At 41.5% G+C, this 144179-nt stretch overlaps 10 protein-coding genes across 14 annotated transcripts; 6 read left to right on the forward strand and 4 right to left on the reverse strand.

Moving 5' to 3' along the window:
• Window positions 1-1266: 1266 nt before the first annotated feature.
• phldb1a (pleckstrin homology-like domain, family B, member 1a) lies at window positions 1267-35327 on the reverse strand (the record flags this gene model as incomplete). Its single annotated transcript, XM_079507996.1, has 26 exons — window positions 35232-35327; window positions 32288-32389; window positions 31195-31318; window positions 29728-29898; window positions 27673-27798; window positions 25516-26627; window positions 23518-23571; window positions 20185-20436; window positions 18374-18532; window positions 17690-17827; window positions 16575-16703; window positions 14787-14942; window positions 14321-14431; window positions 13916-14008; window positions 13307-13456; window positions 12519-12650; window positions 11943-12104; window positions 11419-11562; window positions 10204-10317; window positions 10014-10083; window positions 8154-8301; window positions 6439-6529; window positions 5960-6106; window positions 5309-5528; window positions 2542-2627; window positions 1267-1407 (listed from the first exon to the last, which is right to left on the reverse strand). The coding sequence occupies exons 1-26, from the start codon at window positions 35232-35234 to the stop codon at window positions 1267-1269; spliced, it is 4335 nt and encodes a 1444-aa protein (XP_079364122.1). The 5' UTR covers window positions 35235-35327.
• A 7362-nt stretch (window positions 35328-42689) lies between these two features.
• Window positions 42690-43673, reverse strand: h2ax (H2A.X variant histone). The gene is made up of 2 exons (XM_079508083.1): window positions 43387-43673; window positions 42690-43099 (listed from the first exon to the last, which is right to left on the reverse strand). The coding sequence occupies exons 1-2, from the start codon at window positions 43554-43556 to the stop codon at window positions 42841-42843; spliced, it is 429 nt and encodes a 142-aa protein (XP_079364209.1). The 5' UTR covers window positions 43557-43673; the 3' UTR covers window positions 42690-42840.
• A 490-nt stretch (window positions 43674-44163) lies between these two features.
• On the reverse strand, window positions 44164-66209 carry c2cd2l (c2cd2 like). Its single transcript, XM_079507282.1, has 15 exons — window positions 65867-66209; window positions 65014-65475; window positions 56118-56213; window positions 55397-55516; window positions 54607-54717; window positions 53223-53336; window positions 52410-52512; window positions 51405-51537; window positions 50600-50664; window positions 50161-50282; window positions 48429-48600; window positions 48228-48326; window positions 47648-47790; window positions 46968-47184; window positions 44164-46587 (listed from the first exon to the last, which is right to left on the reverse strand). Exons 2-15 carry the CDS (start codon window positions 65386-65388, stop codon window positions 46337-46339), a joined length of 2121 nt encoding a protein of 706 aa, XP_079363408.1. The 5' UTR covers window positions 65389-65475; window positions 65867-66209; the 3' UTR covers window positions 44164-46336.
• A 143-nt stretch (window positions 66210-66352) lies between these two features.
• Window positions 66353-72754, forward strand: dpagt1 (dolichyl-phosphate (UDP-N-acetylglucosamine) N-acetylglucosaminephosphotransferase 1 (GlcNAc-1-P transferase)). The gene is made up of 9 exons (XM_079508273.1): window positions 66353-66853; window positions 67232-67355; window positions 67680-67893; window positions 68776-68922; window positions 69029-69113; window positions 69874-70062; window positions 70189-70276; window positions 70801-70956; window positions 71064-72754. Exons 1-9 carry the CDS (start codon window positions 66699-66701, stop codon window positions 71127-71129), a joined length of 1224 nt encoding a protein of 407 aa, XP_079364399.1. The 5' UTR covers window positions 66353-66698; the 3' UTR covers window positions 71130-72754.
• Window positions 72755-72858: 104 nt separating this feature from the next.
• Window positions 72859-81219, forward strand: hinfp (histone H4 transcription factor). The gene is made up of 9 exons (XM_079508270.1): window positions 72859-73379; window positions 73986-74218; window positions 74747-74858; window positions 76387-76539; window positions 76667-76744; window positions 77471-77591; window positions 78196-78334; window positions 78420-78544; window positions 78634-81219. Exons 1-9 carry the CDS (start codon window positions 73229-73231, stop codon window positions 78992-78994), a joined length of 1473 nt encoding a protein of 490 aa, XP_079364396.1. The 5' UTR covers window positions 72859-73228; the 3' UTR covers window positions 78995-81219.
• Window positions 81220-83471: 2252 nt separating this feature from the next.
• LOC306927914 (sushi, von Willebrand factor type A, EGF and pentraxin domain-containing protein 1) lies at window positions 83472-84569 on the forward strand. Its single transcript, XM_079507799.1, has 3 exons — window positions 83472-83628; window positions 83742-83942; window positions 84146-84569. The coding sequence occupies exons 1-3, from the start codon at window positions 83496-83498 to the stop codon at window positions 84154-84156; spliced, it is 345 nt and encodes a 114-aa protein (XP_079363925.1). The 5' UTR covers window positions 83472-83495; the 3' UTR covers window positions 84157-84569.
• An 11503-nt stretch (window positions 84570-96072) lies between these two features.
• On the forward strand, window positions 96073-111889 carry abcg4a (ATP-binding cassette, sub-family G (WHITE), member 4a; the record flags this gene model as incomplete). 4 transcript variants are annotated; one of them, XM_079508100.1, is made up of 14 exons in its annotated part: window positions 96073-96310; window positions 98602-98740; window positions 98994-99126; window positions 99358-99408; window positions 99854-99999; window positions 100532-100655; window positions 101317-101431; window positions 101695-101828; window positions 104004-104102; window positions 104228-104396; window positions 105517-105617; window positions 106712-106870; window positions 108842-108960; window positions 111664-111889. In XM_079508100.1, 14 exons carry the CDS (start codon window positions 96073-96075, stop codon window positions 111887-111889), a joined length of 1953 nt encoding a protein of 650 aa, XP_079364226.1. The 4 variants fall into 4 exon arrangements, with proteins under 4 accessions (XP_079364226.1, XP_079364228.1, XP_079364225.1 ...); XM_079508102.1 differs by having other exon boundaries at window positions 98623-98740; window positions 101695-101832; window positions 104011-104102; XM_079508099.1 differs by having other exon boundaries at window positions 98623-98740; window positions 103971-104102.
• Window positions 111890-119578: 7689 nt separating this feature from the next.
• nherf4b (NHERF family PDZ scaffold protein 4b) lies at window positions 119579-126057 on the forward strand. 2 transcript variants are annotated; one of them, XM_079507321.1, is made up of 11 exons: window positions 119579-119602; window positions 122256-122283; window positions 122701-122765; window positions 122840-123045; window positions 123154-123358; window positions 123508-123644; window positions 123762-123966; window positions 124441-124640; window positions 125110-125322; window positions 125514-125763; window positions 125859-126057. In XM_079507321.1, exons 1-10 carry the CDS (start codon window positions 119587-119589, stop codon window positions 125745-125747), a joined length of 1509 nt encoding a protein of 502 aa, XP_079363447.1. In that variant the 5' UTR covers window positions 119579-119586; the 3' UTR covers window positions 125748-125763; window positions 125859-126057. The 2 variants fall into 2 exon arrangements, with proteins under 2 accessions (XP_079363447.1, XP_079363446.1); XM_079507320.1 differs by having other exon boundaries at window positions 125514-125735.
• Window positions 126058-127977: 1920 nt separating this feature from the next.
• atp5l (ATP synthase, H+ transporting, mitochondrial F0 complex, subunit g) lies at window positions 127978-130444 on the forward strand. Its single transcript, XM_079508329.1, has 3 exons — window positions 127978-128162; window positions 128608-128768; window positions 130247-130444. Exons 1-3 carry the CDS (start codon window positions 128111-128113, stop codon window positions 130343-130345), a joined length of 312 nt encoding a protein of 103 aa, XP_079364455.1. The 5' UTR covers window positions 127978-128110; the 3' UTR covers window positions 130346-130444.
• Window positions 130445-131857: 1413 nt separating this feature from the next.
• Window positions 131858-137426, reverse strand: ftr82 (finTRIM family, member 82). The gene is made up of 7 exons (XM_079507656.1): window positions 136659-137426; window positions 134785-134880; window positions 134200-134433; window positions 133490-133649; window positions 133318-133374; window positions 133081-133146; window positions 131858-132991 (listed from the first exon to the last, which is right to left on the reverse strand). The coding sequence occupies exons 1-7, from the start codon at window positions 137253-137255 to the stop codon at window positions 132471-132473; spliced, it is 1731 nt and encodes a 576-aa protein (XP_079363782.1). The 5' UTR covers window positions 137256-137426; the 3' UTR covers window positions 131858-132470.
• Between the last annotated feature and the right edge of the window lie 6753 nt (window positions 137427-144179).

Raw genomic sequence — 144179 nt, forward strand, 5'->3', positions numbered from 1 at the left:
TTATACCATTTAAGTTGTATAAAAGTCAATCAGATATATAGTATAATATCGTTTTGCATGTTTGTGACAGGCCTAAACATTCTCCCCTTCCTCCCCACACACACTGGAACAGTTTGGACGTGGTTTTTGACATAAAAATTGTGGAAATATTCAAATTTTCCCCTTACACACAAAATCAGTATCGGCGGTCGAAAAACTATCGGTGATCCAAAAAACCTGATCGGAGCACCTCCAGTTCATACGTTTAAAAACTATATACGGCAGTTACGCACACGCACGCACGCACGCACGCACGCACACACACACACACACACACACACACTTATCAGACAAAACAGATGTGTAGACATTTTTATTTAGTATGTATGTGATAATGTTACAGTATTCTTTTTTTTCTTCTCTTCATTTTATGGTTCCTGTGGTTAGAATGCTGCCAAAATGTTTCCTTTGACATAAACGTGTTTACAAAATACAAGTATGTTCATTGTGTGTTAGTGTATGAAAGCCCATTGAACAGTATAAAAACAAATATTCTTACAATAGTCTGATCGAACTTTACATCAAGAATATATCTGACACTTATATTGTTTCTGCAAAGAAATTAAAACATAGCTATTAATTTATTGTTAAAATATTTACCAAATTAAGTTCCTTGTTAATCATAACAATGGTCAATGAACAGATTGCAAAATAAAGAAATAAAATGCAATCACAAGCAGAATCAATTCTGTGTAATGCTGTGCGTATCCAATGTTTATGTTAGGAGTGTAAACAATGTGAGCTGTTTTTTTTCTTTCTTTTTTTTTTAATATATAAAACCAATATAACAGTAAGATCTGTGTTGAAACGAGCACTGTAGTAATTGTAATATTATCTTTGGTAATAATACAAACAGAATGTGATTTATGTAATATATTGTTTATACACAGTTCCTTTGATAGACCCATTTCCAGGCAGCATATACCCCCCCCCCCCCCCCCTCATTCTGGATTTAAGACAATATAAATACAATTATCACTTACAAATACAGGCCTTTTATGGTAAAACCTTCATTTGCTTCAAGGCATCAGGCTTTTTGTGGGAGCTCCAGATTATTCATCTCTCCTTCAGATGTCCATCTGTCACATGATCATCACATCCCCTCAAGGTGAATCTCCCCCATCTCAACGGGCAGTGACTGGGAGGGGTACAGCAGCACACAGCTCAGGTGTCTGGCTGCTCAGACATGTCTCTCTTACGACCCAGGTGTGTCTCTTGAGCGTCCCCTCAGCTCATGAACTGCGTGTAGCCTTCGGCACCAGTCACTATGACATCCATCCAGATCCTCATGGCCTCAGGAGATGGGGCCACCATGTAGTAAAGGCGGTCGTGGGTTTTCACACAGAACGTCAGAGATGGGTTAGGGCTCTGGAGGATTAACAGGACACACGGGTAGGAGGGGAGACGTGGTACATCAAGAACAACAAACTGCACCTGTTACACATCACCTTTCCTCACAGTTCTGTGTTGCAACAATACAGTGTAACCGCGGTTCCAAAACAGTGTGCCGAGGACTGTCCACGTGTGCCTTGGGAATTTGTGGCAGTTAATTATTACTCCAATCTATACAGCTATAAAATAAGCTATGATTTGCTTTTAAGTTACTTTGTGGGCACTCATTTCCCAATTAAGAGACATTTGAGACAAATTATATAGGCCTACTACCTTTTTTACCACTTTAAACCTTGTGTTCCTATTTTGGGCATGCCATCATAGTTTAACATTTAAATGTATGATTATGATTATGATTATTATTATTATTATTATTATTATTATTATTATTATTATTATTATTATTATTATTATTATTATTATTATTATTATTATTATTATTATGATTATTATTATTAGTGTGGTTGCTATATAACACTATTGTTCTCTGTCCGAGAATTCTTTGCCACCTGCTTTTTGTTAACTTTTCATAGAAAAGTTAAGCTTTTGGTCATGCTTCACACACTGTTGTTACTGTTGTCATGCTTCACATGATATCACAATATATAATATAAATGGTAAGACGGAATTCACTTCCCAGTGGATTCCTCGCGACTCGCATCAGTGCAACCACACTTGCAATTTCCCAGAATTGCACCTTTCTAGTTATTATTTATTATAATAAATACCAGGTGTGCCTTGAGATTCTGACTTTTGTTGATTTGCTGATTCTGACGTGGCATTAACAGCAATTTGCAATAATACAATAATAATTGGACTCCATTACTCAATAGTGCATAACCTCTATTAAACTATTGTTTAGTTCATTACATGCTGCTCTTGTTGAGGACTATTACATCCTAATCTTTTGATTGAGATAAAAATAACATTTCTGAATTATATAATATAATAATAGCTTATGTGAAGTAGAAATGTAATTTATCAGTACATCTAAACTTTTCTTTAATTGATGTACTACTCTGCCATAGAAAATAGTTTGTAGGATACAAAACAATATTTATTCTGCTTATTCATGTATTAAAAAATATGAAGGTAAAATTTGTTCTCTACCTTAGTGGCGCTCCGTAGGTGATCGTAATAAACTTCCTCAATAGCCTGAAAGTAAATGAGTCCTTTCAGCTTGGTCTCATGCTTATCTGCAAGAAGAGAACAAAAAACAGGAAGATAAGACATTGTCGCTGTCAGGTGGAAACTTCATACACATCTTAAAGTGTGAAGTGTGTTCCAATGGGTTCCAGTGTGCCGTATCAACATTATGACACCACATCAAAGTAAAACATATACTGAACAGATTTAGATTTCAATATACATAAACAATCCTTTGAAATATCTTATTTCACATATAGACTCTTATCTCCCAGACTCCCTCCCCAGTCAGAGTTCAGAGTTTGAATGACTACCGTTTTGCATACAGAAGTGCGGGGACTTAAATTGACTAATTGTGTGTGTGTGTGTGTGTGTGTGTGTGTGTGTGTGTGTGTGTGTGTGTGTGTGTGTGTGTGTGTGTGTGTGTGTGTGTGTGTGTGTGTGTGTGTGTGTGTGTGTGTGTGTGTGTGTGTGTGTGTGTGTGTGTGTGTATATGTGCCAGTGACCTTCCATTTTGCCAATGTTGGCACCCGTGCCTAAGGTTGACTATGCCTGCGTCTAATTAATACTTTCTTTGGTTCAATATTCACTTTCACTTATTATTATTTGTTTTATAGCTAAAATTATTATTATTAAAACGAATATACAAGCTCACAATGTATATTGGCTATTTTTGTGTGACACTGTATGACGTAGTGCATTCATTTACCAAAATATATATATATATATTTGGAGATATGAGTTGTCTGCCCGATATTATGTCTTGGACACAAAGACTTACAATTTACAATTGACAGTATAACAAGTCAGCACTTGAGTCAAAGTGACTATAAATACTCAAACATTATTCAAATTCTACTTTGTTTTTTGTAAAGATTTTTTTGAAGATAGCGTACAGTATGGTGACAGGAAATGGGGAGAGAGATGGCCGGGTTGACACACGGCAAAGGTCGTCGGGATCGGGAGTAGAACCCGTGACACGCCGTCAGATAGTGGCTTAGCAGACTAGCTGCCCGGGCCCCCAATCATTTTTTTGTTTGTTTGTTTTTTTCTTCATTCTTTGAGATCTTAATTCCAAGTAATAGGCTTTTTCAAGTAAAAGCTTTTTCATGGATGTTAAAGTTTATCCCTTGGTTCAAGACCGTACTGTAGAGCAGATCCTAAGACCACTTCTATGGGAGCCAACTCCCAATCTGTTGCACCAGATTGAGGCATTTAAGTGATTGTGTTCCAGAGAACTGGATGCTTTAAGGATGAACCCAATGTCAGATAATTAGGATACATCATTCTTTGGGTGATATTAAATGGGGGTTGTGCCAGAGGCCTCCCTGAGATATAGAGCATCGTCCCCTCCTGTCCAACATCTCTTGCACTGGAAAACACGTCTAAAAAAAGATGTTTTTGAATTTTGCTCTTGTTCAAATAAACAGTGTTTCTTGTTTTCATCTTTTCCAGAACGGCAATAAAACAAACATCCAGCAACAATTAAAGGCATTCTTTTGAAATCCGTCCCACATTTTGTCGTCTGCTTCCCGTTTCCGCACGCCCAAATCTGCTTAGTAATGAGATAAATGTTTTTTGAAATTTGCGTTTGTTTCGTTAGTCCCGAAGAAGCCAGGAGCTAGCCCTCCTCCCCAAGAAAAACACATCTTGAGAGGGTATTGCATCTTATTTCATCATCATCATCATCACCATGATCTTCATCAGGAGTGAGGGGGTGAAAAGGCTAGGCAATTGAGTAGAAAGAGAAGCAGAGAGAACGAGGGACTCGGTGATAAGGATATCGCCGCTGTCGGGCAGAAACCTTGTATCTTCATACTTGATCTTTTTTTAATGTTTTTTCAATTTAATGGCATTTTCTATACTTCAGTATATGTGTTGAAGTGTTGTGCAAAAGTAGCAAAAATAGAGGATCTACAAGCTCTCAACTTGTTGCATTGCGATGCGTGCTTGTACTGTAGAATGTCAATAGCTAGTATAGTATAGTATTTTTTTCCCTCCTTTAAACAAAAAGTATTACATAGCTGTCTGTCACTACATAATAACTTTAAGTTAAGTTAATTTCTCGAAAGTCCGTTGCTCCTATCAGTCTGATGTACTATCAGTGTGATGAATTTCAAATCAATAGGATACGATACACATGATCTTACTACATATGAGAGAGAAGTCTTGACCAAATAATCATCAGGTAACTCTTGCATGTAAGAAATAACCTAGAACAACAGGTCTGACTTGAGGGAATGCTGGCAATCTTTTCACATGGAAGGTCAACATGTATAAACAAGTACTTTGGAATGTCTATGTTCTGTACACAACAGTGATCAATTTTAATCATAGAAAAATAATGACACTAGTGTGTAATGTAAACCAAGCCAAGCTGAATGTTTGTGATTCAAGGAGAATCCTAATAAAGCTTTGATTTGAAGCTTTTGATCACTAAACCCACATACATGCTGCCTAGTGTTTAGAGCACTGAGGGTCTGAGTGTTAATTAACTCATTCTATGGCATGTAGGAGGAGCAAACAGAAAGAAAGGCCAGGTTTTGTTTTATATCTTTGATAAGGCTTTGATAGCCAAGACTGCATGCACTGGGGGACGGGGGTGCACCTATAGTTAATAGGTTTTCTCTATTGACACAAAAATAAGTAAGAATAAGAATCCTACCAAAGCTTTTTTGCTTTTAAATATCAAGCTGTTGATTTTAATCCGCTTAAATGCAGGGGGCCTCACCCACGTAGTAGTTGAAGTTCCTCTTGAAGCGGTCAAAGACAAACCAGCGTTTCTTCCACGATTTGATCTTGCCCCCCATCTTGACCAAATGGCCCTTGCACATCTTCTCGGTGAGGATGACATAGGGACAGGTGTCTATGTTGTGACCCGATGACTCCACGTGAGCACGCAGGTCAAACTCCTCCTTCCTGTTAGGCAGGTAGCGTGTCATTGGACGGGCCTGCAGACGGGGGAGAAAAAAGACAAAAGCTTAATATACAAGTGATTGTGGTAAATTGGATCTGCTGCGCGTAACTGGATCATTATTTACTTCGATTAGTCACACCACAGAAGAAAAGTCGTGATCAGGCAAGATGATTTGTATTATTATTTTACATTGAGCCCACAATTTTCTGCTGCTCTACTTCTACTCCCCCTTTCCATTCTTTCTTCATTTTCCCTTCCCCTCCTTCCATCTCCACCTGCTTTTACCCCATACCTCCTCTGTGTGTCTCTTCTCTCCTCTCTAACACACTCGTCTGATCTTCTCGTACTCATTCCCCCCTTTGGTGTCGCTTTCAGTCTCTCATCCTTGCCTCCAACGCCCCCCCCTCCCCCCGGGCCCTTACCCTCTTCCTTCGTTTAATCCCTCTGTCCTGCTGCTCCACTGACCTGGGAGAAGTGCTTCTCTCTCATCTTCACCTCCTCCTCCACGAGCCTGTGTCTGTGTGTCGTCTCGTCCTCAAGTCTCCTCTCGGCCTCCTCGCGCCTCCTCCGCTCCTCCTCCAACATCTGCCGCCGAGCCTGCACCTCCCTCTCCTGGGAGCAGCGGGAGAGGAGAGGAGAGGGGAGAACAGATGGGGATATGAGGAGAAGAAATGGGAGAGTAAAGAGGGATAAAAGGGGTGTTAATGGCAGACAAATATTGCAAAACAAAGTGCCTCAGCGTCAGCAGTCGACACATCCCGATCAGGGGGGTTTGTAAAATATGTCCCTGATGTGTATATACAAACAGCTTCTTAAAGAGTAGTCTTTTGTTGTTATAATAATCCTCTGTGATTTTCAGACCCTTAAACACAGGTCTTTACTTAGTTTAATACAAATAGAAACCATTTATGGGCTTTTGGGGTGAAATGCTGTTGAGAACTCACCCGATTTTCGATCAGCCGGGCTTTCTCGTGCTGAGCCTCCTTTAACAGCTTCTCCATGTCTTCTATCCTCTGGGCTTCCAGCCCACAGCCACTACAACACGTGCGCGCACACACACACACACACACACACACACACACACACACACACACACACACACACACACACACACACACACACACACACACACACACACACACACACACACACACACACACACACACACACACAGTGTGAGGCATGTGTAACCATGTGTAACATGGGTCTCCTGTTTTGGAAACCCAACTGCTCATCTAATAAGGGGAATCCCCCCCTGACCATGAGAGATATTGAGATATTGATAGAGATATTGAGTTGTGCTTGAAATGTACTGTAATTCTCCAGTCTGTTAATAAATACTTCAATCAATCAATCAATCAATCAATTAGACTTCTGGGCTACAGGCAAGGCTACTCTGCTACATTCACCCGCCTTCTGACCTCCTCTCATGGTAAATGGTGCATTTATATAGCGCCTTTATCCAAGGCACTTTACATAGATTGTGCATTACATTTACATTCACCCATCCACACACACATTCATACACCGATGGCGGCGGAAACCATGCAAGGCACCAACCAGCACATCAGGAGCAATTAGGGGTTCAGTGTCTTGCTCAAGGACACTTCGACACTAACACTCATGGAGACATTAAAATCTGAGTCTCCCACATGGGAAACTAAATATTTGTTCGCAAAGGGGACTCCCCCCCTGGTCAAGGCAGCTAGACTTCTGGCCTTCAGGCAGGGCCTGAGGGCCACCTGCATTATTACCAACCCTAACCATAACCTCAGTCTCGCTAACCTCAGTCTTAACCGGCCACGTAAGTCAGTTTCACGATGTTTTTGCTTCTGTAGAAGTAATTTCACTTCCACGATTCCTAATCGAAGCCAGTAGGCTCCAGTACTCCAGTAGAGCCTACTTGCTCCATTACATGGCCTACTGGTGATTATGGGTTGATGATAGCATTCAAAGTGGGTGCTCTGCAACACCTGCACTACAAGGCTAGACAAGGAAATAAACACTATGCAGCTGTCACGGGAAAACGGTTACTTTTCAGGAGATGGAAAAATGAATGTAGTCACAAGCTCTTGTTAAATACTTTTCATTGGTTCAATATTCAATATTGAGCTAAGTCAAAGTGAAATGGTTAATTGTATCTGTGGGTTTTCATACATTTTATGAAAACCCACAGATACAATTAACCATTTCACTTTGACTTAGTTTTGTGTATTCACTACTTTTGAGTGACACTGTAGTTTCAAAGTACAGCATTGACTGATGAAAAAAACATAAAAAGTCGAATTATAGAGATATAACGTTTCCTCCCCACAGGGACGATATAGATGTACCTGAAAATTCAAACTGTAAAAATAAATAAATAAAAATAAAAATAGTGAGTGGTAACTCTTCTACCGCTTAGAGCTCCGCAGTGAACACCAGCAAACTGGCTTACATTTTGACTAAATGTTAGCAAACTATTTTCTTGTGAAACATTGAAAAACTTGAAAACGTTGGCATGGCAACAGGCAGCGTTAACAACTAGTCAAGACAGCAGACATGTTGTCGGGGGAACAAAGCATTGGTGACCCTTCTTCGGGGAGACAAGGCAGACTTGAGTGTTCCCATGGAAACAGAGCCAGAAGCCTCGTCTTCCTTCCCCTCCACAGACGCTCACCTTTCTGGCGAACAGGCGTTGGAGTTGCCAGTGGAGACGCTGGTCTCCATGCTGTCTGAGCTCTCCAGGCTGAGGGTGTCGTACGCCTGGCTGCCACTAGGCGGCGTCTGGTGGTGTAGAATGGAGTGATGGACCGTAGGAGAAGCACCTGTGTGTGTGTGAGAGACCAAAAGGCAGTGGTGTAAACTAAGTAACTAAAGTACAATTACTCAAGTACTGTACTTGAGTACAATTTTGAGGTATTTTTACTTTACCGAAGTATTTCCAATTTTCAGTACTTTTACTTCTACTCCAGTACATCTCATACTTATTTTTATTTATTATAATTATTTACAATTTTACAATTTACAATTTAGGCATTTAGCAGACGCTCTTAATCCAGAGCGATTTACATTAAGCAAGAACAAAAAAAGCATGGGAATACATCACATATATAAAAAGCACAAATTATTTGACAGCTTTAGTTACTAATTATTTTGATTATTATTACAAAACATGCATTACCCACTTTAGCCCTATATACATTTCAGCCATTTGAAAATAGCCTATCATCAAGCTCACAATGCATCGCGGTGCGACGAATTGTGAGCTTGTAGATCTGCTATTTTCAAATCATTTTTATACATTTAAGAACTTGTGAAACTGGACATTCTGCATAATGAGTACTTTCTACTTTTGGTACTTTTAAGTACATTTTGATAGCAAGTAGGCTACTTTTGTACAAATGTTGAATTCTGGACTTTTACTTGTAACAGAGTATTACTACATTGTAGTATTGATACTTTTAATTTAAGTACATTTCCCACCACTGCCAAAATGATTTCTTGAGATCTCTGAGGAACATGGTGGACATTAAGTACTGTGTCCCGGTACTTGAGTACTACAAACTACGGTTCTGGACAAAATATTACTCAACTGCGAGTGAAAGTTGCTCCGTCTGAAGTATTCAAAATTACAAAGTATCTTCTTTTTTATATCAATACAGTGAGATTTAGACATTTTCCAGAAGAAAAATAAATCAATGATAGTGAAAACAGCAGCAACAAGACGTGATCAGGCACGTAGGTATTATAGATCTGTTAATTTCACTATATTTGAAATAAAGCTTAGGTGCTTAATTCATAATGTACTTTTTTCCTTGCTAGAAATGCAGTGAACTGGGGGAAAAAAGTATCCTAAATGAAAATTCTTAAGTAAAGTACAGATACTGGTACTCATTTTTAGTTTTTCTTGTGTCCACCACTGGAAGGATTGCAGTGCCCTCTAGTGCTTGTGAGGGTCTCTGCCACCCTTTGCTTTACATGTCATTCTACTTTGGTCTTCTGACAGAGTTGTCACGCCTGGACAACATACATAGCCGGCAGAAGACACACCATTTCCCCATTCCCATTAAAAGGCCAGGAGCAAGAGGCTTTAACCTTTAACGATTTGACTATTAAAAATGATCAAAAACGTTTTGAAGATGTTAGATAGAAATAGGGACACTAGGGTTAACGTGGTTAAAGAACTATGCATCAATACATGTCATTATCTATTCGCAACTTTCTTTTAAAATATGTTTTATTTTAAAAATGTCTCCATATAGTCATTAAATTGTTAATGCTTACCAATACCTTTTGGGTTAACAAGGCTGAATTATCTATGACTAGCAAATTTCAAGTCTCACAGTGCGTTGCTCACTGCGTGACCAAAAACTGGTCTACATTTACAATTATGTGTCGAGAAGTTGTGAATAAACAATGACATGCAAGTGAAAGTCCTTTAAACCTGTCAACAATCTGCCAAAAATAAAAGTAATAAAGCATTTGATATAGGCCATTAAATGTGATATGCATGATCATCCCTGAGGGACAGCATTACCTTTAATCTGCAGAGCCAACTGTTTCCTGGAGTCCATGTCTGGAAGACTTGACAGTTCTCTTAACGCCAGCTGCATGCCCAGCATAGCACACAAGGAAGACATCAGACGCAATGACAGGAAGTAATTCAAGCTGAATACAAAAGAGGAGGAGATCCCATTCTGTCAGATGTGCGTGATTAAGACACTGACCTTTTTGGACGCATTTCTCTCCACTCCATTGGAGTGTGGCGGTGCCGCGACACTATTGGCAAGAGAGTACGATGCCGTCTGTCCAATGTCTCCATCTGATTTGCACTGAAATACCTGAAAATAATACTGCATTAAATATTCTTCTCACTTGGATTGAGAGACACCTACAAACAGAGGTGTAGAGACAAATTCTACATGGGTCTAATTTATCTCCTGTTGCAGTGTTGTAATTAGTAGCTGCAGGAAATAAATAATTAGAATGCCGTTTAGACAACACACATATTTGGGCGTAGCTGCACATGGGAACTCCTTATGTGGTTATGCTGAGTCATAGTAACATGAGCGTGACGACGTGGTCCGCCGGCCAGCCGGGCCGGGCTGGCCCGGACCAGCCTGGGACGGCCCGGACCCGGGACGGCCCGGACCGGTCCTCCCTTAAGCCAGTTTTGATGTAAGATGGGTTGGAGGTTCTTCCTTAGCCTACTGGGGATGGGTATGCAGTTTCATGCCGGTCAGTCCAGCAGTGTCTGTGATTAGCTGTGCAGAGACGGACACACATGGACGTGGCAAAAACATAATCTCTGCCTCCTGGCCCATCGGCCTGGCTGAGATGGCACCAGGGTAGGAGATCAAATTCTCCATTGTACATCCCACATTGCTGCTGCTAAGTGCTAAAGACATTTGCTGCGAACGCTGATGATGTACATATACGAATACATACCGCCAATTCATACCCGATTGTGGGCATTTTCTATTGCACATCCCCCACTGCTGCCTTCTTAGCAGCAGTGAGTGACAAATATATGGAATGGAATAGGCTGCATTTCACTCATTTGCCCACTAGAGGCCATCTACTATTAACATATTGGTTGGTTTGAGGTGGCAGGACCACTGATAAATACAGAACATGCACGTTGGCATTGAGAACTTGCAGCTAAAAATGTAGCAAAACAATGTCTAATGTTTATACATATAAATTATATGTTCATAATTTGTTCATTCATTCAATTCATGTTATTTTTCTATATGAAAAAATCACAAGTTTAAAGATAGAAGTATACGGCCCAGTGAAAACAAAAAGTTAACGTCTCATTGAGTCAACACCAATCAAACCAAATAATTGACGGTTCCATACACATATCTGTCGTCTTCCCATCCACACAGAGTTAGATGAGAGAGGAAAAAGTGACGTGCGAGAGACAACAGAGAATTTACCTGCCCTTGTCTGCGTGTGGAAAGAGACTTGGCAGGCAATGGAGGAGGACATGACTGGTGGATCTCTCCCAGAGCCATGATGTCCTGGTACCACCTCTCTAGGTTCAGTGCAGGCATGGCCTGCCTGCTCACATCAGATTGGCTCTGAGATGATAGAAAGTGTTCAGCCAAAGGAGAAAAGAGCAGCATTCCAAGCAGGCAGTAAAAGGGAAAGGGAAAGTAGCAGTATTCTTGAGAGTACGATATTAAGCCTGTGTTGTTCTATGGTGAAGAAGAGCATGTAAAGTTCACCTTGAATGTCTAGTTGGTAAATTACTTTTTTATTATTATTATTATTATTTGTCATAATAACAATAATAAAGCGGGAATCCCTTTTTTATAGAATATATTTTCCTCTTTGAGCAATTAAATGTTAGTAAAGAAAAATAAAGAAAAAGCAAGAATCATTTTCCAATTAATTGAAAGCGAGGTCAGTTGAAAAATGGGGTTATTATAGGTGAACGTGATAGGCAAGAATCACACACCTGCATAGAGAACAAGGGGGGAGGGCCACATGCAGTTGAGTGGCACAGTAAGGAGGGGTCAGGGGGAGGAAACTGGAATGACTGGATGGAGGAGGAAGCGGAGGCGGAGTCAACTATCTGCATCCTGTAGATCTGGCTTAACTGACTGACTGTGATGTACTCCTTCATCATCAGCAACAAAACAACCAACCCATCCAATGAACACACACACACACACACACACACACACACACACACACACACACACACACACACACACACACACACACACACACATTTGATATAGGGAAAGAGAGCAGAAACAGAAAATAAGACGTCTCTACAAGCAAACCATGTATAGCCTACAACATCAGTGGTACTATGTTGGGCACAGTACAGCCTGATTTATACTTCATCGTACGCTGAAAATAGCCGATCTATAAACTCACAACGTGTCTCATCCGCAACACGCTGTGAGCTTACAGATTGGCTATTTCCGGCCTGCGGCGCCATGGTACGACAGAGCATAAATTAGGCATAAGTTAGAGATATGTTACTGAAAAACGGAGAATGCCAAAGAGCAGGCAGTGGTTCTACCTCAGAGGGCAGAGCCGGGGCTAACGTTACGGCCAAGGAAAGGCAGTGGAGAGTAGCAGGAGCAGGAGGAGGGTGTGGTAGGACAGAAGCGTTTCCATACATCTTATAGACATCAGACAGCCTGAGGTACTCCTGAACCAACAGCCAGAACACAGGGAATATAGAACATGACTGACCGGAAAAATACTCCAAACACGATTCACTCGAGAAATACTCCGAACTCGATTCACTCGCATTAGCTTAATCACTTCCCACTGCAAACCGCACTCACATGCACTCTGCCTTTGAGCTCAATATTCATTGTAGTAACTAATGTCACACATTCTCACATCATCCAGCTACTATGAAGTGACTGACAAATCAATATCATGTATATTTCACATTTCAAAATGTTCATATGACATATGTGTCCATATGAGGTGAGCAGAATGAACCCAAGCCATTTGGGCAATTGTAAAAACACAGCAGCACAATCTTTCAAAAACAAGTTATAATACCTATTTTCTTCTTCACTTCATCACACTGTCGTGCTCATTCATTTTAGTCAGCAAACACTTTTTGCTTAGGATTTTACTGTGTACAAACAGGCACACATTTGTTAGATTGTTTCTAAAGTAGAGCCCGAACGATGACAGAATTCTGAATCCGACTCCACCGACTACCACTTTTGACCAACTTAGATTTGATTAATTCTGTTTGAGAAAATAAGTCAAATAATGACCGATATATCAGCCAGACGTACATATCGGCCGGGCTCTAGTCTGAAGGAGGGTTTTGTTGTGTGTTACCTCTTGTGGCCTAACAGGACAGGGTTCGGGACAGAGTTCGGGGGAGGGGATGTGTGAGGAGGAGGAGGAGGAGGAGGTGGGAGAAGAGCGAGCACTAGGAAGCAGACCTTCCTCATTAGCGAGGTCAGGCTCGCTGATGTGAAGAGATTCCTGTAGAGGTGTAACAGTTAAATCCAACTCATCGGTTCAATAATCAAAACACATATTAATGGGGGGGGGGGGGGGGTGAATTAGAACAGAATTGTTTTTGTGTCGATTCATTTATTTATATATATTTAAAAACACTGTTCAACATTATTATTCTGGGGGGACATTAGCCAAAAATAGATTTTTAGCAAAGAGATTTGGTGTAAATAGAAAAAAGCGGTCCAAGTACAGAGCTAAACTGGAACTGAGTCCAGTTTATTAAGTCTACTCTAGAGGGTTAACCCATTAAAACCGGGTAAGCATCTGTGTCACTTTAGATTTTTGCGTTGGCTATTCAGATATACAATATATCCAATATCCAATACACACTGCGATCTTGTACAACAAAATCTTGAAAGTGTGAGAACTAGAATGGGCCTCAGGTGTTGTAACTGTGCTGTGATATTGTGGGCTCCTGCTCACCTCTCTGGGGCTGCTGCTGTGGGGCTTGGGGAAGCCTCTCCCTCCTGTCAGAACATGGTACCTCTTCTCCAGGGAACACAACCGGTCCTTCTCCTAGAATGCACACGCAGCATGGTCACAGACGTAACAGATATAGATACAATGGATAGACCTTTATTACTACCCGAGGGACATTCAGTTGTCAAGGCAGCACCACAGTAAGGATGAAACAAAGACACAGGTAAGGGTAGACTCTGTACCCTTACCTACCCGGTAGAGACTAAGTGGTAGGGTAACTAATAATAATATTTAAAAGATAACAATAGGCTATAAAAGAAGATGCAAGTTTTATTGGTGGATAGCCATGGTGACCATCGACATCAATCCAGAGTTCATGCAAGTAAAATAGAGGAACATTCATGTCACCTTTTGCAGCAGCTGCAGGGCCAGGGTTCTGTCTTTAGCCATTCTCTCACATTCCTGAGCTGCCTGCAATCCCATCTGTTTGGCCTGAGCATCCAGAGCTGCCATCCTCTCCTGGAGGGAATCAATCAACAGCAACATCTTATTGTCAATCACCAATGTCACGGCCACATAATTATGTATGACAGTATGCTGCATTGTTCTTTTTTTCTTTGTTGTGTAACACACACACACACACACACACACACACACACACACACACACACACACACACACACACACACACACACACACACAAATATAAATATATATATATATATATATATATATACATATATACATACACACACACACACATCTCCCCCCCAAAAAAAATATCCAAACTGGAAGAGTAAAATATAGCTTTTTGTCAATGTATTGAATATATTTAGAAACATAATCGTATTGTCAGTGTGGATGTAGCCTGTACCTTCCTGTGGGTCACACTGCGGTGGTATTCAGCTCGCTCATGGAGGAGCTGGGAGGTCTGCAACTCCTTCCTCTCCTCCAGACTGCTCTCCTCCTCTAGCTGACGAAACTCCAGATCCTCAAACTGTTTGGTCCTACTCTCAAGAGATTCAGACTCCTGATCACACACACACGCGCGCGCACACACATGCACAGTCACACACACACGCACAGTCACACACACACGCACACACACACACACACACACACACACACACACACACACACACACACACGCACACACGTCACACACACACACACACCCACACACAGGATAATCACACTGTTGGAACACGCTGAAGAGAGCAAGTATTTTTAGAGAAATACTCCTTACTTAAAGGAGAATTCCATGCTAGAAGGCTTTCTTACCTTTATTTGTAGTTGTTACATCCCCACCAAAGAGGTCCAGGTGTTATTTTGTGCAAAAGTGCATTATTGGCTATTTCCTCTAATATAAGCCCTCAATGGGGGTTTGGTTTTTGTGCTAATTCGCTTATTATATACTTATGAGAGGATATATACAAAATAAAATTTGAGCGATGGAAATAAGCGAATTAGCGCAACACCCCAATGCCCCATTCAATTCAATGCAATTCAATTAAATTCATTGAGGGCTTATATTTGGGGAAATAGCCAATAATGCGCTTTTGCACAAGATAACACCTGGACCTCTTTGGTGGGGACGTAACAACTACAAATAAAGGTAAGAAAGCCTTCTAACATGGAATTCTCCTTTAACCATTGTCCTTATTGCCAAATGTGTCTGTGAGTGTAATGTTCACAAAAGAAGGCCATCATTCATGATGAATATTAATATGCAAGTGACTAGCAAGCTCTTAGAGGCGGGGTGCTGAGTGGTAATAGCAATGCATTAGTATACTTGCAAATAGGAGTTCCCAGTAGGTAAGCGAGACGACGTAACCACAAGAAGTGGCACATACACAGTGTCTATTCATATCTCACAAACATGCAAAGAGCTAATATGAACCTTACAAATGTGACACCAGCTTTGAAGTAAAAAGAGAACCACAGCAGGGGAAGTAGAAGTGCACAATAAGCAAACTATCAATAGCTCTGTTTGGAGTGCATCAAACAGCGCTAATGTTAAGCCTGATTTATACTTCAAATAGTTGCACGCAGGTGTAGTGTACCGGAAGTTTACTAGAGCTTGTATACACCTGCAATTCCTGGTGCGTGACAGATACAGGACTCAGGAGGAGTTGAACTTGGCACCTGAGAAGTCTGGGCAATGTGAAATCGGCAATTTGTTCCTAAATATGAAAAAGTTAAGTATAAAAGTATGCTTTGTAAAATGGTCAGAAATAATGTATACAGCCGGGTACATGATTTGAACATGCACGGTACATCATTATCAGACCTAAATTTACCCGTCAACTGTTTTTGCCATAAATGATTGTATATCCACAGATTTTGTAGGAATAGCTAGGCCTTAAATGACAAAATGTTCAAGGATGTTCAAATCATACATACAGTATACTTGACCTTATTCAGACCATTTTCCAAGTCATACATTTATTTCATTCTTTATTTTTGTTTTGGAGAAAATAGTCAATTTAACATGGAGGTGCCCAGACTTCTTCCGGTTACCTGTGGCTGTGACCCCATGCGCAACTACAGTATAAGTCAGTGCTTTAGGCGTGCGCCGTGCGGTGCCTGCGTTTCTGTCTGTCACTAGGCGTAGTATAACTCACTGTTGCCAGCCAGTGGGCTGCTGTGTGAGAACACTGACCCTGCAGAGTCGCTCCTGCAACTGTTCCCTTAGAGACAAGTCACACTTATCAAACTGCCTCTTCAGCTCATTGTACTCTTCCCTCTGTCTGTCCAGGAGCTGCCGCTCAGCCGACACATTAGCCCTCCCCTAAAACACACGTAAACACATATAAACACACCCACACACACACACGCACGTGCATGCATGTGTAAATGCATACACAAACACACACATAGCACGCACACACGCACGCACACACACACACACACACGACACACACACACACGTGGAGCAGCACACGTGCCAACCCAGGAAGAAAAACAAAACACAAATGCCATCTCAAATCCATGCAGCCAAGCGTTCCATGTTAAGTATAATATATGAATGAAGCAGAGGTTAGAGGTCATCAGGACAGCCAGGCTTCAATCAATTCAGTAGCATTAAATTATTATGAGACGGCAAAACTGTTTTAGAATAGATCAATGCAATGAATGAAATCACAGGGTCAGACCAGTTTGCAAAGGCCACGAGTTAGCGCATGGCTCAGTTACAAGGTCAACGGTATGTTTTTGTAATTTAAATCAACTTGTCATAGCGTCGTCCATTTACTTTTTGTGGGGGTATGACATCAAGCTCATGTGGAGATTTCATGGTGGTCATTTGTACTTGGTTGTTTGCAAATTTCCCAGGAGGTTGGATTTGTGTGTCTTCCCCCCTACACCTCCCCCCCCCGTCATGCAGACCATCAGTATTCATGCACACAGAAGTACACGTAACTATTTTAGTGTGTTTAGTCTTCACTCTTCAGCTCTTCACACTGAGGAACACAAAGTTAGCTGATCATTTTAACACTGGAGTACCTATTTCATGTCATTATAGCCTATAGGCGAAAAAAGTAAAGAACCATGTAATTGCGTGTGTGTGTGTGTGTGTGTGTGTGTGTGTGTGTGTGTGTGTGTGTGTGTGTGTGTGTGTGTGTGTGTGTGTGTGTGTGTGTGTGTGTGTGTGTGTGTGTGTGTGTGTGTGTGTGTGTGTGTGTGTGTGTGTGTGTGTGTGTGTGTGTGTGAGACGGACAGTGCAGACTGGGTTGACAGGGCTATGTTTACTGTTTGCAGCCTGCCCTGCGTGCCCACCTTGCTCTTGTCTCTCTGGGTGGTCTTGTCCAGCTGGCTGAGTTGGAGCTGCAGCTGAGCAATCATTTCATTCTCCACCTCCACCTGTTCCCGCTCCGCCTGGCTCTCGCCCTGCAGCAGAGCTCGCTCCATCTCCACCTGGGGGGTTGGAATCGTTTTATATCACTTCATAGACAATAAACGTATCTTATCTTGTCATCATTATAGGTGAATATTTTCAATAAAAATAAAATAAATAAAATATTTTCCCAAAACAATTGTAAAACATTCAAAAGTATAAAATGGTACTTGAGTGGTTAAATAACTATGTTGATTGTTTGTGAGATAAGCTCTTCAGTTAATTCAGTATGGAGAAATCAAGGATTTGCACCAATTATGTTAGAATGCTATTGTGCTTTCGAGGCGAAGCTAATCTAATCTGATTTACATGTCATGTGGTGTAATAGCATTGTGTTGCACAGCAGTAAACTGAATAAATATCAAACAACAAATAGAGGGGAACCTGCAAACAATCCCTTCACCAGATACACATAACAGTAATTTGATTCAAGAGATGTTTTGTTAGCTATACAGTATGATTGCTATTGTTTGTGTGTGTGTGTGTGTGTGTGTGAGTGCGTGCGTGCGTGCGTGCGTGCGTGCGTGCGTGCGTGCGTGCGTGCGTGCGTGCGTGCGTGCTCTAACCTCCTGTCTGGTCTCCTGTATGTGCTGCTCCAGCTCAGTGACTGTGTGTTTCAGTTGGTCCACTCTGGACAGCACCATGTTCCTCTCATCCTCCAGGTGAAACTGGTCCTGGCTGCTGGCTCCTCCAGGCATTACATTATATCGCAACAGCTCTTCACACTGAAGAACACAAAGTTAGCTGATCACTTTAACACTGATCATAAGACCCAATTACTGAATGTCAAGTCTCCTGGTTTTCCTCCGGATATGTATGTATGTATACACTGATTTACTATGACACAATGTATGGCACATAGGAGGACCACCACAACTCTGAGAGTGTAAGGGTCCATTTGGTTCTATTTACACACTCTCAGAGTTACAGACCTGTAATGGTCATTAAGGGCTCCTTATGGTCCTTATGGTATTCTGGTAATAGTATTGTCCGGGAAACTTTGACAGAAAAAGACTGTCAAAGTGCTCATAAAGTGCTCTGTGCTCAAAGTGCAATTAGAAAGCAAACGTTTCGGTCCTAGGACCTTCGTCAGTGCTATATGTGTTTCCCTTATGTTTTTGAGACCACCACTACCGTAGTCAAGTCTGGAAAGAAAAAAAGGACGAAGAAAGGCGCAACAGTTTTCTCAGTGCAATAGTATCATTTTGTATGTCTGTGGCAAAATGTGTATGTTTGGCAAAAATGTTTGACAAAGATGAGCAATGAGTAGTATCAGAATATAGAACTATTTTATAGAATATAGAACTTATTTTAACAGAAGAAAGTAACAGGAAGTGAGGTACCAGGAAAGGCTATGAAAGTACCAAGGAAGCTTAGAGAAGGAATGGAAATGGTCACGTGACTGGGCTGCGCCATGACACTTTCATGGACACTTTCATGGGAGCCAAAACTCACACCGGAAGTTCAATGAATACATGGCAGTGAATGGTGCCGGCTGGACCAGCTCATAACAAACATTATTTCTGAACAATGTAGACCTTTGTCATATAATCGGTTCAGGAATATAAAAGAAGACATATCACAGGTTGTTTTCGAATCACTTGCTTTTCGATGTGCACAGAGTGCACAGTATATAATTTTATTTGAGGATCTAAACAGCAGCAGGTATCATTTCTGGCTCAGAGGTATCGCAAGATTTGAATGACAGACATTAAACGGTGGGAAGTCTCGCAATACTTGGTACGTTCATTAAGGTGCTTTGTGCTCTTTAAGGGCGTGTTCGGAAATACCGCACCAAAGCGCACTCGCCTATTAGTTTGCATTGCACAGTGCACTCAGTGTGCTATTTCCGAACCCGCCCTAGATACCATACCTCTATAAAATGACACATTGTACACATCGAAAAGCAACACAGCAGACAATAATGTGTTACATGTCTTCTGTTATTTTCCAGAAGCGATTACTTTACAAAAGGTCTCAGTCATTCAGAAATAGTGTTTGTTCATGAGCTGGTCAATGAGCTCTCATGACTCCAGTACATTCTGCCGAACTTCCTGGTGTAGTTTGGCTCCCATGAAAGCATCCATGAAAGTGTCATGGCGCAGCCCAGTCACGTGACCATGTCCTTTCCTTCTCAAATCTTCCTTGGAAAGCCAGCATGGCGATGACCCCTGATTTTAACCATAATTGTTACAAAACCCCTACATAGCCCAAAGCTTTACAATGCATTACATGTGCGGACGAACGTGCACCAAAGTGCACGTTTATGTGCATAAACTTACCTCCGGGGTTAGGTTGGGGTCGCGAGTCAATGGAAGCATTATTTTGGGGTCGGGAGCTGGAAAGTTTGGTAAACCCATGCTGTACTGTATCTCACCTCTTGATGGGTGCTCTCCGTGCTGCTGGACTCTTCTCTCTGGTACTCCTCGTCACTCTCTCTCCGCCTCGGAGCCTTCTCTCCGCCCTGGGCAGACGGCCCACCTCCAGACTCGGGGCAGGTGCCTCTGGCATGCCCCTCCCTCGTCCCAGGGAACAGCCCTGCCTTTCCTGTGTGGCCCAGCTCCTCTGGCCCGTCCTCCTGGTTGTATCCGGCACACAGGTTCAGGATGGACTCCAGCCTCTTTCGCTCCTATACGTGAGGTGGGAGGGAGGAATGGAGATGAGGGGTTAACACGGCCAGATACAATGCAGATCCTATTCCTGAGCGGCCTGAAATGTCCTTGCATGACATTGTCCCTTTGAAGCAGCTGCCGGTCAGCCGTTGGCAGCGGCCAGCTGTAACCTGATAGCTGAGCATGGCGACGTTGACGTGATCTGTGCCTCAACATGGAGCGTGTAATACCCTCTGCCAGGGCGAGTACTGTACACAGCATATGAAAACAGAATCCTACTAGAGCATGCCAGACACTAGTATTTGGCAGGTTCAGAGATGGGCAATGAGTTGGATCACTTCTGTCACAGACATCATAGAAAGAAGTGAGCCACATGGAGTTGAACTGATTACTGACCACATTCACACGGCAGCCATTTTATACTTACATCATACCGGGAGGGGTGGGGGTGTTGGCTCCTGAGAGAGTTGCAGTGTGTAATATATACAATATATGTATAGGACTGGCAAACTCCAACATAACACACGGGACACCAGGGGGGTCAGTTGGAATAGGAAAAGAGAGGACAATATATATGCATGCGTGCGTGCGTGCGTGCGTGCGTGCGTGCGTGCGTGTGTCTGTCTGTCCTGGGCATAACTCGGGCGCCATCCGACCAAAATGTGGAACGCCCTACCAACTGTCATTAAGACATGCGAATCCCTTGACTCCTTCAAAACCGCTCTCAAAGGGCACCTACGGATGGCTGCAATTCGAAACTGGCCCCCGTAAAATCTGAATCCCCCCCCCCCCGCCCCCCCCTTTTTTCCCCCCACTGTATATATTTCTTTTCCCTTTTTACCTCCTTTATGATGAATTCCTGTTCTGTCTATAGAAGTGTCTATTTGTACGTCTCTAAATGTTTTGATGATTTGAACATGGTGGACCCTATTGGAAACAAGTGTAATGCTTAATTGGGTCGTCCACTCACAGTTAACAGCCTTTGTATTGAGTTTGTGCTTGAAATGTACTGTAATTCTGCAAACTGTTAATAAATTCTTCAATCAATCAATCAATCAAACCATTTTACCTAAACTTTGGCATGAAAAAACTCCAGGTGACCTGGAGGTGTGCGATGACGAGACCAACCGTTTCTGAGAACCTGTATCTATCTAACCTGTATCTCCTCTGTGGAGGACGCACCGAAACTCTGTGTTTGGGGTTGGAAGTATCGGCTCCCCTGATAGGCCAACTGGACCCATCGGCTTTGTGGATTGGTAGAGCTTTGTGTGCCGTTTGTGCCACCGTGCCTACAGTATATTCCTGATTTGCATCGTTCCAGACTTGGAGTAGATACAAATTAAGTAATTCCTATAAAATAAGTATATATAAATTATACTTATTATTGTCAAAAATGTTGAAGATAGCAGATCTATAAGCTCACGTCGCAAACATTTTAAAACATAGTTTTTTACGTTTTTCACCTATAATGAGTGACATGCCCAAAATATGGCCACGGTTTGTGTTCCATCAATCAGTGTGAAGAGCTGTTGAAGCCAAGGACCAGTTTCACCAGGAGGACCCCCTCCCACCCTCCGCAGCCAAGGGCTATGGCTATTTGGGGGTCCTTGGCATGAAAAGGTTTGGGAATTCCTGACAATATTGTAATTAATTACCACCTATTTATTACACTTGTACACACAGTAAATAAACTCCAGGGTAACTAAACTGCCCTTCTTTGTCCTTTGTTAGGGTTGACTAGCTCTCTACATAAACATTTAAGGAAGACTCCTTAGACAGAGACTAAGAAAATAGTTATTCTTTTATTTTAACATGCTCATGAAGTGAAAAGTGCAAAAAAGCAGAAAATGTTTCAGTCTAAAGGTGGCCTTACACTAGCCGATAATCGGGCATTTTTTGACGCTCGGGGGGTGCCCGACTCAATCGATCTGCTCGGGGCGCGATCGGGATCGACCCGATCAACATCAAGCATGTTTGATATTTGCTCTGCCCCGCTCCGATTATCCTGTAGTGTGTGGTGCTATCAGATTTCAGATTGAAAAGAATCGGCTAGTGTAAGGCCACCTTTAGGACCTTCGTCAGTGCTGTATGAGTGGATCACAGTCTTTTTCTGACAGTTTTCACTTACAGTAAATAGAAATGGATAGCTACAGACTGCACCACATGATACCACAAACCCCTCATCAACACTCATTTTGCTCTTAACTCTGGGATGAGAGCTGCTTTAGTTGCTGCCCTTGGTGCTTGCATGTGATCATTTTAAAGCCTGACTGCTTCTTCTTTCCAGTGGCTTTGTTTATTTCATTTGCCAATGATAGGTTCTGTCTCTGCTCAGTCTATATATTCTCTTGTCACTACTGTATATTTCATACATTGATTTATACTTTTTATCCAGTAAAATAACAGTGCAGGCAGGTAACAATAACACAGACTGTGCTAAATGGCTATTATACCTAAAATATATCTGTCAAGAGAAACTAAATTAAAAGCCCTCTCCAACATTAGTGTTAGTGATGAACAACTAAACTTTGTATCTGAAGTTCATGTGATCAGTGATCTCTAACCTATCTATCTATCGATCTAAGATCTATATCTATATCTCTCTATACTGTATATATTTTTTGCCTGTTCTATCATTCTGTCTACTGGATCGTTTATTGATAGGACAGTAGACTGACAGGAAATGGCTGGATCGGGCCTGGATCTAAGCTTTTAAAGAATATGGTTTGGCAGATAATATGGAAATAAATACCCTTGGTCCAAATGGGCCTGATTTAAGAGGCCCTCAGAAGCCGGGCTCCTCTGCTTTCCTATACTAACTACTCAAATCTAGGCCCAACAAGCCTGTGGTTCTTTCTTAGGATCTAATATGGTATGCTTTGCTGAGTTTGCTCTGAAGCCAATAGAGATGGCTAAAGTTTGTGAGTAAACAAAGCTATTCATCATCCTCAGTAATGCTTGCTTTCGCTCGAGGTAGATATGAATTATAACTTGATCCAGTGGGAGTTGAACAGACAATGTGGAGGAGGGGTCTGTGCAAACAACGCTATTCTAAATGTAATGTTGTTTAGAATGCATGATAGAAAATCCACACAAACCTGCAGTAATTGTCTAAGCAAACTGCTAGCTGGCATTGGCAGGGTGGGACCTTCCTGTCCACAGAATGAGCAAGAAGAGGAAACTACTGTCACAAAGAGATCATTAATTTTAACTCATTATTTTATTAGTGGTTAAACTACTGTATAGAAATCAAAGAAAAGTCATATTAAAGTCTTGCTGTTTAACATTCGTTTTAGTAGTCTGTTTTAGCCACACCCCTTTGGGCCCCTGAGAATATTTTGGAAAGCAACAACATACATAAATACATTTCTAGTACATTTCCGGTACCTAAGTAATTTTGGGGGGGGGCCGACACTTGTGAATAATAATAAGAAAACAAATTTGCTGTATGTGGAATGGTTATTGTGTAAAATATACTGTGAAGAAAATAATTAACTTTTGTTTAATTTAAAACGTTACAAAGGATGACTTTAAGCAATGTTTTGAATCTGAAACTGTACTGAAATAAAACAAGCAGGCAGCCAGTCTGTAAAACGACTCACCGGTCATTGCAATTGATGCTAAGACTAACCTTTCTACTCTGGCTGTGACCTTTACAATTAATGACAGATAAACAGCAGTGCACAAAGAAAGCGTTTCAAGAGAACAAGTATCTCAGTATCTCTCTCCTTGATCAGCATCAATTATACAATGCCTCTTTAAAACAGTCAGAAAAGAATAGCAACTTAAGTAAGTAAGTAAGTAAGTAAGTAAGTAAGTAAGTAAGTATGTAAGTAAGTAAGTAAGTAAGTAAGTAAGTAAGTAAGTAAGTACATTTTATTTCGGTACATTTAAAAGAGAACATATACATACATACATATTTGTATATATTATTAATATAAGATGATAATATAGATTCTTACTATTGCATTCTTAAACAACACAATGTCTAAAATAAAAGCTGTTGGGTGCAATATGAATTTAAACTGCTACAACTCCTAGTTATTTTAAATCACAGCTAAAAGCTGTTTGTTTCTGCCTTTTACTGAGATTTCTTTAGTAATTCTTCTGCACTATAATTTTACTCACTTTATTTTTCTATAAAAGTTTAAACTTTTATAGTGTCCTTAGTTGTATCCTATTAACAAGATAGGTGTACATTTTACCAAATTCAAATGTTATAACGTGTTTCTTTTGCTGAAATTTACTATACTAAGGACCTGATAAGGTCTTATAAGATCGAAACATTGACCAGCAATTTCAAAAGTGGAGTTGAGAATATAGGTGTGAGAAACAAACTCATTGGGGAGTGTATCTGTACCTTTACCCACATACTGTATACAGAAACCATAGTGATCAGACGCCTCCCACTCCACCACAGTTGCATGTTGTCAATAACTGTCTTATTTGTTACCAGAAACCTCTTGGTTCCTGAAATAGCCTGTGCTCACGGACAGGCGGGAATTGCCCCCTCTGTGGTCCCTTCAGCTGTTAGGCTCCGGCTGGGGTGGGCTGAGGAATGATGGAGGGTGGGCGGGTGCGGACTGAGGATGGGTAAGAACTATGCGTGTTCTTTTAGGGCTTCTATGAATATAAGTGGGAACTTCCAGTCAAGAGGAGGCATCTTTATATCTGAAGGTCACTCTTTTATCGGTTAAACATAGTGATGAGAGGTATCCAGCTATGCCCTCTGCACATGTACCCTCAGACTTGCTGAGGAATGTACACTGGCATTTCAGACTCGGGCCAAATTGGTAAACCATGCCACCAGCACCATGGGGAGCTGAGCTTGTGGCTGTGTGCCAGGACACTCAGACCTGCTGTCTACTATGCTAGTAGGCTAAAATTCTTGTCAACCTTTAATGCAAAGAAACATACAGAAGAAAAAGACCACCCACTCATAGGAAGCAGGGACTCCAGAGATGTGTCTTTAGAAATACTAATGTACAAATCCAAGGTCTGAAATGTGAACTGATCCATTCTGACAGAAATGGATCAGGTTTTATATAATTACAGTATACAATATACATGGTTCAGTTCAGTCCTAAATCACTTACCAGCTTCTCCATCTCTTGCTCGCGGAGCCTCTCCTCTATCTGCCAGCGATGGTATTCCAGCAGCTCATCCTCGTCACTGATTTCAGAGATGCTGTTTTTGCGTCCCCTGGTGTGAGGCTTCATCAGAAAAGGGTCTCTACTGGCGGTGCAAGAAGCCTTCCTCTGGCTATGAGGGCTGGTCAGAGGAGATGAGCTAGACAAAGAGCCCTGCTCCTCTGAGCTAATCACAGGTCTGCGTGGTGCCCGAGGACTCTCTGAGACTGGCTTAACAGTGGACGTATGGGAGGAGAGGGAGGAAGACGAGCCATGGAATCCTGGGGTACCTCTGCGAGACATGGAGGGGCTGGGAGGAGGCAGCTCTCTTAGAGCGGTGCATCCATTTGGATCTGGAGCCCTGTACCTTTGCAGAATGTCAGTGTGTGAGAGCAACGGACTGGGCTCTCTCAGGGGACTAGGCGGTCTCTTCTGTAGGGAAGAGCCTCTTAACCTAGGGCTTGATGGAGCTACAGGGGGCATTTTGGGAGTCAGTCTGGTATTAGAGATTGGGGATGGACTGTGATTTGATTTCATGTTTTCTGTCTCCTGATCTGGCCATGTGCAGTTTGGTGTAGGACTCGATGATGCCTCTGTTTGGGTGCTCCTTAAACGTTTAGGGCTTCCTGGCACTCTCTGTCCACCCGCAGGTGCAGCGGAGATGGTCCGAGGAAGTGGAACAGGAGGTTGGTTGGTGTGGGCGGAGCTTATAGAACGGGCAGGCACCGGAGGAGCTGATGCTCCGTGCATCTCACCAGGAAGGTGCAGGGATGGGGAGCTTCTGTCATAGCTGGAGTCCTTTGATGCTCTGTGCAACTCACCAGGAAGGTGCAGGGATGGGGAGCTTCTGTCATAGCTGGAGTAAAAGGAGGCAACCCCTTGCAGTCCGCTATCTCTTCCGTTGAGCATGGCTGGATGAGGAGACTGGGGAATCAGGTGATGGGCAGGTTTCCTAGGCCTTGAGGACGGTGAGCTCTGAGATTCCTTCAGCACCAGAGAGTCCTGGAGGTCCTTCTCTATGTTGCTGGCCAGGGAGCCAGGGAGTCCTAGGTGGCTCCCGTTCAGAGCACCATGGGCATCTGTAAGAAAGGACATGGAAGCATTATGAACTAGAATGGAGCATAAATGGAAAGTATAGCCAATGGAAAGTATAAACACACTATATAGCCAAACAATCAAGTACGCATGAACACAAATGTGCACGCACGCACGCACGCACGCACGTGCGTGCGTGCACACACACACACACACACACACACACACACACACACACACACACACACACACACACACACACACACACACACACACACACACAGGCCTTGTTCTACTGTATGGACTCTGACCAAACCCAGGATATTTGGTTTCTCCAATGTGTTGTAATCCTATAGGGATTGGTGCTGCTAAATATAAAAACTACAGCCCCATACTTCAATCAGGGCAGATGCAATCTGGGCCTGGTCAGGAAGGAGTGGGTTGCAAACACACCAGACTGGGTGTGGTGGCTCATAGGTCAGGCACCACTTGTCAAAACCACTAAGGTCATAGGAGAATAGAATCTACAGCAGTGGTTGTTTGATTTAAAGACCCCCATAACTCTGAGAGTTTACAAATGAACCAAACAATTGGAACCAATGAACCAATCAAATGGATTTGGTTCCATTTGTACACTCTCAAGAGCTACAGACCTGTGAGGGTCCATGTGGAATCCCCTCAAAGAACCATGTTGGCTCCCTGGACCCCACTTTGAGAATCACTGATCTATCAGTAAAAGCAACTCTCAGAGTTACAAATGCATAAATTGTGTCATGACTGAAATAGGTTAATATGTAGGCCACAGATAATTAGACTTGTGCAAGATGTCGCTACGTACTGTACTGTATGTCACCACTTGAAATTGTCTATCAAGACTTACCAATTCTCCTTTGACTTGTGACATCTACTATTTTCATTCTTTCTTAAAGTCCCTGTTTGACTATTTATCTTTTTTCCCCCTTCAACCCTTTGAAAAAACAATTTAAAAGATTGTAGGAAATGTACTCGAGAAGACCCATACAAATTGGTCCGGACCCATTGTTCGGGAAACACTGTAGTGTAAAAGTTGTTTTGTTTTTTACTAGTTACCAGTGTGGTGAGATCTTGGGGTTCCAAAGCCATAGCTTCCTCCAGGCAGCATGCTCTTCATCCTCTGAGCCTCTTCTGGGTGGTTGAACCGGAAGAAGGTAGACTGACCAAAGCACAGCATGCACCCTGTCAGGCCAAATAAACATTATGTGTAAGGAGGAGCAGGTGTGTTTACGTAGCAGAGTAGCACTGCATGCCTAATGCCTCCCTTTGCAGTGTTACCACTGTCGCAAAATAGCTTGCTCTGGGTGGAATCTCTGTCGGTCCTTTGCTCTACATGTAAAGTGTCTTGAGACAACTTGTTGTGATTTGACACTTTGAATTGAATTGAATTGAATTGAATTGAATTGAATTGAATTGAATTGAATTGAATTGAATTGAATTGAATTGAATTGAATTGAATTGAATTGAATTGAACCACCCACGTGGTTACATGCTGCCAATAAATTTCACTTAATTTGGGTGGAAGGCAGCCAAGACATACACTCATTCAAATTATAAATGTATGTTTACATTTCTGCTCATACTAAAACAAACAAATAGGCATACAGTGTTGCTGATGCAGAAAATAGCTTTGACTATCAGCACTCAAACTCAGCTGCTCAATATTTATGTGTAAAGGGGTTTTACAGGTAATCCAAAACTCCTGATGATCCTGCACATAATCTTGCTGGGTAACATGAATCAATGATACATAAGTGACTTGTCGTCGTCGCCCCCCCCCCCCCCCCCCCCCCCCCCCCCCCACACACACACACACACACACACACACACAGTTCTATACGTGGTGCTTGTGGTATCTACTTTTAAGCTGTATCATTACAGAACAATAGGTGATGGATGTGTTCAAGTCCACTTTTACATTGCGACTGTAGAATGCATTGAATGTAAACTACAAAACAAGCTAGCATGTGGCCACAGAACAGGTGAGAGAGAGAGGGCATGTGATAAAGCATGAGTCTTAAGAGACTGGACGCCTCTTAGACAGGGGCAGAACATAATGCTGGAATGAATGGAAGAGAGGTTCAGCTTAAAACAGTGGTCAGAAACATGACTATCATGGAGTCTGTTCAATTAATTATAACAAACACACGTTAGCAGTCTAAAACACTGTAAAACAAATGGATACAAGTAATAATAATGGCCATATCCTATGGATGGATTATATCTGTCAAACCAGCAGGAATATAATAGGCAATTTAGTTGACGATCAATAATGAAGTCATTTGACTCGCGTCCATCTAATAATCATGTGACAATGTCACAATGACATCAATCATTTCTCTTTTTCCCACCTATGTATCCATGCTTTTTTCCCCAATTGGCCTACCTTGTAATTGTATAGTTCCTGAAAATCGTGAATAATCAGCAGAGATGTTGATTCATATTTCTCAGCATAGTCCTCCCTTAATCCAAGGCTTGAAATAGTGTTGCTGAGCAGTTGCTGCCTCCACACACGCTAACTCAGAACTCTGCCTCAAATGCTGTTTGCAAGGCTTGTGGAGGTGGGGGCTGAACCGGGGGAGGGGGTGGGGGGACATGGCTGGCCTTTTATGAGGGCACGCCACTGGTAGTAGAACAAGGGGCTGTTTTACAATTGTGTATCGTAGTTACACAATGGTCTCTCTCCTCTTTCTCTCAACGTTGAGCTATAAAACATCATCATGCCATCAAAGGAGACTTCACAGTAGTGCAAAACAGCCGTGATAAATTCCAAAAAAACACCCTTGATTATTTGCTTATAAAAAACGATGGTCTAATTAGTTGGCAACGAATTTAGCCATACATTTATCATTCGATTAGTTGTTACAGGCTTATTATAGGTTCCTAAAATGAGTGAAATAAACAGGATGTTTGTTTTCCCTAATTCAACAACCACAGAATATTGATCCATCCATGTCATCCTATTGATGGCATAGTAGGAAAAAAATAATACATCTTAATAAGGTAAAATAATAATAATAATAATCATCATCTTTAGAATAATTTCAATATTGCAAATACAGGTAGCCTAGTTGTCTATGTTTTTTTGTGTAGTGTGTGTGATGGTGCTACCTTGTGTCAGGCGAACAGGCTTGGTGACTGGAAGGCCATCTACAGAGCACTGGTTTCCACATGGGTGCAGGGTGATGCAGCCTGCCTGCTTTTCAATGTAGCAGTGCTGAGCAGAGATGCCTGCACCTTGAAGAGGGATGTCTGTACCCTCACTTCCCAATGTATTCCGCCCTGCAACAGTAGGCAACACATGATCATTCACTGTAGAGATTTACTGGCCTTGAGATGTCTTTTTTAGAAGCCACAGACCAAGTACCGATCTCATATGAGGTCATGGCCGCAAGACCAAGTTACAAATGGAATCAGACTGAACAAGTGCGAGGGAGCTTGAATGGGAAACAACAGGTGTTCACCCCAAAGACAATCTTAGGCTGGCAGATGACAGCATTATAGGTTCACGTTGACCCTGTTTTTGTCCTTTTGACCTCTAAAGTAAACTCTTTAACTAGGCATTTCACCTATAGTATGTGCTGCATAGATGGCAACAGAGAAATCACAGAAATGGATAGAATTGACAGGTATGTTGTAAATGCAAATGACTGCTGTGAATATGATGCATGTTGTATCTGTTATAATCTCAGAATGATTTCAGTAATAAGACGTGTGTGTGTGTGTGTGTGTGTGTGTGTGTGTGTGTGTGTGTGTGTGTGTGTGTGTGTGTGTGTGTGTGTGTGTGTGTGTGTGTGTGTGTGTGTGTGTGTGTGTGCGTGCGTGCGTGCGTGCGTGCGTGCGCGCGCGTGCGTGCGTGCGTGCGTGCGTGCGTGCGTGCGTGGGGTTGGGGGTGGCAGGGCTGGCATTGCAATGTCTGCATGCAGTTCACAGAGAAGATTGTGTGCCCGTATTTAGGCCAGGTGCTGGACACCAAGGCATCAATGCAAGGACCAAGGAGAGGATAAAAACATCTGCAGTTTCTGCACACTTTTTGCCATTAATAAAAAGTACGTTCTTTGGAGCTATAAAACAGTGTGCGGATGTTTTTATCCACTCCAATGTCTACATGCAGTCACATACATGAACCGCATGAACTTGAACTGAATGCTATGATTCTTTCTCGTCAATGTATGACTTAGGAATTTGTGTTGTTTGCTTGTGAAAGGTCCAACCTGTGTTAGATCTGACTGTATATGAATAGCATTCCTTGTGAATACTACTACATCATATGGCTGACAAGATTACAGATTACATCACATCACAGAGGCCAGAGAATGTACACCGTATGGATGAACAGAATCTATAGAGCTTTTTATATCATGTCATCATACTAGCTTTGTTCAGATACACGGCACACACACGTGTACGCGTGCACACACACACACACACACACACACACACACACACACACACACACACACACACACACACACACACACACACACACACACACACACACACACACACACACACACACACACACACACACACACACACACACACAGAGAGAGACCAACCTACAGTATCAGGGCTCACCTTCCTGCAGTGGTAACAAGGTGATGGCTGTGCTCAGACGACCACTTCCCAAACTAACCAGGTGAGGGCGCTCTGCCTGGACCTTCAAAGACTTGCCAGTCTCAATCAGGTCCAAAGGGGTGCTCTGTCATCACAAACAGGTGGAAAACCGATTTTGCTCAGACACATATGACGTAAATTCTCCATTCATTGTCAATGGGAATTTTGTGTAATTCCCATTGACAATTCGTCTTACTTTGTGTAAGACGAAAATCTACACTAATAGCTGAATATAGGAGCCCCTCAAAAATGTATAATACGGCACCGCTACTACACTACCCGATCCTCACTGTACTACACTACACTGCATTAAGTGCATCTATGTTAATATTAATGTCTGTTAAGTAAGCACATATCTTTGGATATGAATATGATCAGTAACAATTGTATACATTTTTTCAAATCAGGCCCAAATGTTGACAAATGCCAATGTTCTAGTTTGAGGACAGAACATGCATGTTATCTTGTGTTGGAGAAACTGGTTCAGAAAATCTCCCAACTACACTCAAAGTATATAGCCTGTATCATGACTATATCTAGAGTACAGTGTATACTATATCATGACTGGTACAGTACGTAGAGTAAAAGTACATTGATTCTGACTGCGGCTCCTGGCGATCCACCCTGGATATTCCAGCTCTGTTTCCGTGGTTACTGACCTAAAAGCTTAAGCATATGTATGTACGGTATACTGCACTTGAAGTTGCAGGAGTGGGTAGGCCTACATAGTAACTCCTTAGTGACCTGTAAGGGTCCATTTGGTTCCATTAGTAGTACACAGTTCTGAGTTTAACACAGGCTGTTTATTGTATAGTATCAAGTAAGTTTAATCAACCTGTGCAAAGTAACAAGAGTCCAAAGTAATGTGTGTACGAGAGATACAGTATACTGTAGTATAGCCTAGACTAGAGAAAGCAGTAGCTGGTCATGTACTTTTATCATAAAAAAAAAAAAACGTAATCTGCTTAAGTTTGGGTTGACTTGAAGCTCTGTTGAACTAAAAAGGAATCACCAACTACAGACTGACAACAATTAAAGGTCACTGATCACTCACCTGTAAGATTTGGTGTGTCTGTCGGCCATGCTCCACTGTATTCCAGTTCACACGGTCCATGTCTGCTGAGTTATCAGTGAAACCATCTGACACGTGAAGATCCTAGAGCATGCACCAGCAATACACATAACAGACCAGTGGGAATTCTGCCTCTACAGCAGCAGTACAATAGGAACAGTGCTCTCCTTAGAAACCCCTCTGTCCCAATTATAAGCCATGTGACAAGGCACACAGTCAGAACTGTCATAATGGGTCATTGTTTCCCAATAACAAGCAACACAACAGGATACATCAAGAAGTTCTGAAGTTGACATTATTTTACAGTTGTAAACTTAAGAAGGTTGCCCATTTGTAGAAGCCATCAGAAAGGTATTACAGTAACTCTATCTCTACTGCCACCTTCTGACAATAATGTTGGCAACTATTTCACTATTTGCTGCTCCCGAACAGGGCCCCAACAGCTGTTACTGTATGTGATATTGTCATACTGTGCCATTAAAGGGATTATAAATGGTATTATGCAAAATGCAAAAGAAGTGTGTAAGGTAGAGTATACCAAAGGTGGTGTGCTGTAGTGGTGCTTTAGTGTAGTGGTGTAGTGGTTCTCAAAGTGTGTGTGTGTGTGTGTGTGGGGTGGGTGGGGGGGGGGGGGGGGAGGTTCTAGGGGGTCCCCCAGCTAAATATGTTTATATGACCAAAATATGATATATTTTGATATATATAAAAATTGGTTTAACCAATTAAGTTAACCCTTTTTGTAGGCTATTTGAAAATAGCCGACCTACAAGCTAACAACGGCTCAGGAGGTAGATTGGCCTGGCCGTCTTGGAATACAAAGGTTCCAGGTTGGATTCCCGGCTCCTCCTGGCAAAGTGTCGAAGTGTCCTTGAGCAAGACACTGAACCCATAATTGCTCCTGATGTGCAGGTTGGTGCCTTGCATGGTTTCCTCCACCATCGATGTGTGAATGGGTGAATGTGAAGTACAAAAGCGCTATATAAATGCAGTCCATTTATTACCATTCAATTCCATTTAACAACGCATCCTGATGTGACATTTCTTTGAAACATTTTGGAATACGTTTGAAAAATTGTTAACATCAAAAATCTTCTCTTGTTTTCAGAGGGTGCATGTGTTTGGTCCGACTAGTCATTGGTCCGAAACACGACAACCCACCTCAAACCCTAACCTAACCATAACCACAAGCACGGGAGCAGGCGCTAGTCCGAGGTGCGGACGCATGTCGAACCGATGCTCCATCGGACCATAGTATGCCTCCCGTTTTCAGATAGTAGACTGTGTGGTCAAGTACATAGGGGTCCATTCCTTGACATAAAAAAAGTTTGAGAACCACTTCTGTGGAGTAGAGGTATACATCACTACTTCCTCTGATCACAAGTCACCATGACTCATGGCTCTCACAAGCACAATGGTAGACAAACCCCACACTCTCAGACAGATGCTACAGATTAGTTCCAGCTGTGAATACATGATCATCAGCCAAGGAGGAAAACAACCACAAAGGACTAGACATGCCTACAAACACACACACACACACCCACATACACACCCACATACACACCCGCACGCACACACACAGACACACGTGCGCGGGTACACGCACACGCACAGATGACTCATCATGCCTGTCAGCTACAAGACGATGGCCCGTCTTTTCTCACCCACAGACAGGGGTGCTGAACTGGGAGAAAGCCCTCAATGGTTCAGGAGGCCCAGAGCTGCTCTGGAACTCAGCATAGATAACAGGCTAAAATTCTCATAATTGGCATCAGTGAAGGCTAAGTACACCGATGGTAAGGACACTCGTCCATGCACCTTTAAATTATTTTCTTGAATGCGTCATTTTGGCCAGTTATTTTTGTCAAAAATGTCAGCGAACAGCGATTACTTTAAAGAGGCACTGAGTAGCATTCTGCTGACTGTCACCTATACAAAATAACTTGGAGAGCCATATTTAAGTGACATATCGTTCCCTAACCCCAAGGGGCGGCCTAATGTAGGGAAAGTCTCTATAAGCAGACTTATTGTCCAGACTTATTGTCCATCAATGGACAATAAGTAATGATAGAGTAGGATTTTTTTTCTATTACGGTAAATAACAAATATTAAACAACCCATAATGCCAAGGTTTGTAACTTTCTAGCTTAAGGTTTTGTTCAACGTTTCAATTCAAACTAAAAAATCTCTACATTTGCCTGTGGACTTTCGTGGCGGCATCGGCGTTCATTCAGCCTGTGATGTCACTTCAGATGAGGCAGCTGGGTGAAACCACAAGACTTTATCTGACAATGTGAGTCTCAGTGGGTCCAGTGACCCAGAGAACAGAACATCCCACTGTTCAACTGTGACACCGGCCCCTACTCCACTACTATCAGCCCACAGCCTGTCAACACTGGGCCGGTTCTGGGCCAAATACACACAAGCAGACTCCAGGACAGAGAGAGGGACAGGCACGATGGTGTGTCACACACACATGCACGCAAAAACACGCACGGACGCGCCCACGCGCACATAAAACTCCCACAAGCCTCACTGATTTTGTGCACACACCCAGCTGAAGACATAGTTCCATGCGGCTTTCCTCTGTAACCTGTGATTATGGGGGCAGTTCAGCCCTTCAGGGTTGGTATTGGCTTCTGAAAATAGACACAACCCGCCACATAGTCTGGTCTGCTACTTTTAAAGAGAAATTACTTAAATTTAATATAGACTGGGATTGGGCATGGAAGGATGGACAACAGCTTAAAAAGCTTTAAATATAAAAACAATTGTTGAATACTTTAACATCCAGAAATGAAACCCCTTGAAAAATGTCTGTGAAAAAGGTTAAAATGCTGTAGTCGTGTATACAGTACTAGTGCTGTTGACAGATCTTGTCAACAATTTACTGTATTCATTGTACTGTATGATATTATGCACTTACCATTTCTGTACTCGTAGAGAGTCCAAATAGAAGCTAGGTCCACAAAAAATTAATCCAAAGAGCAGTGTCCACATTATTGTTTATGTCTCCTTGCTTACTTCATTCACACTGAGGAGCTCCTCTGCTATTTCCCTCCTCCCCACCCCCATGCCAGTGCAGAGTTACACCCCTGACACGCGGCAGAGGGGGGACACAACCTCAGAGGTGTCCTGCCAAAATTATGGTCTCACTGCAGAGTAAAGGTCACAGTGTCCGCCTCTGTCCTCAGACTTTCTTTACAAACAATCCCCATGACCCCCGATGGGTTAAAGAATTTGACAAATGCACTTAACTCCAGTTTCAAAAACATTTCAGAATAGCCAGCCCAAAGGTCAAGTTCAGACCGTCTTCAGAGAACGGAAGGGATGAACTTATTCTCATGGGGTGGATGCCGTTGTTCAAAGATCAGATGGGGACCACACACCAGAAGATCAGAGTTTGGGAACCAATCACTGCATTGCACTGAGCATAAGGACACATCTAGAATGATCAGAGGGTATTAGTAAAACAGACACTGACTGAGTCTATGAGGTTTGGGGTCCAGAGTGGAAATGTATGGACATGTGGCGTAGAAGTATAGAAGTATATGTGTCGTTTCTTTCAGCTTCCTGTTCTGTGCGTGCTGTTGACAAAACAAAGGAGGGGACTTTCCAATCTGGAAAACTGTTGAATAATGATTTACAAGATGACTTAGTGTTGCGGCATCACTGGAGCTGGGATACACAAATACTATGTTCCACAGGAAGTGAGTGAACATGTGAGCCATCTTTTCAGAAGTCCCACAGGAACAATCTGGCTGGAAGAGAACAAGTGGGGGAGAGAAAGTAGAAAGAGTCACTATTGATCTCACCAAGTATTTTCCCATGTTCAAGGCCCAAGATGAGAGGCAGGAAGTGGAGCAGATGAATATTCATTCAGGGACATGAAAACAAACAAATAAATAGAGACTGCTAAGTTACCAGATGGGCTTCGTCAAACGAGGCCTACGGGGCAGCACTGCAGCAGGTAGCTAGGTTTCTATGAGTCAACTTCCATGATGACTCTCAAAGCGATGGAAGTTATGGAAGTGGGGGTGGGGAGACAGCTGGAATAGAAGCCCTCATGTTTGCTCAGAAAGTTTACAGCTAAATACCAAAATAAAGGAAACATTTTCCAAGGGTGGTCTTCACTGACCTTCATCATTCACATTGACAGTGGGTGGCTGGTGAAGGTGTTGAAAAAGCAGAGGGAAATGCTTAAGTTGAATGTCCATAGCCTCTGGCTATGGACCACCCACTGTGAAATGGCTTAAAAATGAACAAACCAAAAACTAAAATAGCTCAAAAGTGAGACTGTAGAATGTTATTTCCACTATTCAAACATTTGAAAATGAATATTTTGGAAATGTTTTACAATAATAACATGCCATTGGATCCTCTCTATTTGGTTGTGTGTGTCTCTGTTTGTTTGTTAACAACTTGAGAATGGGTTTTAAATTCAATAACACAATCATGATCACGGTCGATTCGAGAAGGGATATATGAATTTTCATGAGACCTGGCAGGAATAATCGGTAAGCTTCCTAAAGACCTTCTTGAGTTTTGGGTTAAAATGTAGGAAGTTCAAGGTCACAATGAAGAGACGTATAATAAGCGATGCGGGCAGAGTTTGCACTTAGTGCCAGGTGCATCTGCACACCATAAAGAACCCTATGGATGAGTGAGAAGTCTGGTTGGCAACAGTGAGCACATTCATTAATCTCAGCTTTGCTGTCTCCTGATGGTGTTCTCTGATCAGCCTCTAATGGAATCACTTTAACCCTGGCATCCCAATCTATAAACTCACAATGCTTGTAGATTGGCTATTTTCTAAAGTTTTTGCACAGTTACAAAGCTTCCTATAAGTGCTACAGGCAAACTGATCTCCCACACATGAAAGTGGCCATTCATGAGCCTACTGGGTTTGGACCATGATCCAACTTTTAACTTTTGCTCTCTCTCTCACACACATTGCACACCGCAAGAGTCCTCTCATGAGTCAGAAGAACCATGGTGTGACACCTGTGTTATTTGGTTTATGCCGTAAAACTGGGGGCACATACAAATCTCTAACATTTGCACGCACGCACGCACGCACGCACGCACGCACGCACGCACGCACGCACGCACGCACGCACGCACACACACACACACACACACACACACACACACACACATATATATATATATATATATATATATATATATATATATATATACACACACACACACACAATGTGAGGAATAACTGGGCCATGTGAGACTAGAACCCCCTAACACACACTGGTACAATAGCCCCATTCTTGCTTTCCATCTTTCAGCCACCCTCCACTCCCACCTCCCTCTCTCTCACACACGCACACATGCACGTATTGCACTCTTGCACGCACGCACGCACGCACGCACGCACGCACGCACGCACGCACGCACACACACACACACACACACACACACACACACACACAGACACACCCCAGCTTATTGCAATACACAAGCACACATACATTTGCATAAAACTTACCGGAGCTGGTTAAGTAATTTCTTCCAGTGAAATGGTAAAGTCCAAAATTCCTTCTAAGAGACAACGCATTCTCCCAAGTCATAATATGAAAGATCTCCAAGCTCCATCCTGTAATCATGTCCTTAATGTCTTGACGTTGCTTGCTGTTAGGTTGTTGAAATGCTCAGAAACTCATTAAAGATCTCCACATCATCACTCCCTCCATCTGTCCCCCCTCCTCTCTCTATCTCCGCCTATCCCTGCTTTTTCTTATTCATTTGCATCATCCCACTCTGTCTTTCCCTCATTACACTCTCTCTCTCTCTCTCTCTCTCTCTCACACACACACGCACGCACGCACGCACGCACGCACGCACGCACACACACACACACACACACACTGAGTTAATACAAGGCAGATTTGTTCTCTTGCTAATCATGCTCAAACCACTTCAAGCCCTAGCTCAGACCAGATTTAATAACTATTTTACAGGGGGGTTTGTTGAGTTGGATCAAAGTCTGAGGTCAACAAAAACAAGTTCCCTTAAATGGTCATTTTTGCATACATGTGTTCTATTTTGTCGCAGCTTTATGCTAAGCTATTTAAATTCTTAAATAGCACATTTCACTGTGCTGCTCATTTGATATATTTTCCCTTAAATTTCAACAAGACAATTTGAGTGGATATCCCATACCGGTAATTTCACTGAGCTGTAATTATTACAATCTGATATGATGTCCTGTGTGTGATAATGTTGTATTAATGCATTGCTGACTTTCAGTCTCTCAACAAAAGTGAAAGGGTCATTTCAATACCAATGCTGTGCAAAAGTGCAGGTGCATAAATCTAAGTTCTTCAGGGTATTTTGATAGCGTGGCTCCTCAGAGGCTAGCCTCGGAAACCCAGACGTTTTATTTCCTGGAAGAAAGAAACTCAGAGGCAAGCATCTAGAAGAGTGTCAGTCTGTCTTGTCTTTCTGTCTGTGTGACTGTCCGTAGTTGGTCCATAGCTAATCTCGCAAACTGCTGGACTGATCAGTGCCAATCTTGTGCACACTGCCAGTAGGCGATAGAATTAGGCTAGGGACTATTATTATTGCTATTATTTGAATGTTTTTTCTAATAATATATGCTACTTTTTGAAATATTTATGACTATAATGTTATATTGGAACTTTGGAAGTCAATGGGGCTTGGTTCGGGCTGAAACCTTGTCTACATTTGGAGTCAAACATACAACATGGATATGTCACAGACGACTGGTGTCATAGATTAGTGACTTCATGAAGTCAGACACACTGTCCCTATGTGGATCCTGAGATTCAATTTAATTTAAATATGAATCGCGCCTCTGCTGTATTCATGACAGATTCCAAAGAAGTTGGAATATCATATTCTTAATTCTTATGAACTACTTGCCACAAGTCATATTCTTAAAACTACTTGCCACAAGTCAATGTAAATGTACTTGAGCCTTTGACTGAGCAGAGCACCAGTGTGGAAATGATAGTCAGCACAGCCAATGGATATTGAAATATTTCCTTCCAGAGGGAAATTTTAGCCATGTCTGTTGATCCTGGACACTTTCCTGGACCAGAGTAATTGGTTTCGTCTGTACTGGTCTGGGTTCAAGATTCTGGTGCGTCATGCTGCTGCTTCGGCCCCAACTGAAACAACCAAAACCAACACACATCAGTACCATGTCCTATGGGTGTCCATAGGGACCCATGTCTGTGATATGTGAGTGAAACAAATGTTCAAAACGAGGAGCAAATGTTTTGAAAACACAAAAAAGCTAAAATGAAAACCTCTGGAATTGCTGCCATTGCTAACAATCACCAGATGCCATCTCTTTCACATCCCAGACAGAAGAATTTTGGGGCTGACCAAATATGACCTGAGAGCGTAGCATTATGTGGATAAACATTTGACAAGATATAGATTCTCAGGATAATTTCTCTCACATATTCCATTATTTGACATTAAGTTGTCACCACTCTGGAGGAATTTTCCATTGATGTTTGTTTGGGACGTTAGGCCCCGGCCTTTCTGGTAAATGGGTCCACGTGAGGAGTCAAGGCTCAATATAAGTATTCTCTGCTCATAGTTATGAGAAATAATTATCTCCGCCGCAGACCAGAATGGCCGGGAGGTGGAGATCATGGTTTTGTCTGGCTATCTGTCCAGATGTGTATGTGTGTGTGTGCGTGGGCACGTGCGTCTATGAACAGCTCATCTCAGGCACCACTGGACCGAACGACATGACATTTAATCTACACACACACCCTGCACACATCCAGTAGGCCAAGGAAGAACCTACACCCGGAATTTTTCAAATTGGCCTCATGTTCTGGCTATAACAAGCCGCTTCGCATTTTGGCCTATTACCTTATTTGGGCCTTTTATAAAAGCTTTTATTTGGCCTTTGAGTTGAGAAGTTTCTTAACCCTTCCTACGAGACATCACATAGGGGGTGCCACAAATGTCACAACTGTTTGTTTCAGAAATGTGATCCCTCCCACCACCACCACCAAATTAAGCACACATAGGCTTCTTTTCCACAGAGGTTGAACCGGTTCAGTTATTTTTTCACCCCAAACCAGTTCAGGGTGTTTCCACTGAAAGTGAATTGGTTCAGAACCCTAAAAGTTGGTTCGGAACTGGATCAGAAAGCACCATGGTTCCAAGAATCTACAAAATAACCAGTTCTAGAACAAATTATTTTGGTGGAAACGGGGCCATAGTCATTTGACAATGACCGTTCAAGCAAGGTTTTCATACTAAATGCCTGTAAATGCATGTGTGAGCACTGAGCAGGATTAACCCGCACCCTAACCCTTTTTCTTAAAAACCCCAGCCAAATATCACAAACACAACATCCAATCATACCCATATTGCATTTTGGAATAACACAGGCATCTTTACTGTCCATCCACCCATCTTCAGCGGCTTATCCGCGCCAATACTGTCTGTCAGTCAAATTCCTGCCGTAGCTTCCTTGTGTCCTGATGGCTGCACCCGATGAGTCACAAAGCCCTGGGTAGGCAACCAGACCTGGTGAAGTTCTGTTCTCCGAAGAGCATACTTTTTTAGGCTGGACTCAAGAATGATTCGCTCCGTTCGGTGGACTTTTTATCAACTTAAGTAGCAAACAGTGGACATGAGTTGTCTAGTCATGAAGATGCAGGCTTTCTAGGATATAGGCAAGTAGTATTAAGACAGTACATTTACTTAAGTAGTGTCCTTGTTACTTTACTTGAATATTTCTTACTATTTTTTATACTTTAAATAAATTCTACTCCACTACCTCCCAGTGCAAATATTGTACTTTTTTTTACTCCACTACAATTATTTGACAGCTTCAGTTACAAGTTACTTTGGAGATTAACATTATTGTTACAAAACATATACATACATTAACAACTTAAGTGCTATTTTATGCAGCTTAAGCTAGTTTGACAAATTTATGAAAAATAAGTGTACTTTTACTATAGTTTAAGTATATAAGTATAGTTTTTCTCTAGTCAAATCTTGAAAACAGTAACAGAGTATTTCTACATTGATTGAGGCATTGCTACTTTTACTTAAATCAGAGTACTACTTCCACCCCTGCTGTGTTTGTTACAGCATTTTCACTTGACATTGTACCCAAAAGCTTGTTATGGGTGGCAATGACAATGAGAACCTCAATTCCATGTCTTTGCTACCACCTGGTGGAATGCTGATCTCAAACCATGTACAGAAGACTCCAGAACAATATAAAGTATTGCCTGTATAGTCAGTGTATATGAAATAGAATGACAGTGTTGTGGAGTTATAATGGATTTTTCTCTATCTTGAAGGGAATAAAATTACATGAGACATAATGTCACTTAAGGAATTGCACTCAGTCAGTGGTGGTCTAATAATTTAATTGGTAATGACCGCAGACAGAAGCAGGAGTTGTGTTATTAAATATTCATGTTAATGCCATTATTGCTAGGTTAGGATAATTCCAAAATATTTGGGAGTGCACTATTCCTTCTTTAGTAATGGTGAAAGCAGGGGAATTTAATTTGATTCACCTTACATCACACAACCTGAATATGTGCATTTATAGTTTAAGATATATTCTAGATTGTGGACAGATTGAGTGATGCACCTGTGTCATAACTTAAAAATGATTTAAATATCTGATATGATCTTGTGCTATTTTGCTGAATGAGTTTGTTTGCTAAAAGGAAACACCGGTCTGCTACTAACCGTTACTGAAGTAAGGCAGCACAAGCGCAGAAAGCCCATGAGTGAAACTATATTAGGCTACACTGAGCAACATGTATCAAACTTTGCTGCTGCCACAAACAGCTGTAGTCTAAATTGTAAACACTTCCTATATCAATACCTTTGTAGGCTAACAAGAAAACATGTTCCGAGTTTAGATGATCTATTCTGCAGAGCAAAAATGCTTTTCATTGTTAGACTTCACGGTGCACCAATCAACTCGGTACATAAGCTATGCATATCATTTACGCGCTGGGGGTTGGCAAATAAATGAAAGTTGTCACGTCGTCAGAGAAACTACCTCTACCAGTCGTAAACGTCGCAGTCAACGCTGTTGCACCCAGAGTAGCATCACGTCCAAGACGGTGGCGCCAGGGTACAAAGTAAATAGCAGTATGGTCTCTCCCTTGCAACACTCATTTAGGTTAGCACATAAATCCAAAGCAGCAATGTTCACCCAGGACTGTAGGGAATTCGTGCAGGACATTGTCCACGCAGTCAGTTAACGTCAGTGCACAGAACAGTTAAACATCACCCAAAAATTACCATATTTTAAAGCCTCCCGTAAACTCTTAGTTTAGAACCAATTAGTTAGCTTAGCTACATAGCTTAAGTTGAGGAACAACGCTTTACTAGTGTAACGTACGTTAAAATACAAAAGTTTATTCAAAAACCAGGCACATGACCAACATAATGAACATAAAACAACGGCACAGTTTTGCTCTTTCAATGAATAGCTGGGTGGCCCTTAAAAGGGCCGTTGGGGTATAAAGTTTTGTCCGTTAGCCTGCAGGCTAATACTCCTGCGACTGAGACGAGGCCTTCTTTCCCGCCTTGCCGGCGCTCGGTGCGGCCTGTCCGGTCTTCTTGGGCAGCAGGACGGCCTGGATGTTAGGAAGGACGCCGCCCTGGGCGATGGTGACTCCACCGAGCAGTTTGTTCAGCTCCTCGTCGTTGCGCACGGCTAGCTGGAGGTGGCGGGGGATGATGCGGGTCTTCTTGTTGTCGCGGGCCGCGTTGCCAGCCAGCTCCAGGATCTCAGCGGTCAGGTACCTGCGATAGAGTAAATTGATTCAGATTTATCATACTATATTGTTGTCATCACAGTTTCTATGCTGCTACATGGCCCGAGCAGCCCAGCCAAACAAAACTATCGTTTTATTATGCACCTTGTATATTTGAACGTTTTTTTAAATGTTGTGATGAATTGAAAACGGAGGACCCTGGTGTAAACAAGTCTTAGTGTTTTTCTGTTTTTTATCCTCGTAGCAGTTGTTGTATTGACTTGTGCTTTCGTTTGAAATATAATCTACATGCTGTGAATACAAATGTCAACTTACTCGAGCACCGCGGCGAGGTAGACTGGAGCTCCGGCGCCCACACGCTCCGCATAATTCCCCTTCCGCAGGAGACGGTGAACACGGCCGACTGGAAACTGCAGTCCGGCACGGGAGCTGCGGGTCTTGGCCTTAGCACGTGCCTTTCCTCCGGTTTTACCTCTTCCAGACATGGTAGGTTACTAGGTTCGGTTGATGCTTGATATAGTTATTTATCTTATCTGCACAGATCCTTGCAAAAAGGCAACAATGAATGCGACGCGTGATGCGGAAAAATAAGACAGACACCCGTTGTATATAAACGCAAGCTGTTGTACCGCCCTAGATTTTGATTGGCTGTTTAAGTCGAACGCGCTACGCCATTAGCTTTGGAAGAACACGTGGGATAGAGATTTATTGGACAAAATACTCTCCCTTAATCCAAACACGTTGCAGTCTGTGGAACGACTGAATTTGATTCGTCGGTACTTTTCGTCCTTGTTGTGAATGGCTCGTGTGCATGTCCATCAAGTAAGGTAGAAGTAATGCGCCAGTAGTGAAATTTCCCTCTAGTTTCAAAGTTTTGGCGGCTTCATGTTGTAGCTCTGGTCCATAGCTCGAATGCCTTTGCATTATTAGAGCTGTTTAACACTAGAGGACTCAGAGCCTTAGATATAGACTAAATTGTTCTAACTAAACAATTGCCATTAAGACATGTACAACATTTGACTGTATGGTTTGTGATTTCATTTGCTTCAGATTATTGTAAATAAGAATAAAAAGTCAGTTTCAAACTGAACAAGCCTTCAAAAATAATTTATTTGCAATAAATTAAACAAATTAAATATCAATAGTATAGGAACCACACACACACACACACACACACACACACACACACACACACACACACACACACACACACACTAGGGGCAACCATTGCTGTTTCACATTTAGTCCTATGCCAGCCACATGGATCAACAGTGTTCATTTCTTTACATCACAAATTGGTTGTAGTTTGTGTGGGAGATTAAACCATTTTCATTCGTGACCTTAGGAAATGCTTTACCTATATCAGTGATGGTTCTCCCAGGGACATTATGCCAACAACCTTTTATTTTCTAATTCATTTGTGAACATACAAAATAAATAATTTGGTTCTGTTCATTGAAATAATATGGTATACACACTGCCAGACGTCTTAATCGTACACCAAGGAGACACCAAGGTCAGCAAAAGTTCCATTAAGTACAGTACAGTTCTTACTGGTGAATCATTTGCCTTGAAAGACAGCATAATTATATCTTGCATTGAATTTTACTTTCAGTGTTTTAGTAAAGAATCAGACTGATATTATTTTTTCTTTTCTTACCCTATAGTTGCAAGGTAGCATTGTACATGTTATGTGGAAAAATTAAGCTCAACTAATAACATGAACATTTTCAAATTGAAACGGTTACTGCAGCTTCCCAGCACCTCCCAAGAGCATCGGATTCTTTCGTTACATGTTACACGTTACATGTTCCTGGATTTAAGACTACCGAAGAATGACAATGTCACTAAATGTTGTACAATGTAGGACATTTCTTCTGCAACTACATTATAAGGAAACATGCTGTAATGACAACAAAAGTTTTAGTAATGATGAAAGAATCAATGCATGCACAAACTAGAGTGTTCCAGAGGCACGTCTAAATGGTAAAATTATACAATAGGAGCCACAAGGCAAGCATTTCCTGATAACAAAACAATACTTTGTAACATCAGTAAGTGGTTTACTAACCTTCGGAGTACAATTTCAAACTCGACATTGAAGAATGGTTTCTAAAGGATGAGCTAAGGTGAGTTTTATGAAATAAAAAATATAAGAAAAACAGGCATCCACTGCCATGTCTTATTACATGAATGGACAACATTTTAAGAATGTTTAAGAAACTATGAGTCAACATTACAACTAATTTAAGACTGAGGTTGATTTTGCTCATTTAGGCCTACTTCAAACATTTCCAGAATTGCAGTTTGAGAATGAAAACATATAGCAATGTTTGTACAATAGAACCGAACGCTACTACCATGACTCCTTTTTTGGGGGAGGGGGAGTGAGTAAAATCACACATTCTTTAAAATATAAATCAGAAAACGAAAATGCAACTAAAAAGATCAGCCATTTCATCCCTCAGATGGCCTGCATCAAGTACCATCATCTCTACAGTATAATGCTTGATATCAGTCTCTAAACATGTGAAAAGGAATGACAACATTACAAAGCAGTAAATGCTTTGCTTTTTTAAATGTATTGCAAGAATCACAATTGAAATGTTTACTGGTGTTGTACTATTTCCAAAGTAATACAAATATTACTTTCTTTTTTACAAATAACATTTTATGTTATTAAAAATGAACACACCGCCCAGTTTTTCTGATTTTAGGTTTGTAGGTCAGCAATACATATTATAAATTACTCATATAAGTTTACATGTGCTGTCAAATAAATACATAAATAAAATAAAAGTCCAAAGTGCAACCAATAATATCAGACTGGCATTTTATATAATTAAATAATTTAAGAGCAATTCACTGAGATGTCACTCACACTCACTCTCTCTATGTACTGAGCTCTTGTGTTCACCAGGGCATACAGCATTTCATTTCAATCAATTCATCCTCCTCTTACCATTTCATTCAACAAACAGCAGGAGACTCCTTCAGACCAATGAGTTTGATAATTCAGCATGAGTCCTCTCTTCTCCTGTAAGGTGCAGTGATTTCTATGCAAAGGAAAACCCTACCAGAGGTATCCTTTAAAGAAACACAGTTAATCACCCACCTGGGGTGCGCTATCTGTCATTAAAAACAGATTCTTGTCAAGACTCCTCAGTTCTTCATGTGGCAATAATGGAGGTTGTGAGTGGGACATGACTTACAATGGCCCTCTCAACCAGATAAGTTGCCTCTTTTCCTACCCTGGTCATGGCAATCAGTTGTCCGGTGTGCTTTCTCCCCCATTGGTGGTAGTGGCTTTGCTCTTTGACTTGCCTGATGAACGGAAGGAGAATCGCTTGATGAGACTTCGGGAGAAGCTGCCAGATTTTTTACGGCTGCTGGTTGCAGTAGGAACACAGTTATTACTCAGATTGGAGATGTCCTCGTGGGATACACTGGTGCAGGGTTCTTTCTCTCGATGTCTTCGGCGAAACAACAGCTTTGTCCCACTCTGCAGGAAGCCCACTGGAGGGAGAAGAGCAGTTAAGTCTATTAACCACTTAAACCCTATATATATATGTACTTCCCTGTATGAAAATGTATGTAAATAGATCATCTATTTTACAAGCTCACGATGCAACATGCTGTGAGCTTGTAGATCAGTTATTTTTGTGGGAATGTCCTTGGATTGTTCATCCATTTTTGCCAAATATTCATACATTTTTACAGAATGTTCACATTATGATATGCCAAGATTAGGGATGCTAGAGTCATGTGGTTAAAGCCACAACCCATAAATGTACTGTCATGTCACTGTAATGTCACTACTAACTGAAGCACTGTCCACCCAATACTGGCTTTGCTGACTTTGAGTTGATTCAGTAGATTCATTCGGACTATGATACCTTTATGGTCCTTGAGACTGCGGGTTTCCAGGGCACCAGTGGAACCAGTATCCGATTCCACGTCATCCACAGAGGGACGCTCCGACGCATCTGAAGGCGTGGTCTCATCTGGGTCCCGTTGATGATGCCCCGCCCCGTAGTGGTTACCATGCAGTTCTGCATCCATGGCTGCAGCGTAGCCCACCGATAAAGCACAGTCATCTTCTGCCAGAGGAACCTGAAAACACCACAAGTGTGACATTTGATAAATGTCAATAAGCAGGTAAATCAAATAATACAACAAATTAATTCACACACAAATTGTAGACAGCAGAGAGCTGCTGGATTTGGCAGCCTCCAAAGTTACAACAATGACAACTTTGGTAAATATGAAATTCAAGTTTACTTAATTATTGGAGGAAATAATCAAAACATTGGAAAATACACTTTGATCAAATACTTTATAGTCAATAATGTAAACCGCACAATGTACAGTCAGACAAAAAGTCCTGGGGACAATAACTGAACATTTCTTAGCAAATAATAGACCTGTAAAATTATTGTTAGTTTAACTCTGAGAGAGTACAAACGGAACCAAATGGACCAATACCATTTTTACAACCTCAGAGTTAAATGAACACTCAGGATTTTTGTGTTCTTGTGTTATTTATCCAATGATGGTGGAGTGCACCGTATGTGACCTTTGACACCCCAGAGATGATGACTGTGCTCCTCCTAATAGGTGTTTTCCTGCAGCTTCCTGTAGATACTTTGCTGGCAGATTCCGTCAACTGTCGGATGGCCGTTTCTGCCACAGGATCCAGACCATTAGAGAGGAGGCTGTCTGTTGAACAACACAGATCCACCCGCGTTATTCTCCCAAACTATATACAGCTGTTCTCCAAGTTGGTGAGCCCGCTGCCCCTTTACTGTTTTACAATGTTTTGAAAATAGCCAATATATACGTTTCACATGGTTAAACTGATTTCAATAACCGGGAAAGCATCTGTGTCATTTTAGATTTTAGCATTGGCTATTCAAAAGTAGCAGACGTACAAGCTCACAGCGCTGCGAGCTTGTACATCTTCTATTTTTTAACATGTTTGAAAAATCTTTAAAGTGTTTGAAAAAGCTTGAATAATTTTGAATCAAGAAAAAGTTTGAGAGCTACTGATTTAGACCCCACCTTGAGCCATTGATGATTGATCCAAAATACTGTGACACTAGTTGCTATCTATTCTCCATCACTGTAAAGATCACACATGGTCAGTGACAACTCACTGCTTGAAAGAGAGCTGGTGCTGCTTCTGCCATCAGACGGCATCATGTGGGTATTCTCAGTCACCTCCACTTTGGACGGAGAGCACTTGGGAGAATCACCTAAAAGTCACCATCACTGTCAGCCTCATTGTGTTGTCATTATGTTACTGCAACCCTCTTGTATGCATGTCCCATTCTAGGCCAACATTGTAACACGCTCACCTGCACTGCGGTCCAGTTTGGGTCGTGAATGGATGGTCGTGACTGTGGTGACGATTGTTCCGTCTGGCATAATGGTTCGGTCGACGTCTACCTTCTTCATGGGGGTGAGTGAGGAACGGAGTGGTACATCGTTGTGGCAGCGATCAGGCTCCCCCGAGTCCACACACAGTATCTGTAGCAAGTGTAAAAAAAAAAAGAGACCAGAGTGAGAATCCATGCCATGGCTGAGATCAGAATTTGATTACTGTTATGGTCAAATCCAATCTCCCTGTTGGATAGTGTATAATATGATATATGATGACCCACTCCAATCATCAATATTGGCTCTTATACAGTATATGGCTGTAATGACTACTAGAGGGTGGGCCTTATCTTACCATAGAGACATAATTGCCAGTGATTAAAGGACATTGACCCAGGTGTGCACATACAAAAGGTTGAAGCTTGTGTGACTGAGATGCAGTAGGGTGAATGAGAGTAACCCAGGAGAGTAATGCAATAGACTATAGTGCAACAGAGAGTGTAGATTGCAGAAAGTGATACAATAGGATAGTTTGAGGGTTGTGAACATTCGTCCGTGGAATAGTAGAAGTACAGAGGAACTGTGTTTTGAGAGTGAGGCCACTCTCAAGCAAGATTATGGACCTTTTCCCATCAAGTTGTGTCTTCGTATCGTATACAATCCTGGTGGGTCATAATGTTTGCATTGGTGGCATATTTGGGCTGCTAACATATTATTATGTAGAATAAGAAATGTGTTTAGTTTTTTAGGTTAACAGCCTTTTTTGTACCATTTGGCATATTTGTGCCATAACACCAATGCTACTTATACAATTAATTATGCAAGTCATTGCTAGCTAGGGTGAACATTGCCAGTGGAGACGATGTTTTGAGAATGGATGATGCTGTCATACAACATTATCGACTGCTCTGGCTTAATCCATTGAGACCTGGAACGCATCCATGTCACGTTAGCGTTTAACCACATTAACCATTAAAGCTAGCCCACAGGCTTACTGTCACACTACTGTATTAGAGATAGCAATGCACTGCACATGTGTTATCGTCATGACCATGTATTCTAATAGTGCCATAAGAATGATTTATACTTAGTTGCATGCCGGTGTCTCACATCGAAAGTACAGTAGCTGTAGCAGATGTGTTGTGAGCGTGTGCGTGAGCTTGTAGATCTGCTATTTTTGTTGTAAGACATGACACGCAATCAAGTATGAATCAGACTATTTTGTATTTTGTATCCGCTATCACAATGGCATGTATTCTATACCTGCAGTCAGTGCAGTGTACAGGTATGAATGTGTTTTTAATTGTGTAGGATCGCATTACACACAAACGGAAGTAATTGCAAAAAGAGTGATGGAGAAACATTACAACAAAAGGATTGTGGTTGCTGTGTGCAGAAGAAGTAGGGCTTGAGCTGCAGGTATTACACTCCCTACAGGTTATCTATTTTTAGAGTATATATGGCATTGTAGAGTGAATATGAAGCATTTGCATGCAGGGATACTAGAGGTCGTCATATTCTCTTTGGGAATAGTAACAACAGTGAGGGCAGTTAAAGGAAACTATAAATAAACCGGAAAGCCATTCTATTATATTAGAAATTTAGGATGCATAATTCAAGCTAACATTTTCTATCTTATACAAAAATGTCACTCTTGCAACAGATGCGCCTCTATTTCATAGAAATGGACTGGTTTAAATGATCACTGACCTCTAAGGTGACAGTAGCGCTTGGTGCCAAACCATGGCCTGGGCTGACAGACAGTACATGTTGTCTGGAAGGAATTGTACAAGAGAGGTCCAAAGTGATGGAGGCGTAACCCGGCAAGTATCCTACCAGAAAGACATATTATTTTTAAGAGCAATTCACTGAGAAGTTATCATGTCTGTACATGCAACATTGCAAACCAAAAACTGGTACGTAAACATCTGACATACATTCATTGCATAAGTGATTGTCTGTGATATTAGAATCCTTAGATTCCTTACCAAATATTCACAAATGAGATTAAACTGAAAACACTAAGAGCGTTATGTGTTATGTCTGTGTGTTTGATTTAGCTTCCCAAGTTTGAACAGTACTGCTGAGGAGGCTTCTGATCAGCAGCCAAAATTTAAAAAGCTATTGAGTGCTTTTTATATTGCCTTACGTTCCCTGGTGGTGTTGCGCTCCAAAAGCCTTACTCTCATCTCTTTGGTTTCTGGGCCGACATCCCTGCAACACAAAATGGCAACAGTTAGAAGTTAAAAGCCATCAGCATAAATGAGGTTACCGCCGGTATGTTAAAATTCTAGTTTGGTAAAGGCTAACAATTCACAAATAGTGAAAGACTTTGTGGAGACAGCAGGTGGTCTGTCTTCAGAGGATATGGGTAAAAATAAATAAATAACCTCAAAGTAAGAGAGCAATCAAACATTTGATGTCCACCATACCAGACCAAAAAACATATTGTCTCTCTTTTCATTTACTATAATATGTGTGAATTCTTCGGAGGGAGAGGCGACATACTGGAGACCGTATGGATCTCGGGAGAGATATAGGCATATTTTCTGGGAGTGTCCAGTGTTTAGGACATTCTGGGCATAGATCAATAAATAAAATATGTGGTGCGCATTTGCCTTTAGAATTTACTACATTATTTTTGAGACATTTCATTTCCAGATGAAAAGATCAGATGAATACCATTACCTATTTGTTCTGATATCTGACCTGTAGAAAAGTATTTACAAGGCACTGGTTGCTTTACAAGGCCCCCACCATAAAATAATGGATAGATATAGTAAATTATATCTGTATTAGAACCGATCACTTTCTCTCTCCGGCTGCAGGAGAAGTTCATTAAGTTTTGGTCTAATTGAGGTAATATGTAATATCTAAAGAATATAAAAGATATGTGTGAATTCTACTTCATTTCATGGTATATTTTCTCCTCAGTCATGCAGATGTTTTCTCACAGAGTTATGTCTTCACTCCACTCCAGTGAATAGGGAGGGTCACTTGGCAGAGACAAGAAGTGTGTTCTGCTTTCTGTGGAGGGCTGGTTCAGGCTCAGCACACAACACAGCTCCGCTGGTTTAGACCAATGACCTGCAGCAAGACGCACACAGATTATGTACCTATTATGTCAGGGCTTGATATTAACTTTTTGAGGCAGTTGTCCTTCGGACAAGTACATTTACCATTCACAAATACATTCAACTAACTGTAAGTTGGTTTTGGTGAATACATGTTTGAATATTAGTTGAATATTCTCAGTTTACAAGTTAATAGCCCTATAATGTCAGATATAAGGTCACATTACATCCAAATACACAGCCATAGATCAAATACACAGCCAATGCCATAGATCAAAAATAATGTCAGAAAACATGAAACCAAGAGTCACTTGTCCAACGGACAAGTAACATTTTAATGCACTTGTCCGGAAAGATTTATTAGTTGTCCCGGACAACAGGACAAGCCTTAATGTCAAGGCCTGTGTAAATTAAGTTGAATATACCCATAATACAGAAAGGCAATACTCCTATGTCAGGTGGAAACCTTGTAAATTCAAAGACGTTCTTTTTTTTTATTGTTTTGATTTTCTTTTTTTAAATCTAGAATCTAGAAGCTCACAAGGTGTTGTGAGCTTGCCGATCATTTTCAGAGTGTGTGACACTCTAGTATGATGAATGGGCTTTCATTTTCCAAAAAGCACAAAAAAGTTAAAACTTTGAGATACAAGGTTTCCGCCCAAAAGCAAGGATATAAACAAGATATAGTCACTGTCGGGCAGAAACTGTTGCATGAAGACATGTCTTCATACAACAGTGTCGGTCGGGCAGAAGTAGCCAGTAGATCGTCTATTTTCACTATTTTTTAAACATTTTGAAAGTGATCATTCCCCAGTAATATGTGTGTGCATGTCAACACCAGCAGTGACCAGATAGTATGTGAGGCTGAGAAGAAGAACAACTGACCTCCTTTGTGGAAGGTTGCCTTGATCTGCCGAAGTAGCAGCCGTTGTACCGAGGCACCCTGAGATGGAGGATACAGACCCACTGGCAGATGCTCTGTGGGAACCTGAGAGCAAAAGAAAAAAGTGCGGTGTGGTGGAGTGACGGATTGCTTTACCTGAGTTACATCTCCTGATAGTTTACTTGAATGTTGACAAGAAATAATAATTCTGTTTAGTGTTTTATTAGCGCGAGGCAAAAATACAGCTCGTAGTTATAAACTCACATGGAAAATCTATGATAGGGATATCAAGGATTCTACAGTGATATCACTGATATGAAACACGGAAGTAGCACGGACGTAGAACATCATTATGCCATATCATTATGCTCGAATTATGCTCGACATGACTGACAAATTCAGTCCGGTACCGGTGTTACATGTCCTGTGGACTGGCACCAGTCTGCATACAGTGGTTGGGAACCCATGGACTAGTCCAGTGCAACGTTTTGCATAGCTTTAGCAGAGCTTTAGCTCCACATGCTGTCACCCACTCACCCAAGACATTGTACCCTTTTGGGATTATAGAAACCCATCACATTTGGTTGTTTGTCGCGCTTACACGATCAACCTTCACCGCTCTCTGGAAAATAGACCACATTGGTGCGCCAAGTCCTGACTTAGAGCCATTCCACTTTAAGATAGGGTCTTTCATCCATCATCCACACATAGCTCTGAGTCCTTTTTTGAAAATGTGATCTTTATCTCAATATAAAGTAAGTAGGAAACTCCTCTTGAGCAAATGTTTTATACAATATGTAAGAGAAGGTTCTCACTGCAGGACTGGACACACAAGTTGTGAGGTTAAGGACCATGGCTGGCTGAGTGCTGAACAAGGTATCCTCTACCAGCTCCCTAATCATGTCCAGGTCCACCTCACCGTCACTGCCCTGGGGAAAAAAATAAGAAATACTGTAGAGCTGACTTTCAACTAAACATGATGTTAAGTTACATCATTTACAATGTGAGGTCTTGCATAAAGGCCCTGGCACACCAAGCTAAGTTGCAAGAACTAATGCCGACTCAACGGCGACTACGGTGACTGATCAGATGGATTTAGTGTTGCTTCACATATAATATGTATGGCTGACTTTTGCGCCTGTGCGAGAGGATATAACTCTCCAGGAGATGGCAGTAGTCCGTAACTTTGGGAGAGCTGACTATAGAAGCCTTAAGAGATGACGTCACACTGATAAGAAACAGCATGCGTGCGCATAAGGGCTGCAGAAGAACACCACCTCTCATAAGATGCAATGGAAAAGTTCTAACTGCACTCACGTGTAAAAAATGCCCCATCAAACTTTCAGATGCTGTTTTTCTCCCAGTGTGGAGGAAGAATGATTAGGATTTTTATTGTGATCTCTCGCCATTGAAATATGTAGTCCTTGGTTTCTGTTGTGTTTGAACAATAATAGCAATTCAAAACAGTTCTCAAAACCACACCTCCAGTCGCTGTCATAAGAACGGGAGGTGCACTCATGATAACGGCAGCAGTGCCTGTTTGTCCACGGCTGCACGCGCACCTGCAGCCCATCAAGTATAATTTATGCTTCGTCCCGCGATGGTGTCGCGCACGCAGACCTCTACGCTCACAACAGTCGCATCTGTGATGCGAGCTTGTATATCAGCTGTTCTCTGTGCGCAACACTGTTGCGCTTTGAAGTATAAATGTCTCCTAGGGTGCATCTCACTAGCCAACTCACAAGAGGAGGTTGAATGGACTGAAACCAGCGCTCCCCAAAACAACAGGTTTGGAGATCTGTTGGGAATTGATTACATGAAACCCGTGCGCCCAGTCCCAATGTTTGTAAACAAAAAATTGGTCTATTGATATGATTGGCTCATATTATGATAAATGTCATTATGATGAATGCACTATGGCTTTTCACTCAACACCGTTTTGGCATATCAGGGCCTTTAACCCGTTTAGACCTGAATGCTTTCTAAATCCTGACCTGTTTTCTGAAAAACGTACTTCTAATATTTAGTCAAAATTTAAAATAAATAAATATATGTTGCTGTACATAGCAACAACTAACCCAAAAGGGTTCCCGGATTGAAAGGTAAAAACCCCAAAAGGGGTTCCTGTCCTAGAGAAATGCACAAATTCTGATGCGTTCTGCACAAAGCCATCACATGAGATTAGGAGTGGTGTCCAACCTTTCTCTGGATCCTGCGTGGACAGACAGTGAGGTTGAAAGATGGCTCCTTGGATAGAGTCCAGGACACCAGCATGCCCTCCTCCTCCACCTCCTCAAGACACACCACCACCTGATGGCGTAGCCAGGGGGGGATACATACCACACACAGAGATCACAGGAGGAATGTGGTTGAAAGCTTTACGGTATAATAATGATTGAATATTAAAGAGATAAATAGGCCTGTCCCGCCCCCTTTCCAGACCTAGTGGTGATGACGTGACGTCACTCCATAGACATTACATGTTAAAAGACCTACATTCAGAAGCCATAAACAACGCTTTTTCTGAAGGTAAACTTTATTCTATTTGTCTTAGTGGTCTTAACATCTTGTTTTCTATATAATAACATTGGTCTTTTACATTTTAACATTTTGGAAACGGCCTTAAATGGTGCAGAGAAAGCAGGTAGGGATGTAGCTCTGGTCCATGAGTAAGGCTATGGAATAGAATAGAATAAAGTTTACCTTCATAAAAAGCGTTGTTTATGGCTTCTGAATGTAGGTCTTTTAACATGTAATGTCTATGGAGTGACGTCACGTCATCACCACTAGGTCTGGAAAGCGGGTGTGGAAAGGGGGCGGGGAATGGCTGTGAGACAGGCCTATTGAGATATAACACTGACTGTCATATATGATAGAATGCCAAACAATCACTATGCTCCATTGGTCATGTAAATTATACTTTTGCGTTCAATGCAAATAAATCTTTAGTGATCCCTAAATGCAAAATCTCAACCCTATATTAGCATACCGTTGCCATCATAGGCTCTAGGGTGATCTGGTAGGTGTCCATGGAAACGGCAGCAGGTGACTGCTGAGTGACTGTCACTGGAAACGTCATTGTGTCCACTGTACATTTGCAATGTAAAACCTGGAGAAAGCAAAATGAGGAAAGTTGCCACAAGTTGATATTAAAATAGGAAATACTCAATTGTCCTGAGGCAATTGTTAACTTCTAAAATATCAATACATTTCTACAACTAGAATCAAAGCAAATGCCACCAAACTCAACCAGTACATTTATTATAGCTGGTATTTAAAAAATCACACCCGTGTGAACTGAGTGGTGTAAGGTTTTATATAGCATGATCAGCTGTGGTCTGACGTAATGTCTGACGTAATGAAATCACACCCGGATGTGATTTCACAACTGGCTTTTTTTGTGCAGAAAAAATGAGCATGGTTGCTACGGTCATCCAGTTCACCCGGGTGTGATTTAATTACGTCAGAAATTATTTTGAACATAGCAACCATGCTCATTTTTTCTGCACACAAAAGCCAGTTGTAGGAGTGGTTTACACCACTCAAAAATAGATACAGGTACTATGCACAAATCTGTCCCACATAAATATGAAAATGTGCATTGCAAAATTGATTCTGTATATTTTAGGTTACAAGAATACGAAATGCATTTTTGTGATAGAGATCAAGATTACTATGAAAGGATGATGCATCAATGTGACTTTACTTACCATACTTTGGACTGATTGGTTAGTACAGGTGACTCTGTCTATTTCAGCGGATGAGTTTAGCTGGAGACTGCTGTCAAACGTTATCTGAATGGAGCTCTGGTGGAGAGAAGGGAATAAAATGCCATTTTAATAGGATTGGTCTGACTGTTTACTGTTTACTCTGATTGCTTAATGATTATCTCTGGTGCATTTGCTTGTCAGATGCTTGCTGCCGTTCCACTGTAACATGCTAATTGACAACAGCATTCCTTGCCTTTAAGTCAATTCATTAAACAGAATGAATCCATCCATATTTGCTCTGAGGCTAATTTCCACGCTATGTATTGAAAGAGTGAACAAGATTAAATATAGCCTCAATACTTCCTTGTTCAGGCAATTTCACCATCTCTGCTTATATACATTGGATCACAACCTCAGTTAGACTTTGAAGCTTAGTGGCTCGCTCCACTCTGCTGATAAGTGCTGGGAGATATTGGCACAGACATGCAACATATGCTTGAACCACGAGGGTAGTACAGACTGCAGAGTATGCAAATGCAAATGAGCCATTGTAACGGACACAGAAGTTGTGGATTCACAGGGCAATTCTTCAGGGTGGGTGGTCAACCTTGTCATTCAGAAAGCACACCGCTAAAAATAGCTCCTAAATCTTTAAAATAGCAGAACAGTCCCCATGTAATACCTAAGTGACAACGACAGAAAGGTCGCAGTATTCTTTCGCAGTGTTCTCTCCTCCGTGCCATCAGTGCCCATACCCGAGGCGGTTGGTGAAAGGGCCTTTCTGTGTGGAGTTTGCATGTTCTCCCCGTGTCCCCTAGGCCCTAGGGGACCCTACTACTTAGGGTAGTTACCCTCACAAAAAACATGCAGTAATCCCACGTCTCTAAACTACCTCCCCCTGGCCAGCCGAGGCGCCTGATGCAGGGGAAAGGAACTGGTCGGAAAAACGTGTTCCTTCCACACGTTACGTCCAATCGGGGAAACTCCCCCCCTGTCAGGTGAAAAGAAGCAGCTTGGACTCGTCATGCATAGAAGGAAGCATGAGGTCAGTCCGCTGCCACCCCCCCAGGTCATTCACTGTTAGTTTGTACTTGGCTGCACCAGAGGATTAGGAGGTCTGATTCACTGGCTAGCTTCAAATGGTACAGGAGATGGAAACAAATACCCTATAGTCGAGCATAAGGTCTAAGTCAAACACCTGTGCCGTGTGAGTGTGAGTGTGAGTGTGTGTGTGTGCGTGCGTGCGTGCGTGCGTGCGTGCGTGCGTGCGTGCGTGCTTGCGTGCGTGCATGCATGTGTGTGACTGTGTATGAAGTAGTATTGGTGCTCTAACCAGAAGGGCAGGAAGCCAAGAACAATGCTGCAAGCATACGCAGGATTTGTGGATCAACACTGCAGTCACATGATTACACTACACAACATGCTGTGTGTGTTTACTTCGGTTTGCCTGGGCCCTGGAAAATGCTCTGTCACCCCCAGGCATGTCCACCACACAGGACAGTATGATGGCTCGTATTTCAGATGGTGGCGTGTTCATAGAGATATAACCGATTTATTATGACTCATAGATTATTTTTCTATATTGAAAAAACTTGTCATGACGTCATAAAGGCCAGCTGATTGATACACAATGAAGTCGCAAGCCTAAAATAGCAGATCTACAAGCTTGTGGATCTATTTTCATCCCACGACTCTGTAATATAACTAACTCAATCATGATGCTCTAACCAGATTTCCATCTATAAGTCACTGTTAGTGTCCAACAGAGTGTGTCTACTACTCTGCAGTGGGCATTCTTCCTGAGGACATCCATGGTGCCACTTCATATTTGTCAGCAACTAACCTCTGGGTCTCGCTAACAGCCTCTGAAGGTCATGTGGAGTGGACCACCCAGGAAAAGTCTGCCCCCTGGCTTTTGTTGACCCTCTTTCTTATTTCACACCCTTTTTTTAGCATCACACTATCGTGCAGTGTTGAACCAACATTTCACTACACATACTGTATGAGCATGTGATAAATAATAAAATATTAGAATGTTGTTTCTAAGTCGGTGTCACATTCCAAAAGTGAGTCGAGGGTCTTTTTAGACTGGGTCATGGTATGGCGATAAATACGTTACTTATTTTCTGTGATTTGGAGTCCATTTGCATTGATTGGTAAGAATAAACCAAATCATGGGAATCTCAGGGACCACATGGGAACAGCATGGACCCAATGTGGATCTCAGCTTGTGATGTCAGTCTTCTGACATTTATGACATAAGGGTAGGTATTCAGCCAGATCCAATCCCCAATGACTTCCATAGTTCCATTAAAGAATTGTATTATTATTTTGGAGGTACTTCTGTAGCAGACTGGCAGTGTGGACAATTTGGCACTGATCGGTCACAATCAGAATCACAGTTACAAAGCTGCTGCTGTTTGGTTGTCCAATCGGAATGAGCACTTTTCAGTTTGCCTTGCAATTATAAAAGCATCAAGGGCTCCATCTTGCGCCACCCTTATCCCTTATCCCTAAACGTATTTGCCATTTTTTACTATTTTGAAAAACATTTTAAAATAGTTCAACTAGCCGATCTACATCGAGACATTGTGAGCTTGTAGATCAGCTATTTGAACTATTTTAAAAGGTTTTTTAAAATAGTGAAAAATGGCAAATTCGTTTAGGGATAAGGGTTAAGGGGTGGCACAAGATATAGCCCCAAATCAGCATTTAAGTCATCCAATCTGAAATGTTCAAATGTCAGTACAATGCGACTCGTCATGGATGCCATTGCAGTTACTTAGCCCATTCAATCAGAATGTTCCATGGCTCAAAAGTAATTCAAAACTTTCAATATAATAATAATAATAATAGTATGTTCCAAGTTACACACAATATAATTACTTTTATCTTCACTATAACAAAAATGACATCGCATGAATGCACCTGGGACGTATCCTCAGTGATGTATCCCAAGGTCATCTGGGTTTCGGGTCTCTCGAACATCATACCCCTCACTCAGGCAACCCAGCCGGGGTGATCAAGTCCCGATTTACGTCCCAGTAGCTACCCTCGATCAGTCCCATTAGATTAGGGAAAGACCAAGGCCGCACAATCCGTTGGAACTACTCCAGAACTACTCTACCAGGGCTGGGAGGTACGCTTCTGGCGCATGGAAGGACTAGGCTTTGTGGGTTGACTCCTGTCCGGGCCCCTCCTACGTCTCACCAGGTCCACTCCTGCTCTCACCAGGCCCGGGACCTGTGCGATGCACCAGAGTCGCAGCACCAGACACTTCATTCAGGAATGGTGGATTCCTAAGCCACAATAGTTCCGCAGACTCCACCTGAGCAGCAAGGTAGCGCTGCAGGCTCCGCTTGCGGCTTGAGTGGCCCTCCTAAAGGCCTCACTAACCCATACTGCTCACCCGGGTGCCGTCTACATTCCGGCTGTCACCTGTCTCTCCGGTGGTCACCAGACTATACTTGGTTGTCACAACTAATATTAGGATCTTTATGAAACAGGCCTCCTGGTTTTACAGTAATCAGGTAGTGATTTAAACAAAATGCTCATTATGTATCCAAGTTTTTAAGGTAATGTTAAACCTTAAACCACTAAATCCTAATATCTGAGCACTGAGCAGTCTTTTGTAAGATTGTGATTATATTCAGGTCAGTGGTGAGCTGGCGGTAGGGCTGTCCAGGGCGCCGCCCCGGTAGTTCAGACCCCCCCCCCCCCCCCCCCCCCACATGCAATTCAAATGAGCTTTATGCACACGCGCGACGTCACAGCCCTACTAGTTACAAAATCCACAGCACACCACTGATTCAGGTGCTCCCACAGAGTAAACGTTGGTCAAATTAGACATTTCTTCTGAATCTAGATGCTCTGCAAATGGCTGTGTAGTATGTAGTTAAGCTGCTGCACACATCAGTCAGAGATAAAGCATTGTACTGAAATAGTTGTAAAGTGTGCCGCGTTCCCATTTTCAAGGAGGATCGAGTACACTATGTCTTGTGCTTATTCATGTTATACTATACCACACTATGTGTTTGCTTGGAGACAGGTACAGTTGAAATCAGATCAGGGAAGTTGTTAGATTGTGTGAAGTAGGCTAAGCTCAGTACAGTCATTATCCTGCTTACTTTGATAGCACCTTGTTTATGTGCATTAGCCAGAATGGCACATCTAACAATAACAATAAATCAGTGGAGCAGATAATTATTGACTGAATGTGTCAAATATATAGGCCTACATGTAAGAGCATGGAAACTAAGAGGATGGCCTTCTGTTGACATTATTACCCATAACCAGCTGTGCTGAAGCCAAATCCCTGGATTAGTGATGACCCTATGAACCATTATCATCAAACCAGAGGTAAACTAGACAAGACACCCATGGTGAAGATCATGGCAGTTGCACGCCACAATGCATCGCTTCGTGAGCTTAGATCGGTTGTTTTTTGTGAGCGACACAGTGCACAACAAAAAATCTGCCATTACATGTCTATTGCTACACCAATGAGCTCTCCACACGCGCTTTGTTCCTTTTCAGAACAGAGATGATGTGAAGCTCCAAGTTGCCTCAGTTGTCTGTTGTGCCTGTCAATGATCACAGGCACATTATAATGACTAGAGTGGCGCCTGTTGGGCACTGGCATACTTGGAACGATGCAAGTTGGAAATGGATGCCCCACCCAGTTATTATGTCTGTGTCCCTTTTATGCCCATATATGGAGTTATTGATCAGGCATGCCCAACTATGGAGTATATGCAGATGTCAGAACACATTGTGATCATCCGACAGACTTGACACCGAGCACTGCACTCACTGTGGTGGTGTGGAGCGCGTGTGTCGAATTTGAAGTCGGTGGTCAAGGTTAGTGTTGGAGGTCAGTTATGTGGATTATAGACATATGTACACACGTAGACGTGGTGCATTTATTAGCATAAATAATGTAAAAATTAACTTCATTTTACATCAAGTGTCCTGGCCAGCCATGCACAGAGATTGGGAAAGAGTAGAACAAACCTCCAACCTCTAACTTCTTCTTCTACTCTAAACCCAGAACAATTGCACTGTTTCCTATTCAAATACCTATGCTATAAACATGCTATAACAAGTCCAGTCACAGGGCAGTTATTACTAGCAGGCAGAAAGCTTGTAACTCTGTTGACCAGTTTATATGGACCCAGTTAAGTTAAGGAGAGCTTATATGTGCAACTCTATGCTACTGTGATTATAGTCAGATAAGGTTGAAGAATAGAAACCAAGGCAGTCATAGCCAACCTGTGGTTTTGGACCACAGGAGAAGCCCCTGTCTGTCACCATCACAAATAACATAATAATCATGTCATAATGTACTAACATGTGTACCTATCTAAAGTTTATTTTATAAATGTTTTATTCAGTAATTGGTGAAGTACAACATTAAAATACAAAATAAAAAAATTAGGATGAAGTTACTACCTGTGAAAATAGGCCTAATGCAAATTATTTTTTAAATTAAAACTGTAATAGTGTAAAACTGACTAATAGGACTGGACATTGGAATGTTCAATGCTTACGCCATTTGTATGACTAAACAACACCCCTTTGATGGTGTTCTATGAGCGGTGAGCACTGGGCTGGCATGCATTTAATAATAGTGATCCATAACAGGAATATTAAGTTGCACAGTGACCTTGTCAACCAACACCAAGAGCCATTAGGCTGATATCATATAACACCCACATTCAACAACTCCTAACTTCATATATTGACAAATATGTCTTACCCATTTAATACCACATTTCATGATTCATGCTTCATGATTTGCCAGATTCAGAAATAATCAAGCATGTATTGCCCGTCCTAAATGTATGAACATACTGTATATACAATATGGACTACACTTCGATTATGAGCCCCTGTCATTTTCAAAATGGTCCTAGAATATTGGAGGCAATTATTACACAAATGATCTTATTATCTATTATCAAATAGTTAAATGTTCTCTTGGGTCTCATTGGTAATTGGAAGAGAAAATAATACTATACCAAAACAAACATTCCACTTCCAGCAGTATAACAGCAGAAACAAAAGCGCTTCCTTCAACCTAATAATTATTTCCTAAACCTACAAACTGGAACATAGGCTTATTCATCTCAAGTTCATCTAGAAGATTAACAACCATACTTACAGTAGGTTTAATACTATAAAGGGTGTCACTAGTTAATCCCTACATGATGACACGGATGCCTTTTCTTCAGTCCTCCAGTGGCACTCATGATGAAACCTAATCCTGAGACGCAAGACAGGACACAATGCCAGTCTCCAGGACCGTACTTTACAGTAGGCTGTTGTTCAAGTGTCAATTTTCTAATCGGCAATAGCAACATTCCTGGCTAGTGGCCACTGGCCAGGTGGCGAGTGTTTCTAAGCTATGTGAGAAGCTAACGATGAGATATGACTCGCCTTTCTTTGGCCACCTAATACCTGCCATGCCTTCACAACCCCTCAGGCAGGTTTTTAAAGTCAGGATGTAAGGAAGGAAGGACAGAAGTCAGAAGACAAACAAGTCCAAGCTAAACCAAATAATACTATACTAGTATAAAAGGTGTGCGTGGCAAATTGAGTGGCAAAGTGAGTGGCAAAAGTTTGATGTCGTTTAACATCGTTTAATGCAATCAGATATGACTTTTTATGTTTGGATGTATGTGCTGTCAAGGCCAGAAAGTCGTTTCGGCACTTCCAGGTATGTTGATGATGTCACGACACATGCATACGCTCTATAAAACGGTGTGTGGGAGCAATGCTAATAATATAATAATATTAGCATTGCTCCCACACACCGTTGTCTGTATATTATACAGACAACCGATCTTAGCCATACGTGAACAACTTAAATAAACAGTCAGAGATTCCACCCAGAAACATAGGGCTGGCAAGTGGCAACCTTTTCTCTCCTACTTTGATGTTGAGTTTCTTTCCAGTAATCATGCATTGTACCCAATCACTATAGCCTACATTTTACATTTTAGTCTTTTGGCCAATTAAATGCAGAAGGGAGACACTTTGGCTACTTGGGGAAATAACTTCTCTCAGTTACACTACAAGTCAGTCTCAAACCACATGGTATCTTGCAGCCCATTATTACAAAAGGCTTTACATTATGATATAGGGATATACCGGTAGATATAGGGATTCAATTCAAGTTACGTTTATTTGCATTGCCCTTAATCACTGTTGCAGTCTTAAAGCATTTTCAACATTGAACTATGTCATTAATATACCTTTAGAGTTGTTGTGTGGAAATAATAAAAAAAGAACACCCCCCCCCCCCCCCCCCCTTCTGTTTTGAGCTCATGTGATCAGTGACATCACGTCGGTGTACTCTGCAGGCCCATGAAAAACTCTTGACCCATGAAGAGCTCCTGTTACAATTCACATCACTGTGAACTGTAATGTCCATAACCACATATAATTCACCATATCAATTGCCACATGCTACAGTACATTTCACCACAGTTTAACATATTTTCCAATTGCATTTTCTCCTCTCTTTGGATTGTTTTTGAAGTGATACTGTTTATTTTATCAATCACACTTAACTTCTTCAATTCTTGAGAATCTCTCAACACAAATATTTCACTAAATCCATTTGGTCTTGATTAAACCTATTTTCAATGGAATGCCTGCTAAGGTTTTGAATGTTGAGGAGAAAAACAATCATTTTTGTATGGAAAGACCATGCTGGATTGCTGTCCCTTTCTAATCATTCTAATTAATTACCAGTCGTAGAATAGCATGGATTAAGTACTGGTTACAGTAGCGATCGGAAACCCAGACGTTGGTTACAGTGACATGGCGTGAATGACAATTTTGGGTTTGCGGATGAACAAGAAAGAAGGTTGCACTGTATCTATCGCCTAACATTTTCCCCTAACACGTCAATTTCAGTGCTCATACAGCCTACTAGAGGTATCTGGTCTATTCCTGTTATACAGTAAGTCCATCTGCCATTTAAGACATTCAAGAGAAGACCAGATGAGACCTGTGCCACTGAGGCCCTTAGTAGAGGGATCTGACCATTTCACTCCATCCAGAGAATCCATCCATAGACTTTCAGTGCTAAAAGGACAAACTGACTGGGTGGCTCACTTTGATACACAAGATCAAAAGACCTGTAGGATCTGTTGTCTGCATCCAACACACAGAAAAACAGGCAACAATCTGCCTAGGATATTGGCGGCATGAAATAGAGGAGGTTACACAACTAATTCATGGATGCTTTTATTTGTTAGGCTGTGTTGTCTGGGCAATACTTAACTTAAGTACCTCCGTCTTTCACAACTTGACAAGCTGTGTTGTAATACGGTAACTGACACATTTCAGAAATGTGAGAAAGAGGACGGTTAAAGCTATGTCCGATTAAGCCCCATTTAAAAAAAAAATACAAATAAGTCTTACTATTTTTGAATATTTTTCAAAAGGCATTGGTTAAGGCCAGGGTGGTTAAACAATGACATTTCTCTTTCCTTGAAGAGTCTGAACTACACATAATTGAATAATGTATTCCCCACATAGACTAGAATATGTCTACAGTATTTCTATGAGTTGTGGGTGTTCGTACAATGCCAAGTTTTCTTGGCCTTGAATCTCGACTCACATGCATCAGTCTGGTGATGTTATACAAGGCCCTGCCCCATCCTCATCTAAATGATTGTGACAGTCCAACTCCTACGCAAGTAGGAGTAGCAGTGACTACACACACTCTGTATCTGCACACATCAAACATGAGATACACAGATCTGGATGACATTTATATGTTGACTCATCTCTCTCTTTAAACATGATTTCTGCCATTTCTCTCTGTCTTTGCATTCTATAATAACTACCAATATAAACTCATATATATCCAATTGAAACATACCCCATGTCTGCAAGCTTGTTCGTTCAGAGCTCGGACCCAGGCTCTCTGCCAGTGCTCCCTGAATGACTTGAAGGAGAAGAGAGAGGCAAGCAGACCTTTCACCCCTGCCTCAGAGACGGACCCTTCTCCATCACTGCCAGAGCGCAACTTGAGCAGAAAGCCCCACACGCCTCCTCCACCCTTGGTCTGGCGGTGGGACGGAATGAGGGGGTGCTGATGGGCAGTGTCGGCCTGCATGCGCTGCTTGTCTTGCTTCGCTCTCCTGAGACGTAGTGCGGTCAGCAGGTACTGGACCAGCCATGTCAGCACAATGAGCAAGGAGGTCAGAAAGAGCCCCACCAGACACAGCCAGCTCATGTCCTGGACCTCCATCATTCACAGCCCCTTTGCGCCTCTCATAACATCATGGTCTACTCTGGAGGAATGATCAAGGCAGTGTGAGCGTGTCAGCCCAATGCCTGCCTGTGAGTTAAAAGCACAACAGCCAGTCAGTAGCTTATAATGGAATGTCACAGAAAAGCACAGGATACACACCAAGATGGTGGATGTGATCAACGTACTTTAAAGTCGTTGGCCTGTTTCTAGGTCACGTTAAAAAGAAAACAGTTCAGTGCATTGAATATTGCATTGCGTAGATGTATTAGCTTATAACGAGGACGAGACACGCGTGAACGAGGTAAAGCTGCGTGCTACGGTTTGTATAGATTCTAAAACAAAACTCACACACATATGACACACACACACGTATGTGTGTGTGTATATATATATATATATATATATATATATATATATATATATATATATCTCTCGACGTTGACAATGCATTTTTTTTAACAGAGACCAGCAGCCTTACCGCTTGTTTGAATGGTCCAAGCTGCTGCTGCCAATGCACGCATCGAATGCAAGAACTCGGTAACATGAAACCTCCATGGCGATGCGCAGGCAGCGTTGTGTCAACAATAACAACAACCATTTAAAAATGTTTCACTCCAAATCATCAGATCATTCGGCGGTGTTCACTTAGGTCGATGCGCCGCCGCCGGCACTGCGAAGTTTGAACATACGCTGTCCTGTCACGTATCGATCCGACAAACTGCAACTCTAGATGCAGCAGCAGCACTACTAGCTTCCCCGGCAGACCTTCAGTCCTTCACTTCACTTGTCGTTGCAGCCTCAGCCTGCCCTGCTGTGTTGTAACACTGTTGTTCACCAAGCACTGCCCACGATTTGACACAGCTCTACAGTGCTCTGTACAGTCTGTAGGTGGCGCTAGTGTAAACTGGTCGTAATGCCTTGGTGCAATGCAAAGAAGAAGTAAGTAAGGAACACGTCACTTCCGTGGTAACACTATTATTGGTCCGTCTCTTTGGTTCTGTCCGAGTGTCCGGAAGAGGCTCAGTCTCTCCCTATGAGCTAGTTAATAGTTAAATATTTTCCTAAAACAGAGTAGTAGTTTAGACCACTTTAACGTTATATATCGTACAAACAATGGGAACGTTTACATTTTGCTCGCTAAAATGGATTAGAGTTACAATTTAGGGGGGCATGTTTCTCTTATATGTATTTAGTTTAAATGATCAGTTAATTCCCATCCATGGTCTCAGGTATCGATCGTAAGAGTATAATAGGTTAAACAAACTGTGCGACAGTGTGCTTTGATCTATCAGAAGGACTTCAGTACCAACATGTCTGCGATTCCTGTCCTACCGCTTGTGATTAACTGTTTTATGTCTGCACTTGGATGCATGGCCACATTGAAACTCATTCCAACTTTCAAAGACCATTTCATCTCAGCCAGATTGTCCGGCGTGGACCTGAACAAAATCATCAAAAAGGAAATGTGAGTGCTGACATGATCTGTCATGTCTTTGTATTTTTGGAATGATAGAAATCATGTCGTGGTTGACTTTATGGCTTATCCATAGCCGCAAGCAACTCAGATGCTATAATGCTATCTGGCATCTAGACTTACAATACCAACCATTGACAGCCCATTTATCCAAATCCAAACAGAAAAGTCCTATATGATTGTATTAAACAACGTTAAACTCACAAAGATTGCAGCTGTACGGAAAGCTTGGATTATCCTCTTTGTTTCTGTCAAGTTTTTGTTTAACATGTAACATACATACAGTGTGTTTTTATTAAAAACAAAAGGACATTCTAACCTGCATCGTATTTCCAAATGTCTCTTTGTCTTTCTGCCTGTCGTCTGTAGTCCAGAATCCCAGGGTGTCATCAGTGGGACCGTGTTCCTCATCATCCTCTTCTGCTTCATACCAGTGCCTTTTCTTAGCTGTTTCGTAGGAGACAAGTGGCCTGTGCACTTCCCTCACAATGAGGTGGGTTGATGCAGTGTTTTTCAAACCTTTTAATTCCGGGAACCAGACCCCCTGGTGATACTTTTTTCATTATAATATATATATATATATTGCTCACACTGCAGTAGTTACATACAGACCCATGTCCATTTGGTTCTTAACTTCCAATCATTTTGCTGTGGACCCCCTGTAAATTGGAATCCCTTCAAGAACCCATGGGGGTCCCCAGACCCCACTTTGAGAACTATTGGGTTGATGAATAGGTGGTAACGCCGCCCGTTGGCTATTAAAGGTTTTTTTTGTTCCACACTAATCTAGTTGTGTTCAATGTGTTGTTTATGTCAGTTTGTCCAGGTAATTGGCGCTCTGTTGGCCATCTGCTGTATGATCTTCCTGGGCTTTGCGGATGATGTGCTGAACTTGCGTTGGAGACACAAACTTCTGCTTCCTACCATGGCGTCCCTGCCACTGCTCATGGTTTATTTCACCAACTTTGGCAACACCGTCATTGTGGTACCCAAGCCGGTCCGAGCGCTGCTGGGTCTGCACTTGGACCTGGGTGAGTTGTTTTATTTTTACCACATGGATAGATAGTGAAGTGACAGAAGTAAATCAGTGAAGAGGTGACAATGGTCCATCATTGGATGAGAGGGGCAGTGATTTGGCCAATCACTTCTCGACCCGCCAACTGGAGAATTTAGTGGGTTTTTTTTATTTTTATTTAAGATTATTATTATTTGGCTTTTCTGCCTTTATTGATAGTATCAAGTTAAGATAGACAGAAAAAGGGAGAGAGAGAAGGGGAGAGACACGCAGCAAAGGTCGTCATGAACGGGACTCGAACACGCGACACGCTGTCAGGCCAAAGCCTATATGTGGCATGCGCCTGGACCCCTTGGCCAGCGGGCGCCTGAGAGTTTAGTGGTTGAGGGTTGATTGAAGCACTCTCAGAAGGTTGGAACTTGGAGACCACCTGGTGACCTCTCTTCCAGGCCAAGGCTATATCCATTAGAAATTGATTATAATCGCATCTTTGATGCATTTACAAACTGAACTCCAGTGACTTCCAGCCAGGAAAGTCTGGATGGCAACCGAGGAAGGTCAGTGATGCTGGAGAGACAGCTGACCTCAAAGGAAAGACTGGCGGGGTAACAGGGGCCAGCAACCCCTGTTGCAGCAATCGCAAGAGGGCACCAAGCAAGCTACAGAACGTATAAATGAGCAATACCCCCAGTCTCCCAGAGGAAGGGAGGAAGAAGGTTGGAGACCACCTGATCTCTCTTCCAGGCTAATAAGGCTATATCCATGTGGCATCTCTATGTTCTTTCAGTTGATCTATGCCAGTCATTCTAAACCCTTTTAATTTCAAGCACCCACAGTTTGATATGCTTTACATTTTAACCAGTTACATTTTTATTGATCATTTGTCATTGATCTCCAGGTATCCTCTACTATGTGTACATGGGCATGCTGGCGGTATTCTGCACCAATGCCATCAACATATTAGCAGGCATCAATGGTATTGAGTCAGGACAAGCTTTGTTTATCTCTGCCTCCATCATCATCTTCAACCTGATGGAGCTTGGTGGTGAGTGGTGCTTTCCTTTCACAATCCATACATTTGCAATATAACACACATTCTTTGTTTGACGCTTGGGTTGTTGTCTTTTCCTGTTGGTCGTCTAATTTTGCAGGTGACTACAGGGATGACCATGTCTTCTCCCTATATTTTATGATACCATTCTTCTTTACCACATTAGCACTTTTTTACCACAATTGGTAAGTGTGACACATTACTTATAACATTTTGAGTATGGACCCATTGCACTGTATTCCTGCTGAACTTAACCCATTTAGACCTGAGGCCGATTTAAAAATAAATAAATTGTGTGAAGTGAGGTGCGATCTTATCATTTTGACGTAACTGAACTATTTTATGTTTTTCAAGATAGTAAAATATGGCTAAGAAGTTTAGGGATAAAGGGTAAGATGGGGCCAATAATGCCTATTTGCTCAGACACTGACGTAAATTCGCCATTCATTGTCAATCTTTGTGTCGGACAAAATACTGATTTGCTCAGACACACATGACGTAAATTCTCCATTCATTGTCAATGGTAAATTAATCTTTGTGTAGGACAGACATCTACACTAATAGCTGAATATAAGAGGCGTAGCCCCCCACAAAAAAAACACTTGTGTGAAGTGAGGGGCGCTCTTCATCATATGTATCAACATACATCACATTACGTGCTCAACCAAACAAATCATCACAATCCGTGCTACAAACACAAACACGGCTCATACATACAAACACACAAAGCTGTATGCCTTCTGCTTCTAAATCCTGACCGTTTTCTGAAAAACTTAAAAAACATAGCAACAACTGCCCCAAAAGGGGTTCCTGTGTCTTGAAAGGTACCACCCCACCCCCCCCCCCCCCCCAAAAAAAGCGGTTCCTGCCCTAAATGGGTTAAGCAGCAATATGTTTTGTGCCAGTTCTGTTATATTATTTTAGTATCTATCATGTTTTGGACAGGTACCCCGCCTCTGTGTTTGTGGGAGACACTTTCTGCTACTTCGCTGGGATGACCTTTGCTGTAGTAGGCATCCTGGGACACTTCAGCAAAACAATGCTACTCTTCTTCATTCCTCAGATTGTCAACTTTGTCTACTCAATTCCTCAGCTCTTCCATGTAATTCCCTGTCCCAGACACCGCCTCCCCAGGTAACACTTTATATGGCCTTTCTTCTTGTCTGACAATTTCTTAATTAATATAAACATACTGATTATGTGTGTTTTCATTGCCTGTCTGTTTCTTTTTATTTCTCAATGTTACTCATGATTATGAAGACTAAACCCAGACACTGGCAAACTGGGAATGAGCTACTCTAAATTCAAAAGGAAGGACCTCTCTAAATTAGGACATCTAATCCTTAAGGTAATTGCGGAGTATGTTTATTTATCTATTTTGCCCTATCAAACTACTTAATCTAAGGAGAATGTTTTCATATCTCTTGATCAACTTTGACCCTGGTGTCCCAATTCTCAGCATGTCATTAGGCAAATGTCTCATTGTGAGCTTGTAGATAGGCTATTTTCTAAATAACTTGAAGGACATTCACATGTAGAATGCTTGGCCTTCCTGTGCACATGCATTATGACAGATCTAATCAGGTGACAGCTGTAATGGGGTCAATAAACAAAAATGTTGTCTTTCCATGGTTTTAAACACGTTTTAGCCACGTAAAGTGGACCTGGGTCCTCCAGACCTGCTTTGTTCTCTCTCTACTCCAAATCTCTTTTCTATTTCAAATATCTTTTTGTTAAGCCCTATTTCATAATTATACTTTTTTTTTTCTCAAATTATATATTTTTTAGTAAAGATAGTATAGGTAATTTACAAGCTCATAAAGTGTCATATTGTGAAATTTTTGCAATTTATAAAAAATGGTTATTCAACAGGTGGCAGAGTTATTGTGTGTGTTAGAAGTCCGGAGAGGCCAAGAGGGGGATGATGAGTTTATTGAATGCAACAACATGACATTAATTAACCTGGTGCTAAAAATACTGGGTCCCGTCCATGAGAGAAATCTAACTGCCATCATGCTGCTCATTCAGGTAACAACCTCTTTTCTAAATGTTAAAGTAACACAGATTCTTAGGTAATATATTCATCTTAGATTTCCTTTTCAATTTTTGTATTTATTTATTTGTCTGTGACCTAGGTAATGGGAAGTGCTGTTGCTTTTGGAATCCGCTATCATCTAGTCCGCCTCTTTTATGATGAGTAGACACAGGTGAAGAAAAACAACTCTTTATGATGTGCAGACACAGCTGAAGGAAATCGGACTGAAGATTGACTGAAAGACATTGTCATGGAATTACTCGTATGACAAAGTATAAATTCGGCTTTGTGATCCATTTGACCTCTGAGAGATTCTGTAACTTTTTCTTCACCCTTTTTATTTTCTTTCTCAGACCAGTTTCTTTACCTTTTAATTTTCTTCTTCAGACCACTTACTTCAACTTTTAATTTGACTCAGACCAGTTTACAGTAAAGAGAAGAGGATTTAAAAGCAAGTTCTCACTTTGGTGGAACGCTTTCACTTTTTAGCTTGCACAACGCCATGAGCTTCCTCAGGGAACTGCTGTCAATTATCACCAATGGATTAAATGAATAGGCCTACTTGACAACAAAGATAAAACCTTACTGTTCCCTAATGGTAAACAAACGTGAACAAATAATTAAAACGGCCTTGTTTATGTCTTTTTTTTTATGGTGGTGGTGTTGGTGACTATGGGTCAGCAGAGCAGCCATAATTGTCGGTAGAATGTTCATGAATAGCTTAGAGTTTTGTGCAATAAAAACTGAAATAGTTTTGCATGGTGATGTTGCTTGAACTCTGCTCTTCCAAGGCAAAAATAAATGTCATAACAATGTTTGGTAATCAGGGCCGGTTCTAGGGGGGGGGGGGGGGGCAGGGGTGGGCATAGCCCACCCAAACGTGAGTCCTGCCCACCCAATGTGGGTTTGACACCCCACCCGTGCCGGCGGAGTCGCCCCCCCCTTACAATTCTGTCTGCCCACCTGAGTGGGGCTGGCTAAATCCGGCCCTCAATGGTAAAGGTATAGTTACTTTTCATAGCCTCTGAAATAAAAATTGACTATATATCTGTAGTCATACCGTCCGCAAAGATAATAAATAGGGGAACCATTCTCAAGTTGGAGAGAATGATCTACACTAGCCCCTCTCGGGACCCCCGTAAAGGTCCCTACGTTCCTGCCTCTGATCTGCTCTGTCGCAGCTAGCCAGTGTCGGTGCTGGAGGCACAATGGGATGTCAATAAGGAAGGAAGAGAGAATTTCAGAGCTGCCAAAACGGTTTCCGTTGTCTCCTATAGCTCCTATATGCTTCTTTTGAAACATCTAACCCCCATCAAAAAAGCACAGCACGGATGTTTCCGAAGGCAAGTCCGTCTGTATTCCATTTAGTGTGGGAGAGATGGGGAGGGAGCCTCCGTAAAGACAAACATCCAAATGTCAGAAACCTTTACGGGGTCCTGAGAGGGGATAGATCTACACATTCTACAGTCAAGTAAAACAGTTTATGTGAGAAGAAACTCAGGAGTGTTTAAAAGTTACTTCCGTTTTATGGATGGTGGAGGGTAAAAAGTTAAGATGGCCTTTAGAATGAAGATTTTTACATTTCTAGCTATTTGGAAATATAGATGGATATTTCTGAAAGACTAGCTGAAAAGGAATTTTGTGTTTTAAATATTCAACAAGCTTTATCAATGTGAAGTCAACTTGTTATGACACTGGACTTGAAGCAATTCATGGTATTATAAATGTAAGAAATGATCTGCTTTTAAAATGTAAGTGTCAAGTTGAAAAATAAAAGTACTCGTAATTTAATTATAATTGTGTCGTCATTGTTTAAATTGTTGACCAGGAACCTTAAATTTAAGTTATTCTCCTTCCTGGGGGCATATTTCAGTGCAACTCGGCACGTGTGCCACAACAGCTGTTGTGATTGGCTCTAGCTACCTTGTGTTTTGCTCCGTCTTTCCCAGTTCTGAATCTAAACCAGCGAAATGTCATTAAGCTCTTGGAGTCATTTGACGATTCATATTTATTTTGTCAGAATCTAAACATACGAGGAACAATCTTTGAGGCTTCTCTTAGAGCAGTTGGTTGTTTTGTTGTTGGCACGGTAGCATCAAGCGGTTGGCTCGTAACATCAGTTGTCGCCACTCGCCAGGCAGGTGACGGCCCGGGGTGATGGTGGTCCAACCTGCGAAAACCCACCCAGGTCGGTGTTGGAAACGTAACTTGTCTACTGGTGTATGGACCTGTGCGTAGCTTTGGTAGTAGTTGTGATTAGACGACATGGCTCCGAAACGGATAGAGAAGAAAACACCGCTAGAACTAGAATGTGAATGGGGTTCCTGTCAGGAGGCGTTTGGCCAACTGGAACATTTCTGCAAACATGTAGAGAGTCACCTTGACGCACTGATGTCAGAACACGACGAAGAAACGGGTAAGAGCCCCCAGTGTAACATTTCGCTATATTTATCAATGTTAAATGGACACATTAACACAGAATGTGTTCCACAAAATGTGGAACGCCCTACCAACAGTCATTAAGACATGCGAATCCCTTGACTCCTTCAAAACCGCTCTCAAAGGGCACCTACGGACGGCCGCAATTCGAAACTGGCCCCCGTAAACCTGAATCCCCCACCCACCCCTTTTCCCCCTCACTGTATGTTTGTTTCATTCCTTTTTTACCTCTGATGATTTTTTTGTTTTGCTATATAGAGTATATTTGTACGTCTAATTGTTATGATGAATTGAACATGGTATGCCCTATTGTAAACAAGTGTAATGCTTTATGGTGTCGTTAACAGTTTTGTTTTGAGTTGTGCTTGAAATGTACTGTAATTCTCCAATATGTTAATAAATTCATCAATCAAGAGCCAACAGAGGTATTTACAGTGTACTAATACTAAATGTAGCCGCTTGAAAACTAGCTTCCATATTCTGGGGGGAATATTTGCCAAAAATGGCGTGGATTTGGTGTGTACCGAGTTTACCAAGTATATGGTTTAAGTGGTTTCATGTTTTGTTTTGTTTGTATCCCCAGAAGACACCTGCCTGTGGCAAGATTGTGGTTTCTGCTCTGTGGAGAGTCCCGAGGAGATGAGACGTCATGTGTTCTTCCACTGTTATCATACTAAGCTAAAACAGTGGGGCCAGCAAGTGCTAAATACCCACCGCAACATTGGCAGATTTGGCACATGTTCCATTGGTTACCAGAGCCGCAACATCATTCCTGAAATCCCAGAAGACTTTGCTTGCTTATGGGACGACTGTGAGGTAAGACCACTACTGAACAGGAAGAGAGGACTTGGTATTGACAGTGATCCGGGGATCCTCTAGTCTGGCATTGCCTCACTTTAGACTTTACTGATCACTGTCAATTTACAATGTGGGCATTTGGCAAGAAGACGCTCTTATCTAGAGCTTACATTACAATAAGCAAGGTAATCCCATACATCAAATGCAAAGAGACAGTGTACTGTAGTGCCATGATAAACTAGGTACCACGTGAAAACCAAGAACCTAGCATCAAGCTAAAGTCTAAACTATTCGTGGGATTTTCTCCATGTGATCAGTCTGACAATGCCAGGCTATGGATTCTCTGCCTGTCAAAGAAACATTATTATGGAGTTGGAAATGCTTATTATATAATTTCCTAACCACTTTCAACCTGTTGTCTCTGCTTTGGGCATGCCATCTGCAGTACAGACTATTTTCACCTGACTCAAAAGTATAAAATAGGGCTAAATAAACTAAAGTTTAGTTTTTCTTTATTGTCTTTAATTAATCTGTATGTGTTACCAGCAACCTCCATATGAGAACCCGGAGTGGTTTTACCGTCATGTGGAGTTGCACTGCCTGTGTGTAGATGTACCAGTTGGTGACGCTGAATGCTTGATACGCTGTGGCTGGAAAGGTAAAGTCACAGGAACATAATATGCACCTATAGACGCCTTAACAGACAACGTCACACTGATAAGCACCAGCATGCGCACGCATGCCGGCAGCACAAGAACACCACCTCTCATAAGATGCAATGGAAAAGTTCTAGCTGCACTCACGTGTGTACAAAATGCCCCATCAAACTTTCAGATGCTGTTTTTCTCCCAGTGTGGAGGAAGAATGATTAGGATTTTTATTGTATTCTCTCACTCTTGAAATATATAATCCATTCGTTTCTGTTGTGTGTGTGTGAGAACAATAATAGCAATTCAAAGCAGTTGTCCTCAAAACCACACCTCCAGTCGCTGTCATAAGAACGGGAGGTGCGCTCATGATCACGGCAGCAGAGCCTATTTGTGCATGGCTGCACGCGCACCTGCAGCCCATCAAGTATAATTTATGCTTCGTCCCGTGATGGTGTCGTGCACGCAGACCTCTAAGCTCACAACAGTCGCATCCGCGATGCGATGTGTGCTTGTATATCAGCTGTTCTCTGTGCGCAATACTGTTGCGCAATGAAGTATAAATGTCTCCTAGGGCAGTGGTTCCGAAAGTGGGGTCCGGGGACCCCCAGGGGTACCTGAGGGACTCCCAGGGGGTCCCCAGCTAAATGATAGTTTGTAACCAAATGTACCCTTATGGGTCTGTAACTCAGAGTGTACAAATGAAACCAAATGGACCATAATGAGGCCATTTGGTTCCATTTGTACACTCTCAGAGTTAAAATAACATTGATTTTACAATATAAATTGGGTGTCCCAGAGATAGAAATGCCATTAAATGGGGGTATGTAGACTAATGCATGTCAAACTGGGGGTCCTTGACATGAAAAAGTTTGGGAACCATTGTCCTAGGGTTGAATGGACTGAAACCAGCGCTCCCCAAAACAACAGTTTTGGAGATCTGTTGAGAATTGATTACATGAAACAGTCACCCTTGCCCAGTCCCAATGTTTGTAAACAAATAATTGGTCTATAGATCCGGTTGCAGTAGAACCCGACTGGTATATCAGTGAACCTTTTTGATAACATCTGTATTAAAAGTTATTTTTTTTTTTACCTTTTTTAGAATTTGTCAGAAAATAGCCCATCTACAAGCTCACAATGTGTCACAACACACCGCGTTTTGAGCTTGTGGGTGTATTTCTTTTTTTACATACAGCTTTAGTACCTAAGTAAAATAATTACTTTATTGTTTGCTGCTTGTTCATTGTATAATTAAAGTTAAATGTTCTTTCTATATTGAAGTTTAATATGTGTAATTTTAAAATGGTATATTTTTATTTATTTGTTTGATTATAAAAAAAATCAATTTCATCAAATCTTAAGTATAAGAATATTTTACTATTTGAGAGAATTGTCGTCTTTTTTTCTTTTTAACAAAATATCAGAATATTGGTAAATGTTGGTCAAAATCAGGATTGCAACAGACCCCAAACTCTGACATTGATTGGACTTGATTAGATTGATTTGGTACTCCTCCATGTGTCTGTTGTTCCTCAGATTGTGATGCCACTGTGAAAGGACGCCCAAAGCTGAAGGAGCACCTACGTAGCCACACCCAGGAGAAGATTGTGGCATGTCCAGCCTGTGGTGGAATGTACGCCAACAACACCAAGTTCTTCGACCACATCAAAAGACAGAGCGCCACGGAAGGTGAGACGGCGGGCTCAGGTGTACTGGTGTTGGAACATGATAACAAATGTCATCTTTATGTTTGTGTAGAATTCTTCACACGGATTACACTTGTCACTGTTAATCAATGTCTCAACATGTGCTATAGGTCAGCGGTTCCAATGTTCTCACTGTTCCAAGCGCTATGCTACAGAACGACTGCTGAGAGATCACATGAGGTCCCATGGTCAGTCCCTTTACTATGCTGTCTGTATTGAAGAGCAGTGGTTTTCAACCATTTTCATTTCAAGGCCCATTATTTATTCTGCATTTGAGCCACAGACCGCCATTTGATGAAATCTATCCTCAGACCCTAAATTTTGAATATTTTGTTATCGTTGGATAAGATTTTGTCCACAATTCCATGCTGTGTGGTACCATTAGGAGAGATAACAGGCAAATGTTGATCAAAATAACAATTCTTCTACATTCTCTAATATGTACAGTACTTTTAAGTAAAATTAAGTAATTCAGATCTTTAACGATATAAAGATCTTGGTTAACAACTCCATTTAGCTGCGGACCACCTGGAACCTCCTCAAGGAGCACTGTTGGTCCACGGACCACTGGTTGAAAACCACTGTTGTAGAGGTGCAACAGTTAATCAAACTAATGTAATCGATTAAAAACAATCGATTCTCAAAAATGACAAAAAAATAGTCACTCTACAAGCTCACAGCGCATTGCAAGCTTTTATAGCAGGTATTTTCATTTTTGTGCATTATAAAAACTTTTGTTTTAATAGAAAATTAAATAAAACTGCACTTCTTGATTATTCAATTACTCGCAAAAAATAATATAATAGTTGCAGTCCTACTGTGTTGACTAGCCTGTATGCAGCACTGCAGTCTTAAAGTTAGCATTTAATTATGATTTGATGTCGCCATTGATTTGTTTCTCTCCTTGTTGTTAGTAAACCACTACAAATGCCCATTGTGTGACATGACATGCACATCACCGTCATCTCTGCGCAATCACATCAAATTCCGCCACAGTAACGAGAAGCCATACAGCTGTGAATATTGCGAGTACAGGTAAAACATCGGCTGAACCATATTATTTGTTATTGACAAAGTCTGGTAATGATGACCTGTAGTTATTCTTGGTGGTATTTTGGAAAGGAAATATTGAGAACTAATGTAGTTGCATGTAGTAGTACATTCAGTGCATCCATATCTTTGAGGTTAGGTGCAGAAGGCAGTAGGTACACACATCCCAAACCCACTAGGCTGGGTGCTGGATCAAACGTTCAACAGTATGAGGAAGAGGTGCCTCCAAACATTACCTAAATAACTGTAAAAAAAAAACTATAAAAGTGCCACCATAACCGTCAATTGTTACAGGACAGTTTTATGCCATGTTCACACTGCAGATACAAGGCTACAGTCTACCATTCATTTTTAATGGAAGCCAGTGACATGAAGATACAAAGCTGCTGCAAAAGCTACAACAGCTACAAAGCTAGCTTTGCATCTTTGTATCGTTGCATATCACAGCAATATGCAAATGACAGCATGATGAGTTGATGTCAAAACTGCTAGAAATGTATCACTATATAACTCGGTGGTTGAAACAAACAAGCGCACACACTACACAAGTATTCTTCATTGGCTCAGCCACTTCGTTTTTTGCTCTCAGCTGTAAGAACCTGGTCGATTTGCGTAAACACCTGGACACTCACAGCAGTGAGGCAGCATACCGCTGTGACAATCCCGGCTGTGACTTTACCTCGCGCACCATCAAAACCATGAAGTTTCACCACAAAAGAGAACATGAGGTGAGAGGCAAAACCATTTTTAACCAATTGTCACTCAGACAGGGAGCTAAAAGTTATGTATTGATCCTACTCACTGCTCCATCAGGGTGACCTTACAGCCCGCTATAAGTGCCATGTGTGTGATCAGTGCTTCACCCGAGGCAACAACCTGACTGTTCACCTACAGAAAAAGCACCAGTTTAAATGGCCTTCTGGACACCCCAGGTTCAGGTAAGCCTCGGCCTACACTACATTTTCCAGCAGCGCAATATGCCAATTCACATAACCCTAAATCTGGACAATCTCTCTGTTCTGTTTAGGTATAAGGAGCACGAGGACGGCTTCATGCGCCTCCAGCTGATTCGCTACGAGAGCGTAGAGCTCACCGAACAGCTTATGAGGGAGAGACACGAAAGACAAGGCGACGAGGATGAGGATGTTGCCCCTGCCCCAGGAGTGGGCCTCGGGCTAGGCGAAGATGCTAATGTGGCATCTTCCACACAGCTGCAGGAAGATCTTAAAGGTGTTTTGTTGGAGGAGGCGCAGGGTACTGCAGAGCAGGACACAGAAGCTGTAGAGGGAGATCCGGCAGAGATCTATTATGTTCTGACTGAAGGGGAGGACTCTGTCATGCTGCAGCTTCAAGACACTACAACGCAGCTGGGCTTGCAGGCGCTTTGACAGCCACACCAAAGACCAAAGCTACATTTAAAGTAATTTTGGGCAGAAACCCTGTTTCGCCTTTTTTCTTCTTTTTCTTTTTGTAAATTAATTCCCCACTTGATCATTCAACAGTTTTGTGTGTAAAAGTAGCAAAAATGGAAGATGTACAGTACAAGCTCACAACATTTTGACAAATTTGAAAGTGAAGGTAGTTAAGTGTGTGTGTGTGTGTGTGTGTGTGTGTGTGTGTGTGTGTGTGTGTGTGTGTGTGTGTGTGTGTGTGTGTGTGTGTGTGTGTGTGTGTGTGTGTGTGTGTGTGTGTGTGTGTGTGTGTGTGTGTGTGTGTGTGTGTGTTATATTTAACCAATGAAAAGTATTAACAATAGCTTGTTACTAAATAATAACTACATTGGAACACACTTTCCATTTTTTCCTTCCCATTTCCTGAAAAGTAACGTTTTTGAACGTACAAGGTTTCTGGCCAACAGCGACAGACTAGCTTCTTGTGCTTGAAGCCCACATGAAGGCCCTAAGTAAGTATCCCTCACCCCATTTACTTTTAACTTACACTAAATTGATATCTCAGGATTCAACATGAAAACAGGGCGGGGAAATTAATTAAAGGCGTATTGGTAGTATACACTGACACCAAGCTAGACAGGAACGCCCAAAAACGTCACATCCGGTTTTAGCCTGGGGTAAGAATTTTCTATGGCTGCCAATTCAACTTGGTCCAATCCTTAATCACATACGGACAAACATCTATGCTGATGCTATCTAACTTGCGGAGGTATCGTGCCTTGTCCACGGGCAACAGATCTTTCAACGTATGGCATTGCAAATACGTTTGATAATCGCTACTCTGCTCAATATTGTTTTGAAAATGCCGCAAATTGCATTGCAGTGAACGAGCGCAAATCACAACTTCCCCAGGGGGTTTGGCGGAGTCACCGTTTGAGGCGCTGATTACGCGCCGTGGTGTCAGTGTATTAGTACTTATTTTCTATCAATTACATACCCCATGAAACCTTGAATTCATGGGACATTTTTTATTTTATTTTAGTCGCATGCCTAAGCCAATAGTTTGACAGTGGAAAGATCAAGGGCCTTTCTCGGCCCTACCTCTCTCCCTGTGTTTTAGGATCCAAGATGGCCGCAGCACCAGGAGGGGCTGGGGCAGAGGTGAGCGGGCGGGTTCGACATAGTGACCTTACTGGGCTGCATTCAAGACTTGCCTTGTGTCTGAACACAGCTTTGATGGATGTGTTCTGCCCCCCTCCCCCCATCAAACAAAATGTTTGGTCAAACCATATGGGGTTCCATTGGGAATGCATTGGAGTGGCCATTAAAGACACAAGACAAACGCAAGACGGGTGTCTTGAATTTGTGAACGCAGCCCAGTAAGACCACCCCCTCCTGTTGCTGTGGCCATCTTGGATCCTAAAACACAGGGAGAGAGGTGGGGCCGAGAAAGGCCCTTGGTCATCAAATGATTGGCTTAGGAATGCAACAAAACAAAAAAAAAGAATGTCATGGCGTGTGTAATTGATAGAAAATAAATGTTTTGGGTGATTGGGGGTGAATGTAAATTAAAGTTACATATATATATATATATATACACTGGTGATTTACAGTCGCAGTGATGATTGTAAACCTATATTAGGTGGATGGAAGAATTATGTTGTGTTTTATGGTTGTTACCATTTACCCACACTGATGCTTTTAAAACAATGTTCAATCAGATTCATTCAACCAGATTTCATTGTAACATCACCAATATTGCATTGCCTGTGTTGCACTGCACAACTGATGTTCATTTTCTCTACTGTGTAGAGAAGGGCTAGGGCTGCTACGATTACACATTTTAAGTTGATTAATTGTCATACAAATAATTCCAATTAAATTTGGTTTTGCTTTTTTTTTGAGCATATGAAAACAAATAACATTTCTGTTTGCCTTTTAGGCTTGGTAATAAATGTCACAGCAGTCATGAGTAAAAATATCTTAAATGTACAAATAAACAACTGACTTATTTAATAATTTAATACTGTACTTTCAAATGAATTAGAAAAAAATAGAATTGCCTGATCTACAAACTTACGTCACAATTACATTTTAAAATATGGAAACGACACCTTGGTCTCACAATCATAAAGACATTGAAAAGCATCTGTCACAGTGTTAATGTTTAATGCTTTGCATATTACTTTCAATTAAACAGGTTATTTTATATTATGTGCCAAGTAATGTGTTCTGTGTTAAGTCATTTGTTTCACAATGTATTACTATTTGTCTGTGATGCCCAGCTACTGAGTGAGCACTGGGATTCAGCACATACCTGTATGTGGAGAATACAATCTGCTTTATTTGTTCAGCCAAAATTTTGTTTTTCTGAAGAACAAGTTGTATTGTTTAGTCTGTTTCATCAACATACAGTATATGTTGGGTGTGTAACTGTAAAGGTAGATCTTTATTGATAACGCAGGAGATATTAAGTTTAAGCTTCATAAAGCCGCCCATCCTAGAGTTGGGTTCTGCTTGAAGTTTCTTCCTAAGGGGGAGCTTTTCGTTCCCACTGTCGTAATATTGCTTGCTCTGAGTGGGATCTCTGTCGGTTTGCAAACACCGACAGAGCTTTGTCGCTCTACATGTAAAGTGTCTTGAGACAACTTGTGATTTGACATTTGACACAGTATTAGGGGGACAATGAATGGTGTGTATAAATCATACTTTACACACTGTACATTTCCACCATTTTGCGCTTTCTTCAAAACAAAATTTGCTACCGACATATTTAGTCCAAAACTTGCACAAATTGGTACATATTATCTGGTCAAGTGATCTAGATCAGAGGTTCTCTGGGGACCGCCGGAGATGCTTTGGCCATGTCTCGCGACCCCCCCCCCCCCCATCCCCCTAGACATACATAACCTTTTTTCATAAACTGCATTCATTTTACACAGCATGATAACATCTTAACTAGAAAGTTAATGTGACTCTAAAAAGAGTCATTTTGCCCCCTGTCCCTTATTTGAAAAGGCAAGATTTTTTTACAAAATGGGCCATCTTTAGTGGCCAAAGAGACAATGCTATTGCCAAAGCACGTGTGTGCGCGTGTGTATTATAGGGTGGAGTACACGAGAGAGAGCAAGGGTGAGAAAGCACTTTGTTGTAGGAGCTAATCCACTTAGTGAGACTTTCATCTATCTGGCCTTAACCTAGTGCCAAACATTTCTTCCTTCATTACTCTGATGAACAGAGACAAATGTGGCGATAGTGAATGGCTACGTGTTTTGATGCTATAAGCAATTTATACTGTGTAACAAATCATTTCAAACTACTTCAGTCAATCACCTTTTTACATTTTATATCTCAATGTAATGTAATCTTTGTCTTCCCCAGTATTTTACTGTGATCTTATAAAAGCCACCGTTCATACATTACTTGAGTAAAATTATAAATGAAAGTCAAAAGCATTAACTGTAACATTAGCAGTGTTTAGAAGATTAGCCAGCCTAGCTTAGTGTAAGCAGCCCTCCTTCCTTCCATCCCTGATTGAACCACAGTATTGTCAAGGAGCAAGGGGACTGACTATTGCATAATAACTCAATGACTTCTGGATCAGTTTCTCTTCACAATCATGGTAAAGCAGAATACCACTAGATTCAAATATATAATTCTAGATATACAGTTCAGATCTGAATAACATGTTCTGCTGTTTGCCAGGGGTACATCGCTTGCAACAGGAGACTGGCCACTGTGAGATTGTATGGACTGCTACTGTTGTTGGGGTCCTTCCACAGGGTGTTCACTCAGCTGCTAGCCTCAGAAACCGCAGGCGTTACTCAACTGCCTGAACTAAGAGAAGAAGAGGAAGATAGTGGTAAGATCTCATATTATACCAATTTACCAAATTGTATACATGTTGGTTTGATAATGGCACAGGATACAAATGAGTAGCTGGGTTACCTCTAAAGTCTAAACAATTAAAACATGATGGGAGTAGTACATTGTTTTATTGGGCATGCATGTCAGCCTCAGCCTTGACTCATTTGTGTTCCACATTTAAGGCTTCACAACTCTGGCTCTATTTGTCATGGCAATGGATTAGTAGTAAAATAAGCTGACAAAAGTAACCTATCCTAGGTGAGAGAGAATGGATGCTCCAGCCAGACTTCATAGATGACACATACTGGTCTGGGACTGCCCCCCTGTGTTTGGGAGGCTGTAAGGGGAGACACCAGGAGCTGAGGAGAGATCGCTGTGGAGACTCTGAATGTTGCTGGTTTGGCTTCAAGTTCCTCTGCAGAGGTTACACTCACAACAAAAACTACATTAACCAGGCAGTAGTTGTCTTTGTAGATTAAACTACACTCTGTATATAGGAGGTAATTGTCTCAGAAAATGTTTTGTATGAAACTTATTTCCTCATGCATTCACCTTTATCTTAAAATCATCTTTAAGATTTGTCATGTGTGTGGCAGTGAACTGTGGTCAGCCGGATGTGGACCATAATGGCATGGTGTATGGAAATGACTGGTGGGTAGGCTCTGTCGTGAGGTATGCTTGTCGCAATGGTTTCATACTGGTAGGTGACCCCACCAGAGCCTGTCAACCCAACGGCCTTTGGACTCCTAAACCCATCTGCCTCCGTAAGTAAACGGGGTGAAATTGATCATGCTCATTCATTCCCAATGATCTGATCGAAAAATCCAGTCAGTTCAGAATATCAGTGGACTTGTCTCTGTGTCCTGTCTCTCTTTAGGGATGTGTCAACAGGGGATTATTGAGATCAACGAGAGGGAGCTGAATGGAACCTGCTCCTCCACCTGCACCAACAAAAGCTACGTCGGTCCCCTCAAGCAAGGCTGCAGCCGCATCGACAACTGTACAAAGAAGGAGACTGGCTGGAAACGTTTTTTTGCGCAATGTGCCCCCTGCGTGTGTGACTGCTCCATATCCTGCGGTGAGTGCTACTCAGCCAATCCGAATGTGTAGTAATTGGAGGTGTTTTTCGTAACCACTTTATATTCAGCACACTTGAATGTGTGCCTAATTATTACAGTAAGAGAAGCATGTTCTTGTACATGTTCCTAATTGCAGGCAAATATTACATACACAGAAAATGCTAGCAAATGTCTTGTTTTAATTTATTCTCTTATTCTCTAGTGTCTGGCTAAGACGTGATGAAAAATCAAGTTGAGACAGCAGAGAGATCATATGAAGCACAAACACATTGGCAGCCTGGGCTCCACAGGACAGGTCCTCCAAAATTTGAAATACATTGCTGCTTCAGCTATTGTGTGGATGCTGGTGTTTTACTGATCAATGGAAAAGGCCTTGATGGTATTTTCAGAGTCCACATCAACCCTTCTGGGACTTTAAAGCCATTATAATGTCTCCTCTGTGTTTGTGGAACTATCCATTTTGATGAGAGAGAACGCTGTGCTTGACAGTCAAAGCTCTCAAATTAATTTGTGGTTATGAGCAATCGTGTTATTGCAAAGCTGTTGTTTTTTCTACACATACTGTATACCTTGAGACAGTTCCTATTAACTGAGAGAAAAAGACTGCCAAAGCTAACCTTAGTTAGAATATCCTTATAGGTGCAAGGCTCATTAATACAAAGTTGAAAACAGAAGAAAGCGCCAGCACTCAATGAATGTCCTTTTTCACATGATTTATTTACAAACAGCGGGCGCGTTTCGGCTAAATGGGCCTTCCTCAGCGTTGTCAACGCCTATTTTGGCCGAAACGCATCCGTTGTTTGTTCGTCAGAGGTAAATAAAGCATGTGAAAAGGACATTCATTGAGTGCTGGCGCTTTCTTCTGTTTTGAACTGTTCATATTAACCCCTATTTGGTATAGCTGGCCTACATGAATAATGTCTGAGAGAGAATGGCATTGGTAACGATGAGGTAAATGGACTATGAGCATAATTTATTTGCGAACACTTGTACATGGTTGTAGTTCTCATGCAGGGGGTGAACGATGGGTACAGAGAAAATAAACCAGATAGACCTACAAGAAAATGCACAGAGGACCTGGCTTTGGTCACAAAGTCAACGTAAACATCCATAAATGTATTAAAATGTCAATTAAGACAGTCAACGTAAACATCCATAAATGTATTAAAATGTCAATTAACAAATAAAACATGTCAAAGGTGATTGGATAGAAAAACATTTAATATTCTATTATTATGCAGATAGGTCTGAAGTAAATGTGTGAGCATGTAAGTATGCTCTCAAAAGGAAAACAAATCCTCAGTACTGTATGTTTAAAAATAGTACATTATTATTTGGATACACATTTTAATCAATGTGGAAGATTTGTGTATTCTTAGAAATGAATCATAACATGCGCAAATCATTACATGTCAGGAACCGGGTGTGATATTGATTGGGATCATGCTAAAACCATAAGAATGAAAAAAGGAGGAAGTCATGGTAAATCTTGAATGTGGAGTTATGGAGATCATCACTGTTTTAGACCACTTGCTGAGCCTGAGGATGATGTGCTCATTTGCATTGGGTTTGTATATTGTAATTCCTGTAAATAAAAATAGTTTAGAGATGCATTATGTGGCAGCAGGGGGCTTTTGTCATGCTCTGGCATAGCAATAACCACCTGTAATTAATTAGGCTGATTGTCACACACACTTACACCTGCCATTAACATGCGTCTTTGACCACAGAAATGCAAGTGTAAGGACAATATTGAACACAAATGTAAACCAATTGCCAAATGTAAACCAATATGAAGGTGGAAATACGTGTTTACTTGTGAGAGGCCAACTGTAGGCCAACGGTAATATAGTCAATTCCTTATGTGGATGGAGAAATCCATATACTGTAGCAGTTTCATAAACATCCTCCATCTTTCACAGGAGCATGGAAGTTATTGATGACATGTAAGGTAATTTGAGGGACAAGTGGAATTAATCATGATCAGATCTCACTGGACATTTATTAGGTGTGTACGGTAATCTGCAATTCTTTACTGTATATCTATACAATCTGGATACAAGTCACATCTTATTTTCACATGGGTGTGCCACTGCCTGCTAGCAGCTAAACCATGTAAAGGGAACATACTGTTCCTTTTGAGTTTAACCAACCATAGAACCATCAATTTACTTTTTAGTTTAGTTTTACAATGGCTTTGTTTAAACAAAGGACTGCTGAGTCATCCATCCACTCCCGAGTCCTCTACATAGACTCTGTTATAATCTACCTTAGTACAACATACATACATGCATTCGCAACTGACTGTAGGCTTATTGAATTCCATCCTGGGAACGTATTCCCCACATCAAGCATGGTATGAGACATCTGACAGAACATACTCGCACATACTTGAACATAGCTAGCCTATAGTTGAATTTAAATGAACACTAAAGTTGAATGTAATGTATTCATTGTGAGTGAAATAGTGAAAATAAAGAATGACCCCCAGAAATATTGCATGGAAAGACGTTTCACAGAAATGTGATGGTACTTGAAGTGCTGTTGTGTTTCCTGCAGTCTTCTCATGGCACCGAGCAGCACCCCTCCCTTCACCACATGGCCTGGAGTAGGACTCAGGAGTCGTGTTGGACAGGTCAGTCTTAGAGCCAAAGGGCCTAGAATACAACATCTTACATTACAGTAAAGCCATGACATGACTATGGCATTATATAAAGTAGGACAATTCCGTGAACGTTTTCCTAAATGCGAGATGTGTCACCTCTGTGACAGAGTCCACTGTTTCAGCAACAGCAGAAGGCTAATGCAGAGCAGAGTTTCTGGTCTCCTTGTCATGCTGTAGGGTCTTTATGTTAAGACATCTGTCTCATAAGCCTGCAGCTATTGTACTGCCCAACTCTGATATGTATGTGAACAGTCATGACTCGTTGTCATGATCCTGCAATCCCAGCATTTAGAAGTCTATTCAGAGTTAATACATTATTGGGTCCGATCTGGGAAAAGAGTTGAGTATTTGGTCTTGTTTCAAAAGGCTTTTATTTTATTTTATTATTGTTAAAGCTAATGCATTAAGATGCTATAGTGTTATCTACGGTAGTTCACTTCAGTTTATTTATTTCCAGCTCTTTTGGACAACAAGGTACATATAGCCTGCCCTACACCCTACACATTGTGCATTAGTGCAATTTGGGCAAGACAAGGACATAATCCCAAAAAAGGAAAGACCAAGGCACAAGTTGTCAAGTCCATTTGACATGATAAAGGGGACAGGGAGAAGCATAATGCTTATCGAGCCCTACCCCTGGCTCATTTGGAATAGAAATAATAAATAACATTTCTTATTATAGTGTTATCTTATCTAAAAGGAGTTCCTATGTGGTGTCAATGAGATGGTAGCCTTGGAAACCCAGACGTTTTTATTTCCAGGGAGAAAATGAGATGGCAACACAATAGTAGAATATTAAAAGAAAAATGATTGAGTCATTTTGAAAGCGATGTTAAACTGCACTACGTCACTCCTATTCTACCATGGATTTGAACCCTGGTCCACTGTGCAAGTGGAAAGTGATGAATCTTTACCACTGAGCTAATAGTCTGCTGCATGCTCTGGGGAGGATGTCAAGCCAGACAGGATAAATGTCCCAATAGAAGAGCCTGAGAGAACACATACAAGTACAACCACCCCAATAAGTTATATTGTAATGCCATACACTACCATACAGATTGGACAAAATAACTGTTTTTACACATAATATAGCCTATCTTAGAATACAAAGGGGTGCTCTTATGGCACTCCATTCATTGTCAATGGCATTTAATGTTTGTTAGGACAAGAATCTACACTATAGCTGAATATAGGAGGGACTAGTGCCCCTCAATAATTAGGGTTAATTCATACTTTTAGGGGCAATAATTTCATTTTTACATTTATTTTCCCACTGAAATAAACTATGAACAATGGATGCAATAATGAGATTGACCACATGGTGTCGGTACAGTACACTTTCTATAGTTTATCTGTCAGCTGCATCATATTTAGCTACTTGCCTTTATGGCATACATTCATCACTATATGTTATTCCAGGCCAGTAGGCCTATCTATCAGAGATAAATCACAGGAGACTGACTCATTCATTTAAATGAATAATATATCTACCATGAATAAACACGTTCTAGCTGCATGACAAATAGAGGAAATTGTCAAGGCAATGAATTGTGTCCCTTATGACATGAATAGCCTACAGTAGGCCTATTTATTTATAAGAATAAGGCCGAACTCGCAATTCCAACGAGCTCTGGAGTCTGGGCATATTGGTGATGGGGGAAAAAATAATTGTTAGCCTATTTGTTATTATCCAAATGTTTTTGCTGGTGAGTGGTGACCTAACATCATTCTGTATAATTGTGTGTTTAAGATCTAGAAATTGCCTTCAGAATGGTTTGATTTCACATCATGGCACTGATGGAAGGGTGATGTAAGGTATGTAGGCCTGATATGAACGCGAGTAACCCCGGTTGTTTTACCGAAAATAACCCGGCCACTGCAGCATCAGCACCAGCCAGTTGCGCAGGTGCGGTCTTTAAAGAGACAGCGTTTGTGAATTGACGTAAAACACCCTGGTGTTTACATTGCCATTCAATAGTCCCCTCCATAGTCAACACTGATTGACAGCGCGATTTCAGGAGCCAATTGTATCACTTTAAACGTTTTAAAAGATGGATACAGGCCTATTACATCAATTCCATTATTCACAGCAGACAATTGTGTTGATTTTTAGGAAACTTAACCTAGCCCTGTGGGGGTAAAATAGGCCTAATAAATAACTTAAATTGCTTGAATGCTTAATTGCTTTAAATAGCAGACCTAATTATAACGGAAGTAGTAGGCCTAAACCCAAATTAATTCATTAAAGTAGGCCTACCACAACTGTCCGATTAGCTTTGCACTCGTTTAGGACAATAGGTTAGGCTACTAACCCAAAACGTGAAGTCAACAGCTAGGGCAATATAGAGGTCAGGATTGCGATAGGCTAGTAGCCTCTAGTGTCTAGCAGATATCCTGCATGCGGACATTCTCCTCACAACCGCTGCCTGCCAGCAACGCCCTGTATCCCAACCCGGCGTGCGTGGCGTGCCACTGATGCACTGACCGGTAAGATAACGGTGAATGCTATTGAGCTGCTTGCTGCTGCTGCTGCTGCTGCTGCTGCTATACTGCTACCTATACTGCAGCAGGGTTTTACAGCTGATGATGACACGACTGGAGACGGCGATCAACACTACAACAAGATGTGGGTTAGCAGCTTGATACTCATTCGGGACTGACGACTTTAACCAACGACGGGATAGATTAAATCAGTATGACGGGCGTCCAGTTCCCCTGATGATTCTCAAAGGCACGGTCGTAGTTTACGCCGGACATGATTTTAATTTCGAGAGTTTCTGTGTTGGATACGGGATGATGTACGCACCCATGACACAGACTGGGAGGATAACAACAACATTTGTTCCATTTTTGCCTCACAGCAGCCGATTTCCATAGAGTGTGGCGCACAAAGTAGCCTAAAACTAAAACCATTGCACGGGACTGTCTGGGGCATATCATCCTTGATGGATTGTGCTATTTGATGTAGAGGGATCAACCGAGCACTGGTGCTCCTGCTGCCCGGGAAAAGACAGCCGCAGGGGGCACTACTCACCTGGTCATTTCATCACGCAAGAACAAGTACGTGTATGTTCAGTGTGTTCATGCATGCCTACAGGGAAATAGAAATGCGTGTGCGCGCTCGAATGTAGGCCCGCCTGTGTGTGTGTGTGTGTGTGTGTGTGTGTGTGTGTGTGCGTGTGTTGAGGGGGGGGGGGGGGGGGGGGTATATGGACAGACATGATATGTTCTACTGCTCCATCCATGCATCATATTGCCTCATGTTATGTATTACCACTGCACTTTGTGAAATATAATTTCCCCACTTGCTTATGGCTAGTAGCCTACTGTAATGCCCCAGTCACAGTGATAGAATTTGAGATTGCTTTGATGTTTTCTTCATCATTGAGATACAGCAGCCTAACAGGTGCTTTTGAGAAGCTCTCACCAAGCAACATACGGTAATGCCATTATACTAATACTGTACGGTTGTGTACAGTGCATGCTTTCATGCGTATACTATACAGTGCCATCGTTGATGCATTCACGGGCCTTATATTTAATCGCATATCTGACTACACCACAGCTGTGTCTGCTCACATGCCCTTGCCTTGGGCCAGCACACGCACAGATCGCGGTGATTTTCATTTAAGTGAGAGGCCATTAAAGTCTGACAGTGTTCTACAGAGCTTCTATCGTCACTGTTGGTTGGAAACCTCATATGTCCAAAACCGTTATACTTTTCAGGAAATAAAAAGAGCCTGTGTTCCAATAGATCTGATGTCGTTTTACTATTTAGTCATGTATGCTTAATACTTTTCATTGGTTCAATATTTCTAAAACCCAAAGACAGACTTAACCACTTTCATTTTTATGTAAAACAATATGCCAAAATACCCCCAAAAATCCAGATCTAAAAGGCTCACAACGTGTGATGCACGTCTATAAGCTGCGTTGTGAGCTCATAGATCGTCTATTTTCCCCTACTTCTGTGTGACACTGTGACAAATATTAAATTACCCTCCCCCCAAGAACATACCGGTAAAAAGTTGAAATATGGAGATACAAGGTTTCTGCCCGACAGCGAAGATATGCAAGCTAGTAATGGAAATTCACTAATGGCAGGATGATCAATAAAAAGCACGGCCAGTTTTCTTCTCTCTCCCTTCACTCACATGAGGATATTCCATTACACATACAGTATATACGCCATGGCACGGCACCATATAAAGGTCCTCAGCTGTTTAGAGTACTATACATTACTGCTTTTGTCATTACTGAAACTGATTTGTTGTCCAATGTCCATGTTTTCATCCATTAATGGTAGGCCTATGCTGAATATGAAGACTATTTACAGTGTTTCTGGGTCTTTGTACCATGCACACCTCACTATTCTGAATTTCAAGGTTGTACTTTATTGTTACATCTTGTGTAGGCTACAGGATGCCAATTTAATTAGTCATGCAGTGACAAACACTGATTCCTCTTCAAAATCTCCCTATAGACTTTGTCCCCATGGATGAGAATAAATACCCATGACTATAATTGAAAAGCTCAGAGTGCAGACTCTTTCCCACTATAGAGAAGAATAAAAAGCCTTGATTCTATTTTAAAATCGCTTTCTTAGATTCTTTCCCACAGTGGATGAAAATATTTACACTACCGTATAGATGGGAAGGTATAGGTAGGCTGTATAGGTAGTGTAGTGGTATAGGTAGTGTTCAAGTTTAACAATATAAAGGAGACTCAATTATTTTATATTCATTGTGAGAAATTACATTGGGAATGTAAATCTTTTCATTGTTACAGAAGCATAATTTGTTATCAAATTGAAAATCACTTGCCACTAATACACGTCTGGTCAATGTCTTGGCTGAGGCCCTTAGTGTAAGGATTCGGTAAAACCAGCACTGGGTATTGTGGGTGAGAGAGTTTTATTAGCCATCAAGAAGTCATTGCGATTCTTACTATTACCCACGGTAAACCCACCTTATCTAAGATTAATAATAATACAAAACAAACTATAAATGTGCAATGGGGAGTCTGCATGGGACTTATGATTTAAAACTATATAAATTAAAAGGGAGATGATTAATGTTGAATTGTGGACAATGTCAGTGAATAATGACCATTAAAGTGGCTTGTGCAGTATGTGTAAGTGATTAAGATAGTCCATAATGTAGTGATAGTGGGAAGTTGGCTGGTATAATGATTATTTAAACCAGGATGAAACCAGAAAAAGACTTCTTTACATAAGGTTCCTCCATTTTCAATTCATCAGAACATTTAAAGACATACAATACAAATATACAATTTATGCAAAAAGAAAAATGAAATCATCATATACACGGTTAGAAAAATGAGAAAACATGTACAGCATAGAAATATTATGTGTGAGGGGGGATTTTCTTTTTTTTTCAGGGGGTCAGTTTCGAATTTCAGCCGCCCGTAAGTGCTCTGAGAGCATCACACATTCAAAGGCATAGCCTAATATACCACACACACACACACACACACACACACACACACACACACACACACACACACACACACACACACACACACACACACACACACACACACATCTTTGGTTCTAAAATATTGTTAATTAACATATGGCTGACAAATGATAAGCTTATAAACAGGCCTCTTCATAAGTCATCCTAGAAATTTGAATCTGGACCTGGCTGATCTTTTAATGATTGTTATAGATGCCATGGGTGTGTCCAACATCATTGGATGATCACTGGATTTCTTATTGTTAGGGGTTTGAGTGAGCATGCCGGCAGACCAGCAAGTAGTGAGTTGCAATAGTCAAGCCTGGAGATGACTGACTGAGGCTTGTATTTTATACAGACTGGTTACGATCCAAAAGCTTCTTCTGTGAGAGATGGAGTTCTTGATGTCGGAGGGGTCAAGAGAAGGTTTCTTGAGGAGAGTTGTAACTCTATCTGACTTCAAGGCAGATGGGATGCAGCCTGATGTGTTAATGATGTGGTTATGAGTGGGAGTAGATCAGGACAACGGTCTGGAAGATCAAGGAGGGGTGGGGGAAGATAGGAGGAAGAGCTTCTGATATTATATCTCTGCTGTCGATAACTCCAAAATGTTAATTTTTCATGAAATTAAGAATATTAAACTTTGAGGAAATGAAGAAAACCTTATATTTTAAACCAAAGAAATACTGCCTCATCAAAGTTGCTATTGTGACTTTATATATTGTCAATTACTTGCATGAGAGGGGAAGAGGGGGTGGAGTTATTCGGTATGGTTTACAGTTTGAGGATCCCATTGAGTTAGCTGGTTTTGTCAGAACCACCTTTGAATGCTTTTCATTGCTTCAATATTTTTTAACCAACGCAACCTCATTGGTTACGTTGGTTAAAAAATTTGCTGATTTCTGACGTACAGCGACGATATCGCTTCAGCAGAAAGGGATGGATGGCATCAGTGATGGGCTAGAGAGGCATATTGGACTGAATATGATCAAAAATAGAAGAGAACTTAGCTATGGCTTTGTTGAAGGCAAAGAGGAATGAATGCATGGGAGAGTTCATCTGATTGGTCATATACTTGCCCTGATGAAGGCTCCTCTGTGAGTCGAAACATGTTGGTGTTTTAACTTTTGTAATAAAATACCTTGATTTTATATCTACCCTGTCCCTCTCCTCATTTTTTACTTTTTTGAGTCCTCGGATCGCCGCCTTTTCTTCAACATTTTAGTCCCTTTGATATTTGAAGCACCAGACTACTTTTTAAATGTTTTTCACCTCCATTGAGCACCTAGTTGATTTTCTTTTTCGCTTAGCTATGGCTTTGTTGAAGGCAAAGAGGAATGCATGCATGGTCTCCCATGCATGCGTTCCTCTTTGCCTTCAACATCTGATTGGTCTGATCTGATTGGTCAGTTTAGAGCCTCTTCTTTCAGCTGCTCTGATACATGTTCGCTCAGCTCTGAGAGTTTCAGATAACCAAGGAGCTGGCAGACACATGCTTGGAGGAGAGAGGGCAGTGACGTTAAAGACAGATGTAGTGTAGAGGAATGAGGAGTTGCAGTCTGTTGAGAGGGAGGGGATGAAATCAGGGGAAGAAAAGAGAGCTCATGTTCCACCCATGGTGACAGAATGGACAGAGGTTGGATAGGTTTAGATGGGAAAGTGGAGAGAGAGAGAGAGAGAGAGATGTTACAAAGTGGTGGTCAGAGACATGAAGGGGAGTAACAGAAAGGATAGAGGCGGAGCAGTGTCTAGACTAGAGAACTATAGGTCCAATACATTACGGGAGGTTGAATGAGGATAGAAGAGTGGTAGCATGAAGTCTGCTGGTAGGTGGAAGTCCCTTAATGAGAGGAGCGTCATCTCCCGGGAAGAGGCTGATAAGATTAACCTGCTCTCCAAGGAAATCGCCAAATTGACTTGCGGGACTATAGAGCACAATAATAGAAAGAGGAATTGAATTGTAATTGAGAAAAAGTATGAAGTTCATGTGTGAAAAATGAAAGATGAGAAAGGCGTACAGACATTCACTTGGGATATGGTCCACCTGGGCAAGAAAGCCTGGGAGAGTGCGTGAAGTTGTAGGGTTCTGAGAGGGCAGCACATAGCAGTGTGTCTTGTGAGAGTCTTTTGGGAGTGTGGAATTGCAGAGACTGGAATGAGGTGTAGACTGAAATGAATTCCTCTTTCTGGACTGTTGGTCAGTTCCAGAGTCCTCCTTCCACAAGGAAGTGGTGACTGGTTGACCTGGATAACACTTGTGCATAGTGTGCAGAGAATCGGAAAGAACAGGAATAGTTATAAAACACATTGTAGCAAAAACGTTCATACTGATATGAATAAAAACTGACTACCCACAAATGTTGGACAGAATAACACATTATTTATAGTATTGTAGGGCAATAACCCGGTGAAATAATTTTGGGCACAATTTTCCAACATGCCTAAAATCACAATCATTTGTATTCAAAAGTGACTATGTACTTAAGTCTTAATCTTCCACTAATAGGCTACTATGTTCTTAACAAAGTATAGGCTATAGTGTACAGGTATGTGAAAGAACATTCAACATATAGCCTAAACAAAAATATTATCATTAAAAAAATATATATTATTATTATGAGTCCAAATCAGTCATTTTACATTTGCTAATTTTCAATATTTTCAACGTCTTTGTGACAGATGTGTAGGTTAAGCACACATTAAACACGTTAAACAAAATCAATAAAAGCAAGCACCCACTGCCTGACTACTTGTACAGTACAAGATAAAACTATAGCTATAGATGCAACATTTCAGTCGCCAATACCTTGTCTGCCGATGTCTTGGCGACGTAACGTTGCAGGTCTAATAATGTTTTTCTCTTGTACTGTGCAATATTTTCAACACAAAACCATTTTCAAATTCAGTAGGCTTCACTTGATCTTGAGTAATCAGAACCACTAGCTATAGTACATGATGGAGCAGAATATTCAAACAGCACCACTACCCTACATAGTGGAGCACACTATTCAGACAGCACTTGTAAACTGTATTGTGAATCAGCACTATAAATGCTGCCAGGCTGAAACCAGATCCCTACTCCTCACACCCGGAATCTCATTCCCTTCATCCAGCCAGTCCAGTAACGTCTGTAATCAGATCATGTCCAGCACCTGGCTTTAACAGGATGTCTGCAATCATTTTAACATCATTTGCATCACAAGCCTTTGCTGGAGCAACAATGTCATCATGCGTATGGTAGAGTTCATGCTCTTGTGATGAAAGGATAATTTAGGATTCCCAAAGTGTCATCCACTCAACCATTGTTTATATTATCTAATACAGCAGCTACTTAGTTGGCGAAATTTTGTTTAAATTTGCACATTTTATTACTGAGTTCTTTAGCTTAGAAGATTGAGAATGATGCTGGATAGGAGAGTACCTACAGTATGAAGCGTAAGTGTAACGCAACAAAGTTTGAGTTTTTAAGGGTAAACATTGGAATTTACACTGGAATGAAGATTGGAATAAGTGGATGGCACAGTAAGGGAAATGCTTTTACAATGTCTTTGTTTCAGAGTCCAGGTGGATACAGATGTGCAACCTTCTTTAGAAATCGTTGCTGTCGGGAGGAAACCTCCTAACTCCATATTTGAGTTTTTTCCGGAAATATTGAACCAATGAAAAGTATTAAAGTGCTTCAGACAAAACCTCTTAAACCTCAAACTGTCTGCTAAAACAGCTAACTCCACCACTTCCCCCCTCTCATGCATAATTGGCAATACCGGTATATAAAGTCACAACACCAACTTTGATGAGGCAGTATTGCTTTGTTTTCAAAATATAAGGTTTTCTTCATTTCCTGAAAAATTTATATTTTTCATTTTCTGAAAAATTTACATTTTGGAGTGGTTTCTTCCCGACAGCAGAGAAATCAAGATTCTGATCAAGATGATCCATGCAGTCAATTTAAAAAACGAATTCTGTTCTCCTTTCCAGCCTTTCAGCATGGCTGAGAGAACGCTGGAGCCGGGGCCTGTCAGTGTCACTGTCAGCATCCCCATGGAAGAGACCAAACTCCCTGGCACACCTCAGGAGGCGTCCCTGCTGACCCACCTGAAGAAAGTGGAGAACCACATCACCGAGGCCCAGCGCTTCTCCCATCTTCCCCGCCGCAGGGCTGTGGACCTGGAATTCACCGAGCTCTCTTACACGATCCGTGAGGGTCCCTGCTGGCGGAGAAGTGGTACTACATGTTCAGCTTTAACAAAAACAGTGTGGGATCAGGCAAGCGTCACAAATGATGGTCAATATGTCTGAGCAGAAATTGAAGACGAAATTATTTCAAAGTCCTATCCTCTCTCCCCTCTCTAGAGGAAGTTATAAATTCGTATACATTTAATTAATTTCGTGCTCTATTTACACACACTCTCACACATGCACACACGCACAGTCGCACACACACACACACACACACACACACACACACACACACACACACACACACACACACACACACTTCTGTTCTCAGAGTCAGACTTCCGCCATGTTGTTGCAGGCTGTAGCCTGCAACAACATGTGTTGTTAAGGTGTGTTGTTAAAATTGATATTCAATTGAAAACCCATCCTTATACTACATTGCGGTCTCTCACTGACAATAGCAACGCTTTTCATTTAGCATCATTTGATTGATTGATTGATTGATTGATTGATTGATTGATTGGAAATTGTATCAACAGATTGCAGAATGGGTACAGTACATTTCAAGTAAAGTACAGGTCAATACAAAATTTGCTAAGAGGATAAAACCAGAAAAAAGCACTAAGACTTGTTTACATAAGCGTCCTCAATTTTAGACATACAATTACAAATATACACTTCTATGCAAAATATTAAATCACATTAGAAAAAGGGGAAAAGGTGTACATGTACAGTATAGAAATATATCCCCAATATGTCCAATATCCTTTTTTAACTTTACCTGTTGCCTATACCTATAGCCAAATGTGATGAGGGCAAGTGGCTATGGCCGTCAAGGAGTGTTTTTCGTGCAAAACGAATGCTTGGAATGGATGCGGAATCATGGAAACCCCCTAGTTTGTCACATGCTACATAAAGCATAATGAAATTTAGAAAAATGTTCCTTATATGTTGTTAATGGTGGCCATATGGATTTTGGGCTCTCACAAATTTGCTCGCATTTTTGCGAGGGGCATGGCAGCTCAATTTGTTATTTAACCAGATGATAGATCCACTGAGAAACGGACTCTCGCGAACATACCCCTCACTCGGCCTCGGGTGACCCAGCCGGGGTGATCAAGTCCCGACTTACGTCCCATTAGCTACCCTCGATCAGAGCCACTAGGGAAAGACCAGGGCCACACAATCCGTTGGAACCACTCCGGAACTACTATGCCGGGACTGGGAGGCACAATTCTGGCATGTGGAGGGACTAGGTTCTGTGGGTTGACTTCTGTCCGGGCCCCTCCTACGTCTAGGTACAGCCAGGACCTGTGAGTTGCTTTGCGACACGTTGTTGTGACGTGTTGTGAACTTGTAGATCTGCTATATCCCAGGCATTGTCTGCTCCAGGATAGGGGCGCAGTCAACAGTTAGACCTGCTCTGACATCACTCACCACCTTTCTTATGCTCCGCTGCTACCGCCAGTATCATGCAGTAAACATCCTGCTGTGTCATACAGTATGCACCACCCGCTATTGTTTCCGTCGCTCTGACGTTTATCTGATCGCAACATTGGCAGTAGGGCATACAGTCCAAAACACATCCAATCAGAATGGTAGTTTATCTCAACATTGGCAGTAGGGCATACAGTCCAAAACACATCCAATCAGAATGGACAACATTGGCAGTAGGGCATACAGTCCAAAACACATCCAATCAGAATGGTAGTTTATCTCTCTACAACTATTAAAAGAATCCTGATTCATGACGGTGTTTTTGAGTTCCATCCAAGTTTCATCAGAAACTTGACAGACTTGAGAGACTTCCCTTAAAGCTGCCAAATCCTCCTAAGTGCAGCAAATGCATTCTCTGGAGAGGCTGTGTTTCCACATATCAGATTTGAACCACTTAATTACCCAGACAATAACATTTCCTTGCTTGGGGATTGTTTCTGGACTTTGAATTGGTACATATACAACACCCACAAACAATAGCTGATCCCATGTCAGCAAATCAATTTGACTCTTGAGGATATATTTTGGAATATGAGTAAGTTAGTCTGGAAGTTTGAATAGTCCCGCGTATTGTACAAATAGCGATTATTTTTGAGGTTGAGTAATAACTTACGTGTTTCAATTTAATTTAATTCAGCATTATTTAATTGTTCTTTTTTGCAATTAACGTTCAATTTAAAGATTGTAGGTCATCATCCCACAAAGTGAAATTACTCAATGAGAGCAAGATGTTGGCGATCAATAGACAGTGAATCTTCATCCTGGTGGCTGTCCCTAATGGAACAAAATGGTACTCTGGCTTTATGTTTACATAGTAATTGTTTATGACATAGTGAATAGCTGAGATTTCCCCCTCCTCAGGTTACAAAGCCCTGCTCAAATGTCTGTCAGGAAGGTTCAACAGCAAAGAGCTGATTGGCATCATGGGACCTTCTGGAGCAGGGAAGTCCACTCTGATGAACATCCTGGCTGGGTACAGGTGAGACTGCATTGATTGGTGCCATTACTCTTCAATATTTATGAAGTTATTATTTATTATTTATTAAACATCAAAAGAAAATCATCATTTGATGAAATATAGAGGATCCATTGTTGTTCATGTATTATCGTTTTGTCAACCAAGGCCTGATGTTACGTAGGTTACCATTACTCTCTCAGTTTTTGTTTTCACAAATGTGCAAGATGATGGATATGTCATTTTGCTGTGGTCTGTCGGGTCTATTTGGACACAGGGAGACAGGGATGAAGGGACAGATCTTCGTGAACGGCCGACCACGAGATCTAAGGACCTTCAGGAAGGTGTCCTGTTACATTATGCAGGATGACATGCTGCTGCCAAACCTCACAGCACGGGAGGCCATGATGGTGAGGCCACTTACATTTAATACCACTTTCTACCATGTCATCATAGCCAGAAAAAAGCTAAAATAGCAGATCTACAGGCTCATGATGCAATGCATTGTGAGCTTATAACACTGTGATGTAGGTTATGTATTTTCGACAAAGTATATAGCCTAGGGCTTAAGTGGTTAAATTCAATGTTCAATGATCATCCATAACTTCAAGATCCTATGCTAAATCATATCCTTCTTCCAGGTCTCTGCCAATCTGAAACTGAATGAGACCATGTTGGTGAAAAAAGAACTTGTAAGTTTGAACTTATTAATTAGTTTGACAAAAGTTGTATTACAAAATGTTAATAAATATTAACAGTAAATGCCAGTTCTAGTTCATCTGCTTTGAATTGTATCTATAGTCATACCAGAGCTTGATCAGCGAGAGAGACAAAGAGAGAGAGAGAGAGAGAGAGAGAGAGAGAGAGAGAGAGAGAGAGAGAGAGAGAGAGAGAGAGAGAGAGAGAGGGGAGGAGAGGGAGGGAGGGCGGGCAAGTGATAGGGGAGACTATTTCACCCACGGAATGCCCAGGACTGAAACCTGAATGCACTGATCGACATATTGCGAAGCGACGTGTTGTCAGTGCAATAACCCCGGGACGCTAGGCAAGCTGATCCTGGCTGCATCTCGAAGCACCACACGTCTTCTGCTTGTATTGTACACATGTCTCACAATCCTACCTCTCACCACGCCACAGGTGAATGAGATCCTGACTGCTCTTGGACTTCAGGAGTGTGCCCAGACACGGACCATCTCCTTGTCAGGCGGTCAGTGTAAGAGACTAGCAATTGCGCTAGAACTGGTCAACAATCCTCCAGTGATGTTCTTTGACGAGCCCACCAGGTACACTATAGGAGATAATGTGTTTTAGCGCAGATAACTTGGTCTTAACAATTACCACAGTAAAGTGTTCATTTACCTTAATGTCATTTGGACCCTTGTGGGTCCATTTGGAGTTAATTTCCCTACTTACATTGATCCCAAATAATTTGCCATGTGGTCTATTTTGTAGAATTGCCCCTGTTGTCCAGGGGTGCTAGCCCCTTCTATAAACCTTCTATAAACCTTATGTAGCAATGTCAAATGTCCGCTAACATAAATTGACAAGAGCGCCCCTCATTTCATGCACTGGTGTGATGTTATTTAGTCTGGAGTTGCCCTTTAATCCATTAAAACCAAGAAAGCATCTGTGTCATTTTTTATTTTAGCTATATAGCATGATAGTTTGAGAACTATATAATGATTTAGAAGGCATTTGTAGAATCGGCCTCGGATCTTAATGGAACTGTTGGTTAACATCCAAACGAATCGTGTGCATCGGTCCATCTCTCTCCACTTGTTTGTCTTCATGCCCCGCCCTGTGTCCCCATGTCAGTGGTCTGGACAGTGCATCCTGCTTTCAGGTGGTTTCCCTCATGAAGTCTCTGGCTCAGGGCGGACGGACAATCATCTGCACCATCCACCAGCCCAGTGCCAAGCTGTTTGAAATGTTTGATAAGGTAATTTGCACCGTGTATTTTTATTTGTTTTCAATTATTATTAACATTCTAAACAAAAGCAACATTTTTCATGAATTAAAAGCAGATTCAATGATTTTTTTTCAGTGAAGAAATAAATGAAATCAACGAAATTCCATAAATTAGAAAACAAATGTTTAAGTAGTAGTGAAAATAGCCGATCTACAAGCTCACAAAGTGGCACGAAGCGACTTGTTCTGAGCTTGTAGATCTGCTATTTTCACTAGTTTAGGTCCCGGGGAGACATCAACTTTCTCTTTTGGGTCATGGACTAAAAGGGTTGGGAACCACTGCTATATATGATAATGTAATTAATGCTCTATATTTGGACTCTGCCTGTTGGCATCAGTCAGATATAGCTCTCCATTAAGCCTGATTTATATTTTGTCATACACTGGTGCCGTGCACTGAAAATAGCAGACCTCCAAATTCACAATGAGTAGCATCGCAACACAGCTGCTAGATCTGCTATTTTCCGCGCATGCAGGACACCCACCATCGTATGATGGAGTTCAGAATTACTATACATGCAATGGATTTTCCTAGGCATGTTATGTTAGGTGTTCATGCATTATACAGTGAGTCTGTCTTTGCATGCTGAGCTCAGTTGGTTACTGTGTATCTGCACTGTACCCCCCGACAGCTGTACATCCTCAGTCAGGGACAGTGCATATATAAGGGCACCGTCCCTTACCTCATCCCTTATCTGAAGAACCTGGGCCTCCACTGTCCCACTTATCACAACCCTGCTGACTTCAGTAAGTCTGGGTGCCCTGGACATGGATGCATATGTACAAGTGTGTGTGTGTGTGTGTGTGTGTGTGTGTGTGTGTGTGCGTGTGCGTGTGCGTGTGCGTGTGCGTGTGCGCGTGCGTGTGCGCGTGCGTGTGTGTGTGTGTGTGTGTGTGTGTGTCTGTCTGTTCTTGTCAATTGCGACCCTCTATTCTTTTCTGAAATTACGCACTATATTGCCCGTATATTTATATTCTGTCTCACCGACCTGTCCTTGTGTCCCATGCAGTCATTGAGGTGGCATCGGGGGAGTATGGGGACTTGAACCCTGTGCTGTTTGAGGCCGTCCAGGGGGGTCTGTGCTCAGAGGAGGGCAAGAAGAACTCTAGTGACAAAAGCGAATCATCTTATCTCACTCACAGTGTGAGTAACATACTGACACAGAGACAGCAATCATTTATGACACCATGTTTACAGGAGACCTGTAGAATTGTGACAAACCCACTTTGGTTCCCAGTTTAGGGCAAGAAAAAACTATTCTTTTTTTGGTTCCAGTTCCGAACCAACTTTTAGGGTTCGGAACCAATTAATGTCAGTGGAAACACCCTGAACTGGTTCAAAATTAGGTGGGAAAAAATGACCGAACCGGTTCATCCCCGGTGGAGAAGGAGATAAAGTTCTCTAAAGTTCCACTATGCTACCACTCATAATATGAGTGGTGGCATAGCCATCACCCATATTATGGGTGATGGCTTTTTAGTTTAATTATTATTTGGCCTTTCTTCTGGGACATAATCTTCTCTACACATGTTCTGTTTCTCAGTCCTCTTTTTCATATTTTGCTACGTTGTTATGAGTATTTCTCTTACACATATAGGTCCAAAATGGAAAAATAACCCACACCAGATAAAAAAGACAGGGCTTCTTCAAACCACCAAGAGAGCTCACCATTCTTAGTGTACTCAGTGGCGTTGAAAGCAGAAGGCTGTCTCACCACTGTTTTAGTGAAATACTTTGGAAACATCTAAAAGGAAAGTGGAGGAAGACCTAAGTGTTCTGACTGGAAAATAAAATTAAAGGGATTCGGAGTCTGATAGTATGAAGGTGCCAGGTTATTATAGTACATAAAAAAACACTCTAAAGTTCTGGATAGCGGGCCCAGTACAGTGTTGTAAGATGTGGAGTAATTATGATCTCTACAATGACAAGCATTAACTATCAGAGAGATTGTAACTATCAATTTTTCTTTTTTTTTCTTACAGACTTATGGCAAATGTCCATAACAAACTACTGCCATGTGCTTACTGTGGAAACAAATACTTTATACAGTAATAAATATACCACATATTTTTATATCTAAGAATAAATATATTAATTCTGATACAAGCTTTTCTTTGAGGAATTGAAATATTCAGAGAATCACTGCTAGCGGTGAGGCTCTAGGGTCAGTCAGTCCGTCCAACACAACATATCTAAAAAAAGATACTTTCTGTCGTCATGTAATTTGTTGTGAACCTTCATTCTCCCCAGATGATGCTTTTGGTGTCCCACACTGGCTTTTGGTGAGGTGAAACTCATGAAGTGCAGTCAAAGGCATGGTGGGCGAGTGTAATGACAGAAAATAAGTATCTTCTTGACTGGAGAAGGGCGGAGTCCCTGTCACAAAGTAGCAAAGTCGGTTATTTTAGTCTGAGTATATTATCAGTGGGTGTGTTGGATCATGACAAATTAAATGATTGCTTTTCATGACCTTTAAAAGCAGTGCACTGTGCTCAGCACGACACTAGTGTTCTGGTAATTTTCATAGTGTCAAGGAAGAAAAGCCTTGGAAACATAATTAATTAATTAAATCCCCAAGAGTAAAGTCATGTCATGAGGTGCAGAGTAGTCAACAACAAATAGACCGCCAAGAGCACATGAAATTATCTCGGTAGGAAATACGAGTATTAAACAAATAAATACATCTGGCACCGGTCCTATGAAAAGTATTTCTCATTATAAAGTTTAGTTCATAAATTCATAATTCGCCAACAACTAAACCAAACTAATCTACAAAATACGTAGACCTGTTCATCCAGGAGTGGCAGTAGCTCAGTTTTGTCTTAGAAACCTGAGGGTTGTCTGTTCAAGTCCAAGATGGACTACAGTATGGTTGAAATGTTTCTGTATGTTTTGTCTGAATTGTCTCAAACAGAAGCTTTATGCCAAAATTGCAGCGTGTTGGTGACACATGACCCTACTGCACCTCTCACACAGGCACACACACACACACACACACACACACACACACACACACACACACACACACACACACACACACACACACACACACACACACACCAACGTCATTCAGCCTCCCCCAAAATAGGGCCCATAGTCTTTTGTTTAAAGTAGAATGGGGCCTTATGGAGCCATTCCTTAACTTAAATTTGCATGAAAACAACAGTGATATCTTCATATGACAAATGCTAATATTATACATTTGTATTCAATAATTAAACTTGGTAAATCTTTACATTTACAATACTGACACAGAAATGAGGGAAGGTTTTGCTGGTTTCACAGTGTGTGAATATTATTTGTTCTCTATCTCTACAGGACACAGGAACCCTTGAGAAAGCTAGCTTTGCCACCAGTACATTTACACAATTCTGCATTCTGTTCCAAAGAACCTTCATTATAATATGCAGAGACACGGTAAATGTCATAATTCATATTTACTAAACTTCATCTATCTTGAAATTAATCAATATGTGTGTCTTTTATCACCAGTATCTATTTTTCGGAGAAATTTAGCGCTGTTATGTGTTGTGTTTTCAAAGGTGTTGACCCACCTCAGGGTGATGTCCCATCTGTGCATTGGAGTTCTGATCGGTCTGCTCTATCTCAACATCGGCAATGATGCCAGCAAAGTGTTCAACAACACCGGATTCCTCTTCTTCTCCATGTTGTTCCTCATGTTTGCTGCCCTGATGCCCACTGTCCTAACCTGTAAGATACTGGTTATATACTGTACTCACTGTCCTAACCTGTAAGATAGTGATTCTTAACCGATTGAATTTCAAGGACCCCTACCCAGTTTGATATGCATTAGGCCACGGACCTCCATTTGTTACAATTTTCTTTACCTCAACCCAATCTACACTGTAAACAACATAATAATTTCTCAGTGTTATAGGCCCGTAAGAGTCCATTTCGACCCCCGGTGGTGCATAAGATACCGTGCATACACCCACTGTAAGATACTGTTCATGCCCAACCTGTAAGATACTGTATATCAGGGGTCCTCAACTAGAAATGCTGAAGGTCCACTAATATTTTTTGAAAAAGACTAAGGTCCGGTGAGCGTGGCGTGGGCCGCCGCGTGCCGAAAATTTTGATCAATTAATGAATTACTGGGCAGACACTGGGGAGGCACTGGGGGACACTGGGGAGGCACTGGGGAGACACTGGGGAGGCACTGGGGGGACACTGGGGAGGCACTGGGGAGACACTGGGGAGGCACTGGGGGACACTGGGGAGGCACTGGGGGGACACTGGGGAGGCACTGGGGGGACACTGGAGAGGCACTGGGGGACACTGGGGAGGCACTCAGGGGGACACTGGGGAGGCACTGGGGGGACACTGGGGAGGCACTGGGGAGACACTGGGGAGGCACTGGGGGGACACTGGGGAGGCACTGGGGGGACACTGGGGAGGCACTGGGGAGACACTGGGGAGGCACTGGGGAGGCACTGGGGAGACACTGGGGAGGCACTGGGGGGACACTGGGGAGGCACTGGGGAGACACTGGGGAGGCACTGGGGGGACACTGGGGAGGCACTGGGGAGACACTGGGGAGGCACTGGGGGACACTGGGGAGGCACTCAGGGGGACACTGGGGAGGCACTCAGGGGGACACTGGGGAGGCACTCAGGGGGACACTGGGGAGCCACTCGGGGGCACTGGGGAGGCACTGGGGGGACACTGGGGAGGCACTGGGGGGACACTGGGGACCGCGGTCCGCCAGTTGAGGACCCCTGCTGTATATGGAGGGGATGTAATGATTCATGTTACACTTTTAACTTGACAGGGAATCCTAATGTGTTCTTATGTTGCTGTTGTTCTGCAGTTCCTTTGGAGATGTCTGTGTTTATGAGGGAACATCTGAATTACTGGTACAGTCTGAAGGCTTACTACCTGGCCAAGACTATGGCTGACATACCATTCCAGGTAATCTCTTACTACCTGGCCAAGACTATGGCTGACATACCTTTCCAGGTAATCTCTTACTACCTGGCCAAGACTATGGCTGACATACCATTCCAGGTAATCTCTTACTACCTGGCCAAGACTATGGCTGACATACCATTCCAGGTAATCTCTTACTACCTGGCCAAGACTATGGCTGACATACCATTCCAGGTAATCTCTATACTATATCATAGTCTTACTACCTGGCCAAGACTATGGCTGACATACCATTCCAGGTAATCTCTTACTACCTGGCCAAGACTATGGCTGACATACCATTCCAGGTAATCTCTTACTACCTGGCCAAGACTATGGCTGACATACCATTCCAGGTAATCTCTTACTACCTGGCCAAGACTATGGCTGACATACCATTCCAGGTAATCTCTTACTACCTGGCCAAGACTATGGCTGACATACCATTCCAGGTAATCTCTTACTACCTGGCCAAGACTATGGCTGACATACCATTCCAGGTAATCTCTTACTACCTGGCCAAGACTATGGCTGACATACCATTCCAGGTAATCTCTAAAGCGGATCAAAATGCAATGCAGCGTGGGATGTGGCTCCAAAGGATAATGTTAAATTATTGTCTCTTATGCCTAATTTTATATGCTGTCTACAAACAGTGTCCCATGCCAAAAATCTATAGGGCGGCCGTTTTCTGGTTCCATTGTTCCAGACCCACCATAGAGATTTCATCAATTATTTTAAGACTAGAATCAAGCCAATCAGGATCCTGGTGAATTCATGACCGCATAAAACATTTGATTCTGTGAAAAGAAAATTGACAACTGCAAAACAAAGGGTATTTATTAAATAATATACTGTATCATAGAGTTATTATTATACTTTTTTTTTTCCTTCACAGAATCAAATGTTTTATGGTCATGATTCACCAGGATCCTGGATAGCTTGATTCTAGGCTTAAATTAATGAAAAATGTATCTGGAAGGACGGAAACATTGTCCGCCTCTGCTATGCCCTATAAGCTTAAAATGTATTGCTATGCGACATGTCGGAAGATTGTAACTCAACTTAATGTACCTTTCTCTCTTCCACTTTCATAGATTCTTTGTCCCATCATATACTGTAGTATAGTGTATTGGATGACAGAACAGCCTCCAGAGGCAGGTCGCTACCTGCTGTTCATGGCACTGTCCACGTCCACAGCCCTCGTAGCCCAGTCTCTGGGTCTACTCATAGGAGCTGCATCCACCTCCCTGCAGGTTAGCAGCCATTCAAGCAGAGCATGTCTAATGTATAGATTCTGGCCAAACAAATACATTTAACTGAAAAGATTTAAGCTTGGTTAAAACTACAATGGTTATTCTGTGCTGCTGTTCAAGTAGTTAGCAACTCGGGTCCTGGTGACATAGAGCAGGGGTTCTCAACGTTTTTGGCCGGGGACCCCCGGAAATGCTTTGGCAATGTCTCGGGACCCCCGCCCCGCCCCCTCCCGACCCCCAATATAAATTGACTGCTACAATAACCTTAAACCATTTTGGGCGGGAACCCCTTTTGGTGTTTTAAGCATTGTTATAATTTAGCTATTGAAAAATAGCAGATCTACAAGCTCATAGCGCGCCACCGAGTGGCGCGCTATGAACTTGTAGATCTGCTATTTTTGAAAAATCATGAAAATAAAATTTAAAAAAAATCCTTTTTTTTTAAAAAATAATTTGGGGACCCCCCAAACTAATTTGGCGACCCCCCGAGGGGTCGCGACCCACGGGTTGAGAACCCCTGACATAGAGGACTCGTACACTCGCAGAGATGTTTTTTTTTCTCCTCTTTTCCTCCCAATGCCAATGGGCTCTATATGCACACAGAATGACTCTTCCTACTTCCGGGCCTCTTACTTCCTTCACAGGTATTACCGATGATACTATTAAGGCTCTGTTCTATTTAGTGTACAGTGATTCTCAAACGTTTTCATTTCAAGGACCCCCATAACTCTCAGAGTTACCGACCCATACAGGGCCATTTGGAACCCATTCAAGGACACTTTCAGACCCACTGGTGTAGCAGAGTGTTTCCAGTGAGCCAACATGCGCAATAGCAGCACCCTGACTCTGTTTGACCAGAATGGAACAGAGCCTTCATTAGTATCATCGCTGCGGTAACGCCCGTGAAGGAAGTAGGGAAGGTGCCCAAGTTGTTTCCAAAATGGCGTGTCTGCATAGAGGAGCCCATTCCCAATTCTCCATGTATTCTAGTCCCTTTAGTTTATCACTGCTAATATCTACAGTTGTAGAGCACAACCAACCACTTGTATCCTCTGATATGTGTGCCATCACAGCCGCTTCTTTTCACGTGACTCGACAGTGACTAAAGCGTTTCACCGGGAAGATGTAATGCATGTGGAGGAACATGCTCTTCCTCCTAGTCCCACAACGCACTGACCAAACTGTCAGGCAGCGATGCGATGACCCCATGTGCATAGTACGCCCCATTACTTGATTTAGAATAGATTAAATGTTGCGGAAGTATTAAGTGGCTTGAAATGAAATGGAGACTACAAGTTGTGCAAAGAACACTAGTTAGGCCTATATTCCAGAGAGGAGTCACAGGAACTGCAGTGCACATGGGCTATAAAGTAATGGGGAGCCACTCGGGGGCACTGGGGAGGCACTGGGGGGACACTGGGGAGGCACTGGGGGGACACTGGAGAGGCACTGGGGGACACTGGGGAGGCACTGGGGAGGCACTCAGGGGGACACTGGGGAGGCACTCAGGGGGACACTGGGGAGGCACTCAGGGGGACACTGGGGTGCCACTCAGGGGGACACTGGGGTGCCACTCAGGGGGCACTGGGGAGGCACTGGGGGGACACTGGGGGCCGCGGTGGGCTATAAAGCTGTCGAAACAATTGGAACTAATACAAAGTAGTCAGGAACTCGGTTTCTTTATTCCTGCAGTCATTTCCTTTTTCTTTCTTTTTTAAAGATTTGTTTTTTTTGTCTTTTTGCCTTTATTGATAGTTATTAGTGAAGACAGACAGGAAAGTGAGAGGTAGAGTCGTCATGAACTAGACCCGAACACGCAACGCGCTGTCAGGCCAGAGCCTATATGTGGCATGCGCCTGGACCACTAGGCCAGTGGGCGCCTGGACCACTAGGCCAGTGGGCGCCCAGTCATTTCCTTTTAAAGCAATTAAATAATATGTTCAGTGAACATCGCTGTTTTTTGTTTCCTAGGTGGCAACCTTTGTGGGTCCAGTCACAGCTATACCGGTGCTGCTGTTCTCGGGCTTCTTTGTGAACTTTGACACCATTCCCAAGTACCTGCAGTGGAGCTCCTACGTGTCCTATGTCAGGTATCTGTAGCATCAAGCTTACATGTCCTCACTCCTCAGTGGTGGAAAGTAACTATTAAGTACATTTACTTGTACTGTTTCAAAGGGCACTTCACCCCTTTTGCAACCAGATCTTATTTTAATGATGTTTGGGAGACAAGAAACACTTTCCTGGGGTTTTTATGTGGGTAATATGTGTTTTTAGATATTTTAGTATTTCAAAGTGCCAAATTCCAATACCCCGGCCACTTGGGGTCATTCCAACTTGATCCGGAAAATGGTTAACGTTCCAATTGTTAATGTGCTTCAAATGGTAAATGGTGCATTTATATAGTGCCTTTATCCAAGGCGCTTTACATAGATTGTACATTACATTCACCCATTCACACCGATGGCGGCGGAAACCATGCAAGGCACCAACCAGCACATCAGGAGCAATTTGGGGTTCAGTGTCTTGCTCAAGGACACTTTGACACAACTCTGGGGGAACTAGCAACCTTGGGGTTACCATCCGGCCACCGTTGCCTCAGGGAGGAGGCGAGTGGAGCCGAGTGGAGGAGTCAAGTGGGCTCTCCGAGAGCACATACAGCGAGAGTACATCAGGTGCAGGCGCGATGGGGTTTTTTGTCTCCTCGCGGAGGATCTCCACATCACGTGTACACGTACACAGGTAGCGGGCTGCGGGCAGGTCAGTTTGCACATCCTGGCGCTTATTCACTATTTCAGGAATAAATATCTTTGCACATGTTACCTATAAAGAATTAAAGATATAACGATGTGGCCATACACATTGATAAATTGTCTATTCTTCTATTCTGTACTACACTACTATTCTAGTATAGACTATCTCATCCACAGGCTCTGGTTCCAGTGATCCAGCTGTGTGACACATTGTATTGTTCCACTTTTGCTTTGGCAATGTAAACGTATGTTTTCCCATGCCAATAAAGCCCTTTGAATTGAATTGATACACGTCATAAGTGATCGCAGAATGTGCCGTCACTTTGGGGTGAGTGCAGCAAAGCATTATGGTAATTGTAGTAATCCAGCAGTGAGACCAGTGTCCATGACATCACAGACACTTTGAAATACAAAAATATCTAAACTAAAAACACATATTACCCACATAAAACCCCCTGGGAAGTGTTTCTTGTCTCCCAAACATCATTAAAATAAGATCTGGTTGCAAAAGGGGTGAAGTGGCCTTTTGAGGCATTTGTACTTTACTTGAGTATTTTCAATTTCCAATACACTTACTTGTACTCTACATCTGAGACGTAAATATTGTACTTTTACTCGACTACAATTATTTAAAAACGTACTTTGTAGATTTTGATTATTATTAACACACATTAACCGCTTAAACCCTATATACATTTCGGCCATTTGAAAATAGATGATCTACAAACTCACATTGTGTCGCAATGTGACGCATTGTGAGCTTGTATATCTGCTATATTCATAAGATTTTCACTTGAAAACTTGAAATGACACATTCTGCATAATGAGTACTTTGTACTTTTGGTACTTAAAGTACATTTTGATGCCAATTATTTTTTACTTGTATAAGTAAAGTATGTTTACTTATACAGTATTGATACTTTTACATAAGGGGAAAAAAAAGAAAAGTACTTTTTCCACAACTCCATGTCCACATTTTAAGTCATTTGATTTGACAGTGCCAGAGTTATGTTTGGGACAGGTTTCTGGAATTTATAGATAATATATAATAATGATAAAAAAAAATATATACTTTTCAATGTAGAAGTTACAATGTATTTTACATAATAAAAATCTAATCATGTGCATCTTGGTATACACATGGGAATGGCTTGACTTGGATCTCATGACTTCATGTGGCCATGCTGTGAAGTCAGTCATCAAGGAAAATAGTGGAAGTAATTCTGCAAACTACTGGCAGTGGGCACGACAAATTAGATGCTGATCAATTCAGTGGTTTGTGAGATCAGCGCACGCACTCGTGCACACACACGCACGTGCGCACACACACGCACACGCACACGCACGCACGCACGCACGCACGCACGCACGCACGCACACACACACACACACACACACACACACACACACACACACACACACACACACACACACACACACACAAATGTGAGGGCCCGAACCTCTTGTGAAGAAAAGAAGCATTCATTAATTTAAAGCTGTGGGCTCCTCTTTAAGGTCTGGGAGGTACCCTACATACATTTGTAACTCAGAGAGTGTTACACTTATACATTCTGAGAGGTAACACTAAGGATTTTACTGTGTACTTTGGAGAAACCTAGTCTTGTTCTTTTGTGCACCACATGCAACTGTAACCTATGTGTTTGGGGTACAGGGGGCTGGAGATCTAACCTTTGTTACACTGGTCTTCCAGAATTATGAACTCAGTAAAAAACAAAGAATGTATCCTAACTGTCCTTTCAAGATATTAGTTCCCTCTGTATGTTTGTCACATTTTGTCTTGTATGTCTGCATTCTCGTAAATAAGATGTATTTACCGGTATGTATTTTATTGTGTTTTAAATGCCAATACAGAGTTGCCAATCTGAGTTCTTTGGGGAGCACTGAGCGTTTAGACAGCAACTGCTCGATCCCCTGTTGACATTAATTACGATCTAAAAGAAGAGAATAGCAGTTTGTAGCAATGACCTAAATTAAATGTAATGAGAAATGTCTCCTCTTTTGTCTTTCCTGGGCTCTTTCCAGATATGGCTTTGAGGGAGTGATCCTGTCCATCTATGGAATGAACCGCTCTGAGTTGGAATGTCCAACGTTAGTGTGCAAGTTCCAGAAGCCTGAGGAGGTGCTGCAGCTTCTGGACGTGGAGGATGCTAAACTGTATGTGGACTTCCTGGTGCTGGGGGCTTTCTTTGTGATCCTCAGGTTAATCACTTTCCTGGTCCTGCGATACAAAGTCAAATCAGAGCGTTAAGAGGTCCATAGACAACCATTCTGGGATATGAACTTTCACACATACAGTATATTCCTGCAAGGTGAGATACAGTAGTATGCATATAGTTTCTCTCTGTCTCCACGCACACACACGCACGCACACACGAACGCACGCAGGCACGCATGCACGCACACACACACACACACACACACACACACACACACACACACACACACACACACACACACACACACACATACACACCAATTCGAATAAAGACTAGAATTAATAATGAATACAATCATCCAAAATCTGACATCATTATCCGAACTATACATTACAGCGTTCATTTGCAGGTATTCCGAGGACTTGCGGTGATATATATGGCTGGATTTTGTATTTGGAAAGGTTTTAGTCAGGAAAGGGGGAGATTAGGCAAGATTATGGGTGGAGTATAGATTTCCTCACCTGCCCATACTTAGCCCTCCAATATATTTTTTGGTCAGAGTGTTTATATATATCACCTTTACTCTACAAGAATACTGTGTAAATGCACTAAACATGAGCAGAATATCCTACATAACAACAAAGCATGTTTCCTTATTATGAGGAATTGAGATGTACAGTTATTGGATGAGGGAATTCACATCAACAACTATGAGCAGACATATTGTAGTACGTAGCCATGGGTATGGAGAAGCCCCATTAAATCGATGACTATCATCATCATGGGACAGAATTGTCCAGGCCAGGATCATCCTTACTGTATGTAGCTTCTCCCTCCAATATCCTCCTGCCTGTAATATCTTTCTTCAACGGTCCAGACTCAGAGACACTGGACTACCACTGATACCCCATTCATCAACATTTAAGTGAACAATATCACATACACTGACTCAGCAATGGTGCGTCAATGTGGTCACGAAGTAGTAAACGTCAGAGGAGTGGATTGTCAAGTGAGGATCATTTTCCGTTGGGTTGGTCTTATTACCAGCCCCATCACTCTTATTATTATTACACGTCATCACTGACCAATAGGCTGTCAGAGGATGATGGACTTTGATTTCCATCTCGAGAAAGGACAATGTTGGCAGGCGACCTGCACTTCTAAAGCCTTATTTATTCTTAGTTGGAAATAGCAAATCTTGCAGATCTGCTATTTTCGGTGTGCAACACTCGCATGCAACCAAGAATAACTTCAGGCTTAATGCCTTGAAATTGTGAAATACATCCCACTGCAATTAGTGTGCTTCAGATGGGAAAGGTTCGTGGATTCACCTCTCAAGTAGGGCAGCTACGCTAACTGGCTCCTAATTAGGCTCCTCACACTTCACATCTGTATCTGCCATAAGCTAAATTTATACTTTGATGAGGCATGACGGTGTTGCTTGTCGAAAATTTTATGTACCTATGTATAGTTGTATACTGTATATTTATTTTTTCCGGCAAGTGATACCGTCATATTTCAAAGTATAAGTGAGGCTTTAATCAGTGTTGGAGGCCAGGGTTGGTCTAGCATGGAGAACATAATGTGAAAAGCATGGCACTGTTGTTTCCGGACCAAGGCGGAGGGCTGTCTTTGGCCTCGGCCATAAGGAGAGAACATTATTTTAGTTAACGTGCAATATAAATATTCTATGATAGAGTGCTGTTTGTGTAAATGGTGTCATTATTTTGACACATGTCTTTGAACTGCTTGTTTCTGCTTGTTGTTCTAATAACTCTTTAGCAGACTGCTCTTCGACATCTGAGATTTAAAAAAAATCATTTTTGTTTCCTGCTGTGCTTTGCTCAAGTCCAACTGATCTGTGTTGTCCAAAGCAATGCTACATGTAGACATGTACACGGCGGGCGCTTTGTGTGCCTCTGAACTGCTACATGTAGACATGTACACGCTGGCTGGGCGCTTTGTGTGCCTCTCAATGCTACATGTAGACATGTACACGCTGGCTGGGCGCTTTGTGTGCCTCTGAACTGGAATGGAGTTTATTGTGCTTTAATGCTCATTGTTTGCACACACACATACCTTACAGTTGGGTGCCACCGATATTGTCCCTTATCATTTGACCCATTTAGGCCTTCTAAATCCTCTAAATCCAGTTTTCTGAAATAAATATTTTCACGATTTTTCAAAAATAGCAGATCTACAAGCTCGTAGCGCGCCACTCGGTGGCGCGCTATGAGCTTGTAGATCTGCTATTTTTCAATAGCTAAATTATAACATAATGTTTAAAACACCAAAAGGGGTTCCCGCCCAAAATGGGTTAACTGTCCTTTTGCGCAGATCGCGCAAACCACAGCAAAAAGAAAAGGACAATATCGATGGCCTCCAACTGTACCTTATGTCAAGACATATGCTGGCACATACAGACAAAGAAAAACACACAGACACACACTCAAACTTGGCAATGTTTAGAAGAGCCTCTCCTTATCACAGGGCAATGCAAATATTAATTTCCAATAGACTTGCTATGAAATATTTCTTACCCAATCTATGCTACTTAGTAATCCTTATTATAATGCATAAATAAGTATGTAATCAATGATTGTACAGTGAATATGTTATGCTGTAAAGAAATGTACATTTGCACTTTTCAATGTATGTGTATTCGTTTTTATTTATTTGTATTTAATTTTATTTTTATATATCAATGTGTCAAGCGCTGCTTGGAAGTATAAGGTGGTGGTGGGGGGGGGGGGGGGGGGGGGTAACGGCAACTGAATGTTGCATGATCAGTTTAGGAATTAAATTTATGAAGTATTACATTTGAGAGGATAGTACAATGGTTTTAGCCCCTCATCGAAATATATTTGTTCAGGCGTTTTTAGGACAAAGAAATCCTCCTCACCCTTTTGCTAAACATTTTTATATTACTATGGGATTATGTGCTCTACTGACATACATTCAAAAACAAAGTCAAGAAGGAATCAGGACTGAGAGGATGGAAGTGAATGTGTTGCTAGAAAGTAGAAAACAAGGACAAGGAAACAAGGACAACAATAGTACTTGGGAAAAAAAACACCTTTTGATAGACTATGTAGCATGTGGCTAGATGATGTGTCTCTTAAGGAATAATTAGGATTAGAAAGCAGATTTGTGGTTGCTCTGGTCTGGTCGAAGAATAGAAACAGTGAGCTACAACAGCTGGTGGCTGCAGGGTGTTGTTAATAGCAATATAGTTATCATTTTGATTTGCACTTATGTCGACCATGTCCGTGGCATCAAAAACAGTGCCCTAGTATGATTTAATGCTATGATCCTGATTATAGCTTTGCCGTCATGCCTGCCATGTGCTACTGATCTTATTATGTACGAAAAATATCCAAAGGCATTTGACCTCTGACTGTAAAACTGATTTCACGAGGATGGCAGATGTAACATGACATTGCAATGTAGTCAGAAAGTTAGTTTAATGTTACATTGTGTCATTATGCGATCTTACCTTTAGTGGTAGTTTGATTTAATGACGTGGTGAATTAAAGTGCCAAATTTGGTAAACATTGTTACTGGGTGACCCTGTAAGAGTGTAAGGAATCATATCATGTTACTTTACCATTAAGGCTACCTTCATAATGGGAATTAGACTTGAGGACATAATGCAGTCACAATATAAACAGTTAAATAAATCAGTGATGAAAATATAAAATCTAGTGAGCAAATGAATATGTAACTCAGTCAAAATAGGTAAGAATACATAACCTATAGGTAATGTGCTTCTCTGACAACGGTAGTTGTCAGAGAAGTATGTATCAAGTGTGCGGCGGATGAACTTATGAACAGTGGTGGAAGAAGTACGCAGATCTGTTACTTAAATAAATGTAGCAATACCACAATGTAGAAATACTCTGTATGAAGATCTCATAAAAAACAGGATAGTATAGTAAAGTATATATAAAGTTTTAAAATATTTGCCTCTGAGGCGTATTGCAGTAGAAGTATAAAGTATTGCAAAATGTCAGTACACAAGACAAGTAGAAAAGTACCTCAAAGTTTGACTTAAGTACAGTACTTGAGTAAGCATACTTAGTTACGTTCCACCACTGCTTATGAGCAGAATGTTCACTAAATTGGGTTACTTCATTCACCAGTTTCACTGATTAGGTGTTTTTGCACTCCGTCCTGCATGATACGTAATAACATCATTAACATGTATCCCTATTTCCTTATGAAAGCTCCAGTAACCCGACGGAAAATGTATAATGGAATGGCAGGCTGTTTACACAAGATTATATTATGATCTTTTTTGTCTGATTTTTTTATGTGTTACTATCATTTTTTTGTTGACATGTGTTTTCTCAACTCAAACAATGCAAGTTCTGTGTACTGAACGCTGTTCCAAGGATTACAATAAAGATCATTTATAACCTTTTTCCCCGTTTAAGATAATTTGTGTAGTAGGTCTGTTTGGAATTCATTATTGCGACGGTAGGTCGCAGATTACTATGAAAACTTGCAAAACATGTCTGTCCGTCCATCCGTCAGTCAGCCGTGTCACGCGACTCACGCCTCCATATATGGTTATCAGTCCATCACGCCTCGTGACATCACGCCTCGTGACATCACGTCTCCATATATGGCCTTCTCCATATATGAAGATCACGACACTGACCTCATCGCCTCGTGACATCACGCCTCGTGACATCACGTCTCCATATATGGCCTTCTCCATATATGAAGATCACAACACTGACCTCATCAAACCCTGGATAGCCATACATGGAGAAGACTGGATCATCACCTAGATCTGCATATATGGAGCCGGCCAGCAACTCTACATCTGACCTCAAACCTTCCCCACCCGTCCTTCCTCTTCGGTGTCTCCCTTTTGACTGATACGTGTCCATTCAACATGCCCGGAAATGAAGGCCTGGGCCCTCATCAAACCCTGTACACTCAAGACACTGCCCCCGCTGCCACCCTTAGATCTCCATATATGGAGCTGACCTGTTCCGACATTTCATATGTTCATCTGACCTCATCAAACCCTGTACACTCAAGACATGCTCCATATATGGCCAGTATAGAATTCATTCCATAATATTGATCTGACCCCCCATGCCAAAGCACTAGCCCAGCAGTCTGCGTCACCCAGGCGGATGCTTCTCGCCCCCAGGGCGTCTTACTGTTTATTTTTTATTATTATTTACTTCTAGGCAAAAAACATATCTAGAAGTAGGTACCAAATCTGATATTTCTGGTCATTTTCTGGTAATGATGTCATTGCTGATATCATTACCTTTCAAATTGTATTGGTGAATTGTACATTGGATCAAGACATACAAAGCAGATATGTTGCATAGATTTGTAAAAACATTGCATCATCATGCAAAGGTAATGCGTAATCATGAGTAATGCTTTTATGTAATGCATCATGCCTAGGTCGTATCCCAGGTCATATTGATAGGACATTTTTCCCAGAGTGTATTCAGTTGCCTCTTACTCACCAACTAATTTGCCCAATAAAACTGGGTTCCATTTCTTTCTATTGTTTTCTAGAAATGAAGACAGAACTCAGCCATCCCAGTTATAGGACAGGTTCATAACCCCTCCCTTACTGTCAGCCACCTCGTTATGTTGAATTAAGCTTCCTTCATACATTATTGATAGGGATTGGGTCAAGTCCATGCGACATCCTAGCGTCATGTCCAGGGGCTATACTTGTACATCAAGCCGCCTCACGCTACAGAAACGGAAGACATTGCAATTATAAAACATGTCTACTGGCCTGGATGGCTGGCATAGACGTCCAGGCACCTAGGCTGCTAGTCCTAGCCTGACAGCCTGTTGTGGGTTCGGATCCGATCCCCGGCGACATTTGATGCGTGTCACTCCCCTAGTCTCCCCATCATCTCTCTCCCCATTTCCTGTCAGTCTACTTTATACTATCAAATAAAAACAGAAAAGCACCCCCCCTCCAAAGAAAAATGTAAAAGTAGACCCACTGTACTGTACATTCTAAATGACCAATAACAATGACAAAGGCAAAACCTAAATATCCCCAGACATATACTATAATGTCTTAAACTGTTTTATTTTCCTGTCATTTTGCACAAGGTTGGGTTACACATTCAGGGCCAGTGAGAACAAATAAATAAAAGCCTTGGTTTATATTCCCACTAAAACCTTGAAATGCCCCAGCAGTTTAACATTCGTCAACAGACTCGTTATTTCAGACATAGAGTAAAATATAAAACAAAACTATCAAATGGTCCAATTGTCACAGTGGTGCTTGATGCTCTAAAGCCCTATCCAGTCATAGCCATAGCATGTAGCCTTGCTGTATCAATTCGATGACATTTCTTTGAAATTTCACTCAATCTTCCCTATTACAGATATTGTATATTTTGAATTTTTATTAAACTTTTCTTAATCATTGCTAATTTTCATGTTCACTGCAGTTCTTGTCACTAAACCATCACTGTTGGTTTGAGTAGCATGTATAAAGCTCATGCAACCTCCGATACACATGGAGTCACCACAGACACTTGTTTTTGAGTGGTGCAACCACAGTATGGGCAAAAGTGGCGCTGTTGTGCCAGAAACAGAGAGAGAGAGATAGTGTTGCACTGTTGCCTGCTAATTACAGAGAGAGAGAGAGAGAGAGAGAGGCAGGGGGAGAGGGGAGTTGCACCACTCAGTTCACACGGGTGTGATTTTTACTTGACAGTGAGATGTAACCCCCAGATCCCTCCCCACTGAACAGGTTCCCCCGACTATGACAAGGACACAATCCCAACACAATGCCAACTTGTGCACTGCCTGTTGTGTTTGTTGAAGCGTCGGCAAATGAACCCAGGCTTCTGCACGTGGGTGAGTGTTTTACCTCTAGTCCACACCAACATTACTCCCTGGACAATCAATTGTGTTCTGGCTAATAACCAAATTAACCATGACCTTTTGTTTTACATTATTTCTTTATATGTTATATTGTCATTTACATCTTAATGTTTTATCAATTATTTGAGGGCCCACAGGTTGAGAAACACTGCATTAACTCATTCTCAGAATTTACAACCAAACCATGAACTGTCCTATGAGTCATGTTACTAATTTGAGTTTCCAGAAGTTTTCGCCAGCTCATGAGTCAACAGCATCCCAGCATCATCCCTAACCCTCAAAAATGTCCTAACCATAAAACTAGACCTAACCCTTACGCGTAATACCCTGACCCTAAACCTAACCCCTAAATACCTAATCCTAACACTAACACTAACCTGTTTTTTAATTGTAACCCCAAATCTAAATATCATTATGTTCACCATAGACATTCCCCTGCTGCCTTTTTGTTGATTTGCTGTGACTTTCTCCCTATTCTCATAACTTTTCAACTTTAGTTATCATAAAGTGACATATAACTTGCTGTAACTATTCAAAACTAAAGAGATTAACAACCATAAAAAGATCTACTTTTGACCTAAAGGACACAACGTGGTAATGTGTGAGATAGGGAGGGGGGGGATTCAGCCTGTACAAAGTGTCTCCATCTCCTCTGCACACATATGTATGTGCACGCACGCACGCACGCACGCACGCACGCACGCACGCACGCACGCACGCACGCACGCACGCACACACACACACACACACACACGCACACACACACACACACACACACAGATTACAAACTAAGTCCGTCACTCTCCCTCAATTGAGAGGAGGAGTTGCATGGTGATGAGCAGAACTTTTTTTTCATAAGCATCACTCTGCTCTTCTGCTAGAGGGAAACACACTCAACATGAGACAAACTGCAGGTACAATATTACAATGATTCAATTATGTATTTTTACTTTCTCCATCTATTCTTGTTTTCTGGTAAAATCTTCTGTGTTAATTTAACTCTGAAAGTGTACAAATGGAACCACATAGACCCATAACGACATCCTGTCGTGCTTACAAAATGTAAGCACGATGTGGATGGATGGATGTGGATGGATGGATGTGGATGTCTTTTTTACATTACTGTAGCTTATACATTTCTTCACTTAAACTAGTACTTTTCCACTTCTGCTGTGACGATATAGGGGTTTGTTTATTAAAGTAGGTATTATTCTTCATTTTTATTTAAAATGTTAATAGTGATTTGAAACTGAATTAAATTAAATCCATGTAACTTTATCTTTTGACCTTCAATTCATGAATTTGCATTCGGTAAGCTAATACAGTAGTTTTTCACTTTGGGATGGGTTATAATTTCTAAACTTACATGGGACATGTAATAGCTTTTGCATAAAACGTATGATATGTTATGCAATGACCACCAATCATTGCGTTACTGTCAGATCAGTCAGTGTGTGCACAGTGCACTGTGCATGTTGTGCGGTGCCTTAGTTCCCAAGCAGAGTAAACATGCTGTTAATGTGACTGGTCTGGAAGGCCAGTTTAAAATGTCCGCCATGGCAGAAGGTTTATGGCAGGAAAAAGGGAAAAACAAACACTGGGCCATTAGCCCACAAGAACTTGCAGTGAACCAGTTCCGGTTTGTGATGATGAGTCAGCTTGTGATCTGAGAGAAAATGGTATTGGATTTCTGTCAGGAGTATAGGTTCACAATTCACATGTTTCAGAGAGAATATCAACTATATAGGTTTGGTTGATTGAAAATGTTATTTCACAGTATGCGGAATGGGTACATTTAAAAAAAAAGCACAAGTCAATACAAAAACTGTTACTGTGGACGACACCATGATTAAGCATTACACTTGTTTACAACAGGGTCCACTTGACAGAAAAAGACTCACTGTATATAAATGAAGTAGAACTCCTTAGACCGAGACTTAAGAAAACATATTTTCTTTTCTTTGAACATGCTCATAAAGTGCTCTGTGCTCAAAGTGCAATTAAAAGTAGCAAACGTTTCGGTCCTGTCGTTTCGTCAGTGTTATATCGTTACAACAGGGTCCACCATTTTCAATGAATCAGAACATGTACAGATATACATTTCATTAGGGTCCATATCATCATATCAACACTGAACATGGCCAACATTTGTTATTACTATTTGCAGCACATCAAACATTGTTTTCTGGCATAAATAATCTAGCTGATACTGGAAACCTATAGGACAGTGGTTCCCAAACTGTGGTGCGTGCACCCCTTGTGGTGCGCAAGCGCCTTCTAGGGCAGGGGTTCTCAACCCGTGGGTCGCGACCCCTCGGGGGGTCGCCAAATTATTTTAGGGGGTCCCCAAATTATTATTATTTTTTTTTTTCACGATTTTTCAAAAATAGCAGACCTACAAGCTCGTAGCGCGCCACTCGGTGGCGCGCTATGAGCTTGTAGATCTGCTATTTTTAAATAGCTAAATTATAACAATGCTTAAAACACCAAAAGGGGTTCCCGCCCAAAATGGTTTAAGGTTATTGTAGCAGTCAATTTATATTTGGGGTCGGGAGGGGGCGGGGCGGGGGTCCCGAGACATTGCCAAAGCATTTCCGGGGGTCCCCGGCCAAAAACGTTGAGAACCCCTGTTCTAGGGGGTGCATGAAAAGGCTAATGGTGGTGCTATAATTGTATTTTAAATATATGAACATACTATGACAATATATGGCAAGTATATGCAGAATATAGCCTATGCTACAGATATATGCCATATTCAGGTTCATATATGTGCATATATGTGGATAAATAGGAAATATATGTCTCTATATAGCATATGCAATTTATATTTCCATGTGGGGGGTGCGTCAGCTAGGCCAGGAGGTAACAGGGGGTGCATGGCCAAAAAGGTTTGGGAACCGCTGCTATAGGAGTATACTCTTATAAAAGTATTATTTTAGGCCACACTGTATACTGAGTATTGACAGCATACATACTGTACCTACGTACTGTATATGGACATGGTCACTTAGTAATAGCAAATATTTTATTTCATTTTAGCTTGAACTAAACTATTTATGATATAAGATAAGGTTTGCCACCCCGAAAACTATTTGATAACCAACTAGCAGGTTTCTGTGACCGCAAATGAGTACCCCGATTGCTCCAATTGTGTTCTGATCTGGTCAGACCCATCTACTGTATCTCTGAGGCATGTTTCTCTTCAATTCTCTTTTGAACATTTATAACTTAGGTTTTTTAAGCTTCATAATAGAGAGGACAAAGGACGAATGTAATCATGCACTGGTCGTAACCCAGCTTTATGATGCCTTGACAGATACATTTAATCTGCTGCTACAGTGTTAAATGAACACTCTCGGGTTTTACTTTGGGTCATGGCAACTCAAGCTGATGTCTCACCTCAGTTTAGTGGAGAAAACCATGACGCATATATTGTTGCTGTAGCTGTAAGTTTGAATGAATATTATTCCTATTGTGCTTTGACTGTAATGATATTGTGTATATTTGTTTGTTAGTGAAACCATCACTGGCCAGATCTATTAACATTGGCTCATCTGTCTTTTTAAGGTCTGGTGGAATTGATAGGATTGACAGAGTAAGTATTGCTTTTCATCTCAATATTCCTCATCCATAATAACATTTTTCATTACGGTATAACAGTGTGTAAGAGACCATAATGCTTGGAAATTGACACAATAAAAAGTGTAACATTATGTGCCATTAGAGTTCCAGAAGGTTTCTTTAATATTGTACCCTCTACTATGCCTGCTGACTTTTGTAACTGGTAGTAAGCTTTAAGACTTTGTGCCCAAGATAAGCTCCCATGTGCACAGATAATGACTTGTGCACTGTGAATATATGCTGTGTAATACCAAATGCCATTAATAATAATCTAGTATTAAGTTAAATGATTCCTTTACGTCAAATGTATGCTATGTTCTTATCACCTGTTTACCAACTTGATCGTCAAATACCTTGTAACTGATAACTTGTCATATGTTTTTGTTTGAAGGAAATTTACATTCAATCCAAAGGAGGGAATAGACAACCCCATCATGGTCATCACAGACGATGCAGGTACTGTAGCCTACTGTATGCACACATTAACCAGTTTCAAAGCTGCCCTCACCTGCCATCTTCCTCTTCATCAGATTGGACTCCCACCCTGCGTCTATGTGTTCTCAAACGAGAGGAGGGAGAATCCTATGGATTCCACCTACGTGTGGAAAGGGGCTGTCAAGGTCATGTGATCAGAAAGGTGACATCATGGGGCGTGGCAGAGCGCAGTGGTCTTCGGGATGGAGATAGGCTTCTGGAGGTCAACGACTGTTTTATCGATAATGTTCCTCACCCTGAGGTGAGACTGCTTTGTAACTTTCACTATATGGCACCAAAACTGACTGACATACAGTATTAAGCTAATTGCATTTTGACTGATTCTATGTGTCACTTTGTTTACGCACAGGTGGCCAGGAAGATAAAGCTAAGTGGACAACACCTAGGTTTGTTAGTGTTGGAAGGGGATGACTATGACCAGGCTGTATCCCGAGGTCTGGACCTCAGAGCATTGGCCATGGCACACAAGGGGGAAGGTCGCAAAGCACCCAGGCTCTGTCACATCATCAGAGACCCAAATGCAGGCTTGGGCATCAACTTCACGCCAGTAGAAGGTAATGAATGTGATATTGTAGTACCACAATGATGTCCAATGAAAAACATTGTAGGTGTTTATAGAATAAAATGCCTTGAAGGAGAATAACATTCATACAATTCAATGGTATTTACTGCACTACTGCTATTTACTGTTCCTGACTTTTAGGAGAGAAGGGTCGATTTTCTGTTGGCCTGGTGACTGGAGGCGCAGCAGAGAAGGCGGGAGTGTGTAAAGGAGATCGTCTGGTGTGGATGGATGGAGCAATAGTGTCTGACCTCACTCACTCTGCATTAAGCAAGATGGTAGGAATATCCTTTTTTACATTCCACTCATCACAAAGCTGGCCATACACTCTTATTTCTGCTCACAGGAATCTGTGGAAACATTTCAATGAATTAATAAAGTTTACTTGGTAACAGGTGAAGAAATGTGGCAATCATATCACTATCTTGGTGATTGACAGTCAGAGTGAGAGTAACTACATCAGGCACAAGATGCCTATTCTGCCTGCCATGGCGATCCCACATAACCTACCTCACAGAGCCAGAAGGACCCATCTTGGCCTTGGGTCTGAAGGCTACGGATTCCTCCTAAGGTTGGAGAAGACATCGTCGGGCCGCGTCGGTAAGGAAAACAAATAAGCACAGTGCTCAAGTAATGTTCATGGTTCATGGCTTTTAAAGTCACATTACAATACAGCTGTGGCAACTCTATCTACATTCTTGTAGATAGAGCCTCCTCTGTGTGGACAAAAATGTAAATACAATACTCTGGTACAAATGTAACCAGATGGACCCCCATGCATTTGTATAATGTCAGAGTTAAATTAATACTCTCTTAATTAAAAAATAATAATAATGAATAACGAATAATGAAATTTGACAGTGTAGCAAAGGAAAAGCATATTGCAAATAGCATTATTGTAATAAATAAATCAATAAAAACTGTCTCCTGTCTAACTGTGTGTGTGTGTGTGTGTGTGTGTGTGTGTGTGTGTGTGTGTGTGTGTGTGTGTGTGTGTGTGTGTGTGTGTGTGTGTGTGTGTGTGTGTGTGTGTGTGTGTGTGTGTGTGTGTGTGTGTGTGTGTGTGACGTACAGTAGGTCATGTTATACGTGAGGTGGACAGCGACAGTCCAGCAGAGAGGGCCGGTATGCAGGAAGGTGACCTGCTGCTGGAAGTCAATGAAGAGTTAATTGTGTCACTGACGCATGAGGAGGCTGTGGACCAAGTGAGACACAGTGGACAACAAGTCACTCTTACCACCATCACACCCCAAGGACTGGAGTTCTACTCACGGGTACATGTTTTGTAATAATAATCAAAATCTACAAAGTAACTAGTAACTAAAGTTTTCAAATAATTGTAGTGGAGTAAAAGTACAATATTTGCCCTTGAAATGTAGTGGAGTAGAAGTAAAAGCACTGGAAATTGGAAATACTCAAGTAAAGTACATATAAATACCTCAAAATTGTACTTAAGATGTTTCCTTTTGACTTTGTACTTAGTTACTTTACACCACTGGTGATCATTAGCTAAAGGTTACTTTAGTAATTACAGGTCTTTACAGGTCTCGAATTGTGTAGAATTATTGTAAATGAAGTAATGCAGATGTTTGACAATAATTTAACTCTTGAGAGTAAAATGGAGTGTAAAATGGACCCTTATGGGGTCCATTTTAAACCACTGACTTATAGGACAATGGCTTACAGCAAGAGGACTGACATAATAGATGTTTCCTATTGACTTTCTTTTTTTACCCTATACAGGTGGGTCTATCCCCACTTCTCTTTTGTGAGGATAATGCTGTTGAAAGAGAACAGGAATGCAGTGTGCCAACATCTCTTGTAGTAGAGCGTACGCAGAAAGAAGGACCAGCTGACATCCACAGGCGGCGAAGCTGTTTCCTTCAGAAAGGTCCTCTGGGCTTTGCCTTTAACTTGAGCTGTATCCAACATATGCCTGGTACCTTTATCAGCCAGGTAAGAAAGACTACTGTATTATGTCTTTATCATTGTACGTTATTTCTTTGACATGTTGGCAAAGAGTAGCAGTGAAAGAGTGCTCAAAACTGGCCACAGTTAGGGTATAGAGAGAGAGAGAGAGAGAGAGAGAGAGAGAGAGAGAGCAGCATGTGGTTTTAACAGTGATGTACTGTCTTCTGATCTTGCAGGTGGCTCTGGGGGGCTCAGGGCAGAGAGCGGGACTATTAGAGGGGGATGTGCTGATTGAGGTCAATGGACATAATGTCGAGGGAAAAGATCTGGAAGATGTGATTATGCTAGTGAGGGAAGGAGGGAATTTCCTCTCCTTGATGGTCATGGATAGAGATGGCTACACCACGTTGAAAGAGAGTCAGAAGGCGGCCTCTACTACAGAGTTTCTTGAAGTTGAGGTAAAGAAATGATGTGGCTGGATTAAAAGTAAGTCATGTTATTTATTTATTTATGTATACGTTTACGCCTTTGATTTTCTTTGATCCATTTTCTTCTCTCTTTTTTTTTTCTTTACTCCACAGGAGGACGAAAATGTTGAGATATCAGCCCTGTAAATGGAAAATAGCCAAGCATGCATTCATGATGGATCATCATACATTTTGTATTGTAGGTCTTTACAGTATATGCCTTGATGAATTGAATACACAGAACAGTAAACAAGCCTATATGGATTTTTGTGTTATCCTTTTAGCATTATTGTATAACTGTATAACCTATATAATTGTATAACCTCTGTACCTTTTGCAAACTGTTAATAAAGTATATTTTAAACCAATCAATCAAACTTCTACTTAAGCTGTACAAGGAACATCTACATCTTAGATCTTAAGACTGGTAGAGAGCTATTCTTACTGTATTATTATTATTGTAGCAATGTATGCTTATCTGTTGGGCCTTGGGGATCTGTCCTGGAATTCTGGATCAATCAGAAGTTGATTGATGAGGCAAATAGGAGTCGAGCAATACTCTAGGAGGTGATGGTTATGCTTTATGTACATGATATCATGGGGAGAAATACAATAACACTCAGGTCAGTGGTAGCCTAGGGTAGCTGCTTCAAGGACAAACTGAACAATAAGAAGATAGATTGTACCAAAACAATGTATTGTTTAATTATATGTGATGGTAAAATGTAAAGGCTAGATATAAGCAACCATGTAATTTCTTCCTCAGACCTCTGATGGATACCAAACTGAACCTAAAAGAACCCAAATTATGGCCTATACAGTGTGTAAACAGCCTTAACAGAACAGTGTTATAGCCTTAGCCAATGAGCTTCATCATGTCAGTAGGCTGGAGATCCTATAGGATCGAAATGTCTCAATAAAGTGATTCTCTACCTGCAATTAGTTTCTTTGGCCTATCGAACCCGCTGTCTATGTGTGTGTAATTTACGCAAGACTGTAATGTGTAATTAGGTAGGCTATATGTTTGAAGCATGTTTCGTTATCCAATGACCCATAATCGTGACATGAGCCTAATCAGCTTGCATAAGACATGATCAGCATGTAAATTATATTTTAAAATATCATATGTTGCCTGTTTGTCATTTGAATCTTTCTGCCTGGGCCACATAATAATAAAAAATCACATCCGTGTGAAGTGAGGGGCGCTCTTATGATGTCTTATCATCTTACAGTGATGTAATGATGATGTAAAACAAACGGTGACAAAACAAACATTAAATTATCTTTATTGTCAATGGCGTTTTTAAAACAAACATTGAACTAAAAACAAACATTAAACCTGTATGTATAGGAGAGGCTAGCGCCCCTCAAACATTAAACCTGTATGTAGGAGAGGCTAGCACCCCTCAAACATTAAACCTGTATGTAGGAGAGGCTAGCGCCCCTCAAAACAAACATTAAAGCTGTATGTAGGAGAGGCTAGCGCCCCTCAAAAAATGAAATCCTCTTATTTTGAAAATGTTGTATGTTCTAATAATTAGAGTCAGAGGAAATTATACAGAAATTGTATATTTTTGGTAGAACTGGAACATATTTTCTTCCGAGATGCATATACATTTGGGCCATGATGTGTTCTTATAGGCTCTATTAAAATGTGACACTAGGGTACAATATTACTTAATTAATAGTAGCACGGTTCTCATCATATTCAATTATTGTATTCTTCTTACTATGCACTGTATGCAGTCTATACAAAACACAATATGCACTCGTTTAAAATGACTTATGCTTTTACATGCTTTATTTCCTTACCCCATATCAGATTTAAACCCATAGTTATAATATATGTTTAAACGCCCATAGAAAGGCTATAGGACATTGCTAGGATTGGGATATGACATTGTCTGGCAATGTCATGTCCTGTAGTGATTGCCAATAACCACAGTGACAATCACATAGCCTACTGTATGAAAGTTAACTGACATTAAAAATACATATAAACCACTGGGGGCACAGCAAGAAGCTATCTATCTAAAGAAAAACTGATTACCATTACAATGATTTCCATGTCTGGCTAACAGTAACATTTATTAATAGCTATTTATTATATCAAATTATCAACTGGGTATTGTAGTGTGACATATCGAGGATTTTCATTGGCTCCTGCTGCTCTTGTAACCTCACGTCACCTCTTGCAAAAAGTGCCATCTGGTGTGTGCGTGTGCGTGTGTGTGTGGGGGGGGGGGATAAGATTACAGGCAGGTGCGTGGCCAGCTACATTAAAGATTCGTGGGTCCTTCAGCTGGAGGTGACATTCATTTGACAGCTTCACGTAGTAGCAGAAACTACATTCTCGGTTCATTATCATGGCACAGGCGGTGCAGAAGTTCGTGGCAAAAGTACCCACATTGGTCGGCGGTAAGTAGATAACGTTTTGTTCTAATGTTATGTCTGCATAGCCTAAATGAACACAGATGAGATGGCAGTCACGCCGGCCGGCAGTTGCTTGCTAAGCTAAGGCTAGCGCTATATTTTGATCGATGTCCATCCTTATTGTTGACCTAGCCTCAGGTCAGGGATAACACTGGTATTAGGATATACAATTTGTCTTAAAGTTAGCAGTGTGGTGTATACAATTCCCAGCGAAATGAAAACGTGCATTTGTTGAATAAATATATATATATATACGGTATACAGTTACATTTGTTGGAGTTAGCAGCTAGCATGCAACACGCCGCTACATCGCAGCATTAACGACCCTTGGCATCATATAAACGTGTAGCCTTAGCCTAGCTATAGCAGCAGCTGGCGGACAGTGTCGTCCTATGAAATTCACTTATGACTGCTCTGCTGTCTTCTTTAGCCGCTGTCACCTACTCCAGACCCCGGTTAGCGACCTTCTGGCATTACGCTCGTGTTGAGCTGGTTCCTCCTGGTCCTGCCGAGATCCCCAAAGCTATTGAGAGTGCAAAGGGTCTCGTCAAGAGCTTCCAGACAGGTGGCCTTGGACGAACGACAGTGAAGGTGAGGAGGAGATATTGGCCACATTATTTGTTGCCCGAGTTGTGCATGTTTTTGGTTTGAACAATATGAAGCTGCTGCTGCTTCCCGTTGGCTATAGTGGTGATTGGTTTTTGAACTATTATTCAGTGAAAGAGCTAGAGAACAGTTTGCACCAAGATTCAGGGCAGAAGACAAAGGTCAAAATTCAACATTTTGGACAAATTGATACATTTTAGTGTCCACTCATCGTGTATCCCCTGGACCAGGGATGTGGGAAGTCTTTGAGGTAGAATTATGGTGTAACTTGTCACAAGAATAATTGTTCTGACATTCCCCTCTGGTTATAACTGTAGTGATGGCTCGGGATATATTCATGTAAAAGGGTTAACTTAAAATAAGTCGTTAAAAATGACGCATGAAAAGAGAGAAGCAAAAATGTTTTCTGCAATGATGCAGAAAGCATAGTTTTCTTTATGCTTTTCTTTATTATTACAGGAAATTATAGCAACTTGAAATTAAGTTTATGGAAGCTGTTAAATGATATCCATGCTAACTATTGCTTGAGTCGTCTCTCTCACTTTCTACATGTGCCGTGTGCTTCCAGTAACTTAGCAAACTGAATGAGGTATTGGTGAATTAAATTAAACTGAAATAGTCTTAGAAAACAAGCCTGACTCACACTCTGCTTTGATGTTTACGTTTCAAAAGTGGTGTACCAATACCAGATTAATGAATAGCTATCTCCACTAAACTACATGAACCCTAGCTCTGCTCCATAGCTCTAATGCAAAGGCATTACTATGCTATTCTCGACTACTTGCCTTATAACATGTTTGTCCTGCCAACCTCACGGTGACCGCTTGGCGGGACGTTTCTTGTATTTCTTTTACTGAGAAATTTGAGAATAAGGTTAGACATAAGTTTAGGGTTAGGCATAGTTTTACTGGGCTTAAGTTTAGGAATAGGATTAGGTTTACTGAGGATAAGGTTAGGTAACCGTTTAGGCATAGTTTACTGGGGTTACGTTTAGGAATACCAGGCTGAGCAGTTCTGCCGGCTGTACACCCGGGGTCAGTGATTGTGTTTTCGGGTGAGTGTCTGTTCAACATAGTCGCTCTGGATTAAGAGCGTCTGCTAAATGCCTAAATTGTAACATAAGAAGTATTATGTCATGGTTAACTGCAGATATTGACCACCAACATTCAACATGTTTAAACTTCTTACTGTACATTTGTTTTGTAAATTAAAAAAAAAAGTGTTGTCAAGATGAGCTGTGCCATCATGCAAGTCAATCAAGTGATCACAAACCACACTATCTAATTTGTTTTTGTTGGCATGGCAGCTTGTTTGAATTTACTTATGCATAAGTTTTAATCCGTTGTTGTGACCTTTCAGATCGGCTATTTTGACAGTATACAAAGTACATGTAAATAAGGCATCCAAATGAAAGCTACAGCTGTTATTTAAATCTTTGTCCATCTTTCCTCTTTCTCTCACAGGATGCATTAAGAAATGGACTGGTGGCCACCGAAGTGTTGATGTGGTTCTATATTGGCGAGTGCATTGGCAAAGGAGGTCTTATTGGCTACAATGTCTGAATTTTGGACTGTTGTAATACTTTCTGCTGTTCTGAGCATTGTATGCTCAATTTAACACATGTATCATGGGAACCAATAAACGTCTATTGTTAAGAACTACACTGTCTTAGTGCTTACTTGACCTGTTTGGTTATACATACATTATTCACATCACTTTTGGAGCAAAATGAACACTTGCTTTAGTAAGTAAATACTTTTCTAAATGTTCACTCACTCAAATATGTGTTGAATTGAAATCTGTTGTAGTTAAAAAGGCATGTTCTCTGTCGTCCACTATGTTTGAAATACATTCAAGATGGTTTCCTATAGTGAACAATGAAACTCTGGCTCACTGCTGCTTCAAATAACTATTGACATGGTCAACCGACAGGTGTCCTACCTTGACCATGGTCTACATTTCTCAATGGAAGAATAGGGACTCCAACCACTGTAGCTGTGCTAGATCTGTACGCTAGATCTGTAGTGCTACCATACAGTTAAATCATTTTCATTCGTTCAGTCCTGGATTGTAGCTATCTAAGCACATAACACTGTCAAACTAAAATGTTTTTCCTATGGCAGTGCCAGTGGTTCTCATATTCATGTCAAGGCTCCCTACTGTGTGTGTGTGTGTGTGTGTGTGTGTGTGTGTGTGGCCATCTGAAAATATGTCAGGGAACCCCCATACTAGATTTTGATTAACATGATTAAAAATACTCATGTTTCAATTATTTCAAAAATAGAAGTGATGTGAGCTTGTAGATCGGCTCTAGCAGACATAAAGGGTTAAAGTGGTTCAACTTGCGTTCATGCTTTTATTTGCTAATTTAGCTGGGTGGGGACCCCCTGGAAATTTCAAGGCCTGGATCCCACTTTGAGAACCACTGCCATAAACAATGCAATGCATATTTCTAAGTTCTAGTATGGATGTTATTTACATAATCGCATAACCTTGTAGGGAAATTCAAATGAGCAAGTAGTACCCCTTCATGAGTTTACTCAAAACCAGGTCACAACTGAAAAAGCCAAATGCATATTAGCAAAACCCTGATCTCATGATTTGGCTTGCCCTTTATCCTCTGTAAAGTGCATTGTAATCATACATTGTATGTACAACTCTTATCTTCCTGTCTATGTAAAATTTAAAATAATGAAATAAATCAAGTTGGTTAAAATAAACTGTATAATTTGATGAGCACTTATTCAATTCAGAACCGTTTCAGTGATTCACTCCTAGTCCACCACTACATATTACACACATGAGTCTAACTGGGAAGATAAATTATATTTCCGTTCTCAGTTTTGTAACCCCTTAAAGCAATTTAATTTGTTAACTTATGTTGGGTTAGGATGGTTAGTGGTCATCAAAATGATTTTCATCCCAGTTATAAAATCTTTCAGTGATGACTCGATCAACCAAAAGATGGCGCCATGTTCAAATGCTATGCACTGTTTATTATTCATTATTTGCTCTGATGAATAGGGAGAGAGGAACAAAGTAAATTATAATGCACACAAATCACAGCTTTTTTAATACTCTTTATTGAGATGTGAGTGATTAATTATTAGTAAAACAAGCTTATATACTTTCTGTGTAATAATTACATTCATATCAATAAACTAACTAGACTTTAAATAAATGTAACATTATGTAAAAAAAAAAGTTAACACTTGTCAGTAAATTGCTCAATATTGGCGTTATTATGCTGGAATAATTTTTTCAATAACGGCTCATAGCCATGTTATAGTTATTGTAATTTGAGAACATACAACTTATTTTAATCAATGCATAGGTTATATCCCCAAATGTACACGCACATTAAATATGATCTGCAAAACTTTGTACATTTATAGAAATTCATCAGCATGTGTTAAGGTAAAAAAAAAAACAATCATGTAGAAAACTTCAAAGGGCAATGTGTAAATATAGTATACCAGTAACAAAACATGAGCAAAATATTCAGCTTTCAGTAAAGACAAATCACACTTGTGTGAAGCGAGCGGTGCCTATCATCACAATGATGACGTCTGATAATGTCAACAACATGATGTCACGTCATGACATTCCGTGCTCAAACGGACGAACAGACATACACACAAAGCTGTGTACTGGAGCGGCTGCACCGCTCAAAAAGGCAGTTAGTTTTCACTTAAGTTGGCAGATATTGACTGAGGTTCCAACTCCAAAACCTGGATAGAGGGGCTCAACAAACGTGGTCTCGAACCTGTGCAGCAATGTCATGGTGTTACTTATGCTATAAAAAGCCAGGATGCCTGCGCCATGATCCAGGTACATTCCTATCCTGGGTGAGTGGGGACCAGTGATGGCCTTGTCCACTCGATTATGCCAGGCGGAGTAGCCAGTGTCCGAGCAGAGGAGACTCCAGGACTTATCGTTGTAACCCAGCAGACACAGGGAGCCTTTACCCTTGCGGCTGATGCTTTTGTAGGCCACTCCCACGGAGAACTCGCCACTCCACTCGATCTCCCAGTAGTAGCGGCCTCCAGATAGGGCTTCTCGGCACAGCACCTGGGCAAAGCTGTCAAACCGCTCTGGGGCTTCACCATATGGCTGGAGGTCCCTGGTCCTGATGACCTTCCTGTTGTTGTCGGAGATATACAGCTCTTTGTAGGCAGTGTTGCCATCAAATCTCAGCTGGCAGAAGTCTGAATGAAGATAAATCAAGCAGTTTATTATCCTGTGTGATGTTGTGACTTTAAAACACGCTAGGCAAACGTAATGGCTTCATGCTTACATTTCACAAAATCTGCTCTGGATTTGGGCTCCGGAGGTGGAGCACTGTCCACTGTAATTTCTTTGACTGGAGATGGAGAGAAAATAGGTTATATTATATGTTAATGGCACACACACACACACACACACCTTTCCTTTAATTATTTAAATTTGGTCTGCCTCGGGTAGTACAACAACATAACATAATAACTAACCTCACATAATATTGTATTGCTGTAAGAAATGTGTATGTGCTCACCTCTGCTCCTTCTGTCTAGCGTCCGACTTTCTGTATTGTAAACTGGGATCTCGCTCACTGTAATATGTAAAACATGTATAAGCTACAAGTCTTCAGAATTTCACTGACTTTAATGCATCAAGGTTTGCGGAGATGCTTTAAAATGTGATGCAGTAGGCCTATGATGCAGTACCTGACTTCGTGATCTTCAGAAGTTCTTCTCTGCCATACTCCTCCAGACGGTCTTTGATCTCAGCCACAGCTTTCCTGGCTGCCCCAAAGGAGAAGTCGGGGTTCACAGTCACTCGAGGTATAATACCATCATCAGTGGGGGTGCACAGGTAGTTGAAATTCTGTTGATCAAAAGCAAAGTTGTCAGAATAGTCATTCAGTACATTCAGTATCCTACAAAAGCGTATTAGGAAATGTTAAATATTAGGTTTGGACCTTCAGCAAGTGTCATAGTGAAAGGAATGTGTAGGTAATGAATGTAGCCTACAGTAGAAATATGCAAAATAAAACATTCAAAGTAGCGCCATTGCCAAAAACAGGGGGCAGCTCCTAGTTTCATTGTTTTTCATAGACGCACAACACTGACATTGACTAATGAGCCATTATGTGAAAGGTGACACCCACATTAATGTAGCTTTTAACAATCCAATTTGTTATATTGAATAATACTTGGACTAAAAATGTAACTAAACAGAAAGAAAAAAAACTCATGAATTATCCAACACATGGAAGGTTTTTTTTAACAACAACTGAATTATTACAAAGGTTTTTAAAATGGGGCCGTGAGGGGTCCCAGTTGGAAAGATAGAGAAAAATAGAGAAAATAGATATAGTGTGAAAATAAATATTGAAATTCAAACTTGTCATGTATTGTATATGAAATGGACTGACCTGCAGGAAGTGGATGTGGTCCTCAGTGCTATACAGCTGCTTGAGGCCGGCCTCTTTCTTCTTCAGTTCATCAATCTCCTGCTCCAGGCGCTCGATCAATGACTCTGCCTGGTTGAACGCAGCCTTCTCATTGATGCCAATCAGCTTGGTGACCTCTGACCTCATCCTCTCAATGGAACGAATCATCTCCTCAAACATCTTCTGGCTCTCCACCATGGCTCGCTGCGCTGAGCTCTGGACAGGACATAGGAGGTCACGTCAGTAACCTTCAGATTACTAGCTGCATCTCATTTCATAAGGTTCAAGAATTACAGTAAAGAATCAAGCTTTATTTTTATTTATTTTTTCATTAACATAACATTAATGTCAAATTCACACAATAGCAAAAAATGGCAATATCTTCAAGCTCATAATACGCCACAATGCTACGCGTTGCGAGCTTGAAGGTCAGCTATCCCTTGTAGGACAAAGTATATAGAGGCTTAAGTGGTTAAGCTGACAGTTTGTGTCATGATTTGTCTTCCTTGTGAAATTACTGTATTCATATTAATGAATGATGATGATTGATGATAGTTGACTCCTTACTTTCAGTGAGTCCACGGCAGTCTTCAGTTCGTCCAATTCCTTCATCCTGTCCTGGCATTTCTGTCTAATCTCAGTTTGGGCTACTCCTAGGAGTTTCTGTGGATCCAATGAGAGTGTACATTACATCACACAATGAAATCCTTTGGAATCTCAATCACTACAGTGTTATTCTTAACCACTTTCAACCTGGCGACCCTATTTTTATCATGTCATTATAGGGGAAAAATAGACAAAAATATCAAAAATAAGCCGATCGGCACAGCAAGCTTGTACACCGGCTATTTTCGGTATTTGGCAAAGTATAGTGGTAGTTAAGCACTCCATAAGTGACATTTCATCTAAATTACCATTTCACCTTGCTGTGTGTTGCATTGACTAAATTGTAAAGTGTACTGTTTATTTCTTTCACCAGTGTTCATGCATGCTTAATTATTATGTGTTTTTGTACTTAATGGATCAAGGATGGGGGAATAATTAGGGGATTGTTAATAATACCCAGCCCAGAGAATCTTTCTAGGATGGTCATCTTTTATCTCTGGAGGAGAGAGTGTATGGGGGGGGGGGGGGGGCTCCAATGGAATCCTGGTCACGTCAGGAATGTGAAACTACCACTGGGCCTGGCTGACTTTTAAAAGAGATGTCTCAAGGTGCTCACACACACAGTACTGTCATACAAAACAGAGGGCTTCTAATTCCGCTTTTACTCAAGCCCACCAACCCATTCTTCAAGATAAGCTTGAGGAATGTGGAGAATCTGGGGGTGGGAGGTGGATTAGAGGGGGAGGGGAGAGAGTGAAAGAGAGGAGTGAGATGTGGGAGACTGCAGGTTGTAAATCTCGGGATGAAACAAACCAGACTCCCCATTTAGTTTAAAAAATACCCTCCCAAAGAACTTCAGTCATTACTTCATCCCACAACAATATTATGTCTTCTTTCACATCCTGGGATGTCATAAGGCCATCCCACGCATATACATTCTAAGCGCTCAGAAAGATTCAGATTTATAGTAGGTATTGCTATTGCCATACTACTTGTCCACACTGATTTGCATGACACGTGATTAGGGAGTTGTTTGAATGCGCGTAGTCATGGTTACAATCTGGCTTTGTGATTGGTTCACTGGCAGGAGGTGTTGAAGGCCTTGACTTCTTGTCCTGGCATTCCAGTATCACCACTGCCCCACTCCCACAGGTGGGTTTCAGTGTAGCGGGTGGTGTGGGTGAGAGGGGGAATTCTAGTGTATCTTCTGTGCAACATACAGCTGGCTCACAAATACGCTTTTAAAGGAGTGTAAAGAACTGACAATAACTGACTCCTCCAGTCCTAAACCAGGCAACCAGCCAATTGGAGAGTTGCATTTGTTTTGGCTGTGAATGCCTGCCAGGCTAGCTGATAGCACAGCTGAACTAGGTCAAAGTACAGACACAAGAGATACTGGGGAGGGGGCGGGGGGGATGGCTGATGGGAATACTAACACGTCCGCTTTAACGCAAATGACTTCACCGATGATCCTTGTGAGTGTGCAAGGATGTGCAGCTTTTCAAGGTGTGTCTCGGCGAATAACTTTGAATCTACTATGCAACAGCAGAGCACTCCCCTGAGTGAACATTGTTATGTGCCAAGCTGAGTGGTCTCATATATATCATAACTGTAAAACTGTAATATATCTTTTATACAACTGTTATCTCCCTTAAGTACAATGAATACCTTGGAATTACACTTAAGTGTACAGAGGCAGTTGATCGAGGTGATTTCTTTGATATATTATTTACACAAGGCACCTGTCCTACAGTATGACAGTGATGTACAGTATTTTGGCTCCACTTTAACAGCTAATGTAGTGACTTAACAGAGGGGGGTTAAACATTCCCTACCTGTTTCTCACTCCTCTCTGCCTCGGCTGAGACGATGTCGTGGCCCCTGTGTTCGCTGACTGTGCAGATAGCACAGATACACATCTGATCTGTTCGACAGAACAGCTCCAGGGACTTCTGGTGCTGGGGGCAGATCTTCCTGTCCAGGTTCCCTAGTTCATCCACCAGCTTGTGCCTCTTGAAAGTGGCAGATTCATAGTGGGGCTTCAGGTGTTTCTCGCAATAGGATGCCAGGCAGTTCAGACAGGACTTCACTGCCTTGAGTTTCTTCCCAATGCAGTAGTCACAAGGCACGTCGGATGGCCCAGCATAGTTGTTCCCTGCAGGGGTAGAGTTCACGTTGAGGTTCAGTCCACTTTTCTTGATCTTCTCTGCCACCATGGTCAGCGTGGCGTTGGGTCGTAGCACAGGCCTCTGGGTGAATGTGATCTTACACTGAGGGCAAATGTAGATCCCTGTGTAGTCAGCCTCATTCCAGTAGCCACTGATGCAATCCATACAGAAACTATGGCCACAGGGGATAGCCACAGGGTCCCTCAGAAGGTTCACACATAACGAGCAGTTGAAGTAGTCTGGAGACACCGGATCAGCCATCATAAACAAAAACAAAATACAAGCAGGCCAGCAATAACAGAGAGAATGCCAGCGGTATACAGAGATACTGCCTAGTGCGCCTGGGAGCCCGCCCTCAAGAGTGTGGTACAACCTGCCAGAGACAGGACCTACTTGTATTTCTGAATTCCAGAGGTTATTGATTGAAAGCAGACTAGGCCCTCCCCCCTGTGCTGTGAGTATATCGAGCCCAGCCCAGTTCAGATAAGCAGGTTGAGCGAAGGCTACAGGAAGATACTAGAGAGAGAGAGAGAGAGAGAGAGAGAGAGATGGTTGAGAGGGGGCGAGGGAAAGAGAGGGCGGGCTGTTGAGAAAGGGGGTAGGCTGAGAGAGTGAATGAATGAATGAATTGTAAAATGCACAGATATTGTGCCAGACAGTTCTTTTCATCTTGTTATTGTAGTTACCACTATATACCACAGTCTCTATTTAGTTGTATCTTATATTTCTTTAATGAAACCATATTTGTAATTATTGTTCAGTTCCATACAGTTTTTTCCCTCCTTTCTTTTGTAAAGATTATTTTATAATGATAGAGCTTTGAGTTGGATCTTAACCTGGGCTAGCTGCGGGAAGGACTATAGCCTTATTTATGTAGTATGCACTCTTACCAGTTGAGCCACCTTAGTGGCCCCTATAGTTCCATACAGGTTTTGTCTCTAAATATCACAACTGGTTGCTATAGTTATTTCATTGAATACACTTCAACAAGCATACATGGACCATATTGTTGTGAATATTATGTATTCAGTGTCTTTTTTTCCCCTCCCAAAATGTGTAATTATATCAGTTTCAGATAACTCCAGGCATTTTGCCAAAGAACAATTTAAGCACAACCCTTGAGCTAGTGGTATATTTACACTGTAGCCAGTCTGACCAGTCAGGTCGGTTTTAACAGGTGTGTAACAGGTATGAAGATATGAGCTCTGAGTGAAACAGAGTGAAAATATTCACTTTGTAGGCCAAGAAAGCCACACAACATTCCAGCCACGTGAAGAAGGTCTAGTGAGGTAATAGATGTTTTGAATATTTTTGTTTGTACTACAGGTAAAATTGCATTTTTAAAACCCAAAACATCCTCCTTGTTTCTTTGATTTATTGATAACTCAGACAGAACTTGTAGATGACACATTCACTACCCTGGTATGTTGTTAAATCATATCAGCTAAAAACCTTTAGTTTTATTAAAATGTAAAAACACGTAAAATATGTCCCTATATTATCTGATCTGAAAGTATTGTTGTGTAAAGTACACAGCCTTCAATTTAGCTCCACCTTCAATGCACGTCTTACATCATTTCACACACAGTTTCGCCTCTCTCCATATTTGGTCAGGTTTCTGATAAGCCAGTTTTGCTTCCTGTTTTGTTTTTTTTAGAGATAAAGTCTGCTGAATAAATGGAGCTCTCTGTGATAACATATTAACTACCTGTTATTTGGAGAAGAGCAAATTGGGTTGGCTGCACAGAGACAATATGGCTTTGATTTTATGTGAGAAGAAGCTGGTTTCCAACAAATGACAGAAAAAGCAACAAATAGCCATTAATTAATTTATTATTATTAGGGGTTCAAGCCCAAAGGGCTCAAATCCTGGCTATTTGTTATTGTGCAGAATTTTCTCTTTCTGTTGAGGTTTTGCAAATTCCCAGGAGATGACATTTCCAACAATGATTGGAAGTTGTGTGCTGCATTAACAACACATTTGATATCCCCGATGGGGGCACTATAATGTAAAAATGTTTAATTTTGAAAAGTCGTAATAACTCTGTTTGTTTGGGACCTACTTGGACTCCCATTCGTTTTCACAAGCTGATTGGATGGTGAAGTCATCTGGTGGTGTGTGTGTGTGTGTGTGTGTGTGTGTGTGTGTGTGTGTGTGTGTGTGTGTGTGTGTGTGTGTGTGTGTGTGTGTGTGTGTGTGTGTGTGTGTGTGTGTTAGGCAGCGCAACAGTGACAATTGGTGGTCAACAAATGCTATTTCCCTACTCGGACGGACACAGAGATAGACACAGCCAGCCAAGGACACACAGCTGTCTATTGACCTGTTTCCTATGCCTAAGTCTTTGTGTGTGCATAACTTCCTTTTCCTCTTCCTCTTCCTCTCGTGTTGCCAGATAAACAAGAGAAACAAGTGGCCAGGTCTATGAAAAGAAGCACAAATTAAAATAGCAGATCTACAAGCTCACGGTGACACATTGTGAGGTTGTACATCTGTTATTTATAAAAAATATTGAGAATAAATTGAAATATTTAGATTTTTTAAACATTTTAACAAAAATGTCACAAAATATTTTCAGGTGCATGTCCGTGGACAATAACATCTGGGGTTCCTTTACGTGAAGAAATGTGGGAACCACTGGTTTAAACAGAATTAGGAAGCAAGCCCAAATAAGCAACTACTGTAGACTTTAGAAACAAGCCCAAAAAAACTACCAATAATTTATTTGCAAGTGACTTTACAGAAAAAACAAGTCAAAGGTTCCTTAGAATTAGCAGACATAGCAACACTGGCTGAAGGAAGTGAAGCACACACAAAATGAAGGAGCCCCAGTTGCCGAAACATAGGAGTGGCTATAGCACAACTCAAAATGTGTCCACGACCCACAAATGTGTCCCGACCCAGTGTTTGGGAAACAGTGGTCTAGATGGAAGGCGAGCAGTGGGTGGGTTGTAGTATGCTCGCATGGATTGGTAGATGGAGCGAGTCTTTGACCCTTTGAAGCATCCTTTGAGTAACTGCAGCTTGTTGGATATGTGGAGGGGCTGTTTGATAAGACAGGACGCCAAGGGGAATGGTGTTGAGCGAATAGTCCTGGTTATGGTTCTCATGGTTGTGTTGAGCTGAGTGTCCACATGGTGTTTGGGATGATACAGGTGTTAGAAGCTGTCAAATGTCTGGTCCCCTCGCAGTCTGTGTTGGTTTGAACACCTGAATCGCTGACTTGTAGCTATAACTTAATCTTTATTTTACTGCGAAGGTGAATCAATAAGGTATAACCCAATGGAATTCTTCTTTATTGAGATTGGGATGATATCCTTCACATGCAATATGCTTCAATCAATCAACAATATTCTTTGATCGTGCATAAAATAGAAACTCCACGTTCAAGTCAAAGATGAGTAGATGACTGAGTTGTAGTATGTCATGTATTGAGCAGCTACAGGTAGAAAGTGGAAGAAACTCAAATTAAATCATAAGGACCCAGCACTGACTGATAATCACACCATGACGACAAGCTATTGACACGATTTGTGGTGGAACAATGGTTAGCTTTGTTACTGCTGCTGCTACGAGGAGTAGGAGTACTAACAGTATAGACTCTAGACACAACATACAAAGTACAAACACAAGTTCAAGAAACCATGTTCAAGGGAATTTTGTTTGTTTTAACTCTCACATTTATGAGCAAAGATGCTGTGCTGCTTCTAACCCTATGAAAATAGACAGAGCTTATTGCTATTTGTCGAGCTGAAATATGACAGCATGTTTTACCAGCATTTAAAAACCTCTCTACAATAAACAATCAAATGTCCTCAGTATGCCATCTTGCTTTGTCTTGGATATGGAGGAGTGTCATGTGGGGGTCAGATAGTGAGGTATTTGTTAGTGAAGTCACTATGGCAAATTTCAACATTAAAAGTATAGGAGTAGCATAACAATGCAGCTACCATACAATATTTAGCGTAGTGCATTATGTAATGTTTGTTTCTTGATTTCTTGAATTTCATAATTTATGCAATTTGGGCATTTACTGTTGCAGGTGCTCTTAACCAGAGTGACTTTATTGTCACGTGATCACAGGTTTACAGGTGCAAAACAGTGGCTGAAATTCATTTTTGTGCTAGGTCCGTTTTTATTATTTCCATAAAGAAGAAATGGGAGAAGAAGGGGGGAGGGGGCAAGGGGAAGAGAGAGATCAATAAAAGCAATTTATCTACATATTTACACATTCACAATGGTGGAACCATTACAGGCTTCTGAGCCTTTTTCCTTGCGTGCGTGGTGTGTCTGTCCCATTTGAGATCCTCTTCGATGTGTACTCCGATGAACTTGAACTCCCTAACCCTTTCTAGTGTATCTCCAGTGACGAGAATGGGCTTACAAGGTCACCACTGTAGGGCAGTGGTTTTCAACCAGTGGTCTGGGGGCCACTAGTGGTCCTTGAGGGGGTTCCAGGTGGTCCCCAGCTAAATGATGGATGGATGGTAACCAAATGTTAAATTATTGTTAAACATCTGTATTACTTAATTCACAAGAGGTCTACACAATTGGAGAATGTAGAAGAATTATTATTTTGATCAACATCAAATGGGCCTTGACATGAAAAAGGTTGAAAACCAGCGCTGTAGGGCATCAGGGCAAGCTTGCCATGGTGTTAGAAATATGCAACTCAAATATGTAACTCATGAACAGCATTCTTATCTAGACTTTTAGAGCCTAATTTATGTTCCTTTGTACGACGGTATTGCTTGTCATGAATAGCAATAATAAATGTTCAAGCTAACCCGTCATTGTTATTTATGGCAAGAGATGACATCTTGCAACTCAAAAACAAAAACAGGTGCAGATACAAAGACACTACGTAATGTACAGTAAGTGCAGGTCAGGGCAGGTATAGTGGTTAGGGTTCACTGGAGGTTTTATTTAGACTGTACGTGGCAGAAGATGAGGAGTGACTCTGCACTCTGCAGTCCTGATCAAAGGAGGGAACTCATTCCACAGCTTGAGAATGGATCCAGGGGAGAGAACAGTCTAGGTAGCCGTGGTCAGGTTGTTGAATAGGGATGGCATTCAGAGTGGGATAGTAGCCAGCCTGTAGTTTGTAAGACGGGTGCAATTATGGTTTGACCCTAAAAAAATTGCAACAGAAGGTTTCTCAACTGTTTTTTGTAGTATTAGGTGTACTTAATAACATACTAAAAGTTTACCAAAGTTTGACCATGCGAAAGGTCAGATTTTCAAGATGGCCGCCCCCAATTCCTTAAAAGGACATTACTCCATTATTCACGGTAGACAAGTCATTTTGGTGCCTAACCCCATGCATGTTTTGGTGATCTAGGAATCCAATTAGCATATTTCAATTATAGTCAAGCAAGTACAATTATATAATAAAGCAATTGGTTATAAGGTTATAACAGTGTAATAGGACATTTCTCCTTTTTCTATATGCCATAATGCCCAGGATTGGTGAATTCATCACCTATACACATAATTCACATTCTGTTGAAACTTTCAGGAGATTTATTTTGATTTGATTCCATACCAATAAGGAGTGCATTCATTATTAATGGTTGGTACTGTGACATTTGTAAAAGCATGGCTGCCAAGTGATAGACTGGGAATAAAATAAATTTCTTAACAAGAAATGTCTTCACTATTGTTTGTAAAGGTGTCATAAAATAATAATAATCCAAGTCCCCTAGGAGTGGTTCCCAAACTGGGGGTCGGGACAAACATTGTGAAAATAGGCGATCTACAAGCTCAGTCTTTGGAGCAAACACTCTTAGTAGGAACAAATGGCCACTTGTCTGGTCTATGGGGAAGATGGGACTCCTCAGTGGGGATACAGTGGAGAGAAAATCCCCCTTATGGGCCCAGAGAGGGTGTTCAAGTCAGTACAGAGCTATCACCGTTGGTGTATAGGCGCAGGGATGGTGGTGGAGTGTGGCACGGATAGGGTTCAGATGTACTTGTCACAGGCATCTTCTTATTCCCGAAACTGTACTACAGGGGTGCCCAAAAGGTAGATCGTGATCTACCAGTAGATCACACAGGCTGTGCAGGTAGAACACATGACATGGCCCCTAAAAATATACAATAATATTAAAAATAAATAATACACTTTTTTTGGCATCTGCCACACATTAAGGTGACTGCACTTGATTGATCGACATCAAAAAGGGCAGCGCAAACCCATAATGCAACAGGCCTACCGTGTTTTCAAAAGTGTTGGCACAAACATCAATATTACAAAAAAGGAAAAGAAGTGCATTTGTATTTTCAGCAATGGGATAATATATGTATATATTTTGGGTGGGTAGATCTGGTTGAGCTGGTCATTTTGAAAGTAGCTCTCAAGTCTAGAAAGTGTGGGCACCCCTGCTGTACTAGTTTGGGGTTTAAGTGCAAAATTAATTTCACTGGTAACCACAAGGTTACCAGCTCGAACCCGGGCTCCCCCAGAGTTAGTGTCGAAGTGTCCTTGAGCAAGACACTGAACCCCTAATTGCTCCTGATGTGCTGGTTGGTGCCTTGCATGGTTTCCGCCGCCATCGGTGTATGAATGTACGTGTGAATGGGTGAATGTAATGCACAGTCTATGTAATGCGCCTTGGATAAAGGCGCTATATAAATGCACCATTTACCATTTTAGTTTGAAAGTCCTTTTGGGAAGAAGATATGAACCCAAATAATAGTCATCAACCTGTTTGGTTATTGACCTCCATAATCACCCTCTTTGCACACTAATACTGATTGCCTTCCTAATGTATTAAAAAGTTGTCAAAAAATCCTGCCATCCTAATTAAAACCCACGCACCCCGTTTATCCGGCTGCCTTTGTCTGCCTTCTCCTACCAAACCACACCGTTTGGCCACATCTCACCATACATAACACCACCGGCATGCCTGTCCAGACATAACGCACTACTTTGCATCCATGCAACTGTCATAATTACTGTACAGTTTGCATTTGCATGAAAAACCATGTTATTGCGCAACATTTCACAGTGATGCAAATTACATCACATTTTAGGACACACACACACACACACACACACACACACAGCAGTATAGCACAGTACGGCACAGTACAGTACAGTACGGTATAGTATTGTACAGTACAGTATGGTACAGTACAGAACGGTATAGTATTGTACAGTACAGTATGGTACAGTACAGTACAGTCTG

Source organism: Electrona antarctica (genome assembly GCF_951216825.1).
Source record: "Electrona antarctica genome assembly, chromosome: 8".
In the NCBI taxonomy this organism is placed as follows: Eukaryota; Metazoa; Chordata; class Actinopteri; order Myctophiformes; family Myctophidae; genus Electrona; species Electrona antarctica.

Bases quoted from the DNA above. Each gene is read 5' to 3' on its own strand.
- h2ax (XM_079508083.1), bottom strand. From the start codon at position 43,556: ATGTCTGGAAGAGGTAAAACCGGAGGAAAGGCACGTGCTAAGGCCAAG. The intron at 43,100-43,386 runs GTAAGTTGACAT...ACTCTATCGCAG, and splicing joins TACCTCGCCGCGGTGCTCGA to GTACCTGACCGCTGAGATCC.
- c2cd2l (XM_079507282.1), bottom strand. From the start codon at position 65,388: ATGATGGAGGTCCAGGACATGAGCTGGCTGTGTCTGGTGGGGCTCTTT. The intron at 55,517-56,117 runs GTAAGTAAAGTC...TGCTTTCTCCAG, and splicing joins ACCAATCAGTCCAAAGTATG to GTTTTACATTGCAAATGTAC. The intron at 47,791-48,227 runs GTGAGTTGTCAC...GTTGTTCAACAG, and splicing joins CACCAGCTCTCTTTCAAGCA to ACAGCCTCCTCTCTAATGGT.
- dpagt1 (XM_079508273.1), top strand. From the start codon at position 66,699: ATGTCTGCGATTCCTGTCCTACCGCTTGTGATTAACTGTTTTATGTCT. The intron at 66,854-67,231 runs GTGAGTGCTGAC...TGTCGTCTGTAG, and splicing joins AAAATCATCAAAAAGGAAAT to TCCAGAATCCCAGGGTGTCA. The intron at 67,356-67,679 runs GTGGGTTGATGC...TGTTTATGTCAG, and splicing joins TGCACTTCCCTCACAATGAG to TTTGTCCAGGTAATTGGCGC.
- hinfp (XM_079508270.1), top strand. From the start codon at position 73,229: ATGGCTCCGAAACGGATAGAGAAGAAAACACCGCTAGAACTAGAATGT. The intron at 73,380-73,985 runs GTAAGAGCCCCC...TTGTATCCCCAG, and splicing joins AGAACACGACGAAGAAACGG to AAGACACCTGCCTGTGGCAA. The intron at 74,219-74,746 runs GTAAGACCACTA...ATGTGTTACCAG, and splicing joins GCTTATGGGACGACTGTGAG to CAACCTCCATATGAGAACCC.
- LOC306927914 (XM_079507799.1), top strand. From the start codon at position 83,496: ATGGTGTATGGAAATGACTGGTGGGTAGGCTCTGTCGTGAGGTATGCT. The intron at 83,629-83,741 runs GTAAGTAAACGG...GTCTCTCTTTAG, and splicing joins TCCTAAACCCATCTGCCTCC to GGATGTGTCAACAGGGGATT.
- nherf4b (XM_079507320.1), top strand. The intron at 123,359-123,507 runs GTAATGAATGTG...CCTGACTTTTAG, and splicing joins CAACTTCACGCCAGTAGAAG to GAGAGAAGGGTCGATTTTCT. The intron at 123,645-123,761 runs GTAGGAATATCC...ACTTGGTAACAG, and splicing joins ACTCTGCATTAAGCAAGATG to GTGAAGAAATGTGGCAATCA.
- atp5l (XM_079508329.1), top strand. From the start codon at position 128,111: ATGGCACAGGCGGTGCAGAAGTTCGTGGCAAAAGTACCCACATTGGTC. The intron at 128,163-128,607 runs GTAAGTAGATAA...TGTCTTCTTTAG, and splicing joins AGTACCCACATTGGTCGGCG to CCGCTGTCACCTACTCCAGA. The intron at 128,769-130,246 runs GTGAGGAGGAGA...TTTCTCTCACAG, and splicing joins TTGGACGAACGACAGTGAAG to GATGCATTAAGAAATGGACT.
- ftr82 (XM_079507656.1), bottom strand. From the start codon at position 137,255: ATGATGGCTGATCCGGTGTCTCCAGACTACTTCAACTGCTCGTTATGT. The intron at 134,881-136,658 runs GTAGGGAATGTT...TTGGATCCACAG, and splicing joins CAGAGAGGAGTGAGAAACAG to AAACTCCTAGGAGTAGCCCA. The intron at 132,992-133,080 runs GTAAGCATGAAG...ATCTTCATTCAG, and splicing joins CAGAGCAGATTTTGTGAAAT to ACTTCTGCCAGCTGAGATTT.